Source organism: Gordionus sp. m RMFG-2023, chromosome 3 (genome assembly GCF_954871325.1).
Source record: "Gordionus sp. m RMFG-2023 chromosome 3, tfGorSpeb1-WG-v2, whole genome shotgun sequence".
NCBI lineage: Eukaryota > Metazoa > Nematomorpha > Gordioida > Chordodea > Parachordodidae > Gordionus > Gordionus sp. m RMFG-2023.
The window spans coordinates 26442411-26586589 of NC_088777.1; the positions used below are offsets into that span (position 1 = coordinate 26442411).

A 144179-nucleotide genomic window follows, 5' to 3' on the forward strand; every position below is an offset into this window, starting at 1 on the left:
GTGTTTTCCTTCTACCACTTTTATATGTTATTAAATTGTCTTTTTTCCTATAGTAGGTGTTGGTTAAGGCAAGGTCGAAGGCTTGCGCAAATTTCAGTACATGCTCTCCTTCATCATTTCCTTTTCCGTATCCAAAACCACCATGATGCCTTTTGTAACTATCTCTAGCTTTTCTCACATGCGCATTTAAGTCACCACCTATAATGACTAGGTCATCCTTAGGGATTTCCATTACAGCTTCATCAAGGATAGCTCTAAAGTCATCTTTCTCTTCTTCCTTGCAACCTGTTTGATGAGCATATACTGAAAGGATGTGTAGTATTGATTGACCAATGCAGAGTTTTATTTTCATTAGTCTATCAGAGATCCGTTTGACTTCTACTACTGAGGAGGTTAGATCTTGAATGAGGATAATGCCGACACCGTTCCTATTGCTAACAATTCCATTTAGTACAATTTATACCCATCTCCAATCATTAAAGTCTTCTGTCCTTTCCATTTCGTCTCTTGTATGCACGCTATATACATCTTTCTCTTGTTCAACATTGATGCAAATTCTCTCGTCTTACCTTTAAGTGTACCAATATTCAAACTATCTTGTCTTCTTTCTTTTGTCCTTTATTTTACTTTTCACAGGATGGAGGTCTACACCCTGCGCGTCGCTTGGAGGTAACGCCCTAGCTTTCATATTCATATTTTCATTTGTTTCCTTCATTTTGTTTATTGGACAAGTATCCTTAGCACCCGGCTATCCAGGCCTGTCGGTGACCGGGGTGTCATCTCTAAGCTCCGAAATTTATCTTACCATATGTCTTTACACATCAGTCATCGAAGAAAAACCTGAAAATTCTTATGCTTCTTACCAGGATTGAACCTTCGTCCTCTTCGTCCTTCTGTTTCCAAGCATACATCATAATCCATTAGGCCATTCCGGCAATGTCTAACCACTATAGTAGCCAGCATAAATGAAAAAAATATTAGTAAGAAAATTTTGGCCAAATTTATGAATAATACGCGACTGAAAGCATTATTCTGAAAATTTTATCAATGTTTAGTCAATTGTAAATTAATTTAATCCATTCGGTGTAGAAAGAAGAATAAAATTGCCCTCCCCCCAAACCTCTCATTTTTTATGATCACTCAATATATCTTATTCTATGTTAAAAATAATTATTTTATTTAAATTTTTCTATATAAAAAAATTTTGCAGAGAATTTTATTAAAGGTTATATTTATTATTTATACAATAAAATAAATTTCAAAATGTATAAATTTTATACAGATTATATTAAAAATTTATTCTAAATAACTATATTTTAAAAAAATAGAATTACAATAAAATATAAGTAATTCTTGTGCGGTAATCGAATTTAACAATTATAATATAATTAATACAAATGTGTATATTAATAAAACATAAATAATTCTTATTAGTGATCCGCAAAAGTAAGAAAAACGGGATCGGGCTGTGTCGGGCCTAATATTTTTTAAAATAATTCGGGCAGTTTGGGTCGGGCCTTGGAAATTTTTTAAAATATATCTAAATATATCAATTTTATTTAAATTTTTTATGTAAAATAAAAATATTTGATTTTATTTATAAAAACTAGACGCCATATAACATATATCTTTTATTTTGAGTAATTATAAAAATGAATTTCTAAATAAATTCGGGTCAGGCCGACAAAACTTTTTAAAAAAACATTTCGAGTTCGGGCCGGAAAAACTTTTTTAAAATAATTTCGGGCAGGGCCGGGCTTGAAAAATTAGACCCGATGCAGATCACTAATTCTTAGTGCAAATACAATAATTAAAAATAGTATAATATATAAATATTATGACTAAGAATTCATTATAATTACGTTTTGAATATAAAAATTTTATGACTAAGATCATATTATAATTACATAGCAATTTTATAATTTGAATTTATAAAGAGAGGTCTACTTTTCTCTGAGATTTGACTAATTTATCTAGAATCAAATTTTTATCTAGAATAATCTCCTTATAAATATTTAATATTGCGAATCCATTTAAACGGCTTTCACCGGTGTTATTTCTTAAATAGGTTTTTAACCTTTTCAAAGTTGAAAAAGACCTTTCACTTTCATTAGTGCAGGTGCTAATCGGTAAGGTAGCTAAGATAAAAAGCAATGTTTTGATATTAGGCAGGGAATCTAAAATGCAATTATACATGGAAAGGACCTGCAAAGCATATTTTGGTCTCAAAGAGTATTCTATTCTGTCAACATTTTTATGCCAAAATTCGACATCACAAAGTAATTTATCATACGATCTTGATAATTCATCAGAATAAAACTCTGAGATTTTCTTAATATCCTCTCCGCGTTTCAAGTTTAGACTCAACCGGCAAAAGAATATAAAAGCTGTTTAAAATAAAATTGTGACTAATAAATCTTTCATTTAATTGAAATAAAAATGTATCAATAAGGGGAGTAAAAATATTTATTTTATAAAATTCTCAATCGTAGATGCGTCAATATTTAAGCGATTGAAATTTTTAATCCCAAACATATTAGCGACCACCTTTACTTTCTCATTATATTTACCAAATTAAATGATTTTTCTTTTATTTAAAAATTATAAAAAAATAATTAAAATTTTTAAAACTATCTAATTAGTTTAACATTATAAATTTTATTATTAAATTTATAAATATCTAGACCTGTGCACCTTTTTTGGTTACGCCGAAAACGCCTCCGTTTAAGAAAATCACGCCGGCGAGCTGCCGATTTTCATATCGGTGGAGCACGGCCGGCGCAGAAATTTCTTTCTACATTTTTATTCTAATAATTGGCCAACATCACTCTTGTAATTTTTAATGTCAATCAGGATTTTGATGAATTTTATTTTCTACTATTTTAAAATCTTAATTATATTGACGTCATTATAGAATTCAATCAATCAAAAAATTCCAAAAGTTACCATAATTTTACATAATTTTAAAATGGATGCATCTACTTTTATAATTTAAATAAGATCCTAACTCTGGATAATAAAAAATCCATAGTCTGGAAATTTTTTGCAAAAGAATTAGAGAAATTATTACTGTGCTCTAAGATATTAAACTGTAGAGGTTGAATTTGAATTCTAGGAATATCAAAGAAAATGCCTAAGTACAATAGATTTAACATCAGACATGTTAGATCTTGACAGTATCGATCCATACCCGGATACCCGTTTTCAAATTGGCAATTTCAATGATAATAATAACAATATTTCCACGCATATGATAACCTTAAAATTTAATATCCAATACGTTGGCATAGTATATTAATTATGCTAATATATCTGGATTAAATAAGAATTTAATTAATAATGTTTTGTAAAGAATTGGGAAGCACTTTCTCAAATTATCAAATTATGAATCTGATCTGGTAGAAGAACTATTAGCATTTCTTTCAAAATTTAAAGAAACTGTCGAATTTCTTTCAGTACAAAAAGGGCCTACTTTAAACTTGGCGTTACTTTTTAGAAGTGAAATTGAAACACATTTAATAGTAAATGATAGTGATAGTTCTGGAATTATTTCGCTTAAGGAAAATATGCCAAAAAAACTTGCGTTACGATTTCCGGTTTATAATCTGCATGTAATATTATATAAGTATATTCTTTTATTTTTTATTTAAAATTATCTAGGTATTGGCTTCTCTTTTAGATCCAAGATTTTAAAAATTGACAATTGTGTCAAAGTATTTAATAGAGCACAATTGCTCCGCTTCAGAATTTATAATAAAACATCTTAAACTTATAGAGAATGATGATAATCAGGTAGTAAATATAGCTAATGAGGATGAAGATGAATTATTAAATTCAAGTTATTTGACAAAATTGGCAAATAAACATTCAACAAATATAAATTATGATTCCAAGTTAGGTGACTAAGAACAATAATGCCACAGTTTTCTTGGAAAACGACATTCACAAGATATGGACGTTCTAAATTTTTGGAGAAAAAGAAGAGTGAACTTCCCAATCTTTCCAGGCTCGCCTAAAAGATTCTTTGCCGGCGATTAGCACACCTAGTAAAAAAGTTTACTCTACTGCTGGATTGACGTTAAATTCAAGGAGATCATCATCATGTCCCAAAAATTTTAATAAAATAATTTTTATACAGGAAATCGATTTTGAATATAATAAGTTTTCTATTAAATGAATATTCAAAAATATGCCGAGATATCTGTAGAATAGTGTATATTTATTTATTTATTTTTTTTAAGCAATTAAAAAAATTTATCTTATAAAAATTTATAAATGCGTCGATTTACGCCAATTGACGGCGGCTAAAAATCGGCGCGCCGCCGACCGTGGATTAGATTTTTTAAAAATTGCGCCGGCCGCCGATATTTCGTCGGCGCACAGGTCTATAAATATCTAATTTAACTATGCGAGAAAAAATTTACAATATATTTTTATTGTTATTTAATATTTTATATATAATTTTTAGTATATATTTTTAAACCATGTTATCATTTAAAATTAAAAATTCTTATTTGTTTTTTTAAATATATTTCATTTTCATATCGTATATAATTTTATTTATAAATTGAAACTATTTTTTAAATAAAATTATTTGCAATAAGAAAAAAATTAAAAATTTTTTTTTTTCGGAGGTTATGGGGGGGTTTAACCCCCCCCCTTCTCTACGCCACTGCCCCACCTTTGAAATTAAAGTGATTTTTTTAACCTTTGAAGTGAAGGGTTGAATCGAAATATAGTATTAAATGATGCAATTAAATATAGTATTAAAATTTATACACGAAATATAGTATTAAAATTTATATAAATATAGTATTAAATGACGCAATTTTATTCATTAAATTGAAATATTATTAAAATTTATACAATCATTAATAAAATGAATAAAAATATCAAAATGATTTAATAATCGACATTTTCCAAAATATCTATAAAGAAGATATTCATAAATATTATCCCTATCCGTATGTCTTTTATAGTTTGCTTTTAGATCCCGACACAGCCTTTCGACATTTTGGGCATGGAAATGATTTCCGATAGTGGAAATAATTTGTTTGTTCTTAAATAGATTTAAATTTATTATCACTTTTGATTTACATAAAAAATGTATTTATACACCCTAACCACGAGTCAGTCATTATCGTCGAATCTTGCATTACATTATATTTACCCACATGCAGTATGGTATCTTGATACCTTGTTGGTAGCAGTTAGAAATATTTTATTTGTCTCCCGACATATGCCACCGATGATCCATATAGCCTCGGAGATCAAATGCCGACCACGATTATATTTACGCTTCCATATATGATTTTCGTTAATTACGATAACGCGATGGGGTCTCCCGATATTTAAATGATTCGAAACTATATGCCACATACCTTATGAAATTTTTTGAACCTATATAAGTGAAATAAAAAAAACCATATTTTACTTTAAATAACCATCTAGAAATTGCATTCCTATCATAATCTAATTCCCTTAAAGCACTTAAAATTGTATAAAGGCCTAAAGATAAATAGTTCTTTAATATTTTTTAACGAATTAGCTTATGTACTAGTACATTAATCTTAAAAATTTCCCAACGTCCCAAATCCCTTCAAAAATAGAATCTAAAAATTGGTCATTTATGATATCAAAATTAATATTACCTTTACATACCGAATATAATCTACCACACTTATTGCATCGGTATGACAAACTCTTCTTGTTTTTTTCTACCCACTTTATAGTATGTTGTATTCCTGACGGTATTAATTGGTTATTTAGACAAAACTCGTAAGTTGTTTTATCATTTTGAGTATACACACCTACTTTAAAAATATTCATTATAAAAGAAAGAGGAAATAATATTAAGTTTGTATGGAAGGAATCATATTATATATACATAATCTAATAATAATCGGAACTAAAAATTATTTAAAAAAAATTTTTTTCTTAAATTTGTAGGAAAAATTTTCCCCCACCCATATATAAACGCTGAGAATAATCGGAATTAGAAATTCCTATATTTTTTCCTTAATACATTTAGATTATTATTTATTTCCATTAATTATAGTATTATAACCAAAAAAAATTTAAAATGTGAAGTTTCATCTACCAAAAATTTACCTTACCCCTATACCCCTTTAAAAAACTTTGTAGGCATTAAGTAATTTTCCTCAAGTTGCTACTTTTTTAAAATATCTTAAATAAAAATTTGATATATTAAATAACAAAAAAAACATTAAAAAAAATAACAAAAAAAACAAAAATAATATCAAAAACAAAATAACAAAAAAAAATCACATAAAAAAAATAACATAAGTGGCAATAACTATCTTTTTATTCAAATTATAATTAATCAATATTTTTAATACTTATGCAAATTTAAAAAAAATATTTATTGAATATAACACACTTAAAGCTAAGCATGTACTTAATGAGTGGATGTTTAAATGAAATAACTTCAATGACACAAACTTAGAAAAATTTTTATTATTAATGGCTTATTTTTTTGATTTTTTTAGCATAGTTGTTATTTTATATTCCTTAATGTTAAATTTAATATATTTAAAATATAAATAAATTATTTTCATTTAATTGGTAGATAAATCTAAATATAAAAATGAAGTCATAAATGATCAATTTAATTACAAGGATCAAAAATTTTTTGGACCTTTGTTCTGTAAAAATAATCTGTTGAAATTAATTAAATAGCTTAATTGCATAACAAATTTTTCAATTTTATTTTTTAAAAGTACGTTTAACAAAAAAATTATTCAAAAATAACGTATAACCCCCCCCCCCCCCCTCTCAAAAAAAAGAAGCGGATTGCCATTACTAATGGTAATGAGTAATAAAGCTCCTCCATAAATATTAAAATAATTCTTTTAGAAAAGGAATATCAATAAAATAGAAATTTGTTAAAAAGGCTAAAAAGAGAATAAACCGTGGAAAATCGGTATTGATCTTAATGCTCGCATAAAAACTTTGTTAATAACTAAATATAGTCCGATAAAAATATAATAATGATACTTTATTATTTATATAGTATAATGCATATTTTGTGTAATAGTATAGTGAATAATAAATGTAATGTTCAAATATATATTTCGACGTTATCTTTCAATATGATTTTAATAAAATAAGGTATCATAAAATATTATTTTAAAAATTTATCTAACAAAATCTATAAATTATAAAAATAAATTTATAAATATTAAATCTACCATTGATGCACAAAATTATTTTAAGTAAATAAATTTATTTTGAATTTTGTAAAATAGTTTTATAGATATTCCGCTAACTTTTAATGAATAAATTATAAGTTTAATATAAAAAAAAATTCCTTTTAATTTTAAATTTATTTTTGATTTCGATTGAATAAAAACTTAGTAAAAATTTTAAAATCTAAAATAACTTTTATAATTCAGTATTCGATCATTTTACGCAAAAACAAAGATAAATTATATATATTTTTTAATATTTTTATGGTTTGACTAATAAATAAATTAAATTTTACATTGCTTCCCTAGTAGTAAACTTGATGCTTCGTCACTGTTTTCTAATGTTCTTTAAAGAAGCACATCATACTGTAAATTTATGAACAAACTATTTGAATTAGATTATAAATAATTTTGTTTAGTTCATGCATGATGTGAGTTATTCAGTCAATCAGCCCCACTCTATCCTTTATGAATGATAAAATTGTTGCGCATTTAATTTGATGAAATTGTTTTACATTGATATTTATAAAAATGTTTTGTATTTAATATTTATAAAATTGTTTTGCATTTAATATTTATAAAATTGTTTTGCATTTAATATTAATGAAATTGTTTTACTATTATTTATGAAATTTTGCATTATGTGTTGTTTTACAATTGATATTAATAAAAGTATTTTCTTCATTTGTGTGATTATTTAATGGATTAAATGTGTATACTGAGTTTAAATGTTTGCTAATATATATTATTATATATTATTTCACTATGAAAATGTAATTCTTGACATTAATTCATTATTTGATACATAATTATAAAATATTATATGATTTAATATATTTGCAAAAGTCATTGTAAGTTTATTTTGTTTTAATATTAATAAATGATTTAATATTATGAAAATTGAAAGTGGAGTAGAATTTATAATATTAATGTATGATATGAGGTATTGTTATCAATGTAACTTAAAGCTAAAAAATAAATTTTTTAAGTTTCGAATTTTATAATACTTAGGTATTTTCTATTTTATATATAATAATAGGGTATCTAATCCTAGTCTTAAAACAAAGCAAATATATTTTTTTGAGATTTATTTTGATGTTATATTATTTATAATGGTTATATTATTTTTTTAAGAGATAATTTATATTAAACTGCGGTGGGTCTATTTATCGCTCGTCTAAGGCCAACCACGTAATAAATCATTTAACATTAAATTATTTACTCCTTTATTTTTATATTATATTTTCAATCATATTTCAGTGGGCTTTCACTTTCCTAATATTAATTGAGAATTAATTAGTTTTTAGAAAATAAAATAAATTTATCTATTAGATATTTTAGCTTCTATACTATTATAAAATTAAATTTACTTATAACTTTTGTTAATTATAAAAATAATATTCTATCCGCTAGATGGCGTTTTAAAATACATATAGTATTTTAAACTGTGTTAAATAAATTTTGTCATTTTTATCATGATATCTAAAATATTTACGATTTTTTAATAGTTTCTATATTTTGATAAAAAATTAGTAGTCATTTTCAAATTTTGCAATTTTATTAATCAGATAAATTAATAACGATAGTAATAATAATGTTATTATATAAAATTATTCCCTTCAGAAAATATAATTTGTTCGGCAGAGAAGATATAAATATAAATTTAGGGTAATAAATTATATATATAGACGAAATATATTCAATATTATAGAAATATAGGAAATGAGCAAGGGAAAATTTGAAAAAAATAGGGAATTAAAATTTATAAAAAATATATTTTCGAGTACTTTCTGCTTTAATTCTACATCTCTGATGTGGTTTTTTTAAGCCTTTTGGTTTTAAAACAGATATAGTTTTTTCTAATAAATGTAATTTATCTTTGCTTTGACTATTAAATAAATTAATTAATGTATCATGACAATCTACCGATTCGGTTAAATAATTGCGATGTTCATTATTTAAAAAATCCATTTCGATATTTTATTAATATTAGATATTTACTATTTTTTATAACATTTTATGATAAAATATTTACGATTTTTATGACACAATAAGGAAAATGTTATTTAACATATTCAAAAATAATATTTTTTTATTTTATGATAAACAATAAACATTAAATATATTCGATCTCTATTAATATCATATATTTAGGATTTTTTTATAACATTTCTTTATACACTAAGCAGTGTCTACATGACAGAATTTTCACTGGATGCAAACCCCCCTTCAAAAACTTTTGCCTACCCCCCTAAAAAAATTATGCCATCTTAGGCGGCGATGTTTCTCCATTATTATTTCCACTTTTTAAATTATAATGATAATCTTTTCAGAGAATTTATAAAGATTAACTTAAATTAATCTATCTCTATTACCTATTATCAATATTTTGTAAATATAAAGGATTTATTTTTAGATAATAAATTCAATTAAAACCTCCATTATTTACAATAAATTCATTATTATAGCATTATGAGCTTGCTGAAATATCTAAACCTTTTAAATGCAGAATTTGGAAAACAATGTATATGATTGTTTGCAATATATAGATTTGGTCGATGAATTGTATTATAATAGTTCTATAATAAAAGTATTAATTTCTACAGCAATAAATTTGTCCTATTTCATCTCAAATTTAATAGATAACCCTCCAAAAAATTTATCCTACCCCCATTAAAGCCGCCTACCCTTTACCCTCCTCAAAAAAATAGGATGCAAACTGTTCCTACCCCTCCCGCTCATGTAGACGCTGACACTAAGTCAAAATTTATCAAACACATTCAAAAATATTATTTTTTTATTTTATGATAAAAATTAAATATATTCGATATTTTATTAATATTGGATATTTATGATTTTTTATAGTATTTCTTGATACAATAAGGCAAAAATTTTTAAACTCACTCAAAAATATTATTTTTTTATTTTATGATAAACATTAAATATATTCGATATTCTATTAATATTGGATATTGGATATTTACGATTTTTATAGCATTTCTTGATACAATAAGGCAAATGTTATTTAACACATTCTAAAATATTATTTTTTTTATTTAATGATAAAAATTAAAAATTAAATATATTCATTCTATTAATATTGGATATTTACGATTTTTATAGCATTTCTTGATACAATAAGGCAAAATTCATTAAACTCATTGAAAAATATTATTTATTTTATTTTATGATAAACATTGAATATATTCGATATTCTATTAATATTTGATATTTACGATTTTTTTAGCATTTCTTGATACAATAAGGCAAAAGTTATTAAACACATTCAAAAATATTATTTTATGATAAAAATTAAATATATTCTTTCTAATAATATTGGATATTTACGATTTTTTATGGCATTTCTTGATATAATAAGGCAAAAACACATTCAAAAATATTATTAATCATCTCTATTGATTATATGAAATAAAAAATATTATAATAATTACCATATGATAAAATTTTATAAAAAAAACGATTTTAATTTTACAAATTAATATCTTGATGAAAAATAGGAACACCATGTCTGCTGGACAAGGAGGGAAAAGGGAGAGTTTCGAAGAAATACTTGTAGTTCCTCCTTAGGATTTCGAATTAGATTTTTGGTTTAAGAGATAGGGACTCGTTTTTGACCCCTGTCCTTAATGCAATTCTTCTATCCAATTGATTAAGAACTTTAGGGATTGGGGACTGGGGTTTCCCAGAATGCTAAAAATTAGGGGAATGAATATAAAAGAATTAGGGAGGGATCTATATTTTTAAACTTATTGATTTATTGGAGTTCCAAGGGGTCATTTCCGTTAGCCGGAAAGGAGGTATCACACAAGACATCCCAGACAAATCTTTTGCCGCCGTGCCAAGACGTCAAAGACATTCAGTCGGGACGCTTACCATCCGCATTTAGGAGACCTAAAGGCTCCAAACTATTGGGGAAACCGGCCGAAATCAAGGCTTTGCCGATTAACCTATTAAGGTTGTCGTGCCTCAAGGCCACTGACTTTGAGACAAGAAAAACAATGTCTTGAGAAGGGATCAACCTGTTTACAACAGGCAGCACAGGTGTCCACAGATGGGATAAGACAACCAAGTCTATGGTCAATGGCAGTTTGAAACTCATCGTCTGTGAGTAACGTTTTCTTTTTACAACTCGGAATCGCGTCTAGCCATTCATGGCCGTTAGAATTTTTTTTTTGCGTTTCTGAGCAGTTTAAGGTTAGTTAGATCGGGACACAGACAAAGTTTTTCAAATGCGCATTGAAGTATAGGGACCAGGAAGCTATTTAGATGACTGGAAACGGGCTGCTAGGATCCTTGGATAGCTAGAGTAAGTTATTCTTGTTTAGCTGAAGATAAAAGGGGATCGTCCAACTTGATAAGCAAGGAAATAGAATCGTTAAAGGATATCCGAGATGAAAGGAAGCACGCTATTGCCATAAGAAATGGGGAGGGGGGTGAAAATCCAAGTCCTCCCATGCAAGCGGGCATAGAGGCGAAGGACCAATTAAAATAGAAAAACTTTAAGACTAAAAGGGATTCGATAAAATGTTTAAATTTTAATTCGAAGGCCTTAAGGAGGGTATTATACTGGAAAACCGAGAAATATTTAAATATGAGTAAGAATTTCGGTAGGAAAAGACATTTTTTAGTGAGGAAAAAGAACTGATGCTTGAAAAGATGAGGAAGATTCTTGAGTGAATTGAAAAGAATTTGAATCCAATCGTCAAAAAAATTTTGACAAAAGGAAGTTGAAAGACCGATAGGAGAACCTAAAAGACAGAGTTCCTAGTACGGAATTGTCACAATGACATGTTTGTCATTGTGCATCACAACCTAAATATAAAAATAGAAAACAAATATATATATATAAAAGGAAATTAATAATAATTAGGAATTACGAAATCATAAAATCAACTTTAATTCTTTATTCAAAATTATAATAGTAAAAATCATAAAAAATAAAATAAAATATAATTAAAAGTAAATTTTAGTTAAAATAATAATTCCCTTTTTTCGCATCATAATTTCTCCCTTATATATCCTTTTTCTTTAATCAACATTTACATAGTCTCACTAGCGAAGAATAAAAAGTTCTACATCCCACTTGTTAAAACTGTTAAAGTATGAAAAAATCTACAAATCTCACGCGTTTTTTTCTCATTTACATAGACGGGGATATTTTAATAACACATTATTTTTGTTTACGATTTGCATAATGCATTTTTTTGTAAAGTAAAACTGCAACTTTTACGATTTGCATAATGCATTTTTTTGTAAAGTAAAACTGCAACAGGAATGATTATAAAATCTGGGTGAGGGATAAAGTCCTTATTGTTGAGAGAAGAAATTTCACACTTTTTTCTATTTAGGGAAAGACCGATTTTCGAGGCTTCCATTTCAATGTATTCGATGGCCGACAAAACATTGGATAAAGAACCACCAAAAGAGCCATCGTCGAGATACCATAAATTAAGGTCTAATTTGAAATCAGGCTTTAAAATTTTAATCAAATCCTGAATCCCTATAGTAAAGAGCAAGGGATCTATTGAATCACCTTGCTGAATCCCCTCTTCAGAGGATATGGAAAATTCCTCGAATTTGAGTAAGAAATCTATAACAGGAATTAAGGAAATTCCAGTATTTGGGAAATGATGTAGAAAAGAGGGTAAGAATGCGCTCCTATGGATGCTGTTGAAGGTATTTCTGAAGTCTAACTTGCAGAAAACCTTATCCGCCTCAGTATTTATAAAAATACGCACTGCGAGGCCACTTCGCACCCACTTCTCATTCCAAATCCTAAATGTGAGGGAAATAAGAGGGAACTGGTTTTCGGCCGGATCATATTTACAATAGCCTTAGCGACTAATTGACGGAAGAATGACCCTATGGTTATGTGTCTAATGCCACCATCCGGCTTGGTTAAAGAAACAAGACGTGCGCCAAAAAGAATAGGATTACAATGAGGAACTTCGCATAAGAGGATATTATTGCAAAGTTCAGTTAATGATTTCAGCAGAGGGTCAATAAAACCACTATAAGGGCACTGAATTAAATCAACAAAAAATCCAGGTCTGAAACCGTCCCACCCACCTGTCGTCCCTTTTTTAAAGGAATTCAAGCACTTAAGTACTTCATCACAGGTAAAGGGAATAGGGGAAGAGACATGCGGGTAAAAAAATATTATATTTAAAAAAATATTATATTTAAAAAAATATTATATTTAAAAAAATATTATATTTAAAAAAATATTATATTTAAAAAAATATTATATTTAAAAAAATATTATATTTAAAAAAATATTATATTTAAAAAAATATTATATTTAAAAAAATATTATATTTAAAAAAATATTATATTTAAAAAAATATTATATTTAAAAAAATATTATATTTAAAAAAATATTATATTTAAAAAAATATTATATTTAAAAAAATATTATATTTAAAAAAATATTATATTTAAAAAAATATTATATTTAAAAAATATTGTATTTGATTATATTTAAAAAATATTATATTTAATTATATTTAAAAAATATTATATTTAATTATTTTTAAAAAATATTATATTTAAAAAATATTATATTTAAAAAATATTATATTAAAAAATATTATATTTAAAAAATATTATATTTAAAAAATATTATATTTAAAAAATATTATATTTAAAAAATATTATATTTAAAAAATATTATATTTAAAAAATATTATATTTAAAAAATATTATATTTAAAAACATTATATTATTATAAAAAAAATGTTATAAATGAATCAACTAAAATATTAATCTTATAAAATTATTAATAATAAGGAAAAATTATTAATAAAATAACATATAGGCAATTTGTACATTGCGAAATAACAATTCACCCTGCCTACCACTATAACACTTTGCCGAAAAAAAATCAGGCAATGTACACATTGCCGAAAATAACACATTAACGCTAACATATATTAATTTTAATATTATATAAATATTTTTATTATATATGCTTATACATATGATATAAAATTTGCACTTAAATATTTCTATTTTTTAGATAAAAAGCGTTTAATAAAGGTATATCAAAATGTATCTTAAAAAGTATCTATAAACATATACAAATACCTATGAAATAGTGTATAGATATAGATACTTTTTATACAACTCTTATAATCTTAATAAATTTTCAATAATATAATTACAATTATTGAAAAAATTTTTTATTTAAAAAAAGTAAGGAAAAAATATAATATATAAAATTTTTTTCTCTTTTAATTTATTAAAAAATGAGCATTTTTTTTGCTTCTCCAATGCTTATTTTTTAAACGTAAAATTACTAATACATTGGCATGATTTTCTCTTTATTTATTTAAAAAATAAGCAATATTAAATGCCACCCTCATGTATTTTTTTTAACGCAGTAAATATAATAGTAAATTTTTTAATGTAATAAAAATAATAGTAATTCTTCTTTTCTTAACGTAGTAAAAATAATATTAATTTTTTTAATGACAGATTAGTTTATTTTAAACATATTATAAAAATTATATTAAGTTTATTTAAGGATTTTATAGGAAAAATTTCAAGGTAAGCAATGCTTCTATTGCTTCTACGGAAGCTTCGTCATTGTTATAAAATATAATTCATATTTTAAGTTGGATCTTTCTTTTATCTTATAAGGTATAATTAGTTATTGCTAGACACAGTGATCGCTAAAAAATATATTTGAAGGACTCTAAATATAAAGAATCTTAATATCATATTTATAAAAGCTTATAAATTGAACAATAAGCTTAAGATATTTGAGCATATAAATTTTAAGCTTAAGCGAAATTTAGCGAATAGACCGACAAAAATTATAACTTATAAATAATAAAGATGGTACAATACTAAAGTATTCTACATACGGCGCAGTACAAAAGCTACGAATACCAGATAGAAATCGAGTTATATATTAAATATTTTGAATTCTTCTGCAACGTTCAAAAAATTAAACCAAATTATAAGACAATATTATTATATTATATGGATAGAGAAAATTTTGGTAAAAATTAAAAACTATATTCCAAATGTGTAGAAAATTTTGATTCAAAGAGACAGTAAATATTTTTTAAATTTCAAGAAACTATCCACTTTATTGCGTGAAATGTCTAAAAATGGCTAATTATTCTGACAATGAAAGTAGTGACAATGACAATGACAAATTGAAAGTGAAAATAAAATAAATTATCTTAATAAAATATAGAAGGTCAATTTTAAATATTTTGGCGATATTTAGAAAATTGTTTTAAGGGGAAATTGAAAAAATAAGAGTAAATGAATATAAAATGTTCCATTAGCAATCTGGAAGTGCCCTGGATAAATACAAGGACAAAATTACCCCGGACAAAAATACCCCAGGGCAAAAAGACTTTAATAAAAATTTTGCTTAGAAAAGAGAAAAGTTATAAAAATATAATTCATTTTTTCCAAGCATATGTTATTTTTAATTTTTAAATAGAGGTAGATAAATATGGAAAAGTTAGAAGTAATACCCTGATGATGTAGATGGATCATTGGTTATTTTTGATCAAGTATTTCAATTAGCTGTGCGAACTTGCTATGTAAGAAGTCCTAGAAATGGATATAAATATAAATAATGTAAATGTATAAAATGAAAATTTGACTAATATAGGTAAACATGAAGAAATTTAAATAAATAATTAAGAGGGAATTCAATAATTATAATAATGCAAAAAGGAATAATAATGATATTGACAGTTATTCTAAATTTAATTATGTTGAAAATAAATTAATGAAAAAAAGGAATAATAATGATTATGAAAGTTACTCTAAATTAACTATGTTAAAAATAAATTTAATAATGATTGTAATGATAATGACAATTATCCTAAGTCTAACTATGCTGCCAAAAATTTTAACAATATTTATAATGATAGGAAGAATTAACTCATTGTTATAAATGTGGGATTTATCACAATAATTTTAGTTGTAAAGCATAATGTGGTTTGTCATAAGTGTGTAAGGAAATGACGTTTTCTAAAATGTGTTTGATCCATTCGATTAATAATATTAGTTTGACTAACAAAGCCACAATAGTAGCTGAAATTAACAATCATAATATCAAGTTTATTTTTGTTCATTAATTAATGAGAAAATATGGGAGATGATAGGCTACCCCACCCCATGATTACAACTAGGTGAACAGATCTGTAACTATGATCTAAATCCCATTAAAGCTTAGGTACTACATTTTTATATGTAAAAATAAATCGGATCTGAAATTGAGGGTCACAGTGATGGCGGAGAATCAGAAATGCATTTTTGGCCTTACGTGGATAACAGCATTTAATTTTATCTGAAGAGGTGCAGATTAATGAAATTAAGGTAACAAATGTGAATATGGTTAAATTAAATAATAAAAATAGAGATCAGTATAAAAATTTACTTCATTCCGAGTGAGGTGGTAAAATAAAGACTATCCAAGTTGAAATCCATGTTAGCAAGAATGCAATTTCAGTTTTAGGACCGAGAAGAGTTCATTTTTTGTTGCATAAATATGAGACTTAAATTGATAGATCAATTAAGGAAGAAATAATTGAACCCATTATTCCATATATTGAAAGATGTGTTCACAAAAAAGGTGAATGTAAAAAGGCAGGTAAATCGATCCGCGGGGCTTTAATATAACATTAAAATCTAATTTAATTTAAGGCAGATATTGCCAACCTTTGATGATTTAATAGGGAAAATTAAAGGTGCAACACATTTTTCTATAATTGATTTAAATGATGTATATCTGCAACTGGAGATGGAACCAGAATCACGAGAATTTTTTGTAATCGCTACCCATCTGGTATTAACGATACAAAAGACTGTCATTTGGGATAGCGTTGGCTCCTATGGTTTTTCTACACCCTATGGAGTACTTGCTAAATAGAATTTTATATTGTGGCATTTTCCTTGACGATATTATTGTGTCTATACCGACAATTGATGAGCATAAGAAATTATTTGCTATTTTAAATAAGTTTGACCATGCCGATATACGATTAAATTAGACAAATTAAAATTATTCCAAACCAAAGTCATCTATCTGGGCTACGAAATAGATTCTTACGGGATATACTTAGTGGAGGACAAAATACCAACGATAAAAATGTTTTGACGACCTAAAAACATCATAGAACTAAAATGATTTTTAGGGATGCTCACTTTTTATGAAAATTTAATCCAATTTTTACACGCAAAAGTGGCAATATTACATAATTGACGTGTAAATAACATGGAGCTGGTGATCAGAAGAATAAAATAATAATTTCAAAGAAGCAAAAAAATTTTTGAATGATGATCGTGTTCTGATGCCCTATGATGAAAACCTAACTTTAATCACTTGTGACGTTTCAAAAAGAAGTTCGGGGGTGGCTATCGGCCAGGATTCAGATAACAGCGTTATTCGTTTAATGGCATATGCATCTCGAAAGTTAAATGAATATGCAGTTATTGATCGAGAAGCTTAGGCGATAATATTCGCAGTAAAAAAAATTCACTAGTACATTTATGTAAGGAAAATCATGGTAATAACTGACCATCGACCTCTTCTACATATTTTTGAAGAAAATCGTATTCTCCCCAAAATGGTTAATCACCGTTTAATACGTTGGAGGTAATTATTGTCAAGTTCTGATTATGATATTCAGTATAGGCCAGGGAAATTAAATACAATTATGTCCTATTTCGCGTGCCAACACAACAGGAAAAGATTTTATAAGAGGAGTGCGAGGTAAACCAATTAAATGTGTATATGTTGGAAGATCTTAATATAACGAGGAACGACTTGTGTCGTGAAATCAAAGCGGATAAAATTTTTTGCCGTAAGCATATTTAAGAAATTCTGGCCGATGCGCAAAATAGAGAACGACATAAAACCTTTTTGGAATAAAAGGAAGATTTATAGGTTGAAAGAGTAATATATTGGAGAAGTCATATCATCCCAACAAAATGTGTTAAAAATATTTTATAAATACTACATTCGGGTCATCCGGGAGTTACATGGACAAGGTATTACGCTTGGTCAGTGACTAAATGACCGGGGGAGAGGAGGGTATGAGACATATTCCTCCAAGATATATTGCCATTTTGGGGGGTAAGTATTGATTTTGGAGACTAGATATTGATTTTTGAAGGGTAGACATTACTTTTTGGTTAGTTTTTGACTTAAATTATAATCTACTTAAATCCAATAATTGTTACGACTATGATGTTTACGTTGATTTTATTCTAACAAATGTCAATTAAAGAAAAGAGATAATAATAAAAAACCATAAAATTTTTATTTTATAATTTTCAGTCTTTTTTATTTTTTACAATAGTCTATTTATTTTGAAAGAAATATTGAAGTACACACAGACTTGCTTGTATTGAAATTCAGGCAGTTGGTAATGATTTTGTTATGGTAACCAAATAAATACAACACACAAAAAATAAATTATTAAGACTAAGAGGTTAATATTATTACTATTTCTATAAATAATTTTAAAATATAGCTAATGGGGACATATTTTTTTAAAATTACTATACATATAGTTGTTTGGAAAAGAATAATCTTATAATTGATTTGTATAAAATGAAGAATTCAATAATTATGTTGAATAAAAAAACAAGTTGAGTAAATTATATTTTAAAATTATTATTTAGCTTTATAGATATAAAATGGTGTTATATAAATTAAAATATTGATATTCAATTTACTTGTAATATTATTCATAATGTTTTGTAAACTTATTTTTGTAAAGGAAGTGTATATTTGAATATTAGCTCTTAACTTATATTTTTTTATATTTTTATATTATACAGAGCCATTCAAATCAGACAAGAGATATTTTATATATAAACCTGAATAACTTTTTTCCTAATAACCATTTTTATCATGGTGCTCGCGGAAAAAAATACTTTCCGGTTGAAAAAAAACTCTTACTTTTTTTTTCCACTTCCATTTTTTATAATGGTGAGATAAACATTTTAAAAATAAAAATATTCAAAATGAAATGGTCTTAGTATATTCCAACAACATATAAAGGTAAAAAAAACTTTTTCCTTATTTGTTTATGTTCAAAAATCCAATTCTTAATACCCTATTCTTATGTATATATTTAAAATTCTTTATATCCCGACAACAGTCTGTATATCCTGTTTATTATATGATACAATTGGCACCTACGATGTTGAGTATTTTAGAATCCCGAACTGGGGATTCTTACAGGTTAAAGATGAATTGCTCCACGAAAAATTTTACATATATGAGGAGACGAAAATTTTACAATTAACTTGCTTTTTGGTTAAAATCTGAATTAACATGTATGATTTATATGCATTATGAAATTATTTGACAGAATACTAATTAGATTCAAATAAATGCATTACGAAATTATTTGTCATATAATAAAAGTATGGACGACAAACTGAAAGCAGTTTGTGGCCTGCCACATAAATTTCCCAAATAAGGGGCTATTACTGATTTATATATAGTAAAGTTGAATATTTAATATGAACACGAATTGAATATGTCCGTTTAATTTATTAAACTAAAGCGTAAGAATATAAAATCAAACTAAAATATAAAATCAACTAAAAATATAAAATCAAAGTCAACAAAAAATTTCTTCTTAATATTACATTTTTTATCTCTATATTTATACTACTAAAATCTACATCATATAATCTCGATTCAAATTATGAACTCTAAATATTCAACTTTATATATATAAAAAAAAACTATTTTCCGTAACTATTCAAATTTATATAAACAAAAATATTAAATTAAATGCAAACAAAAATATTAAATTAAATGCAAACAAAAATAATATCATTCTAATTATCACAACACCCTTCCACTTAAGTTGGATCCACCCTTCTGCGAATGAACAACTTTCTTGCGATTTCGACTTAGTCTTGTATCTCCACCAAATCTATTTGTATTCTAATTTATAACTAAGGCTGTCCTTTGCCTAGTATTCTTAGTTACTAACAACCGTTCGTGTCCGATTACAGCTTGAACATTGAGTTATCCCCATCTTTCACGAAGGCATCTCTTTTGTCCCATAATGTCTACGATAAAGATCTCTTATAACGATAACGCTCTTTTGTAACGATGCTGACTTTTGTCACGATTCTAACGGTACCAATCTCTTGTAACAATAACCATCTCTTGTAATAAGGATCTCTTATACGATAACGATTTCTTGTTTCTTTTGATTCAAAATAAAAATCCGATCTCTAAACGAGCTCGATTGCGGCATTAATTTTCCAATGATGAAAGCCGTTTCTCTTTATGAAGATTTTTGGTTAATCAACAACCTAATATTATACTACATTCACACAGTGACGAAGGGTCCATAGAAGCAAGGGAAGCATTGCTTCCCTTGAAATTTTTCTTATAAAATTTTTAAATAAACTTAATATAATCTTTGTAATATGCTAAATAAACTAAACTGACTTCGTTAAAAAAATTAATATAATTTTTATAACGTTAAAAAGATTAATATAATTTTTATAACGTTAAAAAGATTAATATAATTTTTATAACGTTAAAAGGATTAATATAATTTTTATAACGTTAAAAAGATTAATATAATTTTTATAACGTTAAAAAGATTAATATAATTTTTATAACGTTAAAAAGATTAATATAATTTTTATAACGTTAAAAAGATTAATATAATTTTTATGACGTTAAAAAGAATAATATAATTTTTATAACGTTAAAAAGATTAATATAATTTTTATAACGTTAAAAAGATAATTTTTATAACGTTAAAAAATTAATATTATTTTTACTATATTAAGAAATACTATTATTTTTACTACGTTAAAAAGTTACTAAACTATTATTTTTACTACGTTAAAAAATTTACTATTATTTTTACTACGTTAAAAAATTTACTATTATTTTTACTACGTTAAAAAATTTACTATTATTTTTACTACGTTAAAAAAATATACATTGAGGGAAGCAAATTTAATATTGCTTATTTTTTTTAATAAAGAAAGAGAAAATCATGCCATGGTATTGTGTAATTTTACCATAAAAAATAAGCAATGGGGAAGCAAATAAAAAAATGCTTATTTTTTTTAATAAATAAAAGAGAAGAAATTTTTTTATATAATATTTTTCCTTACTTTTTTAAAATAAAAAATTTTTCGATAAAAACATTTGGCCAAAATCGTATTGAAAATTTGATAGATTCGATGCAAATATCAATCGAACAGCATAATTCTAAAGTCAAATCAAATAGAGAAATATTGAAAATACTAATCAACTCTATATGTTTTCTTGGAATTCAGGAGCTCGTATTCCGTGGTGATGATGAATCGTCTAATTTGAAATTTATTTGCTCGCGGAAGAAAATTTACTATTGAAACATCATTTAGAAATAGTGCATTTTTTATTTACCTATCAAGCAATATTCAAAATGATTTGATTAATTCTATTTCATATGTCGTACACCAAAAATATTAAATTCGTCGAATTGTTAGATATTAGTAAATTCCAAATAATCAAAATTTCCTAAAATATTTATTAGATAATTTAAACGACACTTATTCTCAATTTTTCGACTTACACAAGCAGAAAACCGAATTAAAGGTAATGTTTCGGGATGTTGAATTTAGAAAGAAAAATAATGTTAATGAAATACTTGAATTTTTAATATGCACCGATTTGATGAAAAGTTTTAAAGAGTTTTTTAAATTATGCAAATTCATCTTAACTTTGGCTTCAACAACAGCAAGTGCAGAACGGAGTTTTTCATCTTTAAAAGAATCAAATCTTATTGCAGAAACAGGATGAGCCAATGATTTCGATTGAAAAAATATTATTAAAATATTTAAAATCTAGCAATAACTTTTACTCAAAATCAAAGACGCATACCACTTATTTATATATCTTAATATTTTAATGGTTTGAGTTTGACTAAAATAAAAATAAAATTTGTTTTTTGATTGCTTCCCTAGTAGTTAATTTGACGCTTCGTCATTGCATTCACATATCAGATCCTTGAGGCTGTTTTATATCTTGCAGCCCTAAAAAATTAAATGTAAATCTTCAATAAGAATTAATTACAACATCAACCATTTTCTAACAATAAATGTATATTTGTCTCAGTCTTTAATCTTATTCACCAAATATTTTAAATTATCATATCTTAGCAAACTATTTGTTTAATTTTAATCATCGCAATTTATGTTTCTTTTTCTTTGTCATAGTTATCTCTAGTGATCAATTATTTATTATATTAAATCTAAAATCTAAAATATCATAGTCTCAGTTAGCTTCTTTTAGCTTCGTTTAGATTCAATTGGTTTTTAGTTTACCAGTAAATTCTATTTATAAAATTCCTGAATCACCTTTAAATAACTATAACACAAAATCGCAGGAGTGACCTAGTGGGTTATGATGTAGGCTTGGAAACAGAAGGTCCCAGTTAAGTCCTGGTAAGGAACATAAAAATTTTCAGGTTTTTCCTCGATGACTCATGTGTAAAGACATATGGTAAAATGAATTTCGGATCTTAGAGATGACACCCCGGTCACCGACTGGCCTGGACAGCCGGGTGAGGATATCTGTCCAATAAACAAAAATGAAGGAAACAAACAAAAATAGGAATATGAAAGCTAGGCCTTTCAAGCGACGCGCAGGGTGTAGACCTCCATCCTGTGAAAAGTAAAATAAAGGTCAAAGCAAAGAAGACAAGGTTAGCAAGTTTGAATATTGGGACACTTAAAGGTAAGACGAGAATTGGCATCAATGTTGAACAAGAGAAAAGTTGATATAGCGTGCATACAAGAGATGAAATAGAAAGGTCAGAAGACTTTAATGATTGGAGATGGGTATAAATTGTACTATAATAAAATTCTAAGTAATAGGAATGGTGTTGGCATCATCCTCAGTCAAGATCTAACCCAGTGGTAGAAGTTAATAGGATCTCTGATAGACTAATGAAGATAAAACTCTGCATTGGTCAATCAATACTACACATCCTTTCAGTATATGCTCTTCAAACGGGTTGCAAAGAAGAGGAGAAAGATGACTTTAGAGCTATCCTTGATGAAGCTGTAATGGAAACCCCTAAGGATGGCTTAGTCATAATAGGTGGTGACTTAAATGCGCATGTGGGAAAAGCTAGAGACAGATACAAAAGGTATCATGGTGGTTTTGGATATGGAGAAGAAATGACGAAGGAAAACATGTACTAAAATTTTCGCAAGCCTTCGACTTTGCCTTAACCAACATCTACTATACAGTCTAACATATGAAAGTGGTGCAAGGAAAACCCAGACAGATTACATGCTTATATCTCGCAGAAGATTAAAAGATGTAATAGACTGCAAAGTCATCCCAGGAGAAGATATTACCGCGCTACACAAGTTACTAGTCATGGATCTACACATCTCAAATAAATCCACTCAAAATAAGATAAAACTTGAACCATGCATCAAATAGGGTAAACTAAACAATGACAAATGTCTTTGCAATCAATGCAAACAGTGAAACAATAGATTCTTCACAAGTCAGTGAAAAAAATGTGGACAGACCTTTCATCCAGATTAATAGACACTGCCAAATCGACACTAGGCTTGACAAGGGGAAGCAATAAATCATACAAAGAACTATGGTGGTAGAATGGAGAGATACAAACCATTATACAGGAGAAAAAACCCTATATAAAATATGGTACAAATCCAAAAACCCAGATGACAAGACAAATTACAAAAAATCCAAGAGAATAGCTACAAAGGCGGTGACTAGGGTAAGCTATGTCATACAATGACATGTATGAAGAACTACATACCAAAGAAGGGCAAAATAAAATATACAGATTAGCCAAACAGCGAGAAAAGAATTCTAGGGATATATAGGTAGCTCCGAAAGTAATCAAAAATAAAGATAGGAAATTGATAATAAAGGGAAAAGAAATAATGAATAGATGGAAGGAATATTTTCAGGACTTCTCAACTATAATCCCTACATACTACATCTAGATAAACACTCCCCATGTTAAAACCTTGTACAACTAATAACATAACAAGAAATAATCACATGCTTCAAGCATATGAAAAGCAACAAAGCTAGGGGTCCAGATGATATTCCAATAGAAAGCCTTAAAGCACTAGGAGATGATGGAATACAACTCCTCACAAATCTGTACAATAAAATACTGGGAAATGAAGAGATTCCTCAAAAATGGAGGCAATCCAATTCCTATTTTCAAAAAAAGAGGGGATCCGCAGAATTGTCAAAATTATAAGGGCATAAAACTAATGTCACACTGTCTTAAACTCTACCAAAAAATAATAGAAAAAAGGTTAAGAGACATAATCGAAATAGGAACTCAGTTTGGCTTTATGCCTGAAAGATCAACAACTGATGCAATCCACGCAATTAGGCAAATGAGAAAATACAGGGAAAAGAACAAAAAGCTACACATGGTCTTTCTCGATCTAGAAAAGGCCTTCGATAGAGTCTCAAGAAAACTTATTTGGTGGGCGTTACGTCACAAAAAGTTTCCCGAAAAATATATAAAAATAATACAGAATATGTATATGGGCCATATAACAATAGTCCGTAGCTCAACAGATACTTCAGCAGGCTTCACAATAGCCGAGGGAGTTCATCAAGGGTCGGCTCTCAGCCCACTTTCATTACAGTAATAGATGTATTATCACACAGTCTATACTTCAAACAGTCTGGTGGAAATGGTATTTGCAAATGATATTGTGATACTTGCCGAATCTAAGGATGAAATGAAAGAAAGATTAGTGAGTTGAATAAATATCCTAGAAAAGCATGGACTAAAAGTAAATAGAGAAAAGACGAAGTATATGGTGATAGGAGGAGATGAAACAGAGAGTATTGATATAAATGAATGGCAGATATCGGCAATTGAAAGCTGCAAATATTTGGGCTCCACTATACAAACAAACGGCACAATAGAAAAAGAGATAAAGAGTAAAATTAATCAAGGGCGATTAAAGTGGAGATCTTTATCTGGAGTGCTATTTGACAAATGAATCCCACACAAATTAAAGGGAAAAATAGTTCCATAGTACAACCAACTATTCTATATAGTTTGGAAACATGGCCAACCAAGGAATCAGACGAGAGAAGTCTACAAAATATGGAAATGAGAATGCTGAGGATGCTTGCTGGGGTTACAATAAAGGATAAAGTTCGCAGTACAAGAATACTAAGTAGTTTAAAGGTTGTGCCCATTAAGACTAAGTTAATGATAAACAGACTTAGGTGGTATGGGCACACAATGAGAAGGCCTATGAACTATATAGGAAATACGGTTGAGAGTTTGGAAGTGATATGCAAATGTAAAAGAGGAAGGCCAAAACTTCAATGTGGCCATAAAGTTAGAGCCAATATGAAGAAGTATAAATTAGATAAACGAGATAGTATGAATAACATAAAGTGGAGAGAAATATTGAAGGAGCTAATAGGTGAAAGCTAAAGAGAAAAAAAAACTATATCACAAAATTCTTTATATCTTATCTACTGTGAATGCTACTTTTATAATTCTTTGTTTTTCATTTTAGAAAATTATATACCTATACAATTTTGTATCATAATCTTATCAATATTTACAAAAATTAGTTCGAAATTTAAATGTGCTATCATAAAATAATTCTTTTTCAACCTACATCTTTAAAATGATTAACGATAAATTTTCCTCTTTTTAAAATACTTATTTCTCTAAATATTTTTCCTACTTTCTTTAAATATTTTTATTACGTTTTTTGGATTTTTTTTTTTTTTGCATTAGAATACAGCTTGACAAGTCTCCTTGTCCCACTGTATCCATTGATTTGTATTAGACTGAATAGGAGAACCTCAGTTGTCTTCGGAACATTGTTGTAGTTGTGAAAATATTTTAAGATTTTAATGTTTTATTTATAACCATAAACTATAAATACTAATTATCAAATAAAAAAATTATAAGAGAAAAATTAAAAAAGAAAGTAAATATATTATAAGAGAAAATTAATAATAATTCAGAAAATTAAAGCGAAAATAAAAAAAAAAGTAATAAATCCAAATTGTTAAACTCTTTAAGTATGAAAAATCTACAATTATCACGCGTTTTCATCTCATTTACTTAGACTGGGATCTAAATAATAACTTAATAATTTTAATAAATCATTATTTTGTTTGAATATTATCATAATTTGAATAATGCATTTTTTTTGTAACGCAATAATACAACAGTAAGGATATTTTTCTAATAGCATATCATCTGATTCTGCTAAAGTTAATTTACTTCTTAATAACTTATTAGATGATGTGTACGCTAATGTCAGTTCTTTATTTACTGATATTAAATTTATGGACTTTAACAGTATAATTAAAAAAAGGTACCTATTACCGAATGTTAATTTAAACGACCTTATTGTAACTTATAATAACATTGTTCAAGACAAAGATGAATCATGGTCTCTAAGGTTATTTAAATTTAATCAACCATGCGACATCAGTAATAATGACCGTAAGAAAAACTTAGGGTATCTAGCTTAAATGACAATATTAAATATAAATTAAATAGGGATGTTAATTTAACTTTAGATGAAATGTTACTTTTAGGAAAAAAAATTGATAGCATAGATAATGATATTATAAATTATGTGAGTAACGATAAAGTTTAATAAAATATAGATACTAGAAATACTGTTGATAACAAATATAAGAATTTAGGTAGATTTTTACATAATCAAAATACTTTTGATAACACTTTTCCTAGATATAATTTAAGAATGAGAATAATAATTATTAAAATAGATCTAATAGATTTGACTATAATGATAATTGTAGAAATAATTTTAGACAAAATTATGATAATAGATATATGATAGGAATAGAAATTATAACAATAATTTTAAAGGTTATAACAACAATTTTTGAGGCTAACCAGAATAACATTTAGTAGCATGATGATAATTTGAATAATTACGGTAGAAACAACACATGGCGTGATATCACAGAAAGCAAGATCTAATACAGTGACAAAAATCGATATAACAACAATAATTGCAACTTTAACATAGAAGAAATTGTTGAAGACAAAGTCGATACCGCCTAAGACAATAATGATAATAATTTTAATGTCAACAACTTGACTGAAAACACGTATAATGGTGATCACAGTGCTTTTATGGCCATTCTAAAATTAAATAATATTACTACCATAATGCAAATTGACACAGGATCAAGATTTTTTATTATACCTCGCGACATAGCTAAGAAATTTGGCATATCAAAAATAAATCCAAACTACAACCAACAGCTTATAATGGCAATCAAAAATAAATTATTGGTACAATTCAGATCAACTTAAATTATGAAGGTATCACAAAAAAGTTACAAGCGATGATTGTTGAATAAAATGCACTATTAAGATGTTCGTGGATCAACGCTTTCAAAAATATCTTAAATATGTTTATAGCAAAAATTGATACAAGTTATGATAATGAAATTAAAAAACTGATCAAAAACTGCTTATCTAAATTGACCAACAGACCAATTAACAAAGCAAATGTCAAGCTGAATTTAAGGAGAAACTCCCAACCTAAGATTATACCACCAAGGCATATACCGTATGCAAAAACTGATGTTGTGTGTAAATAACTCAATAGATGGATACAAGAAAAAATCATCGAGCCAGTTAAAGATGTTAGATAGGCAAGTCCTATAACCGCCATCTACAAGGATGATGGAAGAATTAGGCTTTGTGATGATTTTAAAGACCCAATTAATCCAGCTCTAGAAAATTTTAAATATCCACTTCCACGAATAAATGATTCAATAGCTAACTTCGGGAGGAAAGAAATTTACCAATATCGATTTAAAACGCTTTCCTACAAATTCCCATTGATAAAAGTTGCAGAAATCCTTTGACAATATCCACATACAAGGGATACTACCAATTTATCAGACATCCTTTTGGGCTAAACAATTTTTCAAAATTTATGGATCAAATGTTTGGTGATATGAAAGATGTCATATTTTTTATCGATGATCTACTTAACTGGAAATAACGATGAAGCTCATTTAAACAACATCAAAAGTTTTTAGAAGGATCTTTTTTTATGGTTTAGTACCTCATTTTGCCAAAAGCTTATTTTTCAAAAGTGAAATCTATTTTGGGGGATGACATTGACGCTAAGGGGATACATCCGAACCATGACAAGGTCAAAGCCATAATAAACATGCCAGAACCAAAATCAGCTACTGAACTATCAAGATTTCTGGGAATGGCTGGTTACTATAGAAAATTTTTAAACAACTCTGTAGATATCTCTGATCTGTTATATAAAATTGTCAACAAAGAAAATGGGCATGGAATTTAGAACACTCTAGATTTAAATGATTTAAGGACGCTGATTAGTCTTCACCCAACATTGATTTATTTTAACCATATTGCCAATCGGAATTGCTACTGATGCGTCTATATATGGTTTGGGAGCTCCACTATTTCACACGGAAAAAGATAGAAAAACCAATAGCTTTTAAGTCAAGAACTTAATTAAAATCTGAAATGAGTTACACTAACATTGAGCGTTCAGCTCTTGCTATTATATTCGCCATCAAGAGGTTCAAGGAATAGTTAATTGGAACTAAATTTACAATTATCACTGACCATAAATATCTAGTCCATATTTTCATTAAAGGACTTAAGGACAACAGTACTATGTCCTTAAGGCTACAGAAATGGAACATAACTATAGGAGGTTGCGATTTCAACATAAAGTATAAAGCTGAAAAATATAATGTTGTTCCTGATTATCTCTCAAGATAAAGATAATAATGACGTAAAGATATACCCATTAACTTTAACAAAAGTAAAAAATGATATAAAAAATAACGAGCCTATTAAAAACAAACTATATAAAAACATTGAATTGGAACTTAGTATTATTAGAGATTGTCTTTACAAGAACATCAAAATCATAATTCCATCAAATATGAGAAAAACGTACTACAAACATTACAGAAAATCAAATCCTTACCCAAAGATTACATGTAGTGGTCCGGTATGCATAACGACATAGAGATGGAAATAAAAAGTTGTGATGACTGTAATACATATTTTGACAATCCTAAAAAAATACAAAAACCATGGGTTTCGGTATCTAAACCATTTGAAAGTATACACTAAGATTATGAAGGTCCGTTTTTCACAAAGAATTGGTTGATAATAGTCGATGCCTATAGTAAATTTACAATTATTGTTCCTGTCAAAAACATTACAACTAAAATTACATTAAAAGAAATTTTTAAAACCATCTCACTATTTGGAATACCTGAAATTATAGTCACTGATAATGGTACTAACTTTACAAGTAATCTTTTTGAGAAATTTTGCAACGATTATGGCATAAAACATATACTTAAGTTCGCACACCAGAAGCCTAATGACCAAGTGGAACACATGGTTAAAACGTTTAAGATGCACATGAAAAGAAATATAAAGAGTGATTTAGATTCTTCACTTGATAAATTCTTATTTAATTACAGAAACACACTAATGCTACAAAAGGTGTTACACCTTCTAAAATAATGTGTAATCGCGACATTCGAATTAGATGGGACTTATTAAAACCTTTAGAGGTAAAGGAAGATAGAGATAACACAATACTATTACTTAATAGAACCATGAATGTAGGAGATTTTATTTTGGTATTTACAAGATGAAAAATGGGATAAAGGCATGATCACACACAAGGTGACATGATGTTCAAAGTTAAGACAGATAAAGGTAAGGAGACATTTGGACCAGTTAAGAAAAAGAATAGGTTATAATACGTTTTTAAATCATGATATACAACTCTAAGAATTTTTTTAAGAAGAAAAGTGTGAACACAGAAAAATATTATAAATAAAAACATATTAACTACAATTTCTAGACCTATACGATTAAAACAAAAACCTACTTACTTAAAAGATTATTTAACTTAATATATATTGCAGATATTTAATACTAAAACGTGAAAATATATTAAACATTAAAAATATATAATAATCTTGTTGATTTATCATTCCAACATTCGATTATTAAATTTTATTCCATATATTATTCCGATAATTCATCTAATTCAATCAATTATTATTCCGATAATTCAACCAATTATTATTCCTAATTCTTCATAATGAATTTTATGATAACAATTTTGAAAATTGGTAATAATAACAACTGAGTATGACAGGCAAGCTAACATGACGAAATTACGATTGATGAAAACAACTTACGATTTGGACAAACCAACGTACAAACTCAAACCAATTTGGACAAACCAACGTATCAAATCAAATGCGTTATTTACAAGCCAACGATATACCATTTGGTTGACAAGCTCTGACAGCTCACATGAATTTATGGGGAAAGCTTCTTAGAAGAGAAAAAATTAACTGACATGTCTAGATTGTTTTCATCCCACTATGTAACAATGGATCAAGGGAACCTAGCGCCCGTGATCGATACATACCTGGCCTTCACCAAAGCAAGTAAAATCATTGAAACCATGAAAGCACCGCTTAGGATCAGATACCAGGCTAACAATCCCGTGTACACCGATGCCTCAGGATCCCATATCGGAATTTCGTTTTGGGGGTACGAAAACATGTCTGTTGCCTTCCACGAGGCTTGCCTCCTATTCAATATCCCCACCTACGCTATAGCACACATCAACGCGAAAGAAGTGGCCATCATGGCCCTCCACACAATCAGAATGCTATTATCTTCACTGATTCTACAGTCGCCTACTATTCTTTCAAGAAAGGCGGATCTGGAAGGGGCCTCGTGGCCCCTATTTTGAAAGGGCCGTCCTTCGTGGACGACTTTGATTTCCTCCCTGCAGAGGAACTTTTCTTGATAGGGGAAATCATTCGTCCTAGCAGTTGACCAATTTCAATGGATAGCGAGTGCGAGAACCCCGATCCTTTTGGTCATCACTTCGATTAACCTTGGGAGGTTACCACCACGATTATCTGCAGGAGATACTCGTCCGAGCAACGGTCCACCCGCCCGAAGAGGAGAGACAGCGCAGTTCTCAGACTTGCTTAAAACGGTAAACAAATACTTAAGGGAACTGAGGCATCAGCTGTTCTCTCCTGATGATAATGATAACGAGGCAGATTCTGGAAGCGAGAGCACCTTCAACAATAATAATAACCTTCCTGCCCCTGCCCGCTGCCAGTCGAAACACAGACTCAGACAGACCGTCTTTCATGTCCGAGGATTCGGGTTTTGAATGGTGGATCCCGGATGCCACGAACACCTCGTGGTCGTATGATAGCAACAATGCAGCGACGCACTTACGTCTATCATCTCGGAGCTCGAGGACTCAATCTTCAGCGACGGCGGTGATTCTGTATGCCCCAGGTGGGGTCCTGCTGTACCATATCGATATTCAATTTACCTTATAATATCATTCTTATTTTTTTGTTAAGCTTATTTTTTTAGAAAAGGGTATAGAGATATTTTATATATAAACCATATATATATTTAGTTTATATGTATACTTTATATAAAAAATATGTTTTGTTTTAATAAAATGAATAATATTTTTAAAATAACCATTTTTATCAAATGGAAATATTTTTCCCATAAAGGTATTGCAAATGATCAAACTACAAACACGAAATAATGACCAAAACAAAAAAATTCTTTTATATTACCATGTTGACTTTTAAATGAAATTCTTATTCGAATTTAAATTTATTATATAAATATTTATTAACCCTTCCTACTACTTATTGTTCAGCCGAAAGCGCTATGAGCAAAGTGAAAATAACCAAAACTCGAATGCGGAATAAAATTTTGGATTTTTTTTATATAAAATTTAGTATTTATATTGATCTGCATCGGGCCTACTTTTCCAAGCCCTGCCTAGCCGAATTTTTTTTTTATTTGTCCCAAAAAGTCCAATCCAATATTTGTCAACCCGACCTAATTTTATTTAAATATAGAAAAATATATTATTTTTTTTCTTGTAAAAAAAATATTCTACAAATTTTTATTTGACAAAATGTAATGATATCTTATTTAAAAGTTTAAGCACATCCAAACTAGGTCAGAAATTTTTTAAATTTAGGCTCAACCCAGCCTGAACCGAAATTTTTTTTTAAAAATAGGCCCGGCATGAATTGGTCTCGACCAGATCTCTAATTTTTATCCAGGAAAATTGATCTTTTTGAAAAATTTACTCCTTGACATCTAAAAGGTTATCCAAATTTTTAATAAAATAAGCAATACATTTTTTTCGCAACTCATATATAGGCCTTTATTTTTTAAATTTAATTTCATCATAATTTAACATAATTAGTTTTTTATAATTCCAGTGCAAATACTGTATTAATTTTATTCTAATATTATTATAAAATAATTCAACAATATGTTTTTCATTAATTAAAATGTAATTTTTTAATTTCTTCGTTAAAACTGTTATGTTTGATAATAAAACCTTCCGGCACATCTTACAATGAAATTTATACCCTTTGTTAATTTTTTTTATCGAGATTAAAATATTTTGCAAATTCTAGAAAAGGAAATTCCATAAAATATAAATTTCAAAATTAAATTAAAAGATTATGATTTTAGAATTAATTATATATATATTTTAATAATCTTTGTGTGAATTTATTATATAAAATTGATCGCTACGCTACTGCTATTTTTTTTAAAAGTAGCGTGCTGAAGCCATCGTTGCTGGAAAAACGCGCTACACTACTTTAACACTGATTACCAATAAAAAATTAATTATTTTTTCTAGCCTAAATAGGCCTGAAAGATTGTAAATAAAATTTTGTTGTGGGATTATAAATGGTAGCTTATTAGAATATTCTTTTTATTAATATCATAGCATTATGGTTTGGCGAATATCGCGGCCGAAGGTTGCGGAATTTTTTAAGGAGGTAGGGGTAGATTTTGTAGTTTATTTCCAGCAAATGTTCTGCCATGTAAACGCTTCGCCTTGTGTCCTAATATGGATCACAATGTAGAAATTTGGGTTATCTCCTTGAACCTAAGCACTTTATGAGATGATCAATATTAGGGCTGTCAGATGCTTCAAATATTTTGGGAGAACCAAGGTTTTGAGATATTTTTTTATAGTCCACATGACAGCAAGAATTCTATGAAACTATATCAACTACACTCATTATCTTAATATCAGAACTCTATTTATTTAGTATTACTGTTCACTCCCAATATTTTTAGTTAATAACTTACTAATATAAATATAAATGGGTAAAAGGATATTTTATTAAATATAAAGAAATTTTGAGATATTATGAAATATATATCTTAAAAAAGATTTACAATTATCTTCTAAATAATTTAGGCTTAGTTGTGAGTACGAAATATTTATCTAGTCACAGAAAAGTTATAAATACCTGTTAACAAAATATAATAATAATTTTTTTCCATACCTCCTTAAATAATGGGGAAATTTTTTAATCATCCGTAATCTAATAAAAGGGAAATTTATATTTTACCCATCATCAAATAAAGTAGAAAGTTATGATTATCTGCTAATATTTTATAAATTATATCTTAAATTTGCTAAACATGCTTATATCATTTAGAAACTTATTGAATAAAGATTTTATGAATTTATATCAATACTAACATCTGCATAGTTGAAAGTACTAAATATATACTATACTCTCCATCAGCAACACATAAGGAGCTATCACATTACAAAGATATTTTAAATGAAATAAACTGCCCAAATTTCCAAATTGGTGAACAAAATTCTAAAACTATGGTTGAAATAGCTGAAATGAGAAACTCTTTAATTTAGATATCTATATTAAAAGATCCAATAATATTATTTTAGTTTGAATTAACCTATCTTTAGTTGCTTTTTTGAACGAGATAAATAATAAAAGTTAAAAATGGGATGAAGATTAAAGCAAAATATATAAAATTTTTATATATCATGCCTAGTAGCGCACCCCCAAAGTAATTGCCTGATACGAGTATCCCGGGTTCGAATCTCATTAATTTTAATACTTCAAGATAATAGGAGCGTGACAATAATTATGTGATATATTTAATCAAAGTATTTGATCATATTTGATCTGTCAAATACTTTCGGTTGACCAACCCTGTAAAATACTCCATTATTTATAAAAAAATATATATTGAGTAATAAAGAGACAAATAAAACCAGATCATTTATTAGTTTTATGTGTAATGTTAAATGAGAGTTTCCTATTCAAGAAAGAAAATGTCGGAAAACAATTTTGGAAAAAGTTCTATATTTAGGAAAATGTTCAATCAAGATTTTGAAACTTTGCTTTATTGAGTAATAAAGAGACAAATAAAACCAGATCATTTATTAGTTTTATGTGTAATGTTAAATGAGAGTTTCCTATTCAAGAAAGAAAAGGTCGGAAAACAATTTTGGAAAAAGTTCTATATTTAGGAAAATGTTCAATCAAGATTTTGAAACTTTGCTTTTGATTAATTTTTTTGAAAATGCATATAATATTTACTCCTAAAGCTAATCATCTAAATTTTGTTAAAAATATATCTTGGGCTTGTTTTCAATAAAGTATGGGAGCAGATTTTTCGCTTATTTTCAAAAATCATTTAAAGCCTCAGTTAATAAAAATAATTAGATATTTTGCTTTAAACTATAAATAATCCATCAAACTTTAAAAAATTTCTATATATTCATGATTATAGCAGCCGAAAGATTAAAAATTAGAAAGTACCACTACTTTTCAGATTTTATTACATTGGCTATCATTTTGATATTTCTAATCAATAGGGATAGTGGATTCTCTCTTAATTTTACAACACAACGATGAGACCTTTCTATTTCTTTTTTTAATTGTTTTTCCTCCGTCATGTTTTTTTAAATATGCTAATTAACAAATTTTTTTAAAATTATTATGTTTCAAATAGTTCACATGTTTATTTATATTTATATCTTAATATATGTTATTTCCAAATTTTTAAAAATAAATAAAAGATTTAATATTAAAGGGGAAGTTATATTATACCGATTAAACTTGTTACCAGGTTTTTAGCTTATTTAGAAAAACAGCTAAAGTGGTATAAAGTAAACCACTGGCTTCGGAATTAAGTGACAAGAGGTGAATTAAGAAATAAAAAGGGATGAGATAAAAGCCGTGTCTCCTTATAAAAAAACCAAAATCAATTAAGAAAAAATAGAAAGAATGAATGTTCTTGCGTAGTCTGTAACCAAAATTTCGAAGAAACAAGTAGGAAAATAGATTAATTGTACATTGTATTTGTAATCATCACACAAGGAATGTGACAATTGATTTCTAATCAGCCTTTAGATTGATTTTTCTGTAATTTAAATAAGTTCCTACCTAAATATTTAATAAAATTCAAGATGGTTTTATCCCATTTTATCCAATATACTTTGCCATCTTCGGACATGGGATGTGATAGAAAAAATCGACCACTACTAAATCTTAAATAGCGTTTATGAGGCGAGAATACAATTTTTGTTTTGTAGCTAGTTAAATGTTTAATTTATCATATTATAAAATTATTAAATTTGGTTGAAATATAATAAAAAGTTTATCCTAAAATCTTTGACATCCAACTTTGGTCTCTCCTACACCTTTTTATATGAATGATCCATTATTTTCCTTTTTGATTTGAAACTTTTCCTAATAAGACGTATCCCCAATTAATTGAATTTTCTCCCCCTTTAATTAACGTGTATCTTCTTTTAATAGAAAATCTTCTAAATTAAAATTTAATATAAATATATCACTCCTAATAAATTATCAAAATCTTTTAAACTTAGTATATTCTTTCTATATTTCATTTATTATTTCTTTATCACAATTAATTCTTTGCATTTTAATTTTTTTATTGATAATAAAATCAGTGATTTATTCAAATGTTTCGATATTATCAAGATCATTAGGAATAGATATTTCGATATTTGTGTCATTCTCGACTATTTCTGAATGAGTAGTAAGCGCTTTCCCACTTTTATTAATGCCCTGGATTTCAATCGTATCCTCATTCCTGGAAATATAATCTTAAATTGGGCATATTATTGTTAAATTTAAAATTGATAATAAATGTATAGTGATTGTAAGGATCTTTATTTATATTCATCTTTCTTCCCATATCCTTTAACATGGCACACTTATTTTCAAAATAGCTTACCATGATTCGAACATTGTTTCAAGTCTTTAGAGTACAAAGCATATCGTTCCGGCAGTGTTTGTTTAGACCATTCGTATATTCTATACATTATATTATTAATGAATATGAAATTAGTAAAAAAATTTCAAAACTGATTTATTGAATTAGCATGTCGAAATTCGTCTTTGTCTTTATATAATACCAAAAACCTAGCTCGAGCCTTAATTAATTTAAAAAATTCTAAAAAACAATATTTTCTCTTTTTTATCAAATAAATATAATTAGAATTTTCTCGGATTAAGACAGAGAAATTAGTGATTTTTAATTTATGTAATATAAATTTGGGTTTATATGATATTTTCAATTAAATCAGACAGGGTCAGATTTAAAAATAAATAAAAATTTGGATCGGGCTGGGTTTGTGACAAAAAACGAAGGTTTTAAAAGGCATTTTGATCATTTGATATTTTTAAAAGATAGGTTTAAAAAAGCAAAATCAGAGTAATTTGAATATTATAAACTAAAAGAATTAATAATGATTATGCAAGCATTTTTATATTTTTTATTATGCAAATAATATGTTCAGGATTTTGGAGATTTTGCACTTTTAGTTTTTACAATTTTTTGGAGTTTTTACTTTTTTTTTTGTGGTAACATAATTTTTTACATTTATTTTTGTTAACTTTTGTTTTTTTATATTATTTTATAAATTTTATTAATTTATTATACCTTTAATGTTTATCCTGTTGATGAAATATAATAATTAAGATTAGTAATTTTTATATATGAAATTAATTATTATATTTAAGCATCGTCCCAACTTGAAAATTTGCTTATTTATTCCTTAATCCTATATCTATACATAAAAAAATTGAGAGAAAAAAATGCCGATTTGATTTTAGGACCAGACATTAAAATTTTTTTAACAATATTTGATATTATATAACTTTAACAACCATTAGACTATATGAAGAAATTTAAATGACGCTTGCTCAATTATATCCAAAAATTTTTAAATTTAAATGGAGTATATTTTGTCCAAAATGGCCCATTTTTTCAACCCATATCTCAGTCGCTGTTTGGAGTTGAGGGATAAAATTTCAATTTTTCTTTATAATATATAAAAACTCTTGTAAAAATTTTAGAAATATCTGAGGGAGTTTATTGAAAGCGTTTTATTGTTAAATTGCCAATGAATTTATATAAATTATCTAAATATGTTACATACATTTTTTGTTCGAGTTCTGTAGATATTATGCTAGAATAAACGAATTTATGAGCGAATTCTTCAATTTCTTTCTATATATCAGATACAAAATAATATATCCCTTTTCTAATTAAATGATATTTCATTTCTATCGTTATTTAATCTTATAAATGATATAAAATCTATTATATTACAACAGAGTTTGGAACCTGTTATCTCAGAACTGAGACAAATCTATGAACCGGAACCTCTTTTAAAATGTTCAGGAACCGATTCTAGCAATGCAAATCTATGATATTGTTCAAAATGTTGTGTGAATTATTTTTAAAGATATAATTTATTAATTAAATTTTTGGATATTTTTCGCTGCTTTAATAAAGTTTGGAACCTGGAAATATAAGAAATGGAGCCAGAATTCAGAATTCCTTTTATTTTAAAAAATAAAGAGTTCAATTAAATTAAATAACTTTATTAATGATGCATGTGAATTCGATCTAAATTCTAATCTGGGTAAATATTCTTAAAATAAAAATTTGAACTTAATTCTGTGACAAGTTCACATCAGATGAAAACAAATCAGAAGAGAATCTAATTCTAGGACAGGGTTCCTATAGAATATTCTTATTAGGATATACACGTAAAAAATTTTTTTTACATTTTGAATAATTCATTTTAATATACATAAAAACGCAAATTTTTGAAGATAATTAATTTTTAAAGTAATTAAAGATTTTGTAAGATTTTTTATATAAAATTGTTATATTAATAAAATTTTTATTGCAAGTAAATAAATGAAAATATGGTTTATTCTTTCACTAGTTAGCCTAATTTTAATAAAATGACAATTTCTAAGAAAAATTTTATGAAATTTTTAATACGCAATTATAAATTGGATATGACAAATAGTGTGGTTATAGCTTTAATTTTTTTCATATTACATGTATCTTTAATTGTTATTCAACAATTAATAAAATTAAGAAGAAATCTCTGATAAATAAGGTAAGTTAAATGATCCAAATTTTGTAGATATAATTTCTATGGCGCCAAGTCTTCAGATTTTCTGAGGATATAAAATAAGTTTAAACTTGATTTTACTTGAACCTAAAAAGTAGTAAAAAAATAGATAATTCCAATGGAAATAACATAATTAAAGGTTTAAATACAGGCTTTGTATCTAATATTTCAGAAAGTGTATATATAACGAAAGATATAAATGATAATTACTTGTGAGTGAAATTAAAAAGCAATATCTGAGGTTGTGATTGATAAACCTGTGGAGATTTTAAAAAGTAATAGTATACTAATAATGTTAAGCAATGTGAAAGCGAATATTTCTACGTGAGATTAGAGAAATTAAAGAAAGTTTAAAAAATCTTTCTAGAGACATATATACAATTAAAAATAAAATTTTTAGCGAAAATTTAATATTTGTGGTCGAAAAGGTCATAGCGAAAAAAATTGTTTTTCGCGTGATCGGAAAAATAATGAAAAGTTAATATAGATGTGGATTCTTAGTCAAGAAATTGCATTGTGAAAGAAGTAAATTTTAAAAATGGTTTTCCGCGGAGATCACCAGTATTGATAAACCGGTAGTTTGCAACATAAAAAATCCTGTTATTTCAAACTAAGTGAAATAGATATGTATAATATGGATAGTTCCCGAATGTGTTTCGATGTGAATTAATGGGTCCTATTGCTATGAATTGTGTTCAATCCATGAGTTGCAGTGACTATATGATTTGCGAGAAAATCATATAAAAATCGAGAAAACATATATTTATAATAATAAAATATTAACACATATAGTGTTGTAAAAAATTCTTTGGATATATTTAATAAAAAATACAATTGTCATGGCAATGATAGTTGTAAATTTTAACTCGAATAAAAAGAGTTGCAGTGTTGGAATTTTCATTGTCATTTGATGAAATAAAAAATTTTAAATTGATACTAATCTGAACAAAAAGGATTATTGTAATAAGAAAGGTGGGAAATATCCATTAAAGATATATAATAAAAAAAATTAATGATATTCAGTAAAAAGCCATTAAATTCAGGGATGAATAGGTATCAATATTAATTATATTGAAAGTGAAAATTCGAATATGATAAATATTTTTCAGCCGATTAAAACAGATAAAATTTTAATGAAATATTGAATGAACAATGTTCGTGTCCTCGGGTTAAATTGAAGAATGATCATATGTACTTTGACATGTTATTTGATACTGGTGCTAGTTCTATAATGTCTCGAGAAAATTTTTATAAATATTGGCCGAAAAGTATTATTGAAAAAGAAAATATGTTTGTGGAACAATTTGATGACTCCGAAATTAAAATTTTGAGTAAAACACAATGGGATGCTGTTTTTAATGATACTACGATAAGTTTGGATTTATGGGTGGTAGAAAAAAAAATGTAGAAACCAATATGGGGTGGGATTGGATTACTAAAATTGGACCTCGTAATAATTATTGAAATATTTTTATCATAGATAGCTAATTAGCTGCTGATAATGCTTAAAGAAAAATAATTGCGGATGGCATTCGAAATAAAAATGTCAGATTTAGTAAGAGAGGAAGTGAATCCCCTCATTATTTCTGATATTTGTGAAAATTCCGATGAATCAATTGTTGAATCGGATAGTTCAAAAAATAACAGTGAAAATGAAAATCAAATTGTTGATTTTGAATTTAATAAATAAAATAAAATGTGTGGAGATCAGAGTTGTTAAGGAGCAGCGCTCCTTTACACCTGGAGCGCCCCTCCTTTTTAAAATTGGGGAGCGGGAGCTAGCTCCTTTTAGGGCTGGAGTGGAGGAGCGCCGCTCCTTTAAATTTAATGTCTAAATTAAATTATTTTTTAAATATTAATAATATTTATTAATTAAAATTCAATAAAAATGAAATTTTAATAAATTTAAATTTATCTATTATTAAATGTTTAGCCTAGTTTTATATTGGGTTTTCATCTAATCATTTTAAATATTAAACATCAAATTTTCCTTTTTATATTGAAAATTTTTTGGAAAATCTTGCAATTCATATTAATATTCATTTTATAGATATATAATAAAAAATAGTTTTAGATATTATGGATTTAGAGATCATAGATGAAGAAATCGAATTTCCATTTCCATCATACAAAAAATATTTTAAACTTCTAAAAGATGTTGATCCAAATGATCAAATAAATTTAAGGGCAAAATGTCTTTTGTGTTAAATAAATTATTTAATTTTCAAAAGTGAGCAGCTTCAATCCAAAAAAACATCTAAAAGTAAAAAATCTTTCTCTTAAATACAAATTGATTTGGAAGATTTTTTTGGATTCCATGAAATTGATCATCAGGAAGAAATATATTGGACAAATATTTTTTAAATAATGATACCAAAATACTATTTTTGATAAATTCCCTGAATTAAAAAATATCTTTATAAAATACAATACCTCGCTTCCCTCTAGTGCTCCTGTGGAGTGCCTATTTAGTATTGCAAAACAGGTCTTAGGGGAGAGGCGTGGATGTATGTTAGATTCTAATTTATAAAATTTATTACTTTTAAAAGCTAATAAAAGGTTATAAATATTTTGATAGATCATTTAATTTAAATAAAGCTTGTATACCTTCTAAAAAAATGAAAATCAAAGGAGCGGTTATGGAGTGGCACTCCATTACATGGAGCGGGAGCTTGTTCCTTTTAAAAATGTAGCGGCGGGAGCTAGCTCTTTTTGAGAAGGTAGGAGCGGGAGCTAGCTACTTTTAAAAAGGAGCGTTAACAACTCTGGTGGAGATATATCCATTTTAATGGAAATTTTTGAAGACACTTTGGAATGTCTCAATGATTATTAAGTGGATGTGAAAATGGAAGAGGGATTTTCACCCATTTTTTTTATCATGTAGATGAGTTCTTTTTGAGTGGAAAAGGGAAAACCGATGGGTCAAGAATGGCATTATTATTCCGGTAGAATATAGTGAATGAGCTAAACCATTGGTTCTTGTTAAAATATCAAATGGAAAATAGAAGCTATTGCCAATTTTCGTGTAACACTAAACCGGTGGGTTGGTGAAGTTAAATCATTGCCTAGAATTGAAGAAATTTTGGCCATTTTAAAAGGTTCAAATATTTTTCAAAATTTGATTTTTCTACAGCCTATTTAGTTACCTTTAAAGGAGGAAATTCGTAAATTGTTTACGATAACGACTTCTAAAGGATAATTTGCTTTTTGTAGATTACCTTTTGGGTTAAGTGTATCAGCACCTATTTTTCAATGTACTATATGTCTTGATAACTTGGGTAACACCAGAATAATATAATCAACGTCTTGAAGAAGTTTTCAAGAGAATTCGTGACAAAGGTTTGAGAGCCAGTAAAGAAAAAAGTGTGATGTAACGGAGATAGTATATTTGGGTCATCTAATTAATGGGGCTGAAGTGAACACGCTTAAAAATAAACATGAATCAGCCTAGTAAACTGAGTTGCAGTCCTTTTTGGGCATGGTAAATTATTATCATCGTTTTGTGGAGAGCTTAGCAAAAGTGGCATCTCCATTATATGTATATTAAAGAAAGGTGTTCATTTTGAGTGGAAAATTGAAAAACAAAGGGTTCAAAATTTTGAAGAAAAAAATTGGTGAAGAACATTTTAGTGTTTTTAAAGGTAATCTTGGCTGTAGATGCATCTAATAAAGGTGTCGGAGGCGCGTTATTACATCTAATTGATGGTTTAGAGAGACTAATTATTTTTTTTTCAAAATTTTTCTAAGAAGTTGAAACTAGTTAAGGAGACCTTAGCGGTTATTTTTGTATTAACCAAGTGTCGTGAATATTTAATTGGTAAAATATTTGTGATTTATATTTATCATAAACCCTTAATTCATTTGTTTAAAAGAGATAACAAAGAATTAATGATGTCCCCGAGATTACAACGTTGGTTGTTACTTGTAGGAAATTTCAATGAGGAAATATCGGCGAAAAAAAGAATCATTTGTCAGATATTTTGTCCTAGATTAGGATCGGGCTGTGTAAATCCTGAAGTAATCGACATTATAATTATAGATAGAGAAGATGCATTAGTTCGTACTCTATGATATATGTTAAAAGGAGGTTCTACCACTTAGGAAGCTTAAATTAAATACCTTGAGAGACAAGAATTTAAGTCCGTTAAAATTGTGTTTAACGGATGAAAAAAATTGGAAAAGCAGATATTATTCATATAAAAAATACAAAAGAATTATAAATTATAGACGATTGTATAATGCGTGGAAATCGTGGTGTAATACCATGTAAATTGCGCGATAAGATTTTATGTTTATTATATGGCGGTCATAAGGGCAGATATAAAATAAAATCATGGGCACGTGAATATGTATGGTGGCCTCGTATGAATATGAAAATTAAAAAATTACAAATATATGTTCCCATGCCCAGTAAAGAAATGGGAGGTGTGTGGACAAGGTCAGGTCAACCGTGGGAAATGGTCCACATTGATTTTTTTGAGTTGGAGGAAAAAACATTGGTGGATTCATATTCTAAGTGGATAGAATATGAAGAAGTTCATATTTTGGTGCCGTTTAATTTTTATTTAACCAACGGACAAGATATCTGGATAATAGTGGACGCAGTGTACTAATAAAAAATACAAACACGGTGGAAAATAAAAAATCCTTAAAAATAAAAAGGTAAAAATTTTTTTGGAATATATAAAATGATGTGCATTTATATAATTTTGATATTATTAATTATATTAGGTTTGATATATTGTTTAACTTTTCGTAATGTTAAAATTTTTATAATAAAAGTTTTAATAAATTTTTTATAAAGTTGTGAATAAAAAATAAATGTTTAATTATAAAAGAAATATAAAAACTGAAAAGTATGTGGAAATGGTTCCACAGAGAAATAATTGTATTATAGCTCTAGTAGTGATATGTTTATGGATAATGGGTATTATGATACATCGGAAAAAAATAAATAAAGTTATAGAAAGAGATAGAATAAAAATTACGGAGGAAATTGAAATGAAAAATAATGAAATTGAAAAAGGAAGAAATGAAAGGGAAGTAAAAAACGTTAATGAAAAGGAAAAAATTACGGAAGAGATGTTAAATTTAAAACATGAAATATGGAAAATGTTAAATGAAAATATGATAGAAAAAATGAGGAAAAGTATCAATATTATTAGATCGGAGAGGAACGAAAAGATATTGATAATAAAAGAGAAATAGATATTAAAGATGAAAGTGGAATGAGAATTAATAAACGAAATAACTTATAGTCATGGGGAAAATTGTGAGAGAAAGTATAATGAAAGAGATTTCAGAAGAGCTGATCGAAGAAATGATAAGGAATACGATCATTTTAAAGAGTATAGTACGGCAATGAATTTGCAGAGAAATGAAAGGGAAAATTGGGAAAAAGAAAATTTTTTCCGAAATAGATTTAATCGTCCGAAGATTAATATGCAAAATATAAAATGTTATTCATGTGGAGAATTTGGGCATATAAGTAGAAATTGTGTTGAGAACGGGGCAATGTTTAACAAGCAACCGATTAAATGTAATAGATGTGGAGGAGTTGGACATAGTAGTGAAAAATGTTGTGTTCCGACGTATCGTATTATGGGAAATAATCAAAGAACACTTCAATGTGAAAGATGTGGAAAAATGAGGCATGCTAAAGAGAATTGTTATGTAAGAGAACCGATAAATGGAGAAGCATTTCCGGCAGTGAAATACATAGCACCGGCAACTAGTGTGAGAGTGATACAAAATACTGATATGTTGAAAGAAGGTAAAGTTGAAGTTATGTGTTTTAAATGCAGAAAGGAAGGACATAGTGCTATAGAATGTCGAGAGAGGTGACTAGATGATAGTGATAGTAATAAAATGGAGGGTATTACGTTTAAGAATAAAATGGAATTTCGTGTGGATGGAGATGTAGAAATTAAGAGAGATTTAGTAGGTAAAAAAATGTAAATTTGGTAAATGATGGAATTATAAAGGATTATAGAATCCCTGTTTTAAAATTAGAGGACAAAAGTGAGAAGGATAAATGTCCTCGTGTGCAAATAGTTGTAGGAAGTAGAAAAATATCGATGTTATTGGATACAGGTGCGGCAATATCGATCGTAGGTTATGAAAATTTTTGTAGATATTGGCCAGAGGATAATATAATTAAAGAAGAGATGAGAGTTAAACAGTTTGATGGATCGGAAATAAAGGTTGTAGGAAAAATTGAAGTGCCGTTAGTAATAAATGATATAGTTAATTATTTGAAGTTGTGGATTGTAGATAAAAAGGTGGATACGATTATGGGTTGGGAATGGATTGTTAAGATTGGTCCATTAAATAATTTTTGGGGTATCTTTTCAAATGAAATTAAACGGGATGAAATGATTGAAGTTCAGAACGATGAAATAAAAAATCGAGAATTATGTCATGCAAAAAGTGAAATCATTGGAAATGGTGTGATAGGTAATCGAAAAAGTGAATTTGAAAAAATAAATATGGCGCAAATGCGGATAGTTCCAGTTAAAAAAAAGAAAGGTAAGATATACTGAGTTGTCGCAAAGTGTTAATATTATGGAAAATGACGATCCTAGAGAGGTAAAAAAGGAAATACCTTGTAGAAAATGTATTAATGAGCGAAATAATGATGAAATAAAATTAGTCACAAAAACAAAAGAAATAGAGGAGAAAATTATGAGTCAAGAAATGTGTAAGGAACTGGATAATGAAAAGAAAGATATACCAGTATTACAGAATATCCCGGCGAAATTTTTAAGAAAAAAAGAGGAAAAGGAGATTAATGGAGGGGAAGGAAGGGAACAATTGTCGAGTTTGGAAAATTGGAAGCTTGCAGTGGCAGTTTTAAATAGTTATAGTGAAATTTTTGAAGAGAAATTAGGATGTTTAGTGGATTATGAAGTTGATATCCGTTTAAAGGAAGGTTTTGTACCGCAGTATTGTCCTGTGCGAAGAGTTTCATTTTAATGGAGGGCGGAAATGGAAAAAGAATTAGACAATTGGGTGAGAGATGGAATTATTTGTCCTATTGGTTATAGTGAATGGGCAAATCCGTTGGTGCCTGTTAGAAAGGCCAATGGAAAATTGAGGTTATGTGCAGATTTTAGGGTGACCTTGAATCCTTGGGTTGTAGAGGTGAAATATCCGCTACCGCGAATAGAAGAAATTTTGGCCAGTTTGAAAGGGGAAAAATATTTTTCCAAGATTGATTTTTCGTGTGCATATTTGCAGTTACCGATGGTAAAAACGGCTAGGAAGTTGTTGACGATTACGACATTCAAGGGCTTGTTTACATTTTGTCGATTACCATTTGGGTTAAGTGTATTAGCCCCTATTTTTCAGCGGACAATGGCTGCTGTTTTCCAAGGTTTAGAGGGTGTTTTGGATGATGTTTTGGTTGTAGGAATAACGATGAAACAAAATGATGATAGGCTAGAAGAAGTATTTATTAGAATTCGAAATAAAGGATTAAAGGCGAGTCGTGAAAAGAGTGTGTTGGGAGTAACTGAAGTGACGTATTTGGGTCATAGGATTAATGGAATGGAGGTAAAACCGTTAGATAAGAATTTGTTGAGTATTGCGAATTTGAATAGGCCGACCAGTAAAGTAGAGGTCCAGTCGTTTATGGGAATGGTAAATTATTACCATCGGTTTATATCGAGTTTTGCAGAAATAGCTGCACCTTTATATGAATTATTAAGGAAAGGGGTACATTTTGAATGGAAAGATGAACAAGAGATTGCGTTCAGAACGTTAAAAGAGAGAATTAGGAAAGAACCCATTCTAGTATGTTTTAATAGTGATCTGGAAGTAGTTTTGGCTGTAGATGCATGTAATAGAGGAGTAGGTGGGACAATGTTGCATTTGATAGATGGAATGGAAAGACCTGTTTTATTTTTCTCGAGAGTGTTTAGAGAGGTAGAAAAGAGGTATTCAGTGATAGAGCAGGAGGCTTTAGCTGTGATTTTTGGATTAACGAAATGTCGTGAATACCTTATAAGTAGGAAGTTTGTTGTTTTTACAGATCATAAGCCGTTGATCCACTTATTCAAGAAGGATAACAAAGAGTTGATGTTATCGCCTCGACTTCAGCGATGGTTATTGTTAGTAGGAAGTTTTGATTTGGATTTAAAATATCGAAGGGAAAAAGAGAACCAGTTACCTGATATTTTGTCAAGGTTAGGTGCTGGCGAAAGTGTGGATGAATCGGTGATTTTGAAAATTGATAATCGGGAAGAATGTCTTGTACGTACGATAATGAGAAGTATAAAAAATAGCCCAACGACATGGGAAGATATACAAAGGTTTACAAGGAAAGATAGGGAGTTATAGGTAGTTAAATTATATCTAATGGGAAAAAGATCATGGAAAGATGATTATTAAGTTTTCAAAAATATTGAAACAGAATTAACTATAGTGGACGATTGTATTATGAGGGGGCCCCGAGATGTTATACCCCGAAAATTGAGGGAAAAATTTTGAATGTTATACATGCGGGTCATCAAGGAGTTACTCATATGAAACAATGGGGAAGAGACGTATGGTGGCCGAAAATGAATGAGGATATTGATAAATTGGGAAAAGAATGTGAGATTTGTAGTGCATGGCCTGACATGCCCCGTAAGGATAAAAATAGTACATGGCCAAAAGTTGTAGAACCAGGAGAGAGGGTTCATGTTGATTTTTTCGAATATGAAGGAAAAAAGTATATATTAAGTGTAGATGCGTTCTCCAAATGGATAGAGTTTGAAGAAATTCATGGGTTAACGGCGAATATTGTGATTAAACATTTAAAAAAAATATGGTCGAAGTTTGATATTCCGAAAACTGTAGTATCGGATGGTGGACTTTTATCGGGGAAGAATTCAAGAGATTCTGTGAAAAAACGGGTGTATATCATGTGTTAACGCCACCGTATCATCCCAGTTCCAATGGACAGGCGGAACGGATGGTAGCGACGGTTAAAGGATGGTTGAAGAAAACCAAAAGTGGAAAAGGAGAAATGTGGGTGAAGCATTTGTATTATAATAATGCGATATGATGGTTTGTCTCCGGCGGAAAAAATGATAGGCCGGAAGGTAAGGATGTTTTTGGATATGTTAATACCCAGTAAAGCTGAGGTAGTTGTAGAGGATATTGATAGAAGGGAATTGGAATATACTGTGGGACAATTAGTATGGATTAGATTATATGGAAGTACAAAAAAATGGGAGAAAGGAGTAGTAATAGAGAATTTGAGAAACAAGTTAAATAAAGTGAAGTTTGATGATAATAATGAAGGGGTTCGGCATAGAGATCAATTACGAAGGAAGGTCATATAGAAATAGATTTTAAAAAAAAAAGAAAAAATTTTATTGTGTAAAGGTACTTTAGGGTTGAGGCAATAGTTATTAATTGAAATGATAAGGTAATATGGCGACATAAGATGGGATGGTTGATATGTGCATTTTGGTCAGCCATATATATATGTATACTGACCAAGGTACGCAATATGTATACTGGTAAAGGTATAAGGATACGGAAACAAGAGTGGGAAATGGATAAATAAAAGGAGGTTGAAAGAATTACAAAACTAGTGATGTTTTACGTTAATAGTAAAAAAAGGGGGGAAATTTGTGGTTAAGTAATTAAATAAAATTATTGAATGTGAAATATTACATAGCATTTGTGTGTAATTATTTGGAAAGGAAAATATTTGAATTGAAAGAATTCGTGTTGTTGTAGTTGGAATAAAATAAAAATAAATAAAATGAGGTTAATGGTAATGCTTTGAGGGGAAGGTTATAAAAATTTTTGCAGAGAAAATGTTTTGGTATAGTTTACAGAGTGTTTAATAGGCATGTTAATGGGAACGGTAATTATTTTTTTTAAAAAAAAAGAGGGAAAGCAAGGAATAATAAATTAAACGGTGAAAAAAAATTAAAAAGATAAAAAAAAAGAAAATAGAATATATGTAGAATCAGGCAGTTGGTGTTATGAAATTTGTAGGGAAATAAGATGGGAGTATGTAGAAAAGGGGGGTAATAATAAAAAATTTTTTGAAATTAGCATTTTGTAGGTTTGTTATTTATGTAAAAAGAGGAAGAATTTATGTAAAATTTTTTATTGTAATTAACCTGAATAAAGAAACAATTTTTTTCTGTTCTTGCTTACAATATTTTTCTTCCGATATAAAAATTTTTTCTGTTTTGAAATAATTGTCAAATTTTTTTGTTTAAATTGAAACTTGGTATATTAAAACAAAGAATAATATGATGATGGAAGTGAACTTAGTTGAGACTAATAGTGACATGGGAATGATATATAATGATAAATGGAATTCGCAACAAAGTGCAGCAAGTGTAAATATAATGGGAGAAAACGTAAGGAGGGATATAATTCAGGACTCTACAAGAATGGTCAGCAGGAGAAGACCGGGGCAGATTGAGTGCTATGGATGTGTAGGTGTGGGTCACATTTCAAGGCATTGTCCCACTATAACAACTTTCAGCTATAGAGAACGGGGGGAAGCTCGATCTCGATTGGCCAGGCGCGATCATATTCCGTTCCCTTTATGGACAAATTCGTATACTATTGGCAGAAGGGAAATGAGGAGAGGCGTGTCGACTGAAGAAGATGTTCAAGACAATACGAATATGACACAACGAAGGGAAGTAGTTATAAAGCCACGGTCGGTACAGTCGATATTAGATGTTCAAGACAATACGAATATGACACAACGAAAGGGAGTAGTTATACAGCCACGGCAGGTGCAATCGGTATTAGCGACGGCTGACTATGTTGGTGGAGATGTTTGTGTGGGTCAAAGTATGACGGGTGGTATAAATGATAGAGAGATAATGCGTGGGCAACAAAGAGAAGAATTAATGGTAGAGGACTTAGAGGAATTGTTATTACGGCAGGAATAAAGAGTATGCATTCAGAATAATATAAATAGACAATGTTTTTTTTGTGGGTGGACGTGTCATATAGTTATGTTTTATTATTTTTGAATGTTGTCAAGGTTATATTTAAAGAAAAATAATAATATTTTTTTTTCATGATTCGAAGATTGTAATTTATTTTTTAATAATATATATTTTGATTTGTAGAAACCAAAAATAAAGTCTACAAAAGCAAAGTTATTGTTAGTTATTTTTCCGGTAAGACTACAAAAATAATAAATTAAGATTTGTTTTTGTATAAAGTCATAAATTAAAATCAGAAATTTTTTTTTGTATAGTAAATTTTTTTGAATCAATATCATAATTTTTTTTAAAATTAATTATGTACAATAATGATTTGCCCTAATTGGACTGTGGGTCATTTTATTTGCAAGTGAATATTATCCCAAAGAAACCCAAGAGAATCGCAAACTTGGGAATAACAAAGAAAAAAATAATAAATAATAAGAGTAGTAGAAAGTTTTTAAATAATATCTGCCAATTTAAGAAAGTGCTTTTAATGCCATTCTTTTCAACATTTAATGGTTGATTGTGATGTTCCATCATATTCCTTAAATCATCAATAGCCAATATGCAATCTCCCAAAGGAAGAAATAATGCCAACCGGGTTCAAAGAACTATACCGTGGGTACACAAAATTCGTAATCAAAGAATACCATCATAAGACGATATGGCAAAAAACCAAGGCCGCCAATAAATTATCAAGAAAGTGAAGTAAAAATAGGATAATGGAACAGCGGGATATGCGGGTGAGAGAAGTCATACGATTGTGCCAACTGATAGTGAAATAGAAGAAGCAGCAATGCTTCAATAACAAATAATAACAACAATAATTAGGTTAATTAGGAACTAAATTATTTTTGGGCCCGGATAAGACAAATACAGATATATATTTTAATTATTACATATATTTCAACTGTACATGTCCTTGGCCTGTTAGGCGTGGACATGTAATCATCAAAAAACTTAGGCTATGACCTAAGCCCGGCCTTCAGTAGGAGGAGTGTAGCCTGGGAATCACAAATGGCGCGGAATCACAATTTTACATAAATCACAAATAGTGCTGAATAACAAAATAAAAATATAATATGGGGTTAAGGACGGATATTAAAAAATATTTCAATAGCTAATTTTATTGAGCAGGAACAATGATGAGAAATAAAAATTTTACAAATATTTACTATATGGCAAAATAATAAATATATATGCGAATAAAGATGAATATTGTTTGGAGAACCATTTTGGCAAGCTTTCTATAATGTAGAATCCTTAAGAATATAATTTTTTTAAAAAAATAAAGATTTTTCTTTTTTGGATTGGAATTTTCCTTTTTTATTGGATCTTTTTCTTTTTGATAACTTTTTTATTTTTTGGTCAAACATTTAACGGGAAATTACCGGTGCTTGAAGGAAAATGGAAAGTTAGAATCAGTTGGAATTAAACTTTTTCTAAGAATGAAAACTCTATTGCCGAGATAGTAAGGAAAGAGAAAATAAAAATAGAAAGAAGCAGAAGTGAAGGTAATTAAGAAAGAGAAAGAAAGATAAAGGGAAGAAAGGAAAATGGAAAGAAGGCAATTAAAAGGGGGAAGAAAAAGGATTAGGAAAAAAGGAAATGAAAAGTGAAAAGGGGGAAGAAAAGGGGAAAGAGAAAGAAAAAGGGAGCGCAAAGGCAAGGGAAAAGAAATAAAAGAGTAAAGAAAAGGAAAAAAAGGATAGCAACAGAAAAGAAAAAGTGAAAGGAAAGAAAAAGTGAAAATGGAAAGAACAAAGGATGTAGAAAAGTGATATGAAAAGAAAATGTGAAAGAAAAATAAATGAAAATTAGGAAGAAAAGGGGAAAGGAAGTAAATAGGAAAAAGAAAAGGGTAAGAAACTGGGAAAAAGATGGTAGGAAAAAAGGGGGGAAATGTGAAAGAAAAAGTAGAGGAAAGGGAAAATAGAAATAGAAGGAAAGGGGAAAGAGAAAGGAAAAGGGTAAAAAAGGAGAAAGAAAAAGTAAAGGTGAAAGAAAAGAGGAATAGAGTAGAGAAAGCGTAAGGAAAAGAAAAAGCAAAAAAAAAGGAAATGGAAAAAGACGGGAATTCTGTTTATATATCCTAGTAAATTTTTAAAGTAAATATGAAATTAATAGATGCTAAGTAAGTAAATTCTTGTATTTAAAAAATCGCTAAATATAAGAGAAATAAATACTCAATTTAAATACACTTGTTAACTTCATTTTCAATAATAACTTAAAATTTTTAAAAGATATAAGCAATATTTACAACTTTTAAGTGCAAGAAAAAAAGGAGAAGGAAAAGAAAAAGGTAAAGAAAGGGGGAAAGGAAAAGAAAAAGGCTAATGAAAAGAAAGAGTTTAAAAAAAGGAGATAGGAAAAGAAAAAAAGAAAGGAAGGGGGAGAGGGAAAGAAAAGAGGAAAGCAAAAGGTCAAGGAAAATAAAAAGGAAAAGAAGGGGAAGGGAGATAATAGAAAGTCCGATTTAGGTCTTAGGACTGAAGATTTTTCTCGTATATGGCAGAAAGGTTTGGATCTATATTTTGCCAAATCTCGCGGCTTATATAATAATATTTTGTCTAAAATCTTAATAGGGTGGTTTTTGTAAATCGACCCAAATTTATCAACCCTATAAAATTTGAAAAGTAAGGAAATGGAAAAAAAGAACAAGGGAAAAGAAAAAAGCAAGAAAAAGGAAAGAATAAATAGAACTTATTTTATTTTTATTGTAATAAAGTAGAGGAGTCAATAAGTGTTTTTCTATAGTAAAAGAGGTATTAGTATTAATACCCTTTAGAGAGCATATCCAGTGCAGTGGATTAATATCCACTGTTTGGAAATTTAAACCCATTGTCTGGTATAAATATCATGTAAGATCAAGGTATAAATGAAATGGATTATGTTTAAATAATTATTATGTTCATGTAAATTTAAATATATTATCAATAAAATATTCATTTTTTTTAATGAAGAAAAGAATGAAAAATAATTTTATATTTTGTTTATAATAAAATATATTCATTATTTATTGTATATAAAATATTCTTTATTATTATAGTATACATATCTTGAAATATTAATTTAAAAAATAAATATTATTCTTGTATTTATCTAATTTTATAATCTATACATATATTTTATAACTATATTTAAAAGCGGGGCTGAATTTTAAATAATCATAGGTAATAATGCAAGGCTAAGAAATTGTAATCTGTCGCAGGTATTATGTTTTTTTAATTTTTATTTATATTAAAAATGACATATAAATTTAATTATCTAAAAATATGATATGTAAAATCATCATTGACATTTATACAACCTTTTTTTCGAAATAGCATATTTTTTTTCAACGAACCGCTACATATTCTTTTCAAATACCGATTTATTGGCTTTATTTGAATATTATAACGCGTTGATTATAAATGAGGGTTGATAAAAAATTCATTCACTAAAAAATAAATAAAATAAAAATAATAAAAATGTAATTAGAAGAATCAGTGCTGTATTTGGTGATCTTAAAATTTTGAGCTCTGTTCAGAGCGTCCTTGTTAAAAGTGAAAGGGGAGTTCGTGTCCCCAATTGGAAATTTTCCTTGTGACCAAAGAATTCATGTAACTCCATCAGGATGCTTACCACCGGGAAAGAGATCAGAAGGCTCCAACGAGGTTGAAAAAACAATTGACCTAAGTACAAGAGATATAATTTGATTGCATCTCAAGTGCCGGGTTTGCCGACAGGAATTACGATTGCAATGTAAAGGATGAAGCGCTATATTGTCATCAAAAGTATGACATTTGCTGCATTTATATGGTAATAAAAAAGGAATGTTAAGCCTGTTATATTGAGCATAGTTGAGCTCGTGATTATAATAAAAATTCATATCCCCGATCCTTGATAAGTTATATGAATGTGGACCTAAAAGGTGAGACTCGAAATAAGGTAATCAACGGAGTTTTTCACAAGTGGTAGATCCCAATCCTTCTGTTTTACAGAGATTGGAAATATTGTTGTGGTTGTGACGGAATGCCCACTCCATCCTATTCAAAAAGGGATCGTGGATTGACAGATGTTGGTCATCTATGTGGCTGAAGGTGGCTAGCAATGAACGTACATATTGAAATCGACAGTGGGGATCCTATATCAAGTCGGCCATGTTTGGAAGGAAGTGTGGCTTGATGCCAAGAAAAGTCTGTAAACTTGATATTTAAGCAGTCACTAAGAATTACTCTTATTGTGGTTCAGAATCTTACTATATGTGCCCTCTCTAAAAAATAATGGGCTCGATTGTAGGGCGTAAATAGGGATGTTTAAGAAGTTCCTAATTAAAAAAAGGCCTTGTAAGCTTGAGAGACAGGGAAAAATGCGTTTTAAATTTTCAAATATATCGTCTATATAGTTAAAAAAATTTTTTACTGACTCCTCACCGATGGGAGAGCCCATATGCGGGGACATGCTTAAAGCTAAAAACGTTTAATGGAATTATTGATTTCACAATATTCGGTTTTGGTTTGGTTGATTACAAGTCCAAGACTGTCAGTGAAAGCCTTAATAATATTAAGAGCCTTTTCTACCTCAGAAGAATCGCCAGAGATGACTCAATCATCAATGTATCATAAATGTAGGGGTAGCGAGCAGTTATTTTGTATTTTAGTGATCAAATCGTGGATACCCAGACAAATAATATGGAGCATAGGGGATCATCCTGTTGAATACCTTCAGAAGATGTTAAGATATAATGACCAAATACCAAATGAGATGGTTTTTTAATATAAGGATATAGTTTTTAAAAGCTGGGAAATGTTCTATGAATTGTGAAATGATTACTTTTCTGTGAATGCTATTGTAAGCATTTCTAAAGTCGATTTTAACAAGGTGTTGAGCGATTGTAGCATTCTGAACATAAATACGAATTATATGTGCAGCCGCTTCACATCCTGAGCACGTTCTAACACCTAATTGAAGAGGAAGAAGTATGTTAGAAGCTTGTGCAGAAATCCTGCTAGCTATAGGTTTGATCTCCTATATACAGCACCAACGGCAATAGGCCTGATATCACCATTCTTTTTTCTCAGGGCAACAAGGTCACCATTGATAACCTTGTTGCATAATTGAGTTATTTTATCCAATAAAGAGGTTTGACTGTTGAGGATGGGAGTAGTTACATCCTGAAGAAATAAAGGTTTGATGCCTTCAAGTCCAGGGGCCGCGCCCTTCTGTCACTGATTTAAATAATTCTTCCGAAGGAAAATTGGAGAAGGTTTCTTGGTTTCACAAATCATTATAGCCTCCGGTGTTTGGGGATGCTAATCTAGTAGTCTTTGGTATGACACCGCATCCACTGGAGCAAGTGTGTCAAAGGAGCTGCACAGTCTAAGAGCACCTTTTATGTCCAGATTGTTTATAATTTAAGTAAATAACGTTTTTTTATTATTTATAAAGAAAGATTTTAAATAATGTAAATTCATAATATACCTATAAAAATACGAATCGAATTTTGTATTATTCGTATTCGTATTTTCTAATCGATAATTGTATCATTCGCATTCGTGAATCAAATAATCCTTATTCGTACAAATAATAATATCATTATTTGATTTTGATTCATCGAATATTTGATTCGATAATTAAATTCTTTAATAATATTTTTAAAAATAAGAAAAATCATGGTATTAAAAAAATCTTAAATTTTTTTTAAAATCGATCTTTGAATATTTGATTTTATATTGAAGGATATCTTGTTGTGTTTACTTATAAAAGATAATATTTTGAATTTTAGGTAAAATTTGATTTCTTTAAAAAAATCTTGAAATATTTTTGCTCAAAAGATTTTTTTTAAACTCTGGAAATAGATGATTAAAATTTAAAAAGTAATTTATAAATGTAGAAATAAAGTAAAAAATATAATGTCCCTTAGCATGTTAAATATTTCCAAATAATTTTAAATATTTTCAATAAGTTTTAATATTTAACGAATAATGTCGAATATATATGATAAATTTTGAATATGAAAAAATCAAATTATACAATCAATTTTGAATAATGGATAAAAATTATAAGACGAATAATATATATCCCTTTTTCATATTCGATTCGAATAATTTTGTTATTGAATCGAATAATTCGTTTTAGGTATAATTGAGATTAAAAGGATAAAGTATAGATAATTATAAATTAATGCTATTCAAACTTTTTTAATTGTAAATTTTTATAGAAGACTACAATAAAATATTTAACTATTTGTCGAATGAGGAAAACTCATCCAACTGGATTGGATAACTTGGTAATTTATGAAACTAAGAGTGAAAGCTAACAAGTATAAGTTAGAGATTGGTAAATTGTACCATTACCTACATAATTCTGACGTGATTTCACTCTAAAGTAAATAACAGCAACTTTTAAGCTCTATCCATGCAGGATGTGAAACAAATATGATAGAATAGTCATTAGCAGACCATTTTGGGGTGGATAAAATACAAAGAATTTTATAAAGATTCTTATGCTACTATAAAATTATTCTAAAATATATTGGATTGTAAACTATTGAAAAAGATTTAACTCATTTCATAACAAAATTATATTGACAGGTTTAAAATTTATATTAAAAAAATAACATTTTGCACAAATTAACTTTGGGTTATTACGTTTTTAAGGAACTGGTTGCCTGTATCTAGTTATTTTAACACTAAAAGTGTGCATCTAAAGAGTATTGTTGATTTTTAACTTTTAATAAATTCTTTAAAAAACGATATAACATTTCAATTATAAATAGTACAGATAATTATTTCTCATTTTTAGTGACAAGGAATGAGACAGGATATTGTTGATTTTGTTAAATTCATCGATCTTCGAATACTAGATTTGACATAGAAATTCAGTCTATTCCTATTCCATTAAGGGCGTGGATCTAAAAAGGATAGATCTGTGTTCCTTGCCAAAAAGAAGTGAGGGATTTAAATTTATAGCAGTTGCTGTTGATTATTTTTCAAAATATATCGAAGCACATCCCTTGGATAAAACCTAGATTCAGTGACTCTTTTTATATTCGTTATTATGCAGGTCTGATAAAAATTTATGACAACAATATTCATATTTATAATTAATCACCAGGGTTGCAGGTTTGTGAATGAATTTAGCAAAGCTTATCACTCGTGGAAACCCAATAGAGGGTTACAAGTGCTTATTAACCTCAGGCAATTATGGTAGAAGGAATGAAAGCGCTCCTCATAATTCCCTTTTAAGTGTACGAAAGAAATCAACAGATTGGCCTGAAGATGTACCTTATATAAATTGCTTACAATACACCAAGCATAAATCCTCATATTTGATACGATTTTTGGCAAGAAATTTTAATGGTCTGTGAGGTATGCATCTGGACCATTTTCAGCGTCTAAATATAAAAGGGGATTTAAAAAATTCAGAACAGATCTTGATGATCAATCTGATACAGACACGGAGATAACGCTATCAAAGAACAATATAAAAGGCTTAACAAGCAAAGTTGGGCCAGTCGGAGTATTTAAAAATTTTATGTCCGGTCCGGGTATATTTTAAAAAATTAAAATAAGGCTCGGCCCAGGCCTGCCGTGCAGATCTCTATATTCCTTGAAATGAGAAAAATATCAATCGGGAAAAAAAATTATGTATACTTCATCAAAATGTTAAATTATTATTATATACTTTGGTATTTGGAAATTTATTAAATTAATCAATTCATTACTTGGTCCTCCTTTTCTCGCAAGATTTTTTAGTTAAACATCTCTAATTGGATTAAAAAATTGCGAATAAGGAGGCAAAAATAAAAGCTCATAGCTGAACGAGTGGATACTATTCAATATCAGTTGAGTGATGAAATTGAACATGATTTAATCTTTAATTAGTTGTTCAGTATATGTTAAACCCAGTTTTATCCAAAATAACAATTTATTGTCACCCAATGCTGACAACCTGCAATATTATAACATGAATGTTGTTCCTTTTAGAATTACATTCGATATTCCTACGCTCAGGAACGTTGGTAACTCTCATGAATGAATAGTGAAAATGCTTTATTAGTCAGCTTATCGCTGATAATTAGGTCAACAGAAAAGTTTTATCTTATTTTTTCTTTTAATTCTTTTAATGTTATGGAACAGTCATTGTCAATTTTTGTTAAAATATATTCAATATGCATTTTGAATTTTAAGAGATTTTTAGAAAATCTCGGTGGGAATCACTAAATATCTTTAAAGCGAGATTAAGTTGATGCCTAGATATGTCCAAAATATTAGTTATATCTGATATGAAATGGCATCTCTATTCAATTAATAGTTAGTTTCCTATTTTCATCATTCATTTAAAAATTTATTTTTATAAAAAGTAAAAGGGTACCCTTTTTAAAATTCAGCTCAAATCGAATCATTTAACAACATTACTCTCAGGTATGTTTTTATTCTTGCTAAAGAAGTAAATGCTCTGACAAATATTTAATTTTTATATATCGAGATTCGAAATAGATTCGAAAGGATTGTGCGTAACAATATTTATATATATGCTGATTAATCAAGAACCTTTTATTAATTCGAGTTATAAAAGTATATGGGGGGGCAAAGGGATTTGTTTTATAGTATTCTTCGATTGATCCAATATTAATACTGAAACGATGGGCTTGCCTTGCTGCGAGTCGGTCGAGGTAGACATAAATTAAATTCATAATATCTGCTATTGACTCAATAATGACATATAATTTATGAAATTCGTCTTTACATTGGCCATAATTTACCTAAGTTATAAAATAATACTTTTAGCTATTCACATAGTCTCAATCAAATTCGATGTCATTTTTTTGAAATTATTTACTTTCGCTCTACAGTTAATAATTTTCAAATGATTTTGAGAGAAATTTTTAAAATGGTAGGTCAATATGATGAAGGTAAATTTGAAATCGATAATTTAAGTAGCGTATTTATTTCTACCGTGAATGTAATAAATAAATGTAAATTGAAATATATATGCGATAAGAGGTGGGGATGATTATATAAACTGATAATCAGAAAAAAATAATATTTTTGAAAAATATTTTATGTTTAACCTAATTTTTTGCGCCTTCGCCACTTACTATGCAAAAATTTTACTTATATTCGAATTAAAGATTATTATCAATCAAAAGTGTCAGTCATAATTTTTATAAACTTTAGTATGCCATTTTACAACAATTTTTAAATATTTTAAGCTTAAAAATTAAATCCAATATATAAATTATTTATATAGTATTATAAATGACACATCAAATCAAATATCCTACTAGCAGTGGTGCCAGCTACCCAAGTTAGTGTAGAAAGATATTTTTCAACAATTAAATTTATATTATCTCCTTATAGATGTAATTTGAGTAATATGAATTTTGAAAATATATTAATTGTGCGGCTTAATAAAAAATACGTAAATAAATTTAAATTATTTATATTAAATTAATCATTGATATTTATTTGTAATATTTATAAATTAAATATTATTTTATAATGTGAAATTAATAAAAATGAAGGGTTTTCCTATATATAATTCGAATGTAGGTTTGAATACAAGTGTTCAAACCAGTTTTTAGAGATTCGAACCTAACCGATATTTCTATTATTTACGAACCGAAACTGAACCGTTATTTTTATCCGAACCTGAACCAACCCGATATTCGTTTCGGTTTGGATCCCTGGATAGAGCATCCATTCTTTTATTTGATTCACCGAGATCAGCTGATGTTTTGTATACCAAATATTTCAAAGTAAATCTTTTGCTATTTATCTTCTTTTTAAAAAACTCTTAATTTTACCTAGAATGGCATTAATAACTTTATTGTTGGTTGTCTTTAACAATAAAGTTATTAGAAAACCTTTTCTATTGGATTTTGTTTATTGAAAAGTTTGATCTTTCGTTTTTTCATGAAAATAATAGTTTTCTAAATAGTCTCTGAGTATTTTATCATTTTTATTATATAAAATGTATCATTTAAGGAAATTCCCAACATTATTTTCATTAAAGATTGTTAAGTTTTCATTGTGGTCTGATAAGCTTTGTTTATCTAAAATCTTTGTTGTTTCAAATTTGTTTTGAGACTCTGTCGAATTTTTCTTTTATTATTTTAAAGCAAATTGAATTATTTTTTTTATTATAGATTAAAGTATAAAAAATGTAAATTAATCAAAACTTGAATTTCAAATCGGAAATGTGTTCTTATTAACAAATGAAAATAACAATATCTAAATGATATTCTTAAGGAATGTATTATGATATTCTAAATTCTAAAAAAAGGGAAATAATATATAGAATTTTTTTTTGATCGGCCTCCTTTTATATTTTCTCTGATCAGGCTCAAAAATCAGGATTTTTTTGCGGTTTGCGGGCAAAATGCCTACTTGATCTTATGATGTGCCAGGCACGGGCATGCCTTTAATATTTTCATGGGTACGCCTGAATTTTCTGCATTGTCACGCCTATTCAAAAAACCCCAAATTTAATTCTCGACTTAATAATAACTGAACTGCAAGGTAGATCTGCGAGGACACAAAAACATTAAAAGCAATTAACATTTTATTATATTACCATAAGTGTGAAACGGAAATTATGCCCTTAATTAATCATTATCAGGAAGATGAGTTCTTGGTAGTAAAAAATTACAAACAAACTATAAAAGAAATTATGAATTATAAAAAGGAATAAAAACGCTACAGTATTCAAGATTTATTAAAAATTATATCTAGTCATGAAATATCTCTTCAAATTTAATTTTATTAAAAATTTCACTTACAAGACAATACCATATCGTTTATGCTCAAGTGAGCGTTCGTTCTCTACTCTTACAAATTATTGGGTCTGATTAGTATTGAGGACAATATTGTAAATAAAATACGCAATGTAATATAATTGATTTATTTTATTTGAAATGATACGATATATATTTTATATACGAATTATATTTAAATTCTTTTTAGTACCATTCCTATAAATATATTTTTTACCCCCCTCCCTCCCCCCCACAAAACTTGGATACACTTCGTTGGGCTAACCAATATGAGAGAGACTAACGTCCCCATTGGTCCAAACTCTAATTACTAATGCGAAAGATAAAGTTATATTTAAAAATTTTGATATAGGCTAATTATATATTCATTGTAATTTAGAAATTAGAAAAAAGAATTACTTTGTATTTATCGAAGGAAATTTTGTTTTTAGAAGAATCATCCTTGAATTTTGTGTTGTACCAATCGTAATGCACCTCGATGGAATCAAAATAAATATGCATGTTTAAGAAAAATTTATTATTTTTCACTTTTTATAATCAGAATATATTCATTCACACAATGGTCTACAACCTATGCTTTAAGAATTATTATCGTGCAGGGTATTTTTGGCAAGTAAGCCGACAAACTCTTATTAACCCAGATAAGACTAATAAGGAGAAGGCACTAAAAATCTCTTCCTAATTGTTTAATTATATTTTATATTATATAAAATATAATAAATGAGTACTTCCAATAGTTCAGCCAACTTAAAAGGAGATGATATAAAGATAACCAGGGAAAATAAAATATTTTTATAGGAGACAGGGTGAAGATTGGGCAAAACGGAGTTTGGGGCAAAGCCTCCATAAAAATTCAACCCTCCCTCCCCCGTAGATAAATCCTGGCTATACCACTGCGCAGTGTTCGTTTTATTTTAATGTATTTATTTATTTAACCTTGTAATAATATGGGTTACATTATTATTATCTATTTTTTTAATTTTGTTTATATATTTATATTTTTCAGAATATTAATGATTTTATTTTAAAAATCGGATGTTTTTGTGAATAAAAATAAAAGCAATAAATACAATTATTCATTTTTGCAATACCCATTTTTATTATAGATATATTAATTTATAATTTCAGCCACCGTTTTTATTATAAGCTATCTCATTTATGAATGTAAAAAGTTTTTGGGAAGGGGGGTGGGGTTCAAATACTCCTATAGCCCTCTCCTAAATACTCTAAGATTTATAGAACATAAATATTTTTTAACCATTACTATCCATATTTTGTCAGTTAGAAAAGCAGATCTTTTTTAAAAAAATGCGAGGTGCAGTATTATAGACTTGAGATTAAACCATACCAAACTTAGTGTGGTATATCCTATCAATCAATTAAACCACACTATACTAAAAAAAATTTAATTTTAATAATAAAATTAATTTACCCCATAATTCCTATTTTTTTATTAACAATTGATTTTCAAAATTTTAATCAGATAAACAAGAGCGCTATTGCAGTGCTGTAGACTTTAATTCAAAAAAAATATGCTACCGTTTGAAAAAAGGAAATCTTATCGTTACTCCTTACCTTGTGAAAAAAGGAACGCGCTTTATTGACTATTCAAAAAAGTAACGCGTTATTCGTTATTTAAAAAATTAAATATTAAATACAAAAAATTTTTTTTTTCCTATATAAATAGACATGTGCACCGACAGCATTATTGGCGGCGACTTTTCTTTTTTTTAAATGATCGGCTGGCGGCGGCGAATCGATTTAGACGTTGTCACAAAAATAGTGGGCGGCGCGGCGGCGTTAAATATTTTTCTAACTCAATTTTTTTATAATTAAAATTATAAATTCATTGGAAACACTTATAAAATAAAATTTATGCTTTATTATGTTTATAACTATAATTTAATAATTTTATTAAGTTAAAATTATCATATATAATATTTAGATTTATAGGATATAATAATGATCTTTTAGAGTTCAGAGTGAGCCCAGCTATGGAAAATACACGCTCGCTGGGTGTGCTCGTAGCTACGCACAGGACCTTTCTAGCTAATATTTAAAGTAGGAAGATCCAATGCTCTTATCTTCCAAAAATCTAAGAAATCTTTTATCTCTAAATTATAAGGCGAAAATAATGAATACATTTTTTTTCTAAATTAGATAAATAGTCTTGTTGTTTCAGATTATTGTTATGAATAGATGAATGTTTCGTAGCCAATGTAAGATAATCGAATTTTGAAGCAACTTCCGTCGTTTCACATTCGGTTAATTTGTCCGTGTAAGGCCATAGAGAGGTAGCGTGTTGACATAAAAATTGCACCGGAGTAATATTTTTTTCCTTTAAATATTCATTTACTATGTTTATAGATTGAAAATGAGGATCCAAAAGTGCCCCTAACACCTAAGTAAAATTATAAAACAAAGAGAAATAATATTAAAAAAAAATAATTTATATATTTTAAACTACTACCTGAAGATCAGTTATTGGAAATCTATGATCAAATTTAGTAAGCATATTTTGTTTCCCTTAATATCAAATTTTTTTACAATTAAATGATATTTAATTTTACTACGAAATAATAAGGATAATTTATAGTAACTCCTTTTTGGACGTACAAAAATTCAACAGTTTTTTTGTAGGTTCTAAGAAAATTTAAAAGTTCATACAAGTCACAAAGGAGTTAAATAATTTGAGATCCGGTTTCGCCATTCTATTTAATAGAATATTTATAGGAATATTGTTAATGCCAGTCATTCACACTTTCCAGTATTATTAAAATACTATGCCAACATGTAGGCACATTTAATTTTAAGGTTTTTTCTCATATGAATTTTGATATTCACTATCATCATCAAACCCCAAACGATCTTCATAAAAAAAATCATCGAAATCTAAAATATCCGATGGATATCGATTCAAAACATTTTTTATTTTCGATATCGTTTATATTTTCAAAATCCGTTGTGTTGAATCTTAAGGCAAATATAATTTCTTCCACTTTTTTAATGAGATTTTCTATTTTATTAACTTTTTTTTATTCCATCGACTGTCACTAGATTATGTAATCCATGCCCCAAACATAAATGATGGTCATATTCTCTTAGACGAACACTTTTCTTTACATTGGGTCCTGCATCCATAACCATTTGAATTTTCTTGGACACTAAATGAAATTCATTTTCAACTTTTTCTATCTCGGAAAGAATAGTTTCAGCGGTATGTTTTTGAGTGACATGATGTGTCGCCAATGTATAAAATACAATATTAAAATTATTATCTATTTCATGAAATGTAAAGGTAATATAATTTAGGCGTCTATATTTGTCGGTCCACATATCAAAAGTTATAGCACAAAATTTAGGACCTATATTAATTTGTTGACATGTGTATGCTTTCATTGATAAATACACATCATCTAACACTCCGGCTAAGTGTTGTTCTATCTGGTAAATCTTAAATGCCATATTTCTACATAATAAAAAGTTAATAATAAAAATATTATGCCATAAAAAATTCTAAATGTGGGATGAGATCAGTTTTATTTAAATATTCTATTTTAAAATAATTAAATATTTTAACAGTTAAAATAAATATAAAAATTAAGATTAAAATAATAAAATATATAATAATATCAGAGTTGTTAAAAGATACTTTTAAAATGGATCTAGATACAGATACAGCTTCTAAAAAGTTATCTAGATACAGATACAATTTAAAATGTATCTAGATACAGATACAATTTAAAATGTATCTAGATACAGATACATTTTTTATTATACTCTTAGATAAGGTTTGAATAAACCTAAATTAGGATTCTATTGTGAAAATTCATAAAATGAATAAAAAATTTATTGACTCGATATCACATTTATCAAAATATAACTAAAATAATGATTTTTAGATATTAATATAAATAATTATTATATTCATTAATAAAATAATATAATATATGATTATAAATAATTATTAGATTTCAGTAATAAAATATTTTCAAAATTTTGGTCATTAAGACATCCTCGTTTATCTGTAAAGACATTTTTAGCTCTACTAAAAAGTCTTTCAATAGGGGCGCTGGAAGGGATTGTGGTGTTATATTTATTTAATGAATAACATTTTTATATCAGGATATTGTTTAAAAATACTAAAATCTCGGCATTCATTTTTCAAAAAACTTATTTAAAAATTTGTTGATTATCAGAATTTAAATCATTAACAATCATATCTCCTGCTGTGGGATACTGAAAAAAATCGGATATTAAATTATTGGTTTTTTTTCACAGGTTAATTTGCACTCATTTGAAGACTGATAATTCCTCAACTAATCTTTGTATTAATTGTTTTTTTTATTAAAATCTTCATCCATTTGCAACCATGTCCAATCTATTTTAAAAAAAGGATGAAGCATAGTTGCCAAAATATTTTCATCTTCAAAATTGTCCCAATAAATCTAGAATTATTAAATATTGATTAATTTATTATTAATTTACCTATCTTCAATCCCTTTAAGTAAGGCATTTAAAAGTGGTAAACAAAATTTCAGGTTCATTAGTTTAAAATTTTTCAATTTATGAGCTGGGAAATAGTCGCACAGTTATAAGCTGTGAACATATATTTATCTCCCTGCAGGATATCAAGTGAACTTGCTACCGGCTTCATTAGCTAATTTAAAATAATGCTGTATATACAAATTTTATTTATAACTAAACAATATTCATGAATAAAATCACATTCATTAGATAAAAATCTAGGTAATTTTATTCCATCGCAAATCTTGTCCAATTTTTCAAATTTAGTCTTAATAATTTCTGACATTAATTGTAAAGCATTATAAGTGGAGTTCCATCTAGTTATATTGGGACATATAAAATATCGGCCAATATTGTTTTTTATAATCTCAGCTGAATTTTGAGATTTATTTAGTCTATTCCATATATTTTGGCATTTAGACAATGTTGTGCTATATATCTAAGGAATAAAATATTGAATATTATAATTAAAATATTGAACATTATAATTAAAATTATAGTTTTACCCTCAGATATTGTTTACACTGCAACTCTATTTGCATCTACAGTGGCAACAAGATTCAATGTGTAACTGACACAACATTGATATGATTCTGATATTTCAAAATCCTGAGCAGTAGTATAAAGATTTGATATTGGTGCAACTGTTTCTTCACCTTCCAGATCATCAATGGATTCAATAATATTTTCAATTGGCTTATAAAATAAACCTAAATGACTTGATAAAGTTTTTGGCATTATCAGTAATGGTCTTTGAGATTCTATTTTGTATACAATAATCCTTTGCTATATCTTGTAAATTTTTTGCTATTTTATCATATGTATGATTACCAGTCATTCTTTTACAAGCCAACGCTACATTTTTTCTTTCCAAACTTGTTGGATCTATATAGTGTGCAGTGACTCCTATGCATGAACTAAAAATTAACAATACTTAAAAGTTAAAACTGCTCAAATAATTTGTTTGTAATTAAATTATTATACAAATTTAAATGTTTACTGCGATAGGCACTCCAACAATCTGCTGTTGTGCATATTAACGATGGTTCTAATAGACTTTTAATAATTTCTTTCTTTTCATTCTCCCATCTTTGGGAAATTCTAGCAACTACTGTCTGACGCAAATTATATTTTTTTGAGGAGCTAATGTTTAGATCATTTTTATAAATATTGGATTTCAACAACTGGAAATGGCTGAATGCTATCAATAATAAAATCGGTTATTAAATCATCTAAAATGGCTTGGGTTAAAATCTTAGGTCTCTTGGAAAAAAAATCAATCGACGATGAGCCTAGTCCAATATTTACTTTAATAGATTTTTTCTCCTTCCCCCTTTTTATTTGGATTAGGAGTGTTTGATGTTTTCTCTTAAAATTTAAAATTGTAAACATATATTTAGTATCTATACCCTTAAATGCTTTACAATGTTACAAGTTGAGCTAATTCTAACAGAAATTTGTATATTTTTTGGTAAACATGGCAAACATTTTACTAACAGAGATTTGTTTTCTTTATTATCAGATATTATTTTAAAATATGGTCTATAAATTGGCCATGGAATGTCGTCATTTTCGTCCTCAATGTTAATCTGAAAATTAATATAAGAGAATAAAATACCAATTCCATTGCAATTAAAAATGGCAAATTCCTTGAGATGGATTGTAATATCAGAATTTGCTTGTTATTAATAACTCGGACATAATATTTAATTATTATTTATATATTCTTTTTTATATACAAGTTTTAATATTTTACATATATATATAATTTTTTAATATATATATATTAATATTAAATTATATGCTCATATGAAATAAAATAAATTTTACATTCAAGTATATTTATTTATAATATAAAAAAGCGTTAAATAAAAGTATATCAAATGTATCTTAAAAAGTATCTAAAAACAGATACAGATACCTCTAAAATAATATATAGATACAGATACTTTAATCAAAAATCTATCTAGATACAGATACCATATTTTTATATCTAGATACTTTAACAACTCTGAATAATATCAATACCTTTTCTGTTTTACTATCCTAATATTATCTTATCTAGCACGTTGGTCATAGACCTGCCTAAAATGAGCCAACGTGTATTATATGGATTGTTACAAATCAAATTTATAGCAAATAATATTTATTAATTTTAAAAAATAAAATATTTTTTAATAATTCATAATATATTTTTTAATAATTCATAAAATATTTAATATTATTTTTCTTCTAGTTAGAATTCATAAATAATATATAAAATAAATATTTTTAATAATAAAAAATATGTATCACGCCGCCACGACCGAATTTTTACATCGGCGACGGCGTGTTGTGCGTCGACACTTTTGTGGCGGCGGCGTAGTCAAAAATCACCGGCGGCGCACATGTCTATATATAAATAAATTATACAAAAATATATATTATAAGATATTTTTGGTTATTTATTTCTTTTTAACAATTAACTTTAAAAATTTTGATCAGATAAACAAGAGCGCTTAGTGCTCAAACAGTTTTCACGTAAATGAATCAAGTCTCCTTTTTTTATCTATGTTATTTCTCGAACTAGAAATAAGTTCAAGCTTTCTTCCTTCACTGACCTCTGATTTTATCCAGGACCAATTTAATTTAAATAGTATATACATCTTTATAGATGTGTTCGAATCTATTGAAAATAAAAATGATCAAAATATAAATTGTAAACAATTTCAATTGTGTACATTTTAATGAGTGGATTATAATAAAGCCATATTTTTAAGTTTTAATATTAAAATAATTATCAAGGAAATGAGATATCTCAATGCATTTTTCTTCGCTCTTAATAAGACTTATTAATTTCACGAAGTTATAAAAAGAGTTCCATCTTGTTATCACCAGTTTAATCAGATCTCTTCCCATTTTTTCTTAAAAATGGCTGCACAATTTGTAATCCCATGTTTATTCCATAAATGAGGTTAAAATATTTGAGTTGGGACACAATTTACACTTAAAAAGTGAAGACTTAATACTTTTAATTTTATTCATTGGTGTAAATAATGTTTCATACTAAGGCAAATGCTAGGTTAAATCATCTTCACCTAGAGAAATAAGTATTATTGACATATATTTTTTATAAAATAAATTAAAATATTAGAGAATATAATTTAACATACCTTGATAGATTCAATATAAATAGATTAACAATTTCTACTATAAATGAATCAAAAATTTGGCTTAAATTATTTATAAAATATATAATAAAAAATAATTTGAGTAATGATTAACGTTTTGAGTTACAGTTAGTCAATAATAAAGAAACGCGTTTCGTAGCCTTTTAAAACAAGTAACGAATGGCGTTCCATTTCCTCACAAATTTACAGCACTAAAATATAAAAACTTATCTTTTAAAATAGAGTATTTAGAAATGACATGAGGAATGCGTCTCTTTCTTGCAATTATTCTCATAAGAAATTCATATAAGACGATTTTTTTCATCACAATATATATATATGCGTTAATGAATTAAGATATGTGAAATACAGTATTAGAGCCCTGCAAAATTAAAAAAACAAGTTCAGACCGAGCCAAAATTTTCAAGATTATTTATTTCTTTTAAGGCCCGAGCCCGAATTTTAATTTTAGGTCTGAGCCAGGTCCAAAATTTTTAATTAAAAATATAAAATAAGAGCATTTTATAGAGTAATAAAATAAAATTCATTAATTGCATTGTCGTAATCCCAGAGGAATTTCTTACTTTTCTTAATATAAGTGAAAATATCTCTTTATTTTATCTTTTAAAAATTTTAAGCCCGAACCCGGCCCAATATTTTTTATATTTATGCCTGGTGGACTTCGGGCTGGCTTGCATTGCTCAATAAAGTATATATATAAACTTCTTTGAGAATGAGTCCCAAGCCTGGAGCTTTAGGAATATAGATTTTAGTTGGAAGCCACGAATTATAAATCTCGTCTTGCGTAACTAAATCACGAATAGCTGCCATGGTAAAACCTACAATTGTTTTTGGTGTTTTTATTTTTTCCAATATTTTTTACCAGTTTGGCTACCAAAAAATATTGATCTATTATTTTATAAATATATTTTTTCTTTTTTAAAACTCAATTGAAATATAAGTATTACCTTTCTTAGCATCTATCAATATTATTTTCGATATTTTTTAGAATCAGTGGGGTAAAAGAACGAGGGTGGGGGGTTTAAACTCCCTCCCCCCTAAATTACCCCCCCCCCCCCATGGAAAATATGATAAGGTAAAATATTGTGTTTTCTAGATGAAAATTTGTTTTTATTTCTTTTTTTGATAAAACCACCTCCTTAATGTTCTATTTCTATTAAATCATCAAAGTATAATTAAAAAAAAAGACGACAAATTATTCTGGCAGTTTTTTTTATTAAGAAATGGGCATAATTAAATAGACAGTGAAAAAACATTTGGTAGGTATTTTAAATTTTTGGGCAGTTAAAATTTAATTTTCAAGTTTTTATAGTTTCGGGCTGGATTTAAAATGACAATTCAAATTCTCATAATTCCTATTGATGTAAAATTAGAAATAGAAACTTTATTTAAAATGGGTCTCAAACTAATATGATTATGGGAAATTTTACAAAAAAAATTTAATTTGCCTTTAATAAATTAAATAAGAAATTTTTTAATGAGACTAAAGACAAAAAAAAATATGGGCCATCAAGTAGTGGAATTGGAAGAATGGCTTACTGAAAATTTATGAAGATCCTACCTTTATAACAAATTTTCAAATAGGTTACATTCTATCTGAATAATAGCAAAAAGTTAAAATCAATTTAAATATTTATTTCTTATATTCTAATATATTGTCTTACGAAAATTTAAAGTTTATTTTCCTACATTTTTTAAACCTTAAACTCTTATGGATATAAGAAAATTTTATCAACCAAAAAAATTCTATTTAATTTAATTCTACTAATAACTATGATTAGAACATTTCTAGAGTTGTAAGAAATATTCAGAATCCAAATATATAGAATTTGCTTATAATTATTCTGAAACTTCTCATGCTATAGGTAACAAGAAACTGAAAAAACCTGCACGAATAGATGTAATTTTGACTCAAATCAATGACCTATTTGTGATTTATCAAATGACTATCCAATTTACAAATAGTATATCTTATAACTCCCATTGATCTGAGAATATATCAAATCTGGATATTAAAAAATTAAATATTTAGCTAAATTTTATTCATAGGATATAAACGTATCTAAAGGCCAATTAATTTCAGAATTCAAATGGTATGAATGAAAAATTCATTTTTATATATAATCCTCCAAGAAATACATTGGAAGCATTGCATACCTTAAAATACTTTTTATAAGTTTCCATTATTAAAACTATTGTGTATATTGGCAATGATACCAATTTGTACAAGCTCAAATGAGAGGACCTTTTCTTCATTACTATCAAATTCCTCACCGAGATCTAATCCCCAACATAGAACAAATTATTAAAAAAGCGCAATCGTAAAGAAGAATAAATTTTCATTTATGGATGATATTTTAATTAATTTTTTAAATCATTGTAAAATGTTTAATTTTATATTTTATTGTGATTTACATACCTGTTTATATAGCTAAAACAGTAGCTAATTAGGGTAAAGTAACGCAATACTTTATATCTAAATACACAAAGCTAGATGATGAAGTTTCTGCGGCAGAAGGCACCTAGGCATTTAAGAATTGGAGTGTAACCAATGGATGAAAATTAAAAATGTTCCAAGGTGGTCAGAGCAAGAGACCTTTATCAATTTCTTGAAAATAAAAATGTTAAATGAATCAAATCAAAGCTATTTGATCAATTCCAATCTTAAATTATTTATTACTAATAAAATGAATCGTGAAGATATATAAAAATTTCTCTCCACTAGAAATGGGTTCAATATTTCTCAGATATTCCAATCCTTGAGCAACACAGTGAACTGCTAATTATATAGCTTTATTTGCTATACCAACTCATAATACTATGTTGAAAGAATATTTTCTTTAATCAATAGTCAATGTGAGAAGATAATTTATCAGTGGAATCTATAAAAGCAATTATATGCACACAAATATTATAATTTTAATAAATCATTTTTATGCCAAGATTTTTATAAATATTTAGAGAAAAGACCAAATGTATTTAAAAAAATATCGGCAAGTGAAAAATATATAATACAAAAAATTGAATATTATTATTTAATAATATTGATTATGCAATAAAATTAAAATCAACTAAATTTTTAAATATAAATGTAAAACTTGTAGATAATTGGTCCATTTTTAGGCAAAAAATAAGAACCGTTTACGAAAACTATCACCTCACCTAAAGATTTTCTTGAGAAAAATAGCCGAGCTTTGAAGACAACAGAGATAAATTAATGCCTCAATGCTTACCGGATTTTTTTCGGCTCACGCCTCAGATTAAACCGAATTGGCTTATTTTCAACCATTACCCAACTATATGTAAAATCTATCATTTATTTATTTAAATATTAATCTTATAGTCCGATATACAGAAAAAAATCAAGATTCAATTAAATCCTATTATATTTAAATGAGCGATGTTCATACTAGTACTAGAAATGAAAATGAGGAAATAAATTTTCAAGAAGATGGCATAGAAAAAGAAGATATTCATTTCAAGAGAATATATTTTTTAAAATATTATGATGTTTACAAGATGAGCCTATCCCACTCTTCATGTTATTTAACCATTTTAGAGACTAGTTTTTAAAAATTAATTCCAAAATCAATAATAAAGTAAAGCACTGCAACTTTGCTCAACTAAAAATTAAATGGAACGTTTCCATCCTCCCTCAATTTCATCCCCATTTTTATATAAATTACTATAAGTGTATTAATTTTTTATTCTAAATGCACATATGCCTTCTTGTATTATTGAAGTCAAGTTATGTAGGGAAATCTGGCTTAATAAACATGTATGAAATATAACATATAATATCTCAATTTTTCATCAGATTCATTCATTTAATATTTTATAATAAATTAGAATCCAAATTATCTACATAGAATCCTTATTTCATTTCAATGTATATTGTTCTCACCATGAAACATAATGTTAATGTATAATTTACATATATTAAAGCTGGGAAAAATTTTAGTCATAATTTCCTAGTTGTAGGTTCTTTTTAAGTAAAAAATTGATAACCAAAAAATATTGGTTAAAGTATATGCACTTTAATAATTTTTTCGAAAATATTCTAAAAACATTTTTTTTAGAATTTGTGTTTAAATATATTAAAACACTTTTTTTTGAAGTGTAATTGTATTTATATTCGAATAGATTTTCTTGAAAATTTGACGAACTCTTTTCATGCGTGCCCTAATCTTTTTCTTAGAGAAATAACTGCCCTTACCGCCAATTTTAGTAATATAACACTGATGTTATTAAATAAAAATAAAATGAGATAATTCAGGAAGGTTGCCAATATTATATAAACCTATCATTTTCCTGATTTGGTGTAACATAAAACTTTGTCCCTTGATTGTTATAAAAACCCATTCTATACCATTTTTGACGAAAGGCGCAGAAATCTATTGAAATATTATATTTAAAAATAGATTATCAATTATCATTAAATATATTTACTTCACAATATTTAATAAAAGAAATACTTGCACCCAGGATAATCGATTTTTAATGTAATCAAATGAATTACATGTATGAACTATGAACAAACAATGTTATTTTCTTCAATGGTATATTTTTAAAATTATTTTTATTATATGATTAGATTTAAATTTAAAAAAACGTGATTTAATAAAATAAATCAATTTTTTTTAATTTTTATAAAAATATCAAGGATATTTCTCAACCACCAATATAACCAGGGGGTCATGGAACGGAAACTGTAAAGAATTATGAAACGGGAACGATGATTCAGCGAACGTTCCGAAAATTAATATGTAAAATTTATATATAATGATGTGTCTATTTGTCGAACTGGGAAAAATATACATAAGAAAATGATTTGATACAAAAATGATTGATTTAAAATCGAGATCAAAGTAAAATCTATAATAAGGTGCTATCCCAAATCGGAATCAGCTGTTATCAGTGAAACTAAGATTATTATTAGATAAACATATATATTATCTGCATTATTCAATTCTAAAGATTTAAGAGTGTTTAAAATAATTTATATATGTCATAAATTATAATCTTGTTGATTTCCGTGTACATAGTTACAAAAAGGTTTTAGTAAAAACATAATAAATGAAAGAGAATATATATGCTCACGTTGCATTAATTCACACCATTGATAAAATAATTATGTACATATTGCAGAAGGTTATATTGCATAAGTGTTTTACAAATTATGAACCAACAATATCTAGGTCCTGGTTATAGCTAATACCTACCTCAACATTGCCAATAAAAATATTTAATATTGAAACTAATAATTCTTTAGGCCAACTACCACAATAAATCAACTTAACTTTATATGTGACCTAATATCACTGGCAATAATTGCATAAATTTAACAGATATTAACTTGCATACTATAAATTTAATAGAGACCAATGTTAAATATTATACTGATCCGATCCTAATTATTGCTGGTCAAACACTTTCCTCACCCACAGCAATTCTGTCTAGAATATCAAGGGGTATTTTTATTAAGATAATTTTAAAAAGATAATAAAAAAACACAATTAAATTTTTTAAAAATTAAAAGATTTATGTATTCTTCATCATTTTTCGGTAAAGAGATGAAGCTTAAATAATTTGATCACATAATGTTTGACAAGCCTTTGTCGGTAGTAACCTTCGTGGATCCTATTTTTTTTATCGATGATACGCTTGCCAATCTCCCCAAATAGTTTATGAGTACACGCGATGAAAGGAATAAAAAGGCATAAACTAGATAAATTATCATATTTATTGGTAGTGTTGTTAAACGGCTCGTTTTGAGCCGATTTTTAAAAACGGCTAACTTAATATTTCATCCAGAATAATATTACGCAAGCATGAAGATTTTGTTTGTAGGAGGAACAAAGGTTTGGACAACTATTAGCGAAATCTCGAGTTAGGCAATATTTTTCTGACTAAAATATTGAGTTAGCCATTTTTAAAAATCGGCTCAAAACGAGCCGTTTAGCAACACTATTTATTGGTTTTAAAAATCTTAGTTGAGGAGAGTGCGCCTTTACTTTCTTCATCTTTTTAGATGGAAAAATAAGGTCAGTAAACATTGGATTACTAAAAGATTTACTGGCAGAAGCTAAAGCCCATTTGATGATTTCTTTGCACTGAGAATGCCAAGAAAACAGCCATTGCAGAAATGAAAGTGGAGTCGCGTCGGTATGTGTTAAGAATTTGCATGTGTGGTGTCACAATGTTGCATAGTGCATTTTTCGTCGGATAAAATTCTTGGAGGTAATTGCCTATATAAATTTGTAGCAATTTTCGCAGTTCAGATGAAAAATAGAGCGTACTCAACTCCTTAGAGCTCTATTTAAGGTTATCATTTTTTCAAACCCAGACCGGGCCTTTTTATTTATAATTCGATATATAAAATAAAAGCATTAAATCAATAATTTTTGTAATAAATCCCTCCTCCCTCTCAAACCATAAAACTTTTCGAAGAATAGGTCCACCCTAATAATATTTTTAATTTCATTATTTTACATAACATTATTATTACCCAAAATTTAGCATAAAACCTTTTTAAATCAAAATTATTTTATTAGTTGAAAGGTGTTTTTCGACACTCAAATACATTAATACTTCCACATTAATATATATGATAATCTTTAGAGAATGCCATTAATGGATGCACCTCTAATAATTGATCTATATTATAAAGATTAATAAAATTTATATATCAATAAATAGTAATTTAATGTTAGGTTTTTCAGTAAAGCGGTTCGAAACATGGAACGTAACGAAAAACCATGAAATGGAAACGCAAAAATGCATTCGTTCCGGGTCACTGATTATGACTATTTATTGTTTCTTTTAAATCCTTTCCTAATCTAAACATTCCTTCCTACCTTAATAATTATTTTTCTTTTATTAACTTTTTTATATAAAAAAATGTTTCCATCTTATACACATAAATATTTTAGGCCTATATCCAATATAATTTTTATTATTGTATTTGATCGGCTGGACTAAACCCTTGTACAGTTTTGTTAAAATCTATTTTTAAGAGTAGCATCTATTACTACCGCTATTTTACAAAAAGTAGTCCATGATAAGTACCGCAATTTTACAAAAAAATAGTACGCTATCGCTACCGCTATTTTATAAAAAAGTGGTACGCTATTAGCTACTTTAGAATTTTTTTTAAAAATATTTTTATACAGTGTATGTATGATTTGTTGTAAAACATTTCCATGTATTTGTAACAACTTTCTTATAAAATTGTTTGACTTGCTATAATTATTGTAAAAATAACAGATAACATTTTTTTTAAAAAAAGCAAGTTAAATAATTTTTTAAGAAAGTTGTTGCAAATATATGGAAATGTTTTACAATAAATCATATTGATACTGTAACATTTCTATTTCCACAAATAAAAAATATGACTAAAATTTAAAATATTTTTAAATAGTTAATTTTTTATTGCATCTCAATAATAATAAAATTTTCATATTGGAGAGTGACGATCAGAAAACATAATCTGACTAAACAATCGTTCAACACTATCATCTGAGGGCTGTCGTATTTTTATATGTATATTCATATTACATATTGCCAATCTAAATAAGGTTGATTGGATTATAATTAACATCGAAGAACACGTGATAAAAAAATATTTTCGTGTTCGAATATAATTGTAAAAAATTATTATTAAAAAATTATGAGATTTTTTTTCCTGATATATTTTGATTATTGAAATTCTTGTAGATGTTCGTGATTTTTTTTTCTGATATTTTTGATGATTATAAAATTAGTTTTTTTTATATGATATATTATTGTGAAACATTCATATTTTGGTTTATATTTTGTGTATCAAAAATCAAAATTGTTGAAACTAAATAAAGAAAATTAACATCATCCAATCGTTTCAATTTAATAGCAGAGTAAGTTTAGGAAGGTTGGAAGTAAGGGGTGTGTAACTTTTTCAAGGGCAATGCAGTATTATATCTAACATACAAATTATAAATATAATTTAATAAATTTTATGTGCATTTATTATATAAAATTTTAGAAGTAGCGCGCTAACCTTACCGCTACTTAAAAAAATAGCGCGTTGCTATAGCATGCTACTTGTAGCACGCTTTTAACAACACCGCACTCGTGTTATTTGGAATAGCTTAACAAATGTATGAATCGAATTGGGATAATATTCAAATACTTTATTAATAATAAATTGTTATCCGAATGTTATTAATCGTATAATGATTTCATTTTAATAATAATGAATATTATTTGAATAGGATAAATAATATTCGAATAATAATATTTGGTAACTCACTGAATCACGGGGAAATTTTTAATATTATTACTTTTATTTATTTTTTTAAAATTTTTTTTAGAAAAAATAGTATAAGATCGTCTGGATATTGATGAAAATTTTTTGATGTAATTTCAAAGTTTTATTATTCAAGTTTTAAAAATTGCATACTTTTTTCGTTCAATTGGCGTAATTTTAGATTTTTTTTTTAAAAAAAATAAATAAATGATCGTCTGGATTTTGGTGGAATTTTTTTATCATAATTCATTAATTTTACAATAAAAACGGAGTATATTTAAAAAAACTTGCGAAAATTTTCATAATTCTTTAATTTTACAATAAAAACAAGACGTGTGCTATGAAGCTACTAAGTTAGGACTATTAAATCAAATACTAAATAGTTAATCAATTTATTAGAATAAATTTTTTTTTGCGAAAAAAGGTTGATATTTCAAAAAAGAAATAGTTATTTTTAGATTTATAAATTTGAAGGTTTAATTTGGGCATCGTTGGGTTTGAAATAGTTGAAATTGAATGACATAAAATTGAATGTAATTTAATTGATACTCATAAATATATAATATTGTTTTTATTATAATTTTATTAAAATTGTATCGCTCAAATTACTGAAATATCGAATTAGACAAGTTATAGCTAAATTGTTAAAAATAAAATACGCCTTCTTCCTACCAGACCAAACAATAAAAAATTTTTTTTAATTTTAAAAAATAAATAAATAAAAAATTTCCCAATTTTAGTGAGTTACCTACCTAATATTTTTATATAAAATTTTGAAATTATCTATATCTATAATATATATAAAAGCCTTGTCACAAAAATACCGTTACGCTGACACTGTCACACTTTCAATCTATAATATATATTTAAAAAATCGTTAATTTTGAAAAGTGTCTGTGGCCAATCGGCAAGAACATCGCTTACATATCTAATGGATTATTGGACTTAGGTTCGAATCCCAGCAAAGGTTTTTTTTCTTAATCTGGCAAAATGTTTTTTTTTATTAATCTGACAAAATTAATCAAATAGAAGTTACGATTCAAAGTTTGTAGCTACTTTAAAATTCAAACTATTAAATAGGTATTCTGATATTTTTAAATTTTTTTAATTCTTTTTTAAAAATCACCACAGAATCATATTAAACATTTATTCATCTTCCATTACCAACTAACTGATAAATCAAACAACTGAACTGAAACTAACTGATACAATAGATATTCTTGGTAAATTTTTTGATTTAATTACTATTTTATATTTTTAGATTTCTGCACAAGATACCATTCAACAAAAAGATACTGAAAATCAACAATCAAATTGTAGTACTGAAAATCAAGAGCAATGTATTATTGTTTCAAGATCCTTAACAGTAAATTTTTGTTTCAAATTTAGATATAACTGATACATTATATTATATTTGTAGATTCTTGCCATTCAACAAAAAGATACTGAAAATCAACAATCAAATTGTAGTATTGAAAATCAAGAGCAATGTATTATTGTTTTAAGATCCTTAACAGTATATTTTAGTTTCAAATTTAGACATAACTGATACATTATATTATATTTGTAGATTCCTGCCATTCAACAAAAAGATACTGAAAATTAACAATCAAATAGTAGTACTGAAAATCAAGAGCAATAATTAAATAGGTATTCTTATATTTTTAAATTTTAGCTGCCAGGAAGGTCCTGTTGCCTTCCATCATATATTAGATGATCTTTATTATAACATACAATAGTTCTTTGGATTTTTCTTCTATTGGGGTTAAAAATGATAATTTACAAAATTGAGTTATGCATAACTTTTTAGTGTATATAAGTTAAAATTCAAACTATATAGGTATATATTTTTAATTTTAATAATATATCAGCATAAGGAGAAAGCCAGACGGAGACAGGAACTTTGTCGAAGCAAGAAAAGACAAGAAGAAAGTCTTATTGCATCAATATCAAAGTGTAAAAATCAAGATCAATGTAATATTGCTTCAACACCCTTAACATGTCTTAAATTTAATTTTATATTTAGAATAAAATTTAGATTTATGATAGAAATCATATTGGGTAAAATATAAAATAGAAATGCTTGGAAATTTTTTAATTTTAAATATGGGCTAGACATTAGCCTGAATTTTTTTTTTGCGGAAATCACCAGGCCTGATTAAAAAACCAAGCCAATGCAACTTTCATTGATTTTATTTTTAATTAAATTATGACTTTTATATATTTTATTTCAGTTCTCAACTAACAAAATTATTATGGTCTTTGGCGGGCTTGAGAAAATTTTCCCAACAATATGGTTTTCAGAGATTTACTTATCTTCAGGCTTGGGAAAAATTACAAAATTATTATGGGTTGGCCAGGTTTGAGAAAAAAAATTTCAGGCCAATGTCTGGTCCATATTTAAAATTAAAAAATTTTCAAGCATATTTATTTTAAATTTTATCCAATATGATTTCTATCACAAATTTAAATTTTATTCTAAATATAAAATTAAATTTAAGATATTATTAAATTATAATAGAAATAAATGGAATATAAAATTAAATTTAAGACATTGTTATTAAATTACAATAGAAATAAATGGCAAAATTTTATGAAAGTTGCATGGGACTTGGTTTTTTGATCAGGCCTGGCTATGTCTGCAAAAACAAATTTTCAGGTCAATGTCTACCCCATATTTAAAATTAAAAAATTCCCAAGCATCTCTATTTTAAATTTTATTCAATATGAATTCTATCACAAATTTAAATTTTATTCTAAATATAAAATTAAATTTAAGACATTATATTAAATTACAATAGAAATAAATGGCAAAATATTGGGAAAGTTGCATGGGACGTGGTTTTTTGATCAGGCCTGCTGTGTCTACAAAACAAAATTCTGAGACCAATGCCTAGCCCATATTTAAAATTCAAAAATTTAGAAGCATCTCTATTTATAATTTTACCCAAATGATTCCTATCACAAATTTAAATTTTGATATTTCTAATATCCTTAATGTTCACGGGTTACATTGCAACAATTTTATCTATTTTTCTCCTAAATTTTACTATAAAGCATATTTAGTACCATATATATAAATAAACTAATTACCCCTCAACCCCGTCATTCTTGACGGGTTATTAGCTAGTAGTTAATAATATGTTATTTAAAATTTCTGCCATCATTTTCTCATTTTTTTTTTAAAAAAAAACTTAATTTTATTTTTAATTAAGGAATACTTATATTTTATGTAATTGTTACATAATATTAGAAATATTTTAATTTATAAAACTATATAAAAATGGAAGTAAATAATATTTTGAGAATATACTATATTAAAATATATATATATAAAGAAATTTTCAAAGTAATATAACGCTTGTACAAAACCTTTTTTTCTAAAATAATAATGTTATAATACATTACATTTGTTAGTCATTGGTCCATTCCATATTGGGAGAAACTTAGAGCAACCTTAACTCTACATATTAGCACCAAAAGCAATGTCTGTCCCATCTACATGGGTTTCGGTCGAAAGATAAATTTCAAGACTAAGATATATATATAAATATATCACTAGAGAAAACATATTAATAGAGCTCTATGTATATGTAGGCATCTTTTATTAAAAATAACCTTGTAAATTTATTTATAAATAATCACTTACAACATCCAATATGTATAACAAGAATTATCTTGGCAAACCTTTGAATATTTCTTTAAATTCCATGATGAAAAAGTTGGTGTCAAAATATTATGCAACCTTTGTATCGACAGGCTTTTTTAGAATTTATAATAACAGAGCAAGAGATAATCATATGCCTAAAGCATATGAAAAAAACAACAAAACTAGGGGTCCAGATGATATTCCAATAGAAAGCCTTAAAGCACTAGGAGATGATGGAATACATTTCCTCACAAATCTATACAATAAAATACTTGGAAAATGGAGGCAGAGCTATCTAGTTCCTATCTTCAAAAATAAAGGGGATCCACACAATTGTCAAAATTACAGGAGCATAGAACTAATGTCACACTGTCTAAAAATATATGAAAAAATAATAGAAAAAAGATTAAGAGACATAATCGAAATAGGAGAGAATCAGTTTGGCTTTATGCCTGGAAGATCAACAACTGATGCTATCCACGCAATTAGGCAAATGAGTGAAAAATACAGGGAAAAGAACAAAAAGCTACACATGGTCTTTCTCGATCTAGAAAAGGCCTTCGATAGAATCCCAAGAAAACTTATCTGGTGGGCGCTATGCCACAAAAAGGTTCCCGAAAAATATATAAGAATAATACAGGATAAGTATATGGGCCATACAACAATGGTCCGTAGCACAACAGGTACTTCAGCAGGCTTCACAATAGACAAAGGAGTTCATCAAGGGTCGGCTCTCAGCCCACTTCTTTTCATTGCAGTAATAGATGTATTAGCACAGTCTATAACTCAAACAGTACCGTGGAATATGATATTTGCAGATGATATTGTGATACTTGCCGAATCCAAGGATGACATGAAAGAAAGATTAGTGAGTTGGATAAATATACTAGAAAAGCACGGACTAAAAGTAAATAGAGAAAAGACGGAGTATATGGTGATAGGAGGAGATGAAACAGAGTATTAATATAAATGAATGGCAGATATCGGCAATTGACCTGCAAATATTTGGCCTCCACTATACAAACAAATGGCACAATAGAAAAAGAGATAAAGAGTAAAATTAATCAAGGGTGGTTAGAGTGGAGATCTTTATCTGGAGTTCTATTTGACAAAAGAATCCCACACAAATTAAAGGGAAAAATTTACAGTTCCATAGTACAACCAACTATTCTATATAGTTCGGAAACATGGCCAACCAAGGAATCAGACGAGAGAAGTCTACAAACTATGGAGATGAGAATGCTGAGGATGATTGCTGGGGTAACAAGAAAGGATAAAGTGCGCAGTACAAGAATACTAGGAAGTTTAAAGGTAGTCCATTAAGACTAAGATAATGGTTAACAGACTTAGGTGGTATAGGCACACAATGAGAAGGCCAACTACATAGGAAATAAGGTTGAGAGTTTGGAAGTGATAGGCAAACGTAAAAGAGTAAGGCCAAAACTTCAATGGGGCCATAAAGTTAGAGCTAATATAAAGAAGTATAAATTAGATAAAAGATATTGTATGAATAACATAAAGTGGAAAGAGATGTTGAAGGCGCTTACCACCAGAAAAGGTGAAAGCTAAAGAGAAAAAAAAATTAATGATTTCGATATATTTTAAAAGTATCGTTAACAAGTCTGTATAATTTTTTACATTATATGATGTAATTATTTTTAATTTTTATAATAAAAATTTATACTAAAAATGATTAGTTTTATAGACAATATATAAAGTAAATGTGACTGTAACTTTTAAAAGGTAATTCTAATAACGTAAACATTATAAATCATTTGTTAAAAAAAAGGTACCCTTTAGGTTAATCCATTTTTTAACATATCTGTCTAGCCAATTATTAAACAAAAGAATATAATATAGATAGAAATATGTAGGAAACATGTATAGAAATCATGCATGTTATATTTGAAAAGGAAGAATGTGACCAGATCTTGCCTAGTAATTAAAGGTATTCCATCAGGATGTTTGCCCTCGATTTAAAAAATAGCACCGTGTCCTGGTATCTAAGTCCGCCGATTTAATGCATTGCCCATTACACTTGGTGTGTTGCCAAAATCGGCCATGAATAAGATATTTATCCTTGCTACCGATAATGTGATTGTAATACATAAAGCAAACAATATTTACTAGTGGTGTAAAAATGCCCAAAGGGATCGATTTCGCAGCAACCCGGGTTGATTTTTAAGTACAGAAATATTCAGACCCAAACACAAGTCATAAAAAAACTCGAGTAGTAAAAATCGACCCAGGAGTTAATTTTCAACTCATGTTCGGGTCGATTTTCTAGACTCATTTTCAGGGTTGAGATTAATTATTTAGACTTCTGCTTGAAATCAGATTAATTTATCCAAACTCTACTCGAGCTTGTAGTGGCCGGCTTTCAGAATTTATCATATATTTCTATAAATGATAGGGCCTGGAGTTCAAAGTGTGGAGATACAGATAATAATGTTAGTTGAGGAAAAATTGAATGTAATTTAAAGAGAAAAAACGGTATAAGGCCATTTCCAAACAAAACGTTTTCAGAGGCACATTTTTCACTATTTTTTTACTTCAAACAACAAACGACTTTTATTATATATCTGATTTATATTACAAAATATTTTAAGCCATATTTTAATTTCAAATAGTTAAATAATTTGATCAAAAAATATCGCCAAAAAGACTAATGTTCCTTAAATTAAGCTAATATTTTTTACATATTAAATTATAAAAACGTTTGAAATTATTTCCAAATAGTCTATATATGCTGAATAAGCAAACTGAATATTTAAAAGGATACGTTATCTAGAAGAAAAATTTAATTTTTAAATATTCTCGAGGTCTGCATGAAAAATGATTATTTTCCCACTCGAGTGCTATTTGTTATGAAGATAAATAGATGTTCCTTTTGGATGCATATTTCCAATAAACCTGCAAAATATGGAATCAAAATCATGATCTGTGACTCTAGCAATATAGGGGTCCAATAGAAATGATGGACAATTGGTTTATATCCATCATGATGGCTAATGATTTATTAAAGAACCCTTATAATTTAACAATTTTGGGAACCCTAAGGAAAAATAAGATGCTTTTAGAAAAAATGTGTAGAAATTAATTCTTCTATTTGTTTATATGACCGGGAATTGTCATTGCTATCATGGAATAATTCCAAAACAAATAGAATATTGTGGAGTTGACACATTGGATCAATTATGGTCAATCTTTTGTTGCCATAGAAAAAGGTGAGATGGACATTATGCATTTTTATGGGTTAATTAATATTGTTCTTGTAAATTCTTGGATTATATATAAAAGTATATGAATAATAAAAATCTAATTCCATTATCAAGAAGACCCATTTGCATAAAATTATATGAAATTTAATAAATCCGTGGTTACAAATACCGAGTATAAGGGTCGAAAAAACCCCATTGGAAAAAAAATAAATTATCACAAATCTAATCGTACGATTAGCAAATTTTGCAAATCAAAATTGAGGCAGATGACGACACAATCTGTGGACACTGTAAAAAAAGACATTTGTCGGACACACCAAGCATGCTACTATGAACATGATATTAAATTTTATTTAAACATATTTGTATTCAGTGATGTTTTATGATTATTTTACAATAAAAATTTTGTCTAAAGCTAGATTGGTTCTAAAATTATTTAAAATTCTATATCGTCGTAATTTTTATGATATATTAGCATTAAGGGTTAAAAATAACTTGTTCACAATAGTTTGAATTAAAAAACGCCAAATAGCGTGCTTTAAAAATATTTTATGTTCCGAAGGATATATCTATCTGTATTTTTTCTCGCTTTGAAAAAATGTTTTGTTTGGAAATAGCCTAAAAATTATTTTGAAAATATTACTTCAGTGTTCATGATATATCTGATGGAACTTTTATCTGAATGATTTCTTGATTTTATAAATTATTAAAAATACAAAAATAACATATATTTATTTTCTAATTTTATTAATATCATTTTAAAGATTATTTCATAAGGAAATGGAAAAAATAGATTTTATAACATTGTTTCATTTGTGATTCTCTTTTGTGTCTTATTGAGAGTAGTTAACTCCTTTTTAAAAACCTAGCTCCTAATCTTACCATTGTAAAAGGAGCTAGCTCCCGTTACTGAGTTTTTAAAAGGTGCGCGCTCACTTTTCTTCAAATTTAAAAAAGATGAGGCTATTTAGCCACTCCTTTGATTTTAATTTATTCATTTTATTTATATTTTTAATCAAAAAAATGATGCATCAAAAATTTAAAATCTTTTATTTAAATTTAAATCTAACAGGCATCTACATCTTTCGCCTAAAACCTGTTTGAAAATACTAAACAAACACTCGACAAAAAACTAGAGGGAAGAGAGGTATTGTATTTTATTATATTTTTTAAATCATTAATTATCAAATATAGTATTGTTTGTTAAATTAAATCTTCCTATTATAATATCTTCCTAATAATCAATTTAATTAAATCTTCTAAATCATTGAAAAATATTTTCGGATTTGAAATTAATTAATTTCCTATCTTGATCTCTGTTTACCCATTCCCTATTCAATTTGAATGGAGGAAGGATAATATGAGCAATGATATTATTATCATTATAAGTTAAAAATCTGCAATAAAATAATTTAAAAATATATAACTTGTCTCCCAATTTTCCTAAAACTTTTTTGATTATCAATTTATCCCAATAGTTATTTCTACCAATAAGTATCATTATTTTAGGTAAAAAAATTTTCTCAAATTATTGGTGATCATGGAGCCTCTTTTAAAATGTTACAATCAACACAAATCACTGTGTTTCGAGGCAATTATCTTAGTTTCCTCGGATCTAAATGAGAGCCCTTTTTTGCCCCCTCCTTATGTTTTTTTTAAATCTTTTGTCTTTTTCAAATTTACTTAAATATTTTTGTTAAATGTTTTCTTAATTTTTTTTAAAATATAATTTTAATATGAATTTATATTAGTGATCTGCATCGGGCCTAATTTTTCGAGCCCGGCTCGAAGTCGCATTTTTTTTAAAAAAAATTGCCGGCCCGAATTTATTTAAATATATAAATTAATATTTATAATTACTAAAAATAAAATATTTTTATTTTACATAAAAAATTCAACAAAAAATTGATAAATTTAGATATATTTAAAAATTTTATAAGGCCCAACCCGACCCGAATTTTCTTAAAAAATATTAGGTCCGACCCAACCCGAACCTGATTTTTTTATAAAAAAGGCCGGGCCTACTTATGCAGATCTCTAATTTATATATCATGCTATTTTTTAATATAAATAAAGAAATTTTTAAATTTGATAAAAAAAATTCTTTTTATAATTAAACATTTTATCAATGCCGAGTATAAGAGACTCATAGAAGATTGGAAAAACATCTGAAAAATCATTTATTAAAGTAGTCTATAAATATTTGGAGTTAAAAACCCCCATATTAATATGAAGCTCACTTTTAAGGATCTTCAAAGATTTTGCCAAAAGCTCTTAGAAAAAATAACCGTTATATTAATATTTATTTGGCTATATTCTTTAATTAATTTATGCTCCTGAGAGTTAAAGAAGTACAAATAAAATATCAAAATCTTGAAGTTTTTGCTTAATATTTTATCTAATACCATGGATTCTGAATATGGATTTCATCTTGTGGTATTTGGACACATTTAATATCTTCCCAGCGATTATATTATCAACCATATTTGTATCACATATTTTGTTTATTCTATAAGGATTGACACATTTGAAATAAAAGCTTTGGGATATAATTTTAAATTTTCTATATTCTAAAGCTTTCTCTATCTATATCAACCCTGGCGACTAATTTGATATTGTGGCAGGCAAATGAATGTTGTAGTAGAAAAGTATAATCTTTTAACTTGTTAATCAGGATATCATCGATAACCACAAGTTGAAAATCTTCATCCATTTAAGATGTTTTATCCTCAAACATTCCACCTTCCTTTTTTAGAGTTTATATAGCTATATCTTAATTGACTTTACTTATTATAATTTAAAATACATTTATAATAATACCATATAATTTATAACATTAAAGGCTCGATTTGAGCTAGTGTTGTTAAATGGCTCGATTAGAGCCAGCTAGCTCAACATTTTAACCAGAAAAATATTATGCAAACCTGAAGATTTTGCTAATAGGTGGAACAATGGTTTGAGCATGTATTAGCGAAATATCAAGGCTTATACATTATTTTCCTGGCTAAAATAATGAGTTAGACTGCGGGGCCCCCTAGCACAAAAGTGCTAGAGGACCCCGTAGCCACGCCAGGCCATCTTTATTAATGCTTAATTATCACATTATTAGACAATACTTACAATGGGAATATAATCACATTATGTTATAATCAGGTAAACAATATATATAAACAATTAAAGTGGTAAACAAAATCACGTTACCAACCAAGATGGTGGTGACTTTGTAATGTAATATGATGGGGTCTGAGATGCTTTAATCTTCAGATCATTGATTACCTGTGAGGAGTAAGAAAAGATTTTTTTCTTCTCTCCAATGAAGTATCCGTGGTATTTTGCCAGTGAGTTCCTTCTAAAGGCTACCCCCGGTTAGTACCCTTGGGTTCGTTCTAAGGGTTTACTACTTCCTTTGGATTAACCTTAAGGGAAAAGGTGGAATTTTTGCGTTGGCTGGTAATCTTACACAATGGAAAATTAATTAATGAAAATTTAAAAGATAATTTTTCCATTGCGTAAGCCTATATATATAGGCGAAAGACCTTATTTCTGAGAGCCTTCGCAAAAAAATTTTTTCCCCCTAAAGATTTAAATTAGGTGTTATAACTATTTATTTACAATGATTCGTATATGGTATGTTGACTACAAAATTGGGGTGGAAAGGACCAAAAATATATGTGTGAATGCATGTTTTATTCTGAATGTTCCTCGTTGGCTTCCATTTCAACCACAGTTTCTGTGTTGCTTTCGTCCAGTGACGTTTCCATCGTGGCTTCAAAGATACCCGGATCGAAGCTATCGTGAGTGGCTTGTAGTCCTTGGTCAATAATGCCCTCCACTTCATCAGACAGATGAATGGGGGTTGAAGCTCTGATCCATGATAAGGCATCTTCGATTCTTGGGAGTACCGTGGTGTCTATCCCATGTAGTATGTTGTGGGCCCCTTCGCTACCTATCCAGGATCTGCTGGGTTCGTCTGACAGGTTTTCCTCTGAGGGAATCCATGTGATGTTTCTGGCCAGGTGGACAAAGTCATGGAAACCCAAGGCTAACATGATTCTCGTGACCAGATGTTCACAAGCAGGGGACCTTGATCCCCCTTTCTTAATGATGGTATATGCTACCTGGCTGTCCGTGACTATGGAGGGAATGGCTGAGAATCTATTCATGCCGTATCTGCAACCTGCCCATATGGCTAAAATTTCTTTCTGGTTTATGTGAGGGGTTGCAAGGTCCGGGATAAGTAAGTCATGCTTGATCTCATCGAAAGTGAATGAATATCCAGGTTGTCCGACTTCTGCTAATCCTACATGGCTCGATGAGGCGTCAACATGAATGATAGGTCCCACTGAGATTACGAAAGGGAAAGGTTCCATAAGCGAGGAAATTGCAATAACTGCTTTTGGGTATGCCTTTACGTAATCTATGGGTGACGTTTCCTCATCGTTCAGCATTGTAGAATAATAGGGGGCGAAAACTCTAGAGAGCCCCGTGATGGCGTAAATATAGTGATCACAATGGCGAGCCTATTATCATGAACAATATCTTTGCGGATAGGATCTCACCATACGTAACCGCTGTCATGCCACCGCCAGCGCCAGCGGTCGACAGCGATTCGATCGGCAGATTTCATAGACTCCTGAGACTGATGGGAATCGACACCACCGACCACGTGCAGATCGACATTCAAGCAACCTTGGGGTTATCCGCATCGGTCCTGAAGCCCCACCCAGATCAATCCCCTTATACCAAGAGAGTGGCTTTGAGGGGTTTCTGCCCAAAATTCGACAATCAAGCCATAAACGACAATGGAGGATACTTCCGAAATAGGTTTACTAGGCTAGCCGCGAAATATATGCCCATCATCAACCAGTTGGTGGATGGCGGGGTCGTCGAAAGGACAGATGCGACCTTCTGCTCACCATTATTCTTAATACCGAAAGCAGAAGGAACCCCAAGGGTTATCTCAGATTTCTCTAACGTTTCTAGGAACTTCATTCGATATCCTTTTAGATTAAGAACCATCCCTATGATTGCCCCACTACTAGAAACAGCAACTAAAGCCACGAAAATCGATCTGAAATCTGCTTTCTATTCTATTCCATTAGCTCAAAGTAGGAGAAGGTTCTTTGGATTCGCAACTTCATCCACAAGGTTCCGATCCCCTATATTCTACAATGCTGAACGATGAGGAAACGTCACCTATAGATTACGTAAAGGCATACCCAAAAGCAGTTATTGCAATTTCCTCGTTTATGGAACCTTTCCCTTTCGTATTCTCAGTGGGACCTATCATTCATGTTGACGCCTCATCGAGCCATGTAGGATTAGCAGAAGTCGGACAACCTGGATATTCATTCACTTTCGATGAGATCAAGCATGACTTACTTATCCCGGACCTTGCAACCCCTCACATAAACCAGAAAGAAATTTTAGCCATATGGGCGGGTTGCAGATATGGCATGAATAGATTCTCAGCCATTCCCTCCATAGTCACGGACAGCCAGGTAGCATATACCATCATTAAGAAAGGGGGATCAAGGTCCCCTGCTTGTGAACATCTGGTCACGAGAATCATGTTAGCCTTGGGTTTCCATGACTTTGTCCACCTGGCAAGAAACATCACATGGATTCCCTCAGAGGAAAACCTGGCAGACGAACCCAGCAGATCCTGGATAGGTAGCGAAAGGGCCCACAACATGCTACATGGGATAGACACCACGGGACTCCCAAGAATCGAAGATGCCTTACCATGGATCAGAGCTTCAACCCCCATTCATCTGTCCGATGAAGTGGAGGGCATTATTGACCAAGGACTACAAGCCACTCACAATAGCTTCGATCCGGGTATCTTTGAAGCCAAGATGGAAACGTCACTGGACGAAAGCAACACAGAAACTGTGGTTGAAATGGAAGCCAACGAGGAACATTCAGAATAAAACATGCATTCACACATATATTTTTGGTCCTTTCCACCCCAATTTTGTAGTCAACATACCATATACGAATCATTGTAAATAAATAGTTATAACACCTAATTTAAATCTTTAAGGGGGGAAAAAATCTTTTGCGAAGGCTCTCAGAAATAAGGTCTTTCGCCTATATATATAGGCTTACGCAATGGAAAAATTATCTTTTAAATTTTCATTAATTAATTTTCCATTGTGTAAGATTACCAGCCAACGCAAAAATTCCACCTTTTCCCTTAAGGTCAATCCAAAAGAAGTAGTAAACCCTTAGAACGAACCCAAGGGTACTAACCGGGAGTAGCCTTTAGAAGGAACTCACTGGCAAAATACCACGGATACTTCCTTTGGAGAGAAAGAAAAATATCTTTTCTTACTCCTCACAGGTAATCAATGATCTGAAGATTAAAGCATCTCAGACCCCATCATATTACATTACAAAGTCACCACCATCTTGGTTGATAACGTGATTTTGTTTACCACTTTAATTGTTTATATATATTGTTTACCTGATTATAACATAATGTGATTATATTCCCATTGTAAGTATTGTCTAATAATGTGATAATTAAGCAATAATAAAGATGGCCCGGCGTGGCTACGGGGTCCTCTAGCACTTTTGTGCTAGGGGGCCCCACATAACTCAATATCTTATTCAGAAAAAATATTATGCAAGCCTAAAGATTTTGCTAATAGATGACACAAATTTGGACATCTTTTAACGAAACCTCGAGGCTTAGGCAATATTTTTCTGCCTAAAATATTAAGTTAGCCATTTTTAAAAATCGGCTCAAAATGAGCCGTTTAACAACACTATATTTAAGAAAGTAAATCTACTTATATATAAAGGTATATATGTATATTAACAAGAATTTAAAAGTGTAAATAGACAAATGTAACAAAATAATGTAAATAAATATAAGCTATTGTATATAAAGAGGAAAGAAGGGGTAAGATCAGAATAAAAAAAGAGTCAAGAGGGAACTGTTAATTAGACAATGGAAATTTGATTTGATGACCTGAATATTGCAAGTCTTCGACAAAGTTTTAAGTTGCCCAGTAAATTTGAAGATAGCAATGGATCTTAAGGCATATATAGAATTTTAGAGATATTAAAAAAGTTTAAGTAATAAGCCTTGTTGGCTAGAAGAGAGTATAAAAGTTCCTCAAATTATTTGAGGCAAGATAAGATATTCATAAAAAATTGTTCAAAAGCACCCACACCACCAATATGAGCCCTGAGTTGAAAAGTCATCTATTAAGATATTTTAAAAATTATAATTAATTTCCAAGTCCGATTGAAAGGGGAAGAATTTTGGTTTGTTTATGTTTAGACTTAGACCAATAGAGACATTTCCGTCTTTTAATATGCTGCATGCTTTGGCGATCTCTTCAGTTGAACCACTACCTATTACATAGTCAATAAACAATGAGATCAAGCTTGTAGTTGGTTTTAATTTATTTTAGTGATACAATATTTTGTTCAATAATTTGATTTAAAAAAATGTGAGAAATATTATTTTAAATAATTAAATAGTTTCATAAATTTACATAAATATAATATTATTTATATTGTATTCAACAAATACATTAATTAAGATTATTTTTAAAATATAATGTATACAAGAGGGCAGGCGCGTAGCCAGTGGGCATCCACCCATTGCAAAATTTCTTGAAAAAATATAAAAGGGCTCAGGCGCGTCAATGGGGGGGGGGGATTCCCCATCCCCCTTCCCATAGCAAAAATCTTTGAAAAAATATAAAAGGGTTTAATGAATTATGAATTGCAAAGTAATCTATTTCAAAACAGGTTATATTCTTAATATTAACAAAAAGTTAAAATTAATTTAAATATTTGTTCCTTGTATTAGATTTTTTAAACTTTAAGAACTGATGTATATAAGAAAATTTTATCGATCAAAAAAAAATCTTATTAATTTTTTCCACAATTAGAACATTTCTAGAGTGTATGAAATATTCAGATATCCAAATATACAGAATCTGCTGGATATAATTATTTCTGATACTTCTTGTGATACAGAAAAAAAGAAACTGCAAAAACCCTGCGCGATATGATGGAGCCTTCGACATCAAACTGCTACAGCATTTTCTGGATCTATAGGAGCCTATTTTGTATGCCCTTGGAGAAATATCAGAATGACCTGTAGCAGATATTTTATCTGAAGCTGATACATTATTAGATTTAATATGACTGCCAATTTTTTTTCAAGGGAATGTATTAATAAATTATATAACAATTTTATGAAATATTTTTTAAAAAAATGATATGGTTTTGGCTGAATTTATGCGAATATTATAATACAGCTTAGAAATCCAAGAACCAGGAATTTCTCAAAATTTATGTGATTGTTAAGATGAAAGCGAGATTATTGATTTTAAGATTCACAAGCCTCAACTTTCATAAACAAACAAATTGTTCCAGTATTAACGTGGACTAGAGGTCTGCATTGGGCAGGTTTTTGAACCATTAGCCCGCCCACCCAATATTTTTAAAAATTTAACTCGCCCGCCCATTAGTCTAAAATTCCTTACCCACTCGCCCGCCCATTAGTCTAAAAATTTATACCCGCCATCCATTATTTATAAAATAATTTTAACCCAACCCGCTATTATAAAATTTAATTATGGCCATTCTTTCAATTTTTTAAGCATCTAATAAAAATATTTCAGCATTACACCCCTACAAGGTGTTTGATAATTATAAAAATTACTATATTAAGCATAAAAAAATATTCAATTTAAATTATGGATAATTTATTTGATCAAATAAAATACTTATGAAAAAATATAAATATAAAATTGATATTATATGTAAGTACAGTTTCTTAGACCCTTCTTTCTTATTCATACCCATCGCCTGCTCCATTCTCACCACCTTCGGTAGTAAAGCTCAGCGTTTTTTAAAAGAATTAGGCAAACAGATTCGTGAAAAAACCGATCAGCCTAAGGAATCCCTCTTTTTACGCCAAAGACTTGCTACCGCCATTATTCGCTCTAACTATCTAAGTTTTATCTCTTCCATTGAATAACCTTCCATATTCCTAGCTTCCTTTTTTTATCCCCTATCCTTCCCCGTAAATTCTATTTCTACATTTTTCACCTTTTAAAAAAATTAATGATTTGCTACTACATTTTGACAACATATCATATCAATAAATATTCAAATAAAGTAAATGACCAAAAAAAAATAAATTATAATGCAAAAATAATAATGAATCGACATTTTCTGGATTCAAACATGTTCTTCTTTGTTTTAAATTCCAGCAATGCTAAATTCTTGTTCAGATGAAGCACTAGTTGCAGGAATTGCCAATATTTTTCTTGCTAATCTTGATAGCTTTGGCAAATCTTCTCTTTCTTGTTGTTTCCACCAAAGTAGTTTTTAATATACAAAAAAAGTTTTATACCAAAAAAGGACATTTTATTAATATTTAATATCCAAAAAGTTCATAAGAACCATTTTTAATTAATATTTACTTAAATGATTTTAAATTTTTCTAGCCCACCCGTTCATTGCTTAAATTTCTTAACCCGCCCACCCACCCGAAACCCCACCCAATGCAAACCTCTAACGTGGATTCAATTTTGAGGATTACTATAAAATAATCGTTTTTATTCCACTTTTGGATACCTTTTTGACTCAACTATGAACAATTTGTGATTCAAATAGCTCTATCCAATTTACAAATACTATATTTAATAACTCCCTCTGATCTGAGTATATATCAAATCTTGATATTGAAAAATTAAATATTTAGCTAAATTTTATTCAGAGGATATAAATGTATCTGAAGGCCAATTAATTTTTAAATTTAAATGGTGTCAAAGATTCATTTTTGTAAATAATCCTCTAAGAAATACAGTGGAAACATTGCATACTTTAAAATATATTTTACAAGTTTTTCCAAATATATTATACTGTATATTTTGACAATGATACCAATCAAGCATAAATGAGAGGACCTTTTTTTCTTTAAATTTTATAGGATGATTAGTTCTAATAAATTTTATATGATGATTAATTCTAAAACTTTTTATACTCTAAAATTCATTTCAATTAATATTATCACCCTGCCTGCAAGATGACTCCTCGGCTCCATCCCAAAAAGGAGCTAACTCCTGCTCCTGAGTTTTAAAAAATAGCAGCACTCCAGGTGTTTTTAGAAAAATGTAGCGGCACCTTTTAATAACACTGATCTCATTATATCTTTGTATCGTCCTATCTCATTCATCAATTTATACTTTCTTTTTTCTTAATTAGGATTTTATATTTATTTTTAAAAGATTAAATATGTACTTTCCGCTGGTATAGTTATGATAATTGTGGGAGCCATGGTATATGGACATGTATTGCCTAGCTAAGTTGAGAGTTTCATCTTTTAAAATAATTAAAATTTTCTATGTATTATGTTCAAAATATTAAGTTTATGTAGTTGATTGATCGAATATTACTACTTGCATTTAAGGTTTATTAAGGGATATTACATGTCAAATTGATCAATAAATTATGATTTTATCACGACTTCTTACGATTTTTATAAATTTAGCATATAAACTAAGATTCTTATAACCTATATTTGGGAATAATTTCAGTTTCTTCTTATACTTTTGAAGATATCAAGGGTAGAAGCAAACTAAGTGGTTATTTTTTATTAGTGTTGGTTTTCATTTAATTATTGTTTAATTAAAAATTAAACTTGTAAATATTAACTTTTGTATTAAAATAAAATGTATTTGGACACCTTTTGCTCAGAACAATCTTTATCTCACACAGAAAAATTAGTTTCACCGATTTTAATTTGATTTTAATAAACACATTACTATTACCATTATATATATATATAAAATAAATTTAGAAAAGAACACGCAGGGATCCAAACCATAATAAATATCAGTACGGTTCAGATAAAAAAGGTTCAGGGTTTAAAAATAAATCAATTCGATTTGAATCTTTAAAAACCGATTCAAACATTTTAGTATATAAGTGTATTAGAATTATGTAAAGAAAAATATACATATTTTAAAATTTTATCATTATTCTCTAAAAAATAATTAAGTTGTATACAATTAATTCAAGATCTCTCCTGACAAATTATATTTAAGAGGAAGAAAAAATTTTATGACTGAGAACCAGGGACATGAAACGGAACTTTGAGCAAATTTATGGAACCGGAACGTGTATTCCGGAGCCTTCCTGAAATTATATATAAATTTATTTATTCTATAATTAAAAATAATTTTTTTTAATCCATCTAAGGTGCGTAGTTCTTTTTATTTTCTAAGTCCTTACAAATGGTACACCCTAAAAAAAATTTTCTTCGATGAAGATTGGAAAACTGTAAAAAAATAATCGTTTCCTTAGAGCTGTAAGCAAGTTTAATGTTCTAAAAAGAGAGCATTTTTCCAGGTGACTTTATAGGTGAATGGACCAAATGTAAAATAAGGTTTCAAAAACTAAATTCCCTATTATCACAAGACTTGATTTCAACTCTCAACAAAAGGGAAAAAAATGCTAAGATTAATTACTTTGTTTGGCCTTATATTTAGATCCTATGTTTAAATCTCTTTTGATCGAAGAGGAAAATAATATAGATATAAATCATTTATTGGCGACATGGGAATGGGAACATTTTAAAAATTTTAAGGATGAAAATTTATATATAATAAGTAAATCGGATAAATCTTGAAAAGAAGGACAAGAGTATGATGAATTTGTTTCTAAGGTCCAAGGATAAAAAGAAAAATATAGCAAAACTTATAAAAAGAATATTCTACCGGGAATCCAATAAAATAAAAAATTCTATCCTGAATGAAGCCCAATCGTATTAACAACTCCATGTAGCCAGGTAAGTGTTGAACGTTGTTTATTAACGCTCAAATTTATACCAACACATAAATGTTAATCTTTTAGAAAATGTATAATTGCTTCGATATAATAATTGATTTATTTAATAAATAAATAAAGATTAAAATGTGTCGATTTAAAAAATATATTTAGATATATTTCTAGAAACTTCCGATAAGTGAAATGGAACGGAACAATTTTTTGACCGAAACTGGAAAGCAAAAATTCCCTTGTTCCGGATCCCTGCTTAGAACACTTCTTATATGCTAACTTAAGTAGCTAGTACCGATATAAAAATATCTTAAAATAATTACTGATATTTATCAGACAACAAAATTGATTATTAATCATCTTACGCTTAAACCCGGCTCATAAGCATTTTTAGAGGTACAGTTAAGGTTCGGGTGACAAATTTATTAAGGGCTCAGGTTTGGTAAATAATAAAAGTCAATACCGGTTTAATGGTTCGGTTTGAATCCCTATTTTTATGACATTTAAGTAATATCAATAAAAATTTATAATAAATGAGCAATATTATTTATCTATGACGAGGCTTATGATGTGGGATCGGCTTTGGAATATAGTGCAAATCTCTAGCATAATTATATGGCATAAAATCAAATGTAGTATTTTAAGTATTTGAGATCTCCATAGCTCTGCCAGCCAGTCATGATATAAAATTTAAACTTAGAAGAATTTAATATACGATAAAGATATTTACATATAAACTAGATAACCTATATAAAATCTTTATGGCTAATTCAAGCTGAGTAAATATATATAAATTGCATAACTTGTGCATTGGATTTTTTAAAAATATTTTAAAAATTTATTTTATAGCATAAATCCAACTCTTTAATATAAATTTATTTCATTTTTAACTTTTTATAGTTTTATTTTGTAATTTAAGGCTGGCTAGTTGGCTGCATTGTGCAGGTCTCCAGTATTTATAAGCCATAAATATTTTTGTCAATTGATAGTAGAAAAAAATCAATTAATAAATGAGCTTTTGACTGATTTTTATGTTATGGATCTGCAGTTAGACCCTATTACTAACTAGTATCCAAAGCCCCGTCCACAGGCCAGGCATTGAAAATGTGGTGTTCGGAATCTTTTAAATTTTATATTATTCTATAAAATATATATATGAACATTATTAACCAATTAAGCGATAGAATATAACACTCTATCTAAAGTATAAAAAACATTTCTGATTTTTTTTACTGTTTTTATTGATTATTTCATTGTTGTAGTAAAAATTATCTTTAACTTTTTTTGTACATATTGGTAATTGTAATGAGTAAACATTTTAATTTAAGCAACTCTTCTGTATGGGGTTTTTAAATATTGTTCGGAAGTATATGCTTTATTTACTAAATACATTATTCACACTTGCAAGTCTTAATCAAAGTTTTAAATATAGGGATTCCCATTCAAAAAAGGAAAAGGTCAGCTAAAAAAGGAAAAAATGTCAATCAAAAAGGGAAAAGGTTCAATCAAAAAATAAAAAAGTCCGCTCAAAGAAGGAAAGGTATCTCAAGGAAAAGTACCAAAGGCTTACGAAAATTCCGATCAAAAAAGGAAAAGTGTCAAACAAAAATAGAAAAGGTCCACTCATAAAAGGATAAGTGCCAATCAAAAAAGAGGTTGAAGTCCGATCAAAAAAGGAAAGGTGCCAAACAAAAAAGTAAAAGGTCCAATCAAGAATGGAAAAGGTACAATCAAAAAAGGAAAAGTCCCAAAGAAAAAGAAAATGTAAATTAAGAAATGAAAAGTCAAAGAGAAATGGAAAATATCAATCAAAATAAGAAAATCGTTTATTTTTAAAATATTTTTATTTGTTATCAATCAGAGACCTACAAAGGTACCATTTGTATGGCACGACACGGCCCGGCCCAGATTAAAAATTTCTCGGCCAGACCCGGTTCGGATTTTTTTTCAAAAATTTTTTACGGCCCGGCCCGGGTTTAAAAATTTTAGGCCAGGCCCGGCCCGTATATTAAAAAAAAAATTTGGGGGGGGGGGGGCAGGCCCGTCCTGGATTTAAAAAAAAATTTTTTTAGGCACGGCTCGGAATTTTTTTAAATTATATTCGACCTGGTATATACAAAAATTTATTTATTTCGTATTTTTTCATATTTTTCGGCGAGTATTATCATTTAATAAGCAAGTATATTAGCTAATGTTGTTAAACGGCTCGTTTTGAGCCGATTTTTAAAAACGGCTAACTCAATATTTTCGCCAGAAAAATATTGACTAAGCCTCGAAATTTCAATACTATATGTCTAGACCTTTGTTCCCCCCATGAGCAAAATTTTCAGGCTTGCATAATATTTTTCTGGATAAAAAACTGAGTTAGCCGTTTTTAAAAATGCCGTTTAACAACACTACATATTTTATTTTTTTTATTCTAAACAAATATTTAGAATATTACAAATTGATACTATTAAAAATTTGTGTAAATAATATTTTGAGAATATACTATGTATTTATAAAAAAAATAAAACTGATATTTTAATTAATAAAAATATAACATAATATATAATAATGTATTTTATCTTCTGCTGTATGAGTGTTAGCTAGTGTTAACTTTCACCAAACATTATATTAATCATAACTATATATAATCATTATAACCATATCTAATTGACATTTTGTTCATAGAAGGAACAAAGGTTTAGACATATATTATCGAAATCTTGAGACTTAGGCAATATTTTTGTGGCTGAAATATTGAGTTCGAGCCGTTTAACAACACTATTGAGGAGTATGACTTCGTGTTGGGGGTGCGTGGTGGAGTGTGGTGGTGCAAAAAATAAAGTTATTTGATATGGGTATTAAATATAAGGTAATTAAAAAATTTTTTTATTGTAATAATAATAATCACTTTAAGCTGGCGGGTCTAGGTCTTGGAGGGTCAGGAATATTTTTATCAACACAAAATATTGATATAGGTAGATAAAATCTAATCTAAATATCTTTTGACTAAAAGCCTTCATCCTTGGTCTTGATGGGTATGACTTCGCCTTGGGGGGGGGGGCAAAAAATAATTTTATGTGATATAAGTATCAAATATAAGGTAATTAAAATATTTTTTGATTTTAATAATAATTACTCTAAATGGACTCGGTCTTGGAGGGTAAGGAAATTTTTTATGAACCCAAAATATTAAATAAATATGATAAATTAAATCTATGCTCCAAAAATATTGAAGCCAAAATTATCTAAATAGAGGGCGAGAAACTATGGGTTGGAACCCATTTGGGAAAAATTGATTCCCCATTTTTAAAAACGAACGTTCACAAATCAATAAAATTTAAGTCAAACGATATTTAAATATTTTGTATATATAAAAATATTTTTGACCACACAAGACCTCCCGCTTAGTTAAGTATAATTATTACAATCAAGAAATATTTTAATTACCTTTTATTTGATACATATATCAAAAAAAATTATTTTTTTACTTCCTCCCCCCTCAGTCTACACCCAGATTAAGTCATACCTACCCAAAGACCAATAATAAATACTTCCAGTGTCAAAAGATATTTAAATTAGGTATTATTTGACCCATATCGATATTTTGTGTTGATAAAATATTCCGGACTCCCATCAAGCCCTAGACCCGCCCGCTTAAAGTGATTATTATTACAATAAAAAAAAAATAATTACCTTTTATTTGATACCCATATCAAAAAAATTATTTTTTTACCCCCTCCCCCCTCCATCCACCTTCAGATTATGTCATACCTACCCAAAGACCAATAATGAATACTTCGAGTCAAAAGATATTTCAATTAGCTATTATTTGATACCCATATGATATTTTATTTTGATAAATTCCTGACCCCTTCCCCCCCCAACCTAGACTATCCCATTAATGGTGAAATATTGTACTCTAGTTGAATAGATCTTTTGATTAGCTTTCGATTGCTACCCTATATTCGACATATCTACTTAAATAAACCCCCCAAAAAACTTAAAATAAATAACAATAAAATTTTTAAAAAAATAAAGCAAAACGCTCGTTATTATGGTTCAAACGTGATAATATCGTATAATTCTTTATCCTTTAAAAAATTAAATTCTTAAAGGGATCCCTTTAAAACCCGTGATGATCCCGGATAGTTCTGATCCCTTTTAAAATTACGACATATACTATATAGTAAGAAACAAAAATTTATATTATCCTAAATAATTTCCTCTCTTCTACATTTTGGAATATAGGTCACTATATTAAAATTCTTTGCATTCTCCTCAGATATTCCTCCCTTCTCGTGCTTTATAAAACGAATTATCATCGTTATATATTAGGATTTGGATTCTGACAAAATCTTCCATTGAAAAAATACATTTACAAAGAGATAATGGGTGTACGGTGATAAATATTTTATTGTATGGTCCGTTCCTTTTTATCGATTTTCTAATTGTATGGTTATGAAGAAATGAAATATTATCCATAAAAAAAATCATATTCATCATATTTCTTTCTTCAATATGATTTGGTATTTCATTTACAAAGTGATTAAAGTGTATAGCCTTGCAGGGGTCATCAAGAACAATTCAGTGTATTTATCGCTTGAACTTTTTTAATAGGCCTTTTATTTTATTCATGTCCATATAACCATCTCATTGATATTAAAAACCGCTCTATGGATAAAAATAGATGTTTCTTTCATAACATCCACAAATTATTCGCGTATTCTTTGCGAATCTAGATATTTGATTCGGTATCCTAACTGAATCTGTGATACCCTTTTAAATCTACACCTAAATCCAGATATTACCTTTATACCACATTTTTTGACATTTCTCAGAGACCTGCAGGGTACCATTCGCAAGGCCTGCCCCGCATTTTTTTAAAATATTATATTTATTCTTAATTTTTATAGCTAATAAGGGCGATTTAAAATATTCGGTTTTAAAATATACGGCTCGGCTTGGGTATTTTAAAAAAATAGGCCAAGCCCAGGTATATTTAAAAAAATTAAAATAAGGCCGTTTCTGATATTTCTACATTATATATTTTTTTAATCATTTCACATAACTAAGTGTCATCCAAATTTATACAATTTAATATAATTCTTCCTGTTCTTGATTTAATCTTTTGAGTGCAAATGAGCAGCCTCCTTTTGGTAAACTATATTTTATTCCATTGTTGAGATGGGAGTCTTTTATATTTGTCCCAAATTAATAGGTTCCTTTAAAACATGATGCAATATTTAGGATACTATCCTTTTTTAAAGCGTCAATTATTAGAGCTTTTGTTGCACTATTAATGTTTTTTTTTCCTTGTTACTTTGCTACCATGTCTTGGTGATTTTATTTTATAAAACAAATAAAAAAAATTTGAAAGATACACTCATCAAATGGAATGAATGACAAAAATGAAAGATTATAATATTTACCTCATTTTTATGTTATAGATCAAAGAATATAATATTCAGAATTATTATTAAAAAAATACTTGCTCAGAGGTAGTGATTTATTAATTTACCTATAGATTGGTTTTATAGTTCAAATTTATTTAATTTTAAAATTAACATTATAACCAAAATTTAGCAATTGTGGTGAAATAATTTTATTTGCAAAAAGTATTTTAAAAAAAATCGATTGCCACAAAGAAATAAAAATTAAGTGAAATATAAAAAATAAAAATATAAGGAATTTTTTTTATAAAGTCAAAAAATTATTATGTAGGATGAAAAAAGGAAAAAGAATTGACATAAAAATAAATAATACAATCAAAAATGAGAAGAAAAAAATAGAGAAAAGATTAAGTAAAATAAATACTAAAGAGATCGCAAAAAGTTAGTATAAATAAAAGAAGGCAAATATTTAAAAAAATGAATTTTTTTTCGTGAATGATACTTTTCCTTTATTTGGTATTTGATTAATACTTTTCTTTTTGATTGGACCTTTTACTTTTTTGATTGATACTTTGCTTTTTAAAAAAAAATTCATTTGAAGCTCAGACTGGCCTGAATTTTTAAAACATTTTCTTTTCAAACCCAGCTGGGAATTTTATGGCCCGACCGAATTTTACGGTCAATTAACGGCCAGGCTAGTGATTTTAAAATTTTGTCACTTGCAATAATTTTGGTTATTTTGTAAATTGATATGAGCAATAAATGTTAAACGTTCCATTTTCAAAAATATAACAAGGAGGCAAAAATTTTGTCCAAATAGTTACAAGAACTTTAGTTTATATACAATTCATAAAAATCGATAGTGGTCGGCCAAATATTGGTGGATTTGACATTGAATAAACCTAAATCCCGGTCAAAGTTGCCCTACATAAAACTAAATATTACAAAAATATAATATTTTTCTTATATGCATAATCACATTTTTTATGAATTGTACTGGATGTTTGAGTATTTTATGAGTCATCTTTTTTAAGTTTTAAACATCAGAGTGAATGTTAAAGCTATGAATATTTGAATTTTTACTCATCAAAAACCAACCCTAAAATTAAGCGAAAATATTTTATTAAGGATATTTAAGTAGTTCAGCTATATAAAATTTAAATATATCAGCAGAAAAGAGAAGTTTAAAATTTATTTTATTCTTTCTCTTAGGGGATGGGTGGAGTTGAGATCTAAGTTTTATTTATATTTTTCTTAGTTACCATCGATACTTTCACACGTATATTTTTTTAAATATGAGAGGACCAAGTCAAAAAATCATCTCTTATTCAAAATGCACCAATATATAAAACATATATTAAGATTTTAGCAAATTGCAAATAAGTTACCAGTTATCCTATATTCTGTCTGAGTCAGTGGAACCATCTTTGGGTATAAAAATTTAAAATAAAAATGTTACATTAATATAGCATAATTAATATCAAAGCTTCATATACACGTATCCAGGATTTTGCTGGGGGGGGGGGCACCTTGGTAGATTTTACTTATATATTATATTGGAGATCTTTAGCTTCACTTATAGTAGGCATTTGGCTAAATTAGATTTTTATAAAAATAAATATGGAGCATAGCTTTTTTTTTTATAAAAATGTTTTTCTAAAAATTTTAAATTATAGTCGTTATTTTTAAAAGTTATCAACTTTTATTAATTTTTCTTACAAATTCTTCCTTATAGTGTTATACTTAAGGGTGGAGGTGTGTGTAGAGGGGATATTTTTATTAGTTTGAAATGATATTTACGAGAACAGGCAAATTTGCGATAGTGAGGATGGGGAATTCCCCCAACTCCCCTTCCGTTAGTTACGCACTTGCAATGCTTCCCTTGCTTTTAAAAAAACTTATGATATAATAAAATAGAAAAGGTGCACCTCAATTTCGAAAAAATAAAAAAATTCCTTTTATTAAAAATGAATTAAAATGTTTTAAATGAATGTGGTCGGTTCAATAAATAATTTTATATAGTGTTATCTTAGGTTAGGGTCTACATTTGCCAATTTAGCTGTTGTTGAGATCTTCAATCGATTTAGGTTTTTCGCATGATTGTTATTCCAAACAGATTAACTTCATTCTAAAGAAGTATAACTAGGAAGTGTTAGTAAAATATTCGTCTTCTTAATGAGCAAGGTGGACATAGCTCATTCCACTAACTTAAGGCCGAAAAACTACTTATGGAATTTACCACTTTCTATTAATTTTATGTATCAATTATATCATATTTAGTTATCGGAGGATACTCTTTAGTAAAATAAAACTTATGATATTTTCGTTTATATTGACTTTTTATAAAATTTTAATTTCAGAAAGCTAGCTAAACCATATCTAAAAATATATGTCTTTGAAGTCGAAAATCAGGCAAATCGTGATATCATTAAATCTATTTTTTTTCAAAAATATAAAAGATAGTCACAAATTATATACATTTTGTAGCACTTAAAATTCCATGTAAGAAAATATTTTAAAAATTTAATTTTGAGCAAAACATTTTTAGGTCATAGGAATGATCATTATTGTTATATTTAACTGTTAATTTAAAAATTGATAGAGAACTCGCTTGATTAAAATTAACTATAATCTAAATTTTTGGTGTAATACTATTGTATAAAGCGTTGGGCATTTACGTGAATACTTGTATTTAAAATACTAAAAAAATTTATTTGAATATTTAAGAGAGTAGGGGAGACCAGGGATGTGAGACACTATTCATTCAAACTGAATGAATTCCAAAAATATTAAACTTATCTGAATAAATAAAACATCTTCTAAATTTAATATTTTTTTATATTGTTATAATACTATAGGCTTTAAAGTATATTAATTTATTGGTAATATCATAATAAGAAATCATTAAGTAAGTTGAGAGATTTTAAAAAATTTTAGGAATTTTTGTAAAAAATAAACTAAAATATTATTTAAAGTATATTATATTAAAAAATTTTTTGATAAATATTCATTGGAAATTATTTGCATTTGTTTTAATCAAAATAAATATGTAATAATTAATAGGCCCAACTATCTTGTGACCAACCATGACCTAGCCCACTAGCTTTATTTATATAAATATCATTTAGAATAATATTAATTCATGTTTATGATTCTGAAAAATTGTCAGATTAAAAAATAGGGTTTAAACTTTTCTAATTTCATTTATAATAAGATTTATTTTTTGTTACTTTTGGTAGGATAAAATACACTTTCTTTTGTAAAAATAAATCTGATCTTTTTAGCCAATCATGTATGATATAACTCTCTATATTAGGTTTAAATTTCCAGTCTTATACCTAAATAGCTTAAATTATAAGAGTGGAGTAAAGTTCTTATGTATTTAGCGTGCCCCGGTTTCCCCTCGTATTTTAAAACTAAAAAATAAATAAAAAAAATTCAGACGAATACCTCTAATTATTTTATTTTTTATTATAAATTGATTTTAAATGTCCAAAATATATATTGAATCTGTGACCAGAGTAGCGAAAAAATTAACGCCTCATTCATATAATCCCATTTTATATTTAAAATGAAAAGTAAACTCGATGATATAAATTTTTTTGATACTGATATAAAACTAGAAGAATAGATTTTATTTTCACTGGGTTTCTTGTTATTATGTTTATAAGATATTTTTACCATATAATCTACAACACTTATAATGCCTCTATCAACTACATGTCATTTAAGAATTTTTGATGGAAACCTTTATAGTAACTCTCACACTCCAATTTTTAAAATGGGTAGCATCATGTAGTGAGAAAAAAATATTTACAACATAAGCTTTTGGTGAAGCTCTTAATTCAAAAAGAAAATGAGATAATGGAACAAGTAATATTCCATCTTCCTATGTTGAGTAAGAATTTTAGATATTCTATATAAGTTAACAATGTAGAATTAGAAGCAGGAATGTGAACTCTTCGACGAAAAATGGGTTAGGGTATCGGTTTGGAGATAAAAAATTTAAAAAAAGGGTTCGGGTTCAGGGTTTGATGAGCATAAATAATATTAATTCAATATTAATAATATAATAGTGTATATGTAATGTTTTGATTTAATAATATATTTTTATCAAAATAGGCTTTAGATTTTCCCCAGTAGGCCATTCAAAAATTTCTTTCATTCTTTCCATCTATTTTTTTGATTATATTTAGCCGAATACTGAAGGCTACTGCAAAATTAGATTGAATATTTTGAGAATTAATTTTAATATTATCCATGCCTAAACCGCTATAATCTGAATGGTCTACCATTAAGAGTGACCAACGCGGGACAAGAATCAATTATTTATTTTTTATTATAGTTTTACTGATTATGTTTGTTCTTTCAATACTTCTTCAATAATTTGTTGGCTTGATGGCATCTTACTTTTTTTATTTCTTTTGGCTTTTGTTGTGATATTTTGTCAATTTATTGAGTTCTAGAGGGTGGATTTTTATATAACGTTCAAGATTTGATCCACGGTGTCTCTTGATTGTTGTATTACAATCAGTAATATTACATTTTGTTGTGACATTTATAATACTATATGTAAATAATTTATATATTGGATTCAATTTATCTCTAAGCATTATTATAAGCTCAAAAATATAGATACAAAAGTTTATAAATATAGTGGCTGACTCTTAACAATCAAAATTGATTTATAATAGTCTTTAAAATAATTCGGATTAAAATTTTAGCAATATATTAGTAAAAACTTTCACATTATTTTATAAGCAAAAGATTATAAGGAAACCAATTCACAGACATTTTAACGGTTCGGTTCAAATAGAAAATCATTTAACGGATCAGGTTCGATAAAAAGTACCTAAGTTTCGGTTTAAATCTCTATATCAAATTGAAAATTTGGAAAAATGCAAAGTAAATGCCCCAAAAAAATATCTTTTTATTTATTTATAATTATTTTTTTTATTAAATTTGTTATTTTAAGAAATTTTTAATTTTTTGATACCTTGAACCCGGTTCTGGTTCATGTACACATCCCTGGTTAGAAGTTTTAAATTATTTTAAAGATGAGTGCAAAGATATATGAAAGTTATTTTTTTAAATATAATTCTATTTTACTATATACTGCTATAGTGGGAAGAAAACTTAGTTTCGCAAATTAAATTAATAGGTCAAATAGCATAAATTAAATGAAAACCCTGGGTTCTTGATAATTCGAGAAACTCTAATCCAAATATATATAATCAATAATTGATTCAATTTGAACAACCAATTTACTCCTCCATTAGTAAACTTGACACTTCCTCACTGACATGATTATGATATAAGAATTAATTAATAGTTTGTTTTAATAATTAAGTTAATGTAATTAATAAAAATATTATAAAACTTTGATGGATGGAATGAAAGCGTATGTTGGCATGAGATATTGATAAGTCCTAGCAGAACAAGCTAATTTGCTATTAAAACCTTGGGTTGCTTTAACAATATCTTTTCAGTAAAAAAAATTTATTATTTTTGTATAAGTTGATTTAAAACTATATTTTAAAATTGGAACCAGGGCCATCTTTTAAAATCTATCGGAACCAACAAAGTTTAATAACTAAAAGGTAATATAAAATAATAAATACAATTAAATATTTACATATCTTTTAATAAATAACTAATAATTAAATTATCAAGCATTTTGAATATATTAATTTTTTCTGTCCAAAATGTTATTAATTTGTGAGACTAAAATTTTAAGGATTTTTTAAAAACAAAAAACATTTTGGATGCAGCCTTTATGAAAATGTAATTTATACCTAATATTTGTATTTCTGGAGGCAAATGTTTATTGATGGCTTGGACAGAGTTTGTCATTACTGTCATGTGTAATTTTTTAATTTAAATATTAATAAAATTATATTAGTGGGAATGATACTTTATATTAAAAAAATTATGCCTAATATTCAAGCTAAAGGAACAAAATATATACATTCATAGTTATATAAATAATAATTAAGAGTAATTTAACCAATATATTGCAAATTTTAAAATACTTATCTTTAATGAACAAACTTGCCCAAGAGCTGATACATTTTTATCAGTTCTAGCTGCTCTTTGGAATTTCATCTTGTAAATATCTAAAGCATGATTCATAGGGATTGAGTTACTTTTGGAGAGGGCATTTATTAATTCTTTTTCAATTGTTGGTATAACTTTGTTTCTTTTCATATTAAATTTTAAAAAAATGATAAAATTTGATATACATTTGCATGCCATAGTAGTTAATTCCAGAATAAGCCATAAGTAAGGCTACCTTCTTCTTTTTATGTATTAATTGAGGTACTTCTTCTATCTTTGAAGTAAAGTAATATATTATAAAAATAATATAGCAAATTACATCCATAATATGTGGTGATATAATTAATGATATGAGATTTTTAAATTTGTAAAATACGCTGATACACATTTATAGAAAGCGCGAAATATCGCGATGTTGCTCAAGCTATGCGTAATTAGTGCTAAACGATAACATAGTTATATAATTTATATGTATTTAGTAATTTAAGGAGAAGGAAAGGATTTCACGCTAAATTTTTTCTTTATATCTTCAAAATTTTATCATTATAATTTTTCACATTCATTGCTTCTTTGAAACTTTGCAGTTTTAGATATGGAGAATAGTTTTCAGGCAAATTGCAAAGTTAGGTTTCCTTCCAGTGAATTCACTAGGGTAGGGCGCGCAGAGGCTCGAGTCCCCTAAAATATTTGAACAGCCCCTTAAGAAATTTTTTTTAATGGTTCCTTAATATCCTTAGAACTAAAAATAAATTTCTTGATTGCCCTCTGAACGATTTCTTTTATAATTCTATAAAGTAATATATAGATTTAATTTTATTATTTATTAATAAGACTATCTAGATTTTTATTAAATGAATACTATTTTAATTATTAGATTAGATTAATACATATAAATTATATTTTCACTATGTCAGCTTACGATCAAATTCTGTGTTAAAAATATATCAAAATCACCCACTAAATATTAATTTAGCATTAACAGTTGAAACTTAATTGACTTTTATTATTTAAATTATTATATAATCCTAATTAAATTAATATAATCTTTTATTAATTGAAAATTAACAAATTTAATTGTAATTAGTCGAGTTTAACATCACTAACCAACTATATTATTGATTTTTTAATTTAATTATAATGTCTCTTTCTAAAAACATTTTCAAGGTCCAAATAAGTATAAGAGATTACTTTATAAAAAGTAATTAGTCTTATAATTTAATCTATTATATATAATTGGTTATAAAATATTAGGTAAAATGCCACTTTTATAGACGTATTTGATAATTTATTACAGTTATATTTTAATAAATTTTACTAATAAATGCTTTTGATAATAAATATAAGTAAAATTTGCATTCAATTCTTTAACGGCCGTCAGGGGCGTCGCTAACCTTTACAATCTCAGGGGGCTCAACTAAAAAATTTTATTGGGGGCTTCGCCCTTTATACCCCCAATTTGCCTTCCGCCCGCTTTTACCCGGCCTTTGGCCAGGTTTTATATTATTATATTATACTTTTTTTAAATTTGCTAACTCTAAACAATTATTCTGAATTTCATATTTTATCATTTATTATATTTTGCATACAAAATAAACTAACATATAAATCATTAAAACAATACAAAATAAACTAACATATAAATAATTAAAACAATACAAAATAAACTAACATATAAATAATTAAAACAATACAAGACATATCTAAAAATAATATTTTTTAATACTAAATCTATTTTTTAGTTCAAGGGGATATTAAAGAGTCATTAAAAAAAAATTTTGCTTCAGGGGGCTATTCAAATTTTTCAGGAGGCTTGAGCCCCTGCGCCCTCCCTCCTAGCGACGCCACTGACGGCCATCTATTTTTTAAAATATATTATTTAAATCTAAACATCTTATTAATCATCCCACTAGTGTTGTTAAACGGCTCGTTTTGAGTCTATTTTTAAAAACGGCAAACTCAATATTTCATCCAGAAAAATATTAAGCAAGCCTGAAGATTTTGCTCATGGAAGGAACAAAGGTCTAGACATATATTAACAAAATCTCAAGGCTTAGATAATATTTTTCTGGCTAAAATATTGAGTTAGCCGTTTTAAAAAATCGGCTCAAAATGAGCCGTTTAACAACACTACATCCCACAATGGATGTAATAAATTAAATATCTTTTCTTCTCTTTTTTACGTGTTTTTAGGAAAGCTATTTTTTTCTTCTATGAAAAACAGTTTTGAATTTTAATATGAGTATATTTTAATATGAGTATATTTTAATATTATATTACAAACTACTATTATTTTAAGATATGATATAGCAACTAGAGTTGGTGCGACAATAATGTATTAAATCTTATTTTTTCATCATTTCTAAAATGGCATCCTTGCCGTATAATTAACTCAAGGCTTCAATATATTTGCATAATTTCTTCTAAATATTTTTAATGTTTTTGCTTTATCAATTTATCTAACATAATAAATTCTGATATGAGTTAGCTTCGTGAGTGTCATGACTATGACTGCAAATTAACCAGCATCTATTATTTGTGTGGCTAAGTAATTTCAGATTATTACTGCAACTGCTGAGAGCATATGATTGCATATTTTAGATATGCATTAATGGTAAATTGTGTAATCGTTTATATATCATTAAAAATGAAAGATAATCTTTTAGAAATTTAATATATCACTAAAATTTTCTCGATTACTTCTAGCTTCCATCATGTCATCTAAAAGGAAGCTCTAACCACTTATATAGTTTTATGATTTGGATTGGTCGTTTATATTCTCTTCTTCAAGAATTGCTGATTTGGTTAGGCCTATAAATTTTTCCTTATTAGTCCATTCTATAAAACATTGTCTAAAATGGTAATAGAGAGTAATATTAGTTTCATGACCTTTTGCCAATGTAAGTTGTTAAGAATCATATTGCCTTATGTGGTTTTAAAAACCATTATCTATTGAGGCATATGTATGAATTAATTAACTTTTTTATCACTTGTAATTCTTTAGACGCAAAATTTTTTTATATCAAAAATATTTTATATTGTAATAAATATATTTGTATCAAAAAATATTATTTTTAGAAATCTCTTGGTTGTTCTAATTTATATTGTAGTTTATTTTATTTGAATAATATAATAAATGACAAAATATGAAATTCAGAATAATTTTTCAGTTAGCAAATTTTAAAAAAGTATAATATCTAATATATATAATCGCAATAATCAAGAAAATGTTAAGTAAAACGAAGGAGACTATATACCTCTAATGTTAAATTATTTTTTTTATAAAAAAGAAAACTTAAAAAAATTTTTTTTATACATCAACGAGATTCGAACCACTGACTTAACGTTCGTTAGACAAACGTTCTTTCCAGTCACCCCCCCCCCCTTCTATATTTAAATTTGTAATACAATTTTTCTTATATATAAATATATAAAACTAAGTAATTTAAATATATAAATATTTATCTTTTTTATTGGAAGCTCCAGGCTTGGGAAAACAATTTCAAAATTATTATAGGTTGGCCAGGCTTAAGAAATTTTTTTTAAAATTATAATGGATCGGGCTGGGCTTGAAAATTATTTTTTATAAATTATATTGGGTTACGCTTGGGAAAAATTTTTCAAATTATTATCAGCTTGGACGCTTGGAAATTTTTTTATTATTAGACATGGATCAGACATTGACCTAAAACAAATAAACCAAGGCTTATAAAATCTTATTTTTATTGTATTTTTAAATTCATTATGATTTTTTTAATATTTTGATTCCAGTTCTAAACTACTAAAATTATCATGATCTTTGGTTGGGGTTGGGGAAATTTTTTCAAAATTATTATGGCCTTGGACCTTGCTTGGGAATTTTTTTAATATTAAATAATAGGCATACATGATCAGTAATATTTTAACAAATAATATTGATATGGGTATCAAGTAAAAGCTTTAAATATATTTTGACTCATAACATAGCATTTAAACACTTAGTTTTAATAAATTGGACATGACCTGAGTGGGAGGAGGTTATAAAGAATAAAAAATATTATTTTCTAATAACTAGTAAAAACTATCATAAGAGTAAGGAAAAAATTTTCATTCCCCGTCATTTTTGACGGAGTAAGGAGAAAATTATCATTCCCCGTCATTTTTGACGGAGCTCTGGTACTCTTAATTATATATTTTTTACTCTGCCCTTCAAGAAAGACGGGTCATCATACTTTTCTCCCTTATTCGATGATAGATTAATCAGAAATTAAAAATATCTTATGAGGTGCGATTCACAAATTTACTCTTTTTCGCCTAAATTTTAATATTTTTAAATAATATATTAATTAAGTATATTTAATGCCATGTACACAAACTAATTACCCTTCAACTCCGTTATTCTTGACAGGTTATTAATTAGTATTAATATAAAACCCGGTCGAAGGCTGAGCAAAAGCTGGTCGAGGGAGAATGAGGGGTGAAGCCCTCCTAATGATTTTTTAATTGAGCCCCCTGAGATTGTAAAGGCTAGCGACGTCTCTATGTCCTTCTAGAGATGTTAGCTACGAAAGAAGTTGACATTAATGGAATCCATAAAACATACTGTCAAAGAAATAATACCGTCATCTTTAATGATTATATTATGTTTATTATATTGAGTATTACTTTCAAAAGCTGATCATGGATTACGTTTCAATAAAGGAATAGCAAAAATTCATTGCTAATACTCCTAAAAAACTGGATTACTTTATTTAATATCCATGTATACATTTACCCCCCACCTAATATACAGATTACCTTTCATTGAAGCACTAATATCATTAACTCTCTATAAAATAGATATAATATAATAATATTAGGTGACCAACTCATCAAAATTGGGAACAAGGCACAATATATTATCGAGGTCCGATTCTAGCTTCATCCATTTGAGGGGGAGCAGGCACTGAGGGGGGGGGGGTCACTTAGAAAAAATTAGTAACCATAGACAAATATTTAAGTTATTTGAAATAATCTTGAAATATACAATTTTATTTGAAAATTTCTACATATAAAAATATACAATGATGGGTTATTCTTAAAAAGGTAGAGGCTCAAATTTGGAATAATATAAATTAAAACGCCTCAATGTTAACGGATTTTCTTCGGCAGCGCCTGATGATTGAGCCGAGTTAGCTTGTATTTAGCCATTACACAATTATAGGAATTACACAAACTTCGTAAAAAGTGTAAATTGAAGATTTTATATATAATGACTTCAGAATAGGCAGGACAAAAATTCGCTTATTTATACAGAACCTCCCCCCCCCCCTCCCTAAATAAAAACGATCCAAAAGTATTCTAAATATCCTATTCAAGCTTAATCTTATCGAATTAGGAACTTAATCAAATGTACTTGTCTAAGATACATTTCATAATTTAGAAAATAAATCATTAGGTGTTTAAAAAATAGCGATAAAATAAAACAAATCCGGCCAGAAAGTTAGTATCTAATTCTGAACTAGGATGGTATAGCTGGAAATAATCGCACCTAACCAACATAATTTTATTCCTATTTTTTGGTATTTCTAAGCCCTAGGTGATCCTGATTAAAAAATTTATAACCTTAAGCTGAGTTGCTTGTAGGGCTTTACTATCTAACATCAGAAAATGCTATTGCATTTTGCTGTTTCCAGCGTCTACATGAGCGGGAGAGGTAGGAACAGTTTGCATCCTATTTATTTAAGGAGAAGGGGGTAGGCTGCTTTAATGGGGGTAGGATAAATTTTTTGGCGGGTTATCTATTAAATTTTGAGATGAAATAGGGCAAAATTTAATGCTGTAAAAATTAATACTTTTATTATAGTATTATTATAATACAATTCATCGACCAAATCTATATATTGCAAACAATCATACACATTGTTTTCCAAATAAACTATCCTTTTAAATGTAATTTAAAAGGTTTCGATATATTAGCAAGCTCATAATGCCATAATAATTAATTCATTGTGAATAATGGAGGTTTTAATTGAATTTATTATCTAAAATAATAAATTTTTTATTATCTAAAATAATAAATTTTTTATTATCTAAAATAATAAATTTTTTATTATCTAAAATAATAAATTTTTTATTATCTAAAATAATAAATTTTTTATTATCTAAAATAATAAATTCTTTATTATCTAAAATAATAAATTCTTTATTATCTAAAATAATATAATAAATTCTTTATTATCTAAAATAATAAATTCTTTATTATCTAAAATAATAAATTCTTTATTATCTAAAATAATAAATTCCTTATTATCTAAAATAATAAATAAATTCTTTATAATCTATATAATAAATTCTTTATAATCTAAAATAATAAATTCTTTATAATCTAAAATAATAAATTCTTTATATTCACAAAATATCGATAGTTGGTAGTAGAGATAGATTAATTTAAGTTATCCTTTATAAATTCTTTGAAAAGAGTATCAATAAATAAATAGGTGAAAATAATAATAAAGAGACACCGCCGCCGAAGCCGGCGGGGATTTTTTAGGGGGGTAGGCAAAGGTTTTTGAAGGGGGTTTGCATCCAGTAAAAATCTTGTCATGTAGACACTGGCTGTTTCTATATTATTGGTAAATATTTTTTATCTGAACTATTTGGAATAACATTATTCATTTATTCATCTGAACCCCGGGTTCGTGCTCAGAGCAGGCCTGAGCACAAAATAGGGTTGTAAATTTTACGACTAAGCAAATTAACAACACTAAACCCTTTAGAACGTCTTTTCAATATCAAAGACCTTTATTAGACTTAAAACAAAGTTTTAAAATTTTTTATTCCTTGTAGAATAAAATATAATGGCAGTACCAATTTATTACTACTCAAAGGTTTTACAAAATATTTTCAGTATCAAAAACTTATACAAGGCTTAAAATAAATTTTTATAAATTTTCATATTAATTTTCTCGTGGTGTAAAATATAATGTTTCAATTTATTACTACACCCAAAAGTTTTGGACTCTTTCTAGTATCAAAACTCTAAACCTGGATTAAAATAAACTAGTTTAATTTTTGAATAATTTTGTTAACCCTGCCAGCCGTATCAGTCCCCATTGGGTCGGCTCATGAGGCCCATTGGGTTGGGTCTGCTTTTTTTACCTCTGATACGATAAATTTTAAACTACAAGAACACTTTATTTCTAATATCCAAAATCAAAAATAGTATATAATAAAATCAATATACTTTATATTTTTTACAATCAATAAAAATAATAAAAAAATGATTGACATTTTTCTAAATATAATGCTATGTATCTAAGTGTAAATATTTTATTATTTATAACATGTCCACCCAAAAAAGGCCAAGGACATGTGCACTAAATAAATGAATATAAATTTACAAAATGAATATACTAAAAATTTACCACAATAAAATTTTTCAATCATCTTGTTTTAACAGTTCAATCTCTTCCATTTCTGCATCTGTGTATTCTTCTCCTTTTTTAGTTGAGTCTCGAATTTCTTCCGGTTTTATAGAATAACTAATATTGCATACACCTGTAAGATCAAAATCACTCTTTTCATGGACTTCTGTAAAGAATTTATTGGTCTATCTCTTGAATGTAATCTATTTCCTTGATACGTCCTTGGCGGCCACACACGATTGCCATAATATTTAACTTGAGAATCCAATTTATTTACTTTATTATAATCTATTACTCCAAATTTTCCTTTTTTTGTCACATTATAATTATTTAAACAACTCGGTCAGTAGCGTACGCAGGAATTTGGTGTGGGGGGGGGGGGATAATTAAAAATTTTAAAATAAAATTATTGTTATTTAAAAATATCAAGCATAAATTTATTAGGACTAATAACTATTTCTAATATACAAATTTAAATTAATATGAATTATAAAAAATTAATTATATAAACCGGTATATAAAAATAAATTTGATATAAAAAATATTAAACGGATATAACCGGCGGCATATAAATACTTTAAATAAATCTGAATTATAAAATATTAAGTGGATATAACCAGGATATGATGACTATAAAATAAATAATCCATAATAGAATCTAAATTTTTTTGAGCCTTTAAAATTTATATATAAAGTATAAAAAATCTAAATGTTGGAAATATGAATAATTATATTTTTTATGTAAAAGAAAAATATATAAGACATTAAAAAATGATAGCACAAAAAAAATTATAGAAACATTATATTTTTATAATGTAAAATCCAATCTTCGTTGGGAGTGGGCTAATTTACAATTATCTCATCCGTGTTTGGCGTCAAATGCCTATGAATATTCAAAAGGGCCAGACTATTCAACCTACTTTCAGAAGTTGTACTTCTTAGGTACGTTTTTAATCTTCGTAAAGAAGAGAATGTTCTCTCATTAGTTGCAGTACTAATGGGAAGAGTTGCTAATATATATAATAATTTCAATATATTGGGAAAATAATCTAAAAGATGTTTGAAATGATGCAAAGCATCGATAGCATTTTTTGGGACTATATCAACCATAGTTAATCTTTTATACCATAGTTGGCATTCAGCTAATAAAGCATCATGAGATACATTAATGTCTTCATGATAAAAATCTTTCAAATATTTTATTTTTTTTCTATCACCATCTGAAAAAGGCTCAGAGGGCTTTTGCGGAAGTAATATTTGCAGATTAATAAGTGCTTCTTGATGATTTAAAAACCTTTCATTTACTTGGGTTATAAATGTATCCAAAAGAGGTATAAAGACATTTATTTTATAATATTCTTCTATTGACCCTATATTAATATTTGGACGATAGGTTTGCCTTACTGCAAGTCGAGGGAGACAAATATTGAACTCATATAGCTCTGCTTTTGATTCAACATTAACATATAAAATATGAAATTCCTCATCAGCATTAGCTCTAATTTCTTTGAGTTCTAATAAAATTGTCTCTGCTATTCTCATCATCTCAATCAAATCAATATCAGGTTTTTGAAAAGTATTACATAAAATAGTTGTATAATTAAATAATTTATTAATACATTCTAATGCGGAAAAAAATTTGGTATAAGTATTGAATCCAGTAACTTGCTTGCTTCTGAAGAAATATCTTTTTCAGACCATTGTGATATTTCTGTAAGAGCATTAATAATCGGCTCTTCTAACTCGATAAAAGCTGTTACTGCTTGATGTCGAAGACTCCATCTTGTTGGACAAGCTTTTTGCAATTTTTTTCTCCTTGTTGGGCAAGGAGTTTCAGATATAATTCTGTTCAAAATATTTTGACGCTTGGGGTATCTAAACATCTCATAGATGCTAGATATTTTACCTGATATAAATATAAAAAATTTAATTTTAATAATTAAAAACCTAAGCAATTTGATATCTATGGTAAAGAACATGAATCCGATATTGCTAAGTTGAGTGAATGGGCAGCACAGTGGACATATATAGCTGTTGGGCATATTTTTTTAATAAATGCCTGAAGCCCATTGAATTGTCCACTCATTGCACGTGCTCCATCATACCCTTGCCCACGTATCATATTTATATTTAGCTAAATTTTTGAAAATAATTATATAATAAGATTAATTATTACTTTTAATTTTTTAAGATTCACAAATATTACATCAGCTAAAGCAGACCCAGTCATGCTTGGAACAGGAATAAAATGGAGAAACATTTCCTTGATAATGTTTTTATGAGTATCTACATATCGCGCACACATTGACATCTGCTCAATGCCAGCAATGTCCGTGGTCTCATCTGCCAAAATTGAGAAGCATGGGGCAGAATTGATTTCAACAATCAATTTTTCTAAAATGATATTGTTGCAAATATCAATTATCTCATTTTGTATCCTAGGGCTGAGATAAGTAGCATTTTTATTGGTACTAATGAGGCTCTCCATTAATACAGGATCTCCTAATGCTTTAAATTTTAAAAGTCCACGGAAATTACCTTCGTTATCATTATTATTAAAATTTAAGCTTCCTGAATCCTTGTGGCCACAAAGTGCTAGGCCTTGCAAGCCACAATATAAAATAGCCTCAATAGTTAGTTTTATCTTGCCTCTATTTTCTTTTGCAATTTTAACCCTATATTATCAATTATTGCTGATATGGGAATCATATCCCCCTTTTGAATTGATTCTTTTGAGGAAATCATCAGTTCACAGCTTTTGTGATAATTTGTTTTCTGATGATTGTCAAAATTCTCCCCCTCTTTGTATTTATTGAAAGGAGTCCAAGAGTGTTAAGCTTAACTAGATTTATGCCAGCATATCGTGGTCCAAACAGGACACATATTTTGCAATATGCTCCACTGTCTCGGATGGAGTATGCTAGCCATAACCACCTTGTAAAATAGCTATTTTGAAATTTTAACTTTCGATTAGCACATAAAGTTTGGGGATTTTGAAAATTAAGGGGTGGAATATAAATCTATTATTAAATAAAATATTTATCATAGGTATCTTTAATATATACCTTTTTAAGAAGTATATGTCTTTCTTCTAGGCTAATATTATCTTTATCTAAAAAATTGGCTATATCATATGGATGATCATTGTACTCTAGTTATTAAATTAAAATTATTTTTAAAAAAATTATTGCTGCACATTGTTGCAATCTCATTCTTTTACTAAATTAAATACCTAAAATTCTTATTTTACTATCCCATCCTTACTATTACAAGGTTCTTCAAAATAATCTTATGATGAATCTTAAAAAATTCAGTTATTTTATTATTACATAATTAAATTAACATTTCATTTTCAAAGTAGGTGTTTAAAAAAACCTCCAAAAGTACATAAAAATGTAAAATTATTTATTAAATAATACCAGCTAAGTTATTATAAACCTGCCCAAATGTATTTTTAGAACTGACCTTTATATGGCTCTATATACAGACTATCTATTATTTTTTCAACAATTCTTTCATTATTAGCTATTATGGGGGGGGGGGGTTTAATTGCTAAAAATATTTTTAAATTAAAATATTATTAAATTATTATACTATACTTTTTTGCTTTTTGGCATGATTTTCACCTTCAGCGTTTTTTAAAAAAAGTCTAATATCCATGACTAGAAATTTGAAAATTATAATACCGGAAAATTTAAAAATAATAGATAAATATTACGCCACAAGGAAAACTTGAAAATGAAATTAATTGATAAAGTAAATTAGTAAATGAAAAAGGTAATAATATAAAAATTTAAAAAGAAATAGATATGAATAAATATAATAAAATATAAAAAATAATATTTTTGAAAAATATGTCCGGCATCTGCATTTTGGCTTTGGGGGGGGGGGGGGATTTGTCCTCCTGCCCCCCCCGCTGCGTACGCCAATGAACTCGGTTGATTCTCACCATCTTCCTCACTGTAAAATTTGGAAGTACACATTTTTTTCCAGCAAGTAAATGATCAGTACTTTGGCATCTAAAACACTTTCTGCCAGTATATGTTTTCTTTATCTTCAAGTCTTTCACTGACTTTGGGATTATAATTATTTTGAGAAAAAATGTTTCACTGTCTATTAAGAGCAATTCCCTAATCATTTTTAAATCAGCTTTTACAAAAATTTTTTTTTTTTAAATGAAAAAAATATAAAAATTCTTTTTTTCTTATGAAAAAAATATAATAAAAATTCTTTTAACATCATAATAATACTTTATACCCCCTTTTCTTTTTAAAACACTTTTGTTTTTTCCTAATTCACTATTTAATGTTTTCTTATAAACAAAAATTTTTTAACCTTTGTATGTTTTAAATTGACCATTTTATTTCTATTCATAAACATTTTATTTGCTTCATTTATTAATAACACAATTCATTAATAAACAACACTTCTGTTTTTATTTTACATTTATTAATTAAACAATTTAACTACACAGTTCGTCTTGTTTTTATCTTACATTTTATCTTACAAACAACACACTTCAATAAACTCCTTTTCAACCTATAAATTTATATATTTACCACACGATCGATTTTTATCCATTTTTTTAAAAAAAAAACTAATTATTTAAATTAAATCATTGGAAAAATTTTTAAGTATTTTCAATTGATCGCTATGACGGATTCCTTTAATTCCGTCTATAAACTCCACACGATTTAATTTGTTTCTTAAATTTTCTAAAATACAACCCTTCTCTCATTTTTTTTTCTTATTCTCAAATATTCTAGCCCAAATCATTTGTCCCACAGGAAATTTTGTGTTGTTTTAATCACATGGTTATTTACTAACACTTCCCTTTGATTTAATAAAATCTAAAGGTAATCTGGTCCTTCGACCTAAAAACAATTCTACAGGAGTAAAACCCTCTTTATTTTTAGAATTATTGTAATATAACGGAGCCATCCACATTTCAGTTTTTTCTATTTTGGCTTTTTTTATCCAATTTTTCACTATGGCTACCATTCTTTCAGCCTGACCATTAGAACTAGGATGATATGGCGGAGTCAACATATGTTTGTTCTGCAAGGAGGTACAAGTTTAAAATTTTCAGTTATAAACGTTGAACCTCCATCTGACACAAGGAATACCAAACTTTGACCATAATTTTTTTAATAATTTGATAACAACTTTGGTTGTTAACCCATTAACTTCTTCATATTCAATCAATTAAGAAATATGTTTATTTATCCAAGTCAAAAAAATCAATATGAACCTTTCCCAAGGTTGATTTGACTTTGGCCATATACCTCTCATTTCTCTACGGATCATTGTGGCACAGGTATTACATGGTACACATTTATTTGTAATTTTTTCAATTTCCAAATTCATACCAGGCCACCACACATATTCGCGAGCCCATGATTCCATTTTATTTTGACCTTGATGACCAGCATGTAATAAACATAAAATCTTATCCCTCAATTTATATGGGATTACAGCACGATTTCCCCGCATTATACAATCATCCACAATTGATAATTCTTTTTGTATTCTCTTATACGAATCTTGTTTATTTTTCCAATTTTTTTTCCCCATTAAACACAATTTCACCTGGCTTAAATCCCTGTCTTTCAAAGTACTCAATTTAAGGTCTTCCCACGTTGTAGGACCTCCCTTTATTATATACGATAAATTCGATAAATTCCCTGAACGTTTTCAAGGCGTACTGAAAGTTGATACAATTCAAATGGGGATTCGATACAATGCCACCAGATAGAGGGGGATGCTGGGCCTGTGAGGGGTGGGTGTGTTGTAGCAGTTGGATAAAAGAAGAAATAAATTTAATGTAATATACTAAATGTCAGTCATTTTTATGACATGAACAATTAATTTTCCTTGGGGGAAGAAGGGAGAAGGGAAGATCACGAGATGCCAGCTGGAAAAGAACAAAGAATGGATGAGATTGTGAAGATTTCTGTTATTGGTTATGTGTTTACATATTAATATTAATGATCGTTTATGATACTAATTAGATTTTTTATGAATAAATTGGACGTTCACCATTGGAAGTTTATAGTTTGGACTTCTACAATAAACACAGTATAATACATGCAAATAAAAATTTTTATAAAATTTTATAATTTAAAAAAAAAAAAATTAAATATACAGATTTCATCATTTAAAAAAAAATATTCAGTACCATCATTTCTACCAATATACCATATAAATCCATGCCAAATTTATATATATATACAACTTCTACTAATATATCATATAAATCCATACCAAATTTATATATATATATATCAAATTCATATTTAACCCATATATCATATAAATCCATGACAAATTTATATATATATCACATTCATATTTTGCCCATATATCATATAAATCCATACAAATTTATATATATATATTAAATTCATATTTTGCCCATATATCATATAAATCCATGCCAAATTTATATATATCAAATTCATACATTAAATCAAAAATAATTAAATATATCATATGTGTAATTCACATTACACCATATTTCATAAAAATGGTTAATTACTTCAAAATAAACAACATTCACTCGCCCTCAATAGAACCCTTAATAATATATCAACCTTAATTGAAACTGGATTACATATACAATATAGTAACATCAATTAATAATAAACCATCCCACACATGTCCATCTCTTTAAAAGCCTAAATACATAATTATATAACAAATATTTTATTACAAAAATCCACTTCTATATATATATTTTCATAAATCCCCAATATTTAAATATTCAGCAATCCTTTCTGTCCTGCATATCTTGAGGTCTAATTTGACGAAATACCTATAACACCATTCAATGAGTCTTAAGGCCTACCAAATAATAAGATCATACCTATTGTCAAAATTGGATGTACAATATACATCTAGACATATAATATAACAAATATTCAAATATCATTAACCCTTAACCAAGTTTATTTTTAAGGTAATATATAAATTACTATCTTTAAATTCATGATTTTATTTTCATTTTCAGGACTAATACTCATTCATACTTTCTATCTTGTTCTTAATTTGCTAAACATCTACAACAAAATTCTAAACTCCATTAATTTCACCTCTGTCTGACCTGTATATTGGTTAATCATTGTTTTGTGTTTACCCCAATGTACCTTTGATCCTGGTCAGCTGGCAACAATTTAGAAGTCCAAACTATAAACTCCCAATATAAACATTAATATTAATATGTAAACACATAACCAATAAATGAAATCTTCACAATCTCATCCATTCTTCGTTCTTTCCCAGCTGGCATCCCGTGATCTTCCCTTCTCCCTTCTTCCCCCAAGGAAAATTAATTGTTCATGTCTTAAAAATGACTGACATTTAGTATATTATATTAAATTTATTTTTTCTTTTTTCTAACTGCTACAACACTGCTCTATGGCTAAATAGGTTGGCTAGGGTTTAAGATCGTTTTTTTCGGGTCAAATTGTCGCAGTTGTTCAATAAAAAACTGCGAAGAATGCATTTTAAAGGAACGTCAATCAATATTTATTTTTTTAAAATTGAATTTCGATAAAATATCATTATGTGATTAAATATAATATGAAAGAATTATTTTTTTTTTGTATTAAAAATGATAGAAAAATTTGAATAAAAGAAATTCATAATTGTGTTTAATATTGATTAAATAAATTGTTATTGATAATTATTTTATTGTTGACCGTGGAAACCAGGATTTTTCCTATTCTGGATTAAGTCATATTATAAAAAAAAATTTTCTGTGACACAGTTCACATTGTAAAAGGATTCTAGGACAGGGTTCTTAATAAATTATTCTCATAAGGATTTAAAGGTAAAAGATTTTTTTTATATACACAGCGCAATTTTTTTGTATAACTATTTATTGGAATTAATATGTAAAGTAATTAAAAATTTTGTAAGATAAAATTTTTATATTAATTCGGTTGTGTAAAGTAAAAACAAAATTTTTTTTAAAAATATTTTAAAATTTGTTTTGTAACACGACAATTTTAAAGTAAGATAAATTTTTATATAATGAAATGGGCTATTTGCTTAATTTTGTAATTGAGCCTAGTTCCTAGTTTATTTGATAAAATTTTCGATTATTAGTTATCAAATGTCGATAAAAATATTGATTAATTTGATATAAATAATTCATTAGTGACAATATTATTATTGGTCCTATATATATTTATTATAGTAAAATTTTTACTAAATAAATGCACTTTTGTAGTGACTAAGGTATATATTAATTTGAAGAAGGACACTGTGGTGTCAGACAATTTGCACAATATTCAAGAATGTTCGGTGAGTCAGTGGCGATCCTCCAGGAATTAAAAGAAATAAAGAATCAATCAAAGTATAGTAATATATCTAAATTGATGAATATGAGTAATCAGTGTATGTGATAAAAATCAATTTGTTAAAAGTGATTCCAATGAAAAAATTTTTTTTTTAAAGGATAAAACTGTTGTTGAAATTGTGTGTAATCGGTGTGGTTGGGCCATAAAGCAGAGACCTATATTGTAAAAGAACATTTTCGAATAGGTTTTCCGTTAAGAAAATTTGAATTAGAAAATTCCAACGTGGGGAAAATTCGGGCCGCAATATAAATAAATTTGATGCATTACAATCAAATCAGGATGGGTCTCGTTTATGTTTTAAGTGTAAAAAAAGCCATAAATTGTGATTTACACTGACTATATGATGGCAAATGTAATCATAGCAGTTAAAATACAACGAAAACAAAATTTTAAGAAAGTAATATAATATTGATAAAATGGGATATAATTCTCATAAAATGAATGATTTTATATAAAAATTTTTTATCCTAAAAATTAGAACAGTTAGTTCTCATTATAATCCAAATAAAAGAATTGATAATGATTTTAAATGGGAAAAATATCCTATGGGTATTACAAAATATCCAAATAAAAAGGATGTTAAAAATTTCAAGTAGGAAAAATATTCTAGAGTGCCTATTAAAAAATATATCAATATTTGTAAAAAGCCTCTAAATTCCGAGTTAAATTTATGCAAAAATTTATATTTTAATGAATTGATATTTAAAATAGAATCAATAGTAATCAGCCAATTAAAACATGTGAGATAATGACTGAAAGAATAATTGAACAATATCCTTGTCCTAGGGTTAAATTGACCAAAGGTACATTGATATATTATTCGATACTGGAACTAGCATTTCTATAATGTCTGGAGATAATTTTTATAAATATTGGCCTAATGGCATAATTGAAAATGAAAAATATGCGTGTAAGATGGCTCTGAAATTAATGTTTTGGGTAAAACTCAATGGGATGGTATTTTCAATAATACTGTTATAAGTTTGGATTTATGGATAGTAGAAAAAATGTGGAAACTATTATGGGTTGGGATTGGATTACCAAGAAGACCTCGTAATAATTATTCGGATTTTTTTTATCATTGATAGCGAATTGGCTAATGATAATGCTGGGAGAAAAGTAATTACCGGATAGTATCCGAAATAAATTTCAAGAAAATGAAATGTATAAGTTATTGAACGAAGGAAAAAAGCCTGTCGTTAATAATAATATTCTCGAATATCCCGAAAAATTAATAATAGAATCGAATAACTCTAAAGTAAATAGTGAAATTGATAAAGATCGATTGATAAATTTTGAAATTAATGAATTAAATAAAATTAGTCACGCTATACCTATTTTAGTTAAAAAATATTGCATCATTTTTGAAGAAAATTTAGGACGTCTAAATGATTATCAAGTAGACGTTAAACTTAAAGATGGGTTTTCACCCATTTTCTTGGCTTATCAAACAGTTCCTTTCGAATGAAAAAAGGAAATAGAAGACGAGTTGGACAAATGGGTAGAAGATGGAATTATTATTCCAATTGAATATAGCGAATGGGGGCCACACCATTGGTTCCAGTTAAAAAGTCAAATGGAAAATTAAGGCTATGTGTTGATTTGCGTGTAACCATAAATAGATGGGTAGTGGAGGTAAAATATCCATTGCCAAGGAATGAGAAATTTTGGCAGGTGCCAAATATTTTTCCAAAGTTGATTTTTCTTCTGCATATTTACAGTTACATTTAAAGTTGTTTACAATAACAACTCCTAAAGGATTATTTGCCTTTTGTAGGTTACCCTTTGGATTAGTCAGTGCCGATATTTCAGCGTACTGTGGCATCAGTTTTTCAAGGCCTTGAAGGAGTTTTTTATTATATGGATGATGTGTTTGTTACTGGTATAACACCGGAACAATATAAACAACGTTTGGAAGAAGTTTTCAAACGAATTCGTGATAAAGATCTGAGGGCCAGTAAAGAGAATTCGGGTAACAGAGTTATATATTTGGGTCATCAAATTAATGGGATTGAAGTAAAACCTTTTGATAAAAAAATAAAAAATATATTTAATATGAATCAGCCAAGTAATAAGGCTGAAGTACAGTCCTTTTTGAGCATGGTAAATTATTATCATCAATTTGTGGAGAATTTTGCGAAAGTGGCAATATGATTTATTAAAGAAAGATGTTCATTTTGAATGGAAAATTGAACAACAAAATGCTTCTGAAATTTTGAAAAAGAAAATTGGTGAAGAACCGATTTTAGTGTGTTTTAATAATGATTTAGAAATAATTTTAGCCATCGATGCATCTAATAAAAGTGTTGGAGGCGCGTTATTACATTTAATTGAGGGTTTGGAGAGACCAATTATTTATTTTTTCAAGAATTTTTCATGAAGTTGAAACTAGGTATCTGTTATTGAACAGGAAGCCTTAGCGGTTATTTTTAGATTAAACAAATGTCGTGAATATTTAATTGGTAAAAAATTCGTGATTTATACTGTTCATAAACCATTGATTCATTTGTTTAAAAAAGATAACAAAGAATTAATTATGTCCCCGAGATTACAGCTTTGATTGTTATTTGTGGGAGTTTTAATGGTGAAATTAAATATCGGTGAGGTAACGAAAATCATTTGCAAGATATTTTGTCTAGATTAGGACCGGAATGTATTATTATAGATAGAGAAGATGCATTAGTACGTACTCTATTATATATTTTAAGGGAGGTCCTACAACATGGGAGGATCTTAAATTCATATTTTAAAAGATAAGGAATTGAATCAAATCAAATTATTTTTAACGGAAAAACTGTGGAAGAATAATTGAAAAATTTATAAAAAAGAAAAAGAATTGTCCGTGGTGGATGATTGTCTAATGCGAGGCAATGGAGCCGTAATTCCTTTTAAATTACGTGGTAAAATTATTGATTCATTACATGCAGGACATCAAAGTAGGGAAAAAATGAAATAAATAGTGGGCTTATGAATATGTTTGGTGGCCTGGTATGAATTTGGAAATTGAAAAAATTACAAATAAATGTGTTCCGTGTAATACCTGTGCCTCCATGCCCCGTAAAGAAATGGGAGGTATGTGACCAAAGTCAAATCAACCGTAGGAAAGGTTCACATTGATTTTTTTTGATTTGGATAAAAAAAACATATTTTTTAATTGTGGATTCATATTCTAAGTGGAGTGAATATGAGGAAGTTCATGGGTTAACGACTAAAGTTATCAAATTATTACAAAAATTGTGGTCTAAATTTGTGATTTCTGTGTCTGAGTCTAGAGTTTATACGTAAAAATTTTCGACATTTTTGTATTTCATTACAAATAAATTATGTGTTAGCACCGCAATATCATTCTAACTCAAATGGCCAGGCTGAAAGAATGATAGCCATAGTAAAAAGTTGGATTAAAAAGGCCAAACAAGAAAAAACTAAGATTTGGATGGCTCAATTATATTACAATAATTCTAAAATAAGGAGGGTATTATTCCTGTGAAATTGTTTATGGGTCGAAGAACGATTACCTTTGGATTTTCTTAAACCAAAGGAAAATGCCATTATATTACCCTGTGAAAGAACAAATTTAAGGTTTCCTGGACAAATTATATGGGCTCGTGTATTTGATAATAAAAATAAAAAATGGGAATAGGGTTGTATATTGGAGAATTTAGGAAATAAATTGAATTGTGTAAAATTTGTGGATGGTACTACGGAAATAGGTCACAATGATCATCTGAGAATACATAAATAAAGATTTACTAAATATTCCCAAATAATTGTGTATCAACATAATTATGTAAATAAAGGATTGTACTTAGTTAATGATCTTCATTCGAGAATACGGAAATAATGATTTCCTAATTATTCTCCAATGATTATCGATAAACATGGTTCTGTATAATAAATGATCTTACTGAGTTAATTATCCTTAATAATTATAAAAAAATAAGGAAAACTAGGAATCTCACTGAGTTAATTATCCTTAATGATTATAAGTGGATAACAGATAACTAACTCATTGCACATGTGAATAATTTCTTTTATATAAAAAGTTGATTAAACCAGTTTTATAGTGGATTTATTTAGTCGCCGGGGTGGTCCAGTGGTGTATGATGTATGCTTGGAAACCTAAGGTCCCAAGTTTAATCCTGGTAAGGAACTAAAAATTTTCGGGTTTTTCTTTGATGACGGATGTGTATAAACTAATGCTGTAAACGTTACTACAAAAAAGAAACGTGTTACCGTTACTCGTTACATCTGAAAAATGGAACGCGTTACCGTTACTCGTTACTATTTTACAAAAGGAACACGCGTTACCGACTTTTCCAAAAAGTAACAGGCTACTCGTTACTTAAAAAATTAAATGTTATATATAATGCAAAAAAATATTTATTTTTTTCCGACAATATATAATAAAATAAAACTATAAGTCTTTTTATAATAAAATTTTAATATATAATTATAATAATATATTACAAAATAACATCTTTATGTAACAATTTTTTATTTATTTTTAACAACAATTGATTTTCAAAATTTTGATCAGATAAACATGAGCGCTTAGTACTCAACACAGCTTTCGCCGTGCTAAACACACTCAATTGGCGAAGAGGATGGGAGAGTGGTGTTATAAATATATACAAAAAATTCAATTCGGGGAATTTATTAAAAATATTTAAGGAAATATCTTTATTTTGAAAAAAGCTTGAAAGATCATCTTCACAGAGATCTTCATTCATTTCCTCATCAAAATTTTTTTTATCATTATCTGAAAATATTCTAGTGTGTGTGTTGGATAAAGAAAACAAGCCTGTTCTTTCTTTATCAATATCTTATCTCAAACTGGAAATAAGTTCCAGGATTCTTCCTTTATTGACCTCTAATTTTATCCAGGGCCAATCCAATTTAAATGGTGGGTGAATTATTGCCGATAGTATATATTCATCATCATAGATGTGTCTGAATCTATTGAAAATATGATAGTCAAAATATAAATTATAAGCAATATCTATGGCTTCCAGGATTGAATCAATAAGCGGCTTACAAAACTTAAAATTATTTAAAGCCAATTTTTTTAAGTTTTGATATTATAATGGTTATAATGGGAGTGAGATATCCCAAATGCATATTTTCTTCGCTCTCTAAAATTGAAAGAGCCGTAGCTATCGGTTCCATAACCTATAAAATCATTTATATACAGATCATATTTTAATTAACACTAACCTTAAAATATTCATCTATGAACGACTTATCGTTATCTATAAATCTCTGTAAACCAGATTTGTTGCAAGATTCATCAAATTTTTGATAATTCACCTTAAAAAGACTATTTATTAATTTTATAGAGTTATAGAAAGAATTCCATCTTGTTATAACAGGTTTAATCAAATATCTTCCCATATTTTCCTTAAAAATGGCTGCACAGTTAGAAGATTGCCCATGTTTATTCCACAAAAGCTTACATTTAGAAAATGTAATTTTTGAAATGGTTTTATAATGGACATCGTTGAGTGCCTTTTCAGTGTCAATACATAAGATTTAAAGTGTGTGCTAAACAGGAATGGTGCTTAGGTAAGTATACAATTGTATCATTAATATTTTGATCTTCAAACATCATCCGATTCCTCTCCTTATTCATATACTCTAATAAATTTTTAATAAATATATTATATAACTTTTTTTACTTAAGGGCTTTTAAATAATTTCTAGCATTATAATAAAATTACAATATGATTATGATATGTTCTTTTAGTATTAAAATTTTTATATGCAAAACTTAATTATAATAAATTCTTAGTCATAATATTTATATGCTTTTTATAAATGTATTGCATTTGAAAAAAAAGTTATTTATATTTTGATAATATACTCATTTGTATTAGTTATAAATATAATTGTTAAATTATATATTTTTTTAAAATACCATTAAGAGTAACAAAAATACTTAAATTTTATTGTTATCTTATTTTTTTAAAAATATTTATGTATAATAAATTTTTAATATAATAATCTGTATAAAATTTTTACATTTCAAATTTATTTTATTGTGTACTATCATTAAAATAAATACATGGTTAATAATATGATGCTATTATAGTATTTAAATAATAAAATCTATAATGAAATTTAAAGAAATTTTTTTAAAATCATTTCATGATTAAGTTTTTATATGTTTAAAATAATTATATATTAATTCATTCTTTACCTTCAAATGTTTTTTTAAGTTTGAGCTACTTGACATGACGTTGAAATATTTGCGTTGGAGCATAATTTACATTTCCAAAGTGTAGACTTGGTACATTAATTTTCTTTATTGGTTTAAAATATAATTCAAATTTGGGCCAGGGAAGGGTAAAATCTTCTTCATCTGAAGAAGTAAGTACTATGGACATAATATTCTTTTAAAATAAATTATAAATTAATTAATAATATCATTATATTTACTTTGAATTTTGATTGAATATTAATTTCGACTGATAATTTAACAAAGAGAATTTTTAAAAAAATGTTGGAATTGGTTGATATGAATTAAAATTCGGCTAAAATTATTAATATTAAGAATAAAAAATAAAAAATAAATAAAGTAATTTTATAACAAAAAAATATGTTTTTTTTATTGATATTTTTTAAGAAAAAATATAAAGTAACTAGTAAAGTAACGTTTTGCGTTACCGTTACTCAAAAAAATTAACCCGTTACTGTTTCTCGCTATCTTTAGATGAAAATAACGAATGGCGTTCCCTTTTTTCAAAAAAGTAACGTCGTTAGTAACGACGTTACTTTTGACGTTACTTCACAGGACTATTATAAACATTGTGATAAATTTCTGAGCCAAGAAATGCCACCCCGGTCACAGACAGGCTTATACAGTAGAGACTTGTCCAATAAAACCAAATAATACAGCCAGCTGAACTCGTGGATCATTAAAGGATGAGATTTCTTGGCCAGAGCTAGGATAATGGTGACTTCGGGAGCAGGGTTGCCATGTCTCCCCCCATCAGCGGGAGACTCCCGCAATTTTTTAATTTACACGTAGAAATCTCTCTCCCGCAAAACTACCGCAATTGAAAATCTCCTGCAAAAATCTACCGCAATTTTATAATTTCTCTCGCAATTTTTTTTGAAAGTATTTTAACGTTTTTAATATATAAATAATAATTTTGAGAGACAGTATTTGATTATTTTTATACTTTTAAAATAAATTTTAAATATTTATTCGAAAAACATGTAGTTTGTAAATTTCTTTCTATCCTGTTTTATTTTTATCCAATAATGAATCAACATCATTTCATTCATATAAGTCAGTACAGGGGAGCATATCAACATCGATTGCAATACAAAAATATTCTCTAAAAATAATTAATAATACAGATGCAACTACAGTTGCGGAAATCGTATACACCTATCATGTAGTTCAACATTCACAGAGCTATATTATCACAATGTGGGTCGAATCTTTTTCCCACGATATAAAACGACTCCAATATAAGTGCAAACCTTACTTGTGGTAGAACAAAAATGAGCAAGGCTATCACAAGTGTTTTAATACCTGAATCTTAGATGTCAATTCTAGACGATTTGAAAGATAGGCATCCAATGCAATCTGACAAATGCATTTAATAACTGAAATATTAAAACATTTCCCTTGATCTTTCGCTATTTCAACAAGAATAAGAACATTTCAATAAAACTGTTAAATTTTTTTCCTCGGATAGTGAAAAATCCAACGATGTAGCTAACCACATAATGTAAATATAGCAGATTCAGGGTTATCAATGAATTGCATGTCAGCTTTCTGCGCTGAAAATGCCTCTGTAATTTTGGCAAAAACCAAAGTGTATTTACCGAATAGAGGCAGCACAATAATGAATTAATACCAATTGACTGTATATGTCATTACTACATGATTCTTGCAAGAAGGCAATGAATGTACTATCTGTGGATGTCGAAATAATTATGATGAGATGTTTTAACGAATTTAATTCATCAACTAAAAGAGTTAATGAATTAAAAGAGTTGGTGGAGTGGTCTAACTTGGAATGGTGTGAGTTGTTGCGATATGTACCTATCAGGTGGTTATCATTAATACGTGCCATCGATGGAATTTTAAAATTTTACAAACCCTTAAAAAAATACTTTTTAAATAAAGATTTCAAAAGCTGTCCTAAAATTTTAAAAAAAATTTCAAGTATGAAATGGCAGAAGCATATTTGGTTGTTTCACATGTAGGAAATCTACTTCATGCAGTTACTATTCAGTTGCAATCAGAATATTATTTATTAATTAAGATTCACAAAATCATGCTACAGCTCTGTTCATCTCTACAGTTAAAAATTGATAATAAATTTTATGGCGCTATTGCTAAAAATATTAAATGTTCAAATAATACTCTAATTAATACATTTTTAAATGAAACAGATATTTTTATTAAGACAATTTTAGAATATTACAATCAAAATTTGATTTTAATAATTCTATTTACAAATGTATAAATATTATGACCTTGGAACATAAACCGTAATTGATGGTTTTTGTAATTTAATAAATATATTAAAAATACCGAAAGACATTGATGTCTTGTTTGAGGAGATGGTAATTCTCTCTATTTTTTATGATTCGCCAGAATATACTTAAAGTTAGATTGTCTAAAAGCAGAGGAGAAACGGGTAGAATTTTTTCTTAATAACAATAAATCCCCATGCTTGGAAAAAAATTGCGAGTGTGCCTTCTCCTTACTTCATTCTAATTCCTCATCCGAGCGCATTTTTAGCCTGATGAGGACTGCCTGGAAAACGGATTGCTTTAACAACATTAGAGGCCGAGCTAATGGTTAAACAAATTTATATATGTCATGCCAGGAATTTTATAAATATCTCAATAACGACGGTAAACGTTTAGTTCCATTATTTAAATCTCAAATAAAATATAATTAACCTTATATTTAATTTTCCATATTTTTTTATTTATACATTCGCATAAAATAAATATTTTTTTATTTATACATTCGCATAAAATAAAAATATTTTTTACATAAATAAAAAATAGAGAGCATTACAATATCCTCAAACAAGACATCAATATCTATCGGTATTTTTAAAATATTTGAACATTTTAATATAGTTTTAGCAATGGCGCCATAAAATTTATTGTCAATTTTTAACTGTAAAGATTAACACATCTGCAGCATAATTTTGTGAATCTTTGTTAAGATTCTTCTGATTGTAACTGCACATTAACAGTATGTAGTAGATTTCCTACATGTGAAATCATTCCTAAATATACCTCTGCCTTTCATTACTGAAAAAATTTTTCAAAATGTTAGGACAGCTTTTATAATCTTTATTTAAGAAATATTTAAAGGTTTATAAAATTTTAAAATTCTATAGATGGCGGGTATTAGGAACATATCGCAACCAACATTGTGCTGACTAAATTCTGTAAATACACTCTGGTTTTTTTCCAAATTCACTGAGGCATTATCAGATCAGAAAGTTGACATGTAATTTATTGATAATCCCGAATCTGCTATATTTACCATTATATGGTTAGCTATATCTTTGGATTTTTCACTATTTGTGGGGAAAAAATTTAATAGTTTTCTTGAAACGTCCTTAATTTTGTTGAAATAGTGAAGGATCATAAGAAATATTTTAATATTTCCCTTATAAGATGCATCTGTTAGAATATTGCATATGTATGCCCATCTTTCAAATCGTCAAGAATTGACCTCCTAAATTCAGGTTCTAAAACATTGATGATATCCTTGCTCATTTTTGTTATACAAGTAAAGTTTTCATTAATCTTGGAGTCGTTAAATATTATGGGAAAAGATTCTACCTACATTATAATGATAAGTAGCTATGTGAATGGTGTACTACAAGATAAGTGATTACGCTGCAACCGTAATTGCATCTGTATTATTTCTTATTTTTGGAGAATATTTTTGTTTTGCAATGTATGTAGATACACTCTCCTGCACTGATTATTATAATGTGATTGAACAATAATAAATAAAATAATTATCATTGAAATGAGTACAATATTACCTTATTATGTATTTAAACGTGATACGGGATAATTAAGCGCCTTTCCCTATAATGTTATACACACATAAGTTAGATTTCTAATTGCTGATGTTTTGCGGGACATTCACATAAAATATATTTTTTACATTGTAAAATTAAACAAGTTTGTTTTTTAATAAAATTTTATCTGTTTACATTCTTTTATATTTAAAAAGGATCGTTGGTATTTTTTATAAATTAATATATTTTAATAAATCAAGATGTTATTTTATTTTAAAAAATAGTTACCGGATTTGTATTAATATAAACTAATTATAAAAAATAATAGGCGGATAATTGAGTCAATTCAAAATCCCAGCCCGGCCGGGATTTTGCGGGCCTTTTTAGCAAATTTTTTATTACTACCGCAATTTTCATATTTCTTATGAAAAATACCAAATTTCTCACGCTATTTGAAAATTTTGACCTGGCAACACTGATTGTAAACATGTTAAACTAAAATTTCATGAAGATGTACCATAGAAAAGTGACAATTGCCATAATCGTTATTTTATAACTTTTTTGAAATTTTTTGACGTAAATAAGCTAAAATAAGTATTGCAAACATGTTTAAATAAAATTTCAGTGAAGATGTACCATAGATAAGTTACAATTGTCATAATCATTATTTTTAAACTTTTTTTGACGTAAATGGGCCAAAATAAGTATTGATAACATATTTAAATATAACTTCAGTGAAGATGTACCCTAGATTAGTGTTGTTAAAACGCCTCAAGTCGCGATCCCGACCCAAAGCTCGGGTTGTTTTATTCGACTCCGACTCAATGTTTGGGTCGTTTTTTTCGACTTCGACCCAAGTCCAAGCGGAAAAAAACGACCTCGACCCAAAATATGGGTCGTTTTTTTCGAGTTCGACCCGAGTTCAAGCCGAAAAAAACGACTTTGACCCAAAATATGGGTCGTTTTTTACGACTCCGACTCAAAATTTGGGTGGTATTTTTCGACTCAAACTTGAAATTTGGGTCGTATTTTTCGACTCAAACTTGAAGTTTGGGTCGTATTTTTCGACTCAAACTTGAAGTTTAGATCGTATTTTTCGACTCCAACTCAAAGTTTGGGTCGTTTTTCTGACTCAGACTCAAACATCGGGTCGCTTTATTCAATCCGACCCAAAATATGGATCTTTTTTTTAAAGACGACTTAAAGTTAGGGTTGCTTTTTTTCACCCCTACCAATATCTAGATCATTTTTTTCGACCAAAAGTCAAATAACATTTAGTATATATATTAATATTATAGGCGGGAAAGTTACTTAAAGCTTCTTTAAATTATAATGCTCTGATTAACTATTCATCATAGTTATATTTTAAAATTTTTAAGTGAAGATGTAACATAGAAAAGTGCCATTTGTCATGATGGTTATTTTTGAACTTTTTTAAATGAAATAGATAAAAATATATATTGTAGACATGTTAAATCAAAATTTCAGTGATGATATACCATAGATAAGTGGTAATTGTCATAATCGCTATTTTTGAACTTTTTCGAGTTTTTTTAAAGCAAATTGCTAAAATTATATATTCTAAACATGTTAAATTAAAAATTCAGTGAGGATGTATCATAGATAGGTGACAATTGTCATAATCGCTATTTTTGAACTTTTTTAAATTTTTTTAAAGGAAATATCTAAAAATATATATTCTAAACATGTTAGATTAAAAATTCAGTGAGGATGTATCATAGATAGGTGACAATTGTCATAATCGCTATTTTTGAACTTTTTCCATTTTTTTTAAAGGAAATAGCTAAAAATATGTATTCTAAACATGTTAAATTAAAAATTCAGTGAGGATGTATCATAGATAGGTGACAATTGTCATAATCGCTATTTTTGAACTTTTTCAAATTTTTTTAAAGGAAATAGCTAAAAATATGTATTCTAATCATGTTAAATTAAAAATTCAGTGAGGATGTATCATAGATAGGTGACAATTGTCATAATCGCTATTTTTGAACTTTTTCAAATTTTTTTAAAGGAAATAGCTAAAAATATGTATTCTAAACATGTTAAATTAAAAATTCAGTGAGGATGTATCATAGATAGACAATTGTCATAATCGCTATTTTTGAACTTTTTCAAATTTTTTTAAAGGAATTTTTGAACTTTTTCAAATTTTTTCAAAGGAAATATCTAAAAATATATATTCTAAACATGTTAAATTAAAAATTCAGTGAGGATGTATCTTAGATAGGTGACAATTGTCATAATCGCTATTTTTGAATTTTTTCAAATTTTTTTAAAGGAAATATCTAAAAATAAAAATAGCGATTATGACAATTGTCACCTAAATATGATACATCCTCACTGAATTTTTAATTTAACATGTTTAGAATATATAATTTTAGCTATTTGTATTAAAAAAATTGAAAAAAGTTCAAAAATAACGATTATGACAATTGTCACCTAAATATGATACATCCTCACTGAATTTTTAATTTAACATGTTTAGAATATATATTTTTAGCTATTTGTATTAAAAAAATTGAAAAAAGTTCAAAAATAACGATTATGACAATTGTCACCTATCTGTGATACATCCTCACTGAATTTTTAATTTAACATGTTTAGAATATATATTTTTAGCTATTTCCTTTAAAAAAATTTGAAAAAGTTCAAAAATAGCGATTATGACAATTGTCACCTATCTATGATACATCCTCACTGAATTTTTAATTTAACATGTTTAGAATATATATTTTTAGATATTTCCTTTAAAAAAATTTGAAAAAGTTCAAAAATAGCGATTATGACAATTGTCACCTATCTATGATACATCCTCACTGAATTTTTAATTTAACATGTTAGAATATATATTTTTAGCTATTTCCTTTAAAAAATTTGAAAAAGTTCAAAAATAGCGATTATGACAATTGTCACCTATCTATGATACATCCTCATTGAATTTTTAATTTAACATGTTTAGAATATATATTTTTAGCTATTTCCTTTAAAAAAATTTGAAAAAGTTCAAAAATAGCGATTATGACAATTGTCACCTATCTATGATACATCCTCACTGAATTTTTAATTTAACATGTTTAGAATATATATTTTTAGATATTTCCTTTAAAAAAATTTGAAAAAGTTCAAAAATAGCGATTATGACAATTGTCACCTATCTATGATACATCCTCACTGAATTTTTAATTTAACATGTTTAGAATATATATTTTTAGCTATTTCATTTAAAAAAGTTCAAAAATAACCATCATGACAAATGGCACTTTTCTATGGTACATCTTCACTTAAAAATTTTAAAATATAACTATGATGAATATTATAATTTAAAGAAGCTTTAAGTAACTTTCCCGCCGATAATATTAATATATACTAAATGTTATTTGACTTTTGGTCGAAAAAAATGATCTAGATATTGGGTTAGGGGTGAAAAAAAGCAACCCTAACTTTAAGTCGTCTTTAAAAAAAAAGATCCATATTTTGGGTCGGATTGAATAAAACGACCCGATGTTTGAGTCTGAGTCAGAAAAACGACCCAAACTTTGAGTTGGAGTCGAAAAATACGATCTAAACTTCAAGTTTGAGTCGAAAAATACGACCCAAACTTCAAGTTTGAGTCGAAAAATATGACCCAAACTTCAAGTTTGAGTCGAAAAATACGACCCAAATTTCAAGTTAAAGTCGAAAAATACAACCCAAATTTTGAGTCGGAGTCGTAAAAAACGACCCATATTTTGGGTCGAGGTCGTTTTTTTCGGCTTGGACTTGGGTCGGAGTCGAAAAAAACGACCCATATTTTGGGTCGAAGTCGTTTTTTTCGGCTTGAACTCGGGTCGAAGTCGTAAAAAACGACCAAAAATTTGGGTGAGCTCTGTTCGAGCCGACTCGGCTAAGCCGATTAACAACACTACCCTAGATAAGTGACAATTGTAAAATCGTTATTTTTAAAGTTTTTTGTATTTTTTTAACGCAAATGGGTAAAAATATAGATTTTAAACATGTTAAATTAAAATTTCACGAAGATGTACCATAGAAAAGTGACAATTGTCATAATCGTTATTTTATAACTTTTTTGAAATTTTTATAAGTAAATAAGCTAAAATAAGTATTGCAAACATGTTTAAATAATTCAGTGAAGATGTACCATAGATAAGTTACAATTGTCATAATCGTTGTTTATTTTGAATTTTTTTGTTGCAAATGGGTAAAAATATAGATTGTAAACATGCTAAATTAAAATTTCATGAAAAGTACCATTGAAAAGTGACAATTGTCATAATCTATATGTTTAAAGTTTTTTGAATTATTTTGACCAAAATGGGTTAAAATAGGTATTGCTAGCATGTTTAAATAAAATTTCAATAAAGATGTACCCTAGTTAAGTGACAATTATCATCATTATTTTTAAACTTTTTTTGACGTAAATGGGCCAAAATAAGTATTGATAACATATTTAAATAGTTAATAAAATTTTTTTCAATTTTTTGTTGTAAATGGGTAAAAATATAGATTGTAAACATGCTAAATTAAAATTTCATGAATATATACCATTGAAAAGTGACAATTGTTATAATCGTTGTTTTTAAAGTTCTTTGATGTAAATGGGGTAAAATATAGATTGTAATCCATTTTAACCATATGTTTATAAAAATAAAATCTTAACATTAAATTTATAGGATGTTGATTGTATCATATTACTAAATAATATTCATGGTTTTTAAGTTCTTTCTATAAAAATCCTACCCTAAATTCAGACTCAGCTCTATTTTACCACGATTATACAAAAATATTTTCTAACTATGAATGCAAGGTTATACATTTTTATAATGTAGAATTAAAATTTATTAATTAAAGGAATAAGATTGTGAATCCTAATCTTAAAAGTTTAGAATTTAACATAGGTTACAACTATCTTTAATAATCACTTTGCATATTTTTATCAAATTTTAAGCAGGATAAAAGGAACAACGATTATGAGCATGAAAACATCGATTTGTTTTTTTGTTTCGACTGAAATTTTATTTTAACATGTTAACAATTTATATTTTTGTCCAATTTAGTCAAACAATTCAAAAACTATAAAAATAACGATTATGACTATTGTCACTTATCTAGGGTACATCTTCACTGAAATTATATTTTAACATGTTAGCAATTAAAATTTAAAAACTTTTAAAAATAACGATTATGACAATTGTCACTTTTATATGGTACATCTTCATGAAATTTTAATTTGACATTTTTACAATCTATATTTTTACCCTATTGTATCAAAAAAATTTCAAAAAACTTCAAAGACAACGATTATGACAATTGTCACTTACCTATGGTACATCTTCATTGATATCTTATTTTAACATGTTAGCATTTTCTATTTTTTCCATTTGCTTCAAAAAAATTTTAAAAACTTTAAAAACAACGATTATGACAATTGCCACTTATCTAGGGTACATCTTCACTTTTATTTAAACATGGTAAATTTATTTTTTGCCCATTTGCGTCAAAAAAAAAACTTTAAAAATGATTATGACAATTGTCACTTATCTTGGGTACATCTTCACTGAAGTTTTATTTAAACATGTTATCAATACTTATTTTGGCCCATTTACGTCAAAAGAGTTTAAAAATAACGATTATCACAAATTTACGTCAAAAAAATTTAATGGTGCATCTTAATTGAAATTTTAATTTAACATGTTAAAAATACATATTTTACAGTATAAAAAATCTAATATGTTTAAAAATACCGATTATGATAATTGTTATTTTTCCAAGGAACATCTTCAATAACGAATATAAAAGTTGTCAGATTAAATTATTTTCCTTAAAAAGATCATATAAAATAACATAAATAAGTTAAATAAAAATATTTTTAAAAAAATTATTTAGAAAACCCACCTCTTTTAATATACTTAAAAATAGATAATTTTACAAAATTGATGAAAAAAACTATAAAAGATTTCACCAAAAAGATTGTTTATTTATAATAAAATTCACAAAAGAATTCCTCAGAAAAGTTTTAAAAATTTTATCAAAATATGTTCAAAAATCTTTTTGAACTTCAAAAAATATTATTTATTTAAAATTTTGGTCGTGAAACTCACTAATAAATTGTAACAAAAATAATATTACAATAGTAGCATATCATTTTTTTTATTAAAAAAACATCAAATAAAAGAAATCCATTTTTCAGGGTACTAGTTACATTTTTACATAGGTAACTAGTTATTAGTTACAGTTATTTTCAAAAGTAACTAGTTACTTACTTTATACATCATTCATATGCGCATTATTTATTTATTGAATGCATTTATTTAATATAAAAAAAATTAGGATAAACAAAGTATAATCAGTTATTTCAAATAATATACAATTTATTTATATAAAAAAATATCGCAAAATTGAATATTTACATCGAAAAAATATATATTTGCATTGAAAAAAAAACATTTATTTTTCATAAAAATTAGAATCTAATAAATGTTTATTTGCTTTTAACAACAAATTAGTTTCAAAGTTATTATCTAGGAGACGTGCTCGTTTATCTCCAAAAATGGGCTTACCTAGACTGAACAAGCGCTCTACGGGAGCACTTGATGTTAGTACAACATTATATTTAATAAAGAATAATTTTAACTTTGGAAAATAGTTATATAAAGAAAATGTGTTGTTATTAGATTTGATAAAGTTTTCTATAAGTTCATTATCCAGAATATTTTGGCGCTTTAGGTCAAAAAATCCAACTACATCAAGTGATGTTGGTTTTGAGCATGATTCATTCGTCTGGAATTCACTTTGAGGTATTAAGGTATTTATTTAATTTAAAATTTCCTCCTTTTTTGCTTTATTCCTTTCTTGCCTAATCCAAGGCCAGTCAGTTTTAAATAAAGGGTGAAGAATTGCAGCAATGATGTGTCATTATCATAAAGATTATTATAACATGATATTTTTGTTAGACTTGGTTCTTGTAAGTAATGATTAATGGTTTAATATTAAATTCTAAAATAATCTGTCTTTGTTTTTCCTTATACAAATTTAAATTTTTTTTATTACGTATGATATGAAGTTCCAATGCTTGTTACTTGACGGAAAAAAATATATTGTGCTACATTTGTAAATAAATATAATATTAAAATTTATTAAATTACTTGAAGTGCTTACAAAATTATGAAGCCCAGCAGCAATGTAACAATTTAAGAAAAGAAAATCAATTTGAACGGGAAATAGTTACAATCAGACATTTTCACAAAATTTTAAGTAATAAATTTAATTTAAAAAATAAATTTAATTTAAAATTAATTTATCACAACATATTAAAAATAAAATTAATTATTTGAATATATCTTTAAAAGTAACTAGTTACTTTTGGCAGTTACATTTCAAAAATTATAACTAGTTACAGTTACTAGTTACAATTTTAAAAATATAACTAGTTACAGTTACTAGTTACAATTTTAAAAATATAACTAGTTACAGTTATTTTTTAGCCAAAATGTAACTAGTTACCTTAACATCACTAGTCTATAAGTCGAAAGGCTGGGTAATATGAAAGGCTAAAAAATAATATTGTAAATAAAAATAACAAAGAAATGATTATAATAAGATATTTGATTGATTTATTGCTTTTGGAAATTTTAAGATCTTTTCAATTTTTTTATTAATTCTTTGAAATAATTTGCGGTTTTTAAAAATTAATTTTATTATATTAATTTTTAAATTAATATTTTTTAATTAAATTAATATTTGGTTATGATTTTATATATTAAGTAAGTATAAATATATTGTAATTACTTGATAAAGAAGTAAATGAGAAACATAAATTTTTTAAGGTACTTTTAATTTGAGAAAGCATTTAAGAGGGGAAAGGCTAACATCTTAAACGTTATTTTGAATATAATTATACCATTGAACTCAGAATTTAATTATCTATCCAAAACCGCTTAGATGTATTTTTTTACGTTTCCGGTTCACAAAATAAATTTTTTGTCGCGAAAGCATTTTAACTGGGAAAGGCTTACATCTTAAACGTAATTTTGAATATAATTATATCATTGAACTCAGAATTTATATTTCTACCCAAAACCGCTTAGATGTATTTTTTTACGTTTCCGGTTCACAAACCCTTTCCCCGTTAAAATGCTTTCGCGACATAAAAATTATTTTGTGAACCGGAAACGTAAAAATATACATCTAAGCGGTTTTGGATAGAGAATTAAATTCTGAGTTCAATGGTATAATTATATTCAAAATTACGTTTAAGATGTTAGCCTTTCCACTCTTAAATGCTTTCTCAAATTAAAAATACCTTAAAAAATTTATGTTTCTCATTTACTTCTTTATCAAGTAATTACAATATATTTATACTTACTTAATATATAAAATCATAACCAAATATTAATTTAATTAAAAATATTAATTTATTTAAAAATATTAATTTATTTAAAAATATTAATTTAATTATAAATATTAATTTAATTAAAAATAATCATTTAATTAAAAATATTAATTTAATTAAAAATATTAATTTAAAAATTAATATAATAAAATTAATTTTTAAAAACCGCAAATTATTTCAAAGAATTAATAAAAAAATTGAAAAGATCTTAAAATTTCCATATTTTTAATATATTATAATGTAATGTTATTATAATATTTCTTCTCTAAAAAAAGCAATAAATCAATCAAATATCTCTTTAATCATTATTTTCTTTGTTATTTTTATTTTCAATAGTATTTTTTAGCCTTTCGTATTACCAAGCCTTTCGACTTTTAGACCTTGCGCATTTTTCATTTCATAATATAATAATATAAATAAAAAATATATATCATATAATATGTTTATTTGTTGATAAATAAATATTAACATTAAATATAGATAAAATAAATTATTTTAATAAAAATAAAAAAATAATAATAGGCCGCGTTATATTTCGCGAAATAGTTTTCGCTGTATTTCGCGATTTATGTTTCGCAATATTGACTTCGCTTTAAAATTTTCGCGATTATTGATTCACGATAAAAATTTCACTCTAAATGTATTCGCTTTAAAGGTTCTGCGATAAGAGTTTCGCTATAAAAAATTCGCGATATTTTTCGCTATAATGTTTTCGCGGAAAAGTATTCGCTAATGTGGATTCGCGATAAAAGTTTTGCTATAAGATTCCTTCGCGATAAACGACATTCCCGATGCGAAAAAGTGTTTCGCGATAAAAGTTTCGCTAAATTGACATGGAACCAAATATTTGTGCATCTAACGCCCTCTTATGGATATATATATGTTATTTAAAATTGAAAAATAAAATTTGAGTTGTAATAAGTAGAGGTGGGCGTGGGCCTAATTTTTTATTCACCTGCGCCCGCTCACGGTGGCAATAAAAAAAATTCACGCCCATTCACGCTTACCACTAAAAAATTTTCGACCCGACCCGCCCGCTCACGACAAGCAATATTTTGATTCACGCCCGTCACGCCTGAAAATTCACGGTGTTTTTAAATTTTTCAAAACTATTGCTATAATTTCACACTTTTGAATTCATTCTATTTATTTCTCTTATTTCATAATCCATATTAATAACAAAAATAAACACAATCTATAAATAGAAGTTTATTAAGAAAAAGAAGAATGTCCATTTTTTTTTATTTCAATTGTGTACGCCTTTCCTCTAATATGAGATTGGCTACAGAAAATAACCTTTCACTAGAAGCAGAACTTGAAGCTGACAAAATTTTCTCGATAGTTTTCTCAAAAAAGGAAATGAATATTCCTGCTTCCAAAACTTCAAAATATTGTCTTGTTATTTATCTTATATGAATCTTTTAAGTTCATCCTCACAGCTTTCATCGGTAATGTTGATGCTTCATCAGAATCATCTAAAAATTCTCTAAATTTTTTATTTAGAATATACGGTCTTTTATGAGTGTAGGAAGAATATAGTTGTTATTGATCATTTAGAATATATGGTTTTTTATGAGTTTAGGATAAGTTAGGAAAGTTATAAATGATAGTTGGCATTGACTTATGCATATCATCTAATTTTATATCATTTAGCATTTTTAAGATTGTTTTATATATATCATTTTCTTCTTTTATTAAAAACTTAAGTCTTTTGAAATTCGGATCTAGAATTAAGCCTACCTTATGTAGTGGCTGCATAATAATCTTTTAAAATAAATCTTGTTCTGTATTTTAAGGTTTTGATTATTATTGTATCACGTTCAGAAGGTTAACAAAATTTTATTAATTTTTGTTTTCATAAAAAAAATTCATTTATTGTGATAGGAGAATCTGATCTCAGATTATCCGAGCATTCTTTAAATATTGATAAAAATTTATCTAACTCGAGTATGATGCTGATATCAATTGTGGCTAATCTATTTAATTCTTGCTTGCTAAACAAGTACACCTGTATTTCAGAATATGATTTTAAGAAACTCTGTATCATGATATATACAGAGTTCCATCTAGTTATTCTCGCTATTACAACTTGTTTAGGCTTAGTTTGCTATTATCTGTAGATTGTTTGAAATATTGTACTATTTTTTTACACCATTTTTATTTATGGCTATTTCAGTTAAACAATTGTCAAAAATATATGCAAGCGTTTCGTCATCTTTGAATGCACTTATAAGATTTGCTCTGTTATCACTCACAACACATTTATTTAAGTATTTTCTACTTCTGTATATTCTCCTAAAATTGAATTGATTACACTTTTAATTTTGACGTTTTTTTCATCCATTGCCCTTGTGGCCAAAACAAATGTTTTTAATTTAAAATCCTTAATGATAATATGTCCTATAATGGTTAAAAAATTTAGATTTTTATAGTCATCCGTCCAAATATCAGTGATTATGGACAAGTAATTATTATTGATCATGCTTTTTGTTGAATTTTAACCGATGGGTCCCACCGTCAGAGTGGGGAAAACGCAGTACGTGATCGTGGGTCCGGGATGGTCGATAATGGGATCCAGGGGGCCGGGTTTGGGTATCGATTTTGTCATGGGATCACGCGGACAACGTAGTGTAAATAAGGTAACTCGAATTTATTTTAAAAGTTAATCAAAAGCAAATACAACCGAATTAAGGTAAAACAAAATTATTTTAATAGTTACAAAAAAAGAAATTAATAAAATCATTCATAAAAAAAAAATCACAATCCCGAATTTCATTTTTCGTGGTCTAAAAAAAAAGAATTTTAATAATCCAGGCCCATCTCGAAAACTTGTAAATTGTAACAGTGTTCCTCCGGTGTTATCCCTGATATCAGAATATCGTCCAAATATGTAACAGTTATTTTAAGGCCGGCCGTCACAATGTCCATAGTTCTTTGAAAAATCATAGGGGCGGAGGAAATTCTAAAAGGAAGTCGATTAAAATTAAAGGGGCCTAGATGGGTATTAATAGTTAAAATTCACTCGTGGTTTTCGTGACTGGAATTTGGGTATAGGCTTCTTTCAGATCTATCACGGAAAAATGGATCCCTCCTGTAGTGTTCCAAAAATGTCTTCAATTAGGGGAATCGGGAAACATTCGGGAGTGACCCACGGATCGAGGGTGATTTTGTAGTCTATGCATAGGCGTAAGGTATTGTCAGCCTTTTGAATAGGTACGATTGGTGATCCCCATTCACTGTATCGGCGTTTACTGATAATCCCAATGTTTTCCCAGTCTTTTAATATTAGTTCGATTTGTGACTTTAGTGCATAGGGTACGGTACGGGGTTTGATGAAACGGGGTTGGGCGTTTGGGAGTAGATTTATATCTATTTGGTTTGGAAAATTCCAAAGGGTATTAGAAAATATTCGTGGAAAACTTTGTTGTAACTGTTTTATTTCGTGATTTTTTGAAGTGATATCTTGAATGATTTTGGGTATTTTATTTAGTATATCTCTTCCCATTATGGATGCGTGGTTGCCATTTGTCACAAGAATTTTACAGGAGTAGGAGTTGTCATGGTATTTTA

The 144179-nt window shown here is 27.6% G+C and overlaps 1 protein-coding gene across 3 annotated transcripts; it reads right to left on the reverse strand.

Annotated features, from left to right (window-relative positions):
* Positions 1 to 36091: 36091 nt before the first annotated feature.
* Positions 36092 to 105841, reverse strand: LOC135926168 (pseudouridylate synthase 1 homolog). Of its 3 annotated transcripts, none has more exons than XM_065461914.1 (9): positions 105759 to 105841; positions 93462 to 93540; positions 83827 to 83872; positions 72330 to 72423; positions 68732 to 68847; positions 60732 to 60806; positions 37620 to 37690; positions 36413 to 36492; positions 36092 to 36268 (listed from the first exon to the last, which is right to left on the reverse strand). In XM_065461914.1, the coding sequence occupies exons 2-9, from the start codon at positions 93509 to 93511 to the stop codon at positions 36198 to 36200; spliced, it is 603 nt and encodes a 200-aa protein (XP_065317986.1). In that variant the 5' UTR covers positions 93512 to 93540; positions 105759 to 105841; the 3' UTR covers positions 36092 to 36197. The 3 variants fall into 3 exon arrangements, with proteins under 3 accessions (XP_065317986.1, XP_065317984.1, XP_065317985.1); XM_065461912.1 differs by having other exon boundaries at positions 36092 to 36281; XM_065461913.1 differs by lacking the exon at positions 105759 to 105841 and adding an exon at positions 97897 to 98036 and having other exon boundaries at positions 36092 to 36281.
* Between the last annotated feature and the right edge of the window lie 38338 nt (positions 105842 to 144179).

Bases quoted from the DNA above. Each gene is read 5' to 3' on its own strand.
- LOC135926168 (XM_065461912.1), bottom strand. From the start codon at position 93,511: ATGTCCATATACCATGGCTCCCACAATTATCATAACTATACCAGCGGA. The intron at 72,424-83,826 runs GTAATATTTTCA...ATATTTCAATAG, and splicing joins GATATATCATGAACACTGAA to ATTTCTGCGCCTTTCGTCAA. The intron at 60,807-68,731 runs GTTTATATATAT...GATTCCATCGAG, and splicing joins TGGGACTCATTCTCAAAGAA to GTGCATTACGATTGGTACAA.